The following is a 102677-nucleotide window of genomic DNA, read 5'->3' as shown; positions in this document are numbered from 1 at the left end:
TATACTTTGTAATTTACCCTGAGTATAATATGAAGTTAATGTCAAATAATGTGAACACAGTTACAGTACCTACACTTGAATACAATTTACAAAGCAAAGAGAATGTCCATGGAGACAGACGACTTTATACAAACTCTATTTGGTGAAAGTAGACTTTATCTTCACTTTACTGACCTTTGAAAATGTGTATTATATTTTAGTATAGTTTATAACCCTTTTAGGCTTTGAGGCAAAATAAAATTAAAACTTGACAACACTGTATGGTGAGTGTTTCCAACACATAAATATAAATTTGTTTATTCGTCTTTAAGCAGCTGTTATCGAATATTAATTGTTATTTATAGGATGTGATAATTAGTTATCTATGTGTGAGGTAATAACGCGTGATATACACAAAAACATTTTCTCAAATGATTCCTAAGATTAGATCAAGTAATGCTATAAAATCAGACCATTATTATTATAGTTAGACCGGAAGTTTGTTATTGAAAAGTTATTGATTATTTATTAAATTTTTCTATTTTAGAAACATTATTCTATTTTTCCTCTCAAGTTTACATACTCAGATCTTTATGGGCTGTAATTATTTCAGATTTCTGCTTTAAAACAAATAGATTATTTTAACTCCGGTGGTCCAGCGGCTTAGCACACGTCTTACTTCCGATGGTTGCGGGTTTGATTCCTCTGAAGGTACAAAAATTTGTATACATAAGTATGATTGCTTGTCTGGGTGTTTTCTATGTACAATATGTATGTATTTACAAAAAAAACAATGTATTGTTTTTTACTACCCATAACACAAGCACTGCGTACCTTAGGACTAGATGGTGCTGTGTGAATTGTAGTGAGATATTATTATAATTTTCCGTCATAGTTAAAAAATATATTTTGAAAATACCTATAAAACTCGTTCAATACTTCAACACTGTGTCGGTACCTATTTATTTTCGATATATGTATGTATATATTTTTTTCTTTAATGGTATATTTTTAGCCACTTCCGACATACATAATATAATAAGAAACCAGAAACCAAACCAACCGAGTCATTCTCGTGAATACAAATATTATTATTGTGTGGACTTCAAACCTTCAATAATCGTGATATATTACACCACTACACCTTGATGGTGTGGTGTGTATAAAAATATAAAAATACATAGCAAAATTATAATTATGACTACTTCATTCTCACTTATGACAACAAATATTTGTAATTGTGAAGCAGAAATGCCACAAATATATTTTGGTTGGTCGCCAAATGCCACACGCCAAGCCAATGACGAACATCGATCGCATAATTTGTGGAGCGAGGCCAACATACTCATAAACAAACATTGGACAGGCGGCCGCGTCTGATTGGTCGTCGAGCTCAGTAGCGCCGGTTTTTTAGCGGCGTTCACACGTAACATATGTTTTCATTTCACCAATATTGCAATTCTCAGCACAATAATGTCGTGGAGCAATGATGTTGTGTTAGAATTTTTAGATCTCTATAGAAGAGAACAACTTTTATGGGACCCCAAACATCCATTGCACAGGAATAGAAGTGAGGTGACGAATGCGTGGCTCAGAATACAGACGTCTCTCAGTATAAATTGCTCGATCGTCGACCTTAAAAAGAAAAAAGAATCTTTAATGACCTCATTCAGAATGCATTTTAATAAGAAAAAGAGATCACAGGAAGACTATAGTACGACTTGGTTTGCTTATTCTATGATGGAAAGTTTTCTTGGCGGCAAATATGAATGCGATAGCACTAATCAAATGGAACAAGAGGTAAGAATATTGCGGAATCTTATTAGATACCTATAAGAAACAATACCTAAGTACGTAATTTGTTACATATATTATATTATTTTGTAGAATATATTCAACATTCAGTTTTTAGAATAACTATTATGACAAACTTGGCTGACAATAATAGTATTTTCATTTAATTTTAGACATAGACACCTACATAATTACACAATATAAATAGATTGGCTTTTAAAAAAAAGATTTTTAGTAGTGTTTTCGCACGGTAGGGAAAATGTTCTACGTGAATTATTTTTGATTTGAACTAACATTGGTTCAAATATACTATGTTGATGGCAAATGCGTGTTCAAGTGTGTTTGTTTCTTGTATAGACATTGGACTATTGGTTGGCCTTGTGCATTATGGCGCAAACTCAGTCGACAAATATTCGATAAAGCTTACAAGGGCTATTGGTCATGATTCTTAACCGGATTCCCCATTACGTGTTATGGCGTGAGGTTCTAATAAGATTAGTCCACAGATAAGATAAATTTTATGTCTGTGCAGTTGGATTTAGTGTTATATTTATTATGTCCTAATACTTATAACCTTATTTATTATCCCTTAATTAACGTATAAATAACAGATTATGCAATTTAATGATTACATTATTATAGGTTTTGCCGGTTTTAGTCAAATGCAAAAAAAATGCACGTGAATTAAAAAGAACATTAGTAAGTCTATAACTCTGTATGTATGCATAATATCTATACGTAAATGGATACCTATATGATAATCCGGCAAATTACTTAGCGTTATATGTAATACGCACTTACTTAAATGCATTAGATATGCCTATAAATAAGTAGGTAGGTAGTTATAGTTATATGCCTTCCTATTCGTTTAATTTCGGAATACGATTAATCTAAAATATCTTTCAATTACTAGATACTTAGATACTTTCAATTAATAATTATGAGTGCGTAATATAGACTACATAGATTTATTATTAATAAATAAAAACTATTCTTTTTTGAAGTTGGTAATCAAGGCATAATCCATACCTACATATTAAGAAACTCGCTTAGAATTTTAGTTCTGATTCTTCTTCTTCTGTATGGCCACAGATAACATAATATTACATAGTATGACTTTCACCAGATGAGGTACAACGTTAGGTAGATTATTACACATATATGATATTTTACATACTTATCTACTACTTATGTTGACATTTAACAATGACATTCGTTTCTATTTCAACATAGACTAAATTATATATTAACAATTATGAAATTTATATATCACTAGCTGTACCAGCAACTTCGTCCTCGTGGAATTTAACTTTATTCTTCTAAAATAAAAGTAGCCTAAGTTACTCCTTATTATATCAGCTACCTGTCAAAAAAAGTCCCGTCAAAATCAGTCCAGCCATTTCAGAGTTTAGCTGGAACAAACAGACAGACAAAAATTGGAAAAAATGTTATTTTGGTGTATGTACCGTATTTATTCATATGCATGTAGTAAAAAACGGTTATTTCATTATTACAAACAGACACTCCAATTTTATTTTATATGTATAGATTACAATGTCCATACCGTATAAAAAGTAGCACTTATAAAATAGTTACGTTTGTAATTTAATACAATTTGTATTGGTGTTGTACCGTATTTATCTAATACTAATAAAATACTACATACTGCCAGTACTCGTTGCAATTATGTAGTATCTAATATTAATTTTAATGTATTTTTTTTATTTCAGTTTTACGGAAACGTTACATATTCACCAAATACTAACACACAGCAGCCCGTGATCGACATCTCTGGTCGAACTATACAAGTGGTCGAACGACCCACTCTCGTTACCAGGCAGAACAAAGCACAAGCGAGCACGCCAATCTCAAAAAGCACGAATCACTCCAATTTAGTATTCGCGAAGAAACAAGAAGAACCGACGGGTCATATGAGGAATTCACCAGGCGATAAGAGAGAGATGGACGAGTATGAACTTTATGGACAGCTGCTGGCAAAAAAATTAAGAAAACTAGATGAACACCAGCGAGATGTGGCCATGCATGATATTGATAATATAATGTTTCGCGCCAAAATGCAGAGCAGTTCGTCACAGTCTAGAAGTTACTCTTCTTCACCTTCCCCTGTGCAGAGGAAGGTGAAATCCCCTATATTTATAGTGGCACAGCAGTCCCACTCGCAGTATGAGGACGAAAATACTCCGTATCAGGACCATATGCAGCCTCCTTCCTAATGCCGGCTTTCTGCTTTATGGCAGTACAGGATTCTACCATAATGGTTAAGGTAGTCATGATATGGCGCCGCAAATGGTCTTTTCCAGGGTATAGATAGAAATACGCGAAGCGCGCATTTCAAATAATATAATTACTAACCCAGGACAATTCACTCAGCGCCATCTAGTCCCAAACTAAGCAGAGTTGTGTATTATCTATATATTTTTTATTTGTAATATTAATCTTTTCATTGCTTGATGTCAATTAACGAGATTTTACAAATTGCATTAAAATCCATTCAGCCATTAAGTCGTGGAAAATTAAAATACATACACACTTTAAAAAAAATACTCATTTATAGATCACAAGCTGTTACACAATGTATAATGGTATGGACGATGCACACTAAACGTTCTTCTCGTATTTGTTTTTTTTATTTATCCACGGAATATTATTGATATAAGGAGATCCGCAGAAGAACCAGAGTGACAGACATAGCCCGAAGAATTGCAAAACTGAAGTGGCAATGGGCAGAGCACATAGCTCGTAGGACAGATAGCCGTTGGGACAGTAAAGTCCTCAAGTGGCGACCGCGGACCGGAAGACGCATCGTGGGAAGGCCTCCAGCAAGGTGGACCGACGATTTGGTCAAGATCGCTGGAAGGCATTGGATGCGAGCGGCGCAGGACCTATCGTCGTGGAGATCTTTGGGGGAGGCCTTTGTTCAGCAGTGGACGTCTTCCGGGCTGAGATGATGATGATTAATATAAAATATAGCCTATTTCTGTCTTCAGTAAACAGTCGTATTCCTATCATGTGAAATTTCACTTCAGACAGATTCATTCAGCCGTTTCGGCATGAAAAGATAACAAACAGACAGATATGCCTTTTATCATTTACTAGCTAACAGCCCCGGCTGCATTATGGATATTCCATATAAACCTTCCTCTTGAATCATTCTATCTAATGCTAAAATCAATACGCAAACAGACAGCACAAGCGGTCATTTCATGCTATGTAAAGATAGTAGACACGGATGTGTAAATGTTTCTACATAAACATTACAAAATATTACGAGATATTCGACACGTAACATAACATACTAGTAAGATCGAGACAGAACGGTGATTCATAATCCTAAAAAATATTGATAAGTAGGAATGTTATCATTGTACTTTGTACTGGCCGTTTATGTCTGTCTATACAATAGAGACTATTCCCATTCCATTATTTATATCTAGTACTAGTACACTAAATAGAAATAATATTTTTTCAAATAAACCTAATATAAGTACTTTTGAATAGTCATATATAAAATCTTGATTTTACGGCTCATACTGAAAGCCTTATCCCAAGAAAAACGTACATAAAACTTGCATGTTACTTTTTAAATAAATATTGTTCAGCATTAGATTTTTAAGATTTTGTGTGAATATATACTGACAAATACCAAGATAGACAAACATAATTACGGAAAAATAATACGGATACAGCTGGGCTGGGCAGCTTTTTGAAAACTTCGTCAAGTCTGTCTTCTCGTTGTCGCTTCCATAAAGCTTTAAAACAAATGTATACTTATATATAATCGGTGCGTCCTACCCGTTATGACTTACGGTGGCGAAACGTGGACACTGGGGATACGACTGGTCCACCAACTCAAAGTCGCTCAACGAGCTATGGAATGAGCTATACTTGGAGTTTCTTTGAGGGATAAAATCCAAAACGAAGTAATCCGCCAGAGAATTAAGGTCACCGACATCTGTAAGAGAAAGGCTGAAGATCTTGCCCAGGGAGAGAACTATGTCTGAACATAGGACTGTTCACTGCTTGTGGTGAACTGCAGTGTCCTGATAATGCGGATGACAAAAATAAATAAATATAATAGACTTGAGTAACAAAATGTCATCTGTGTGTAGTGTCTGTCTGTTTGTTTTTACCAATACACAAAATTAAAAAAAGGAATATGTGCTCGGACACATAGTAGAAGGAAAAGTCAACGCGCGAGTGGAAAAACGAATGGCAACAAAAATTTTACTTGATATTTTACGGGCAGATTGTTAATGTACTTGTTCCATTTAAAAACCTATGATAATGAAATAAGTGATAGTTGTATTGACTTATTTTTGTGATCACTTCCACACCTATTTTCTGGGAATCAGCTGTTCAGTTTGACAATTTTCCTCGGTGGTGTCAGATCTCCCATTTTTATGGGAAATCTTCTGATTTTAATGCAATATTAGCCTCCTACTTTTCATAACATTTCAAGAAACTAGATTTTAAAAAATATATCAAATATATAATAATATTTGAAGATACAAAAGAAAGAGAAAACATTATTTATCAAATATGCTAGCTCTCTACTTTTCTATTCTTCATATTTTTTTCTTGTTACGTCTAGGTATTTCTTTAATTTTTGCTGGCAACACTGGTCCTCTATCAATCTATCAGTCCATAAGTCAAGTGGATTCTAATCTTTGATAAACCGTAATTCCCCAATCAAAAGTCAAAACAATAAAGTCACCATTGTTTCAAAGCTAATTTGTTTATTTATATAACAGTAAACAAAGTGTGTAGATATTTCATGTAAATAGATTCAGTTCTATGCGTAGAAAACATGGCTACGATGATTAAGGAAAAGCGTCGAGAGGTACGTATTAAATATACAGTAGATTTGTTTTGTGGCAAATGATTTGTATAACACAGTCTCCTTGTCATTGTCTTTACAGAAAAAGAAAGCAAAGGAGAAAAGTTCTATCAGCCAAGTATTAGAGATAGAAGATCCTCCTATTCCCACTCGGTCATCGTTAGAATTAAATGCAGATATTATGACTGCCGATGCTGCCAGTGAACAACAAACTATTACGACGCCTGCAGTTGAAACTTACAGCACTAAATCTAGTCATGAACATGTCAAAGATACAACTATAACATCACATTCAGTTGAAAATACAACTGAATCTAATAATCAAAAGGAAGTAGTTAAAACAGAACAATTAGAGGTTCAACATTTGAAACCATTGCGGGATGAACATGCGGGGAAAACATTTGAAGATTTGAATTTAAAATTAGAACGAATGTCTATACCAGCTCCTAGTGCTGTACAGACATTAGAAGTAGAACAAACATTAGTATTACCTAATGAATATGTATCAAATGACTCTACCATGGAAATAAAGAGTCAGATTATTGAAGATGACATCGTAGTACCTTCTGCACCTACTTTTGAAATAGAGGAAGTCCCTCAGGCCACATATACACATCCTGTATTAGTCAAGGAAGTACCAGCACCACTAATTGAATATAAAGTCCAGTGTATGCCTCTGGAGCAAGCAGTTTGGATTTATGGTGGGAAAGAGATAGCCGAAGTTAAATCTTTAAGTGAGAGGGAGGAGGCAGCAGTAGAAACTGGACCAGTCAGTGGACCTGAACATCCATTAGTAGATCTACTCTCAACTTTACGGTACATACATTTATCTTAATAATAATTTGATTCTAGCACATGTTTTTCTGTAATTCTAAAGTCAAAGATAAAGATGCCCACCTGATGATAAGTGGTAACTGTCTCTTATATACATGAAGAGCTCTAACAACATCACATTATCATGTGTGTGTTTGGAATAAGATGTCTTGCCTCTTATCCTATATATATTTAACTCCCTTCAACCAAAACACAGCTTACAAAGCAACCTACTTAGCAGCTGAAGTAAGAGAAGCAGAGGTGCCTATGCAGATGACTGCTTACCTCAATCGAAAGTTATATGTAGATGACAGCTTATGAAGTACCTCAGTAGAAAGTTAATTATAATTAGCAAAGAATTTGTGTCCTTTTAAATAGATGTTTTGCTCTTAGAGTAATGTTTGTGAAATCCACATACTTTTGTTTTCCTGTATTTCAAAAGACTGTGTCAAATTAAATAAATTTCAAGCTACATTTATGTATGTATAAACATGTTCTATATTGGCAATAGTGTAATTGTTAATAATTCATTTTTTATATCTGTTATACTTTACATAAATGTATATAAAACTAAATATAACATGTCTAATAATTGTTTTAGATTAAACTCGTAAATCTATAAATCAAATTAATATGTGGAAGATCTATAGATCAAATGAATTCAAATGTCTCAAAATAACATATTTAAAAAAAAATCTATATTGAATTAGAATGACCACTTTTTATAGATATATTTGAATAACCTTACTGACTTTACTCTTTTACACATTGTCAAGTATTTCTGTTTTATTCTATTATTTTTAAAAAAAAAATTATTTGATAATTATTGTCTATATTAAATGGACAGTCAATAATTATAAATAGTTAGTATCCCTTCATATAAATTATTATACACACCAATGCTAGAGCCTCAATAAAAATAAAAGAGCTCAGTTGCAAAACCTAAATAAAAAAGACTAGATTCCTACAAATTTATTTAGTTACTCAACAATAAAGAAAATCTCTTTAAAATCATGTTTCAGACAATCTTACACAGCTCTAGAACGTGATCGAACACAATTGTTCAATGGATTCGCTGAAGAAGAGAAATACAGATCAACACTTTGGAAGATTGAAAAGAAGACTTTACATTTGTCGGAGCAGTGCAAGTGTGGGGCCAGTGTGGACTTTTGGGGCTCATATGAAGATGCTCAGCTGTTGAAGGATAGAATACCTGCTGCTCGAATGAGACTGACAGCTCTCTTGAGAGACATCCAGGAATCATACTGCCATCATCAATATTCGGCTCTTTTAGCTTTTTGCCAGGTATGTAGTTATTCTTTTTAAATTATTTGTGAATAGAGAGACTGTAACTCACTGAGTTAATTCTCTCTCAACAGATTTCTGAAACAAGTCTGCTAAGGACTTGGTGAGCTGATCATAAGATATGGAAAACGTAAAAAAAAGTAATCATGAATAATATTTTTTTATGCAATTTGAATAGTAAACAGGCTGATGATAATAAGTAGATACCAGGGACTATATAAATAAACTGCACTATGTACATTACGATATCATGTTACGCCAGTGATACTGTTTCAGTATTGTTATTCTAAAAGACTAAAATTTTATGCGTCATGCTATAATTTCTCTGACTTATCTTACAATAACACTGAAACATGGCGTTAAGAAATTTGCCTTGTAACATTTATTTCGGACTACTCTAAAGCTGTTGGCCGCAGCTCACCTTTACGGCTTCACTGGACGATAGGGGGCGAGATAAATAGCACTCCAAACCCTCGGAAGGGCTTATGGAGCGGCTGAAGGCCAACTCCCACTTGACGGGGCACCGCTAGGGTTTCGAATAGACGGTTCAGAGGTTCAGACCATCCTAATTTCGATTACTTTGTAGCAGCTGCTTAGCAGCTGAAATAGTTTAGACTTAGGTACCCATGAAGTACGACTTATCAGATAATCTACTATAGTATAAACTGTTACAAATCCAGGCTGACATTTGAAGGCCAAAGTAGAATTAAATTAAAATTACATTCAAATGATGCAAATGACTGTGCAATATGCATTATTATGAGCATTAACTTAGTATTATTATTTTTTGTTTTAGATAGAGGAATTTTTATCTGGAATTATCAAAACAAACAAAAACGAAATACGTGAAGCTCTTACTTTAATACTGCAAGCGTTAAAGTTGAGCGACAATGCACCTCCGGCGCTAGCTAAAGTGTTGCAGCGTTGGGCGACTGCACTCTCCGTTGCACTCGTCGACGGTCGAGATTTGAGGCAGTTGTTATTTCTAATACATCATTTGTTCAGGTCAGTTCATTAACTGTTTATTAAACATGCTTATAATAATAATTAATGTGAAAGTGTCTTTCTGTCTATTTGTTACCTTTTCACAACTAAACCGCTGAATGGATCTAAATGAAATATGAAACGAAGATAAATGGTATTATGATGATGAACATAGATAGCCTATGTTCATTTTCATAATGCCATTTTACCTTTTTTCTTTTAAATTTAATGCTTTTACCCTTTATCTAAAAAAATCGGGTATTGAGTGAAATGGAGGTTAGTGTAGTCAAAGTCGCAGTCAACAGCTAGTATGTTATATAATACAAACAATTTTTAGTACTGAATAATAGTATCGGTCCCATTGTCCTTGTCCTGTTTTATTTATGGGAAGGGTTTAAATTATAAGTAGGTATTATTGTGTAATTTACGACACACCGAACAGTCAACACTTGGCTTCCAAATTTATTTAAAAATAGTCTTCATCCGCGTGGGATTTAACTTTATTTTTTTAAAATAAAAGTAGCCTAAGTTACTCCTTATTACATCAGCTACCTGCCAATAAAAGTCCCATCAAAATCGGCCCAGCCATTTCAGAGATTAGCCGGAACAAACAGACAGACAAAAATGTAAAAAATGTTATTTTGGTGTATGTACCGTATTTATATTCATATGTATGTAGTAAAAAACAGTTATTTCAATATTATAAACAGACACACCAATTTTATTTATATGTATACATTGTATTCAATGCGTCGTTTAGAGGCGAAACACGTTTCGCAATATGAGTGTAGATAGATAAAATTTTATAACTCATAGTGAAGGTCATAACGATTCAAGTACCGGTAGTCAGGCCTCCTAACTGAATACTTGTAGTCTCACACATGCTAATGATAACGGAATTAAACTAAATAATATAAATCCAATTATAATAAAATGGACTTTTGCAAAATAACACATAATTTATTAAAAAATATACAATCAATCAAGCAATGCATCAACAAGTCAATCTTTTTCTCTTGGTTTCCTTGTCTATCTGCGATCAGCCAATTGGATTTTGTCAGATTTGGTTTGCATTGCTATCATTATCTTGCACTTTGAGTTTACACACATCCAGTGAAGTAGTCCTCCTTTTAAATAAATCTGTTGTGTTAGATCAGCCAGACGTGACCTTTTCAGTCTGAATATGTGACCCCTGGAATCCATGAGTGTTGTGGCTAATGGTTTTAACAACATGGGCTGTAATAAATCAACATGATTCTAGTAATATACCATGTCAGGTTGACTTTCACATGATTCCTTTTGGAAACCATCGTGATAAGTTTTTGGTGAATTTGTCACGATGGGCTTAACTGACTATATCATCCTAGACTGGTGCCCCGCCATCGTAAACCATTACCGCAGGCGAGTCCACCATTCCATTATCTTACTAACATTAAACTTACTAATATAAACGCGAAAGTTTGTGAGTATTGATTGATGATAAATGTCAAGTAAGTATAATGCAGACAAAGTTGAGCGGATCAGATAGTCATCAATAAAAATATGAATATAATTGGTTTAATGTGCAGACAAACTCGGTCGGTGCGGTGGGCGGCGCCGGCGGTGTCGGCGGGTGCGGGCGCGGCCAGCGGGCCTGAACTGCTGGCGCTGCTCGAGCTGCTGCTGACGAGGCCGCCGGCGCTCGAACATGCCGCCGAGTGCACAGAGGGTACGTATACTATTCCAGAAATAGACACGTGGCTGACTGGCCTACCCGCTGCACGATATCAGTTACTGAAATACCCTAAAATGTATGGATAAATAGTTTAGTTTCATTGCCAAGAGACATAAAGACTATGATGAATAACTGTACGGTTTTGATGCTAAAAGACGCCTTATGGACATGTTTTAGTTGTTAAAATCATAAACTCGGAGTAATAATTTTGGAGAGAGGCAGAGTTCAGTTTGTTCGTTCAGGTTGTGTCTACTATTCTGAGCATAAATAAATAATAATAATATGTTAGGATAATTCACGCAGCGCCAGTTTGTCCCAAGTTAAGCTAGCTAGAGCTTGTGTTATAGGTACTAAATATCTAATATGGATACATATGTACTCTGTCTTTTTTTGTAAATACATACATATTATACATAGAAAACACCCAGACTGATAGAAACAATCATACCCATGAATACAAATGTTGGTGTGCTAAACCGTTAGACCACAGAGGCCGTCAAATCTACTACTGTTATAGATGGACAAAAGAATTCGCAACAGCCTTTTGTAACAATATTCTTTTACTTACACAATTGGGTCTTCAAATTCATATATTGAGATTGTACCTACTGCCACGACGTAAGTGTGAATCAAATTCACGTACTACCATTATATTTTGTATGTACCACTTGGGTCGTTATGCAGAGGGCGCGGGCGGCTCGGCGGCGGAGGCGGATGCGTGGGAGGAGGTGGGGCGCGGGGGCGCGGGGGGCGCAGTGAGCGAGGGCGCGCTGCGCGAGCGAGACCTGCTAGCGCTACTCCGCGCCGCGCCGCTACGACGTCTCGTCGGCACCATCATGCTGTTCCCAGATATCGTTTGTATCCTCATTTTTTTATATATCACAACGGCTTATATAGCACAACATATCCTTTCAACTGTTAGCTGTCAAAATGACTTTAATTTCAAAATGATTCTAATGGTTTTAACGCTTCATCTGCGAGACCAATTACAGGACTTCTAGTAGATGGGGCTATAGTATGCTCCTTCGCAGATAAGAGAATAAATGTAATGTTAATACTGATTGCCAAACCCAAAACTGTTAGTGATGTCTTGAAATGTAATTAATTGTACAAGCGAGCTTATGTATTGCGGCAGGACGTGCGCAGAATGCGGGCGGAGGACTGGCGCGCGGGGGGAAGCGGCGCGCTGCGGGCGGCACGTGGCGTGCGCGCGCTACTGGCCGCGCTGCATCGTGCTCGCGTCGCGCATCCCAACTACACCCGCCTGCACCGCGCCCTGCGCACGCTCTCCGCCCGCGCGCTGCGGGCGCTCGCCGCCCTGCACCTGCACGCCAGGTACCTCGCGCGGCCGCACTACACGCACACTACACACTACACCCGCCTGCACCGCGCCCTGCGCACGCTCTCCGCCCGCGCGCTGCGGGCGCTCGCCGCCCTGCACCTGCACGCCAGGTACCTCGCGCGGCCGCACTACACGCACACTACACACTACACCCGCCTGCACCGCGCCCTGCGCACGCTCTCCGCCCGCGCGCTGCGGGCGCTCGCCGCCCTGCACCTGCACGCCAGGTACCTCGCGCGGCCGCACTACACGCACACTACACACTACACCCGCCTGCACCGCGCCCTGCGCACGCTCGCCGCCCTGCACCTGCACGCCAGGTACCTCGCGCGGCCGCACTACACGCACACTACACACTACACACTACACCCGCCTGCACCGCGCCCTGCGCACGCTCGCCGCCCTGCACCTGCACGCCAGGTACCTCGCGCGGCCGCACTACACGCACACTACACACTACACCCGCCTGCACCGCGCCCTGCGCACGCTCGCCGCCCGCGCGCTGCGGGCGCTCGCCGCCCTGCACCTGCACGCCAGGTACCTCGCGCGGCCGCACTACACGCACACTACACACTACACCCGCCTGCACCGCGCCCTGCGCACGCTCTCCGCCCGCGCGCTGCGGGCGCTCGCCGCCCTGCACCTGCACGCCAGGTACCTCGCGCGGCCGCACTACACGCACACTACACACTACACCCGCCTGCACCGCGCCCTGCGCACGCTCTCCGCCCGCGCGCTGCGGGCGCTCGCCGCCCTGCACCTGCACGCCAGGTACCTCGCGCGGCCGCACTACACGCACACTACACACTACACCCGCCTGCACCGCGCCCTGCGCACGCTCGCCGCCCTGCACCTGCACGCCAGGTACCTCGCGCGGCCGCACTACACGCACACTACACACTCCACCCGCCTGCACCGCGCCGCGCACGGCTGCACCGCCCGCGCGCTGCGGGCGCTCGCCGCCCTGCACCTGCACGCCAGGTACCTCGCGCGGCCGCACTACACGCACACTACACACTACACCCGCCTGCACCGCGCCCTGCGCACGCTCTCCGCCCGCGCGCTGCGGGCGCTCGCCGCCCTGCACCTGCACGCCAGGTACCTCGCGCGGCCGCACTACACGCACACTACACACTACACCCGCCTGCACCGCGCCCTGCGCACGCTCTCCGCCCGCGCGCTGCGGGCGCTCGCCGCCCTGCACCTGCACGCCAGGTACCTCGCGCGGCCGCACTACACGCACACTACACACTACACACTACACCCGCCTGCACCGCGCCCTGCGCACGCTCGCCGCCCTGCACCTGCACGCCAGGTACCGCGCGGCCGCACTACACGCACACTACACACTACACCCGCCTGCACCGCGCCCTGCGCACGCTCGCCGCCCTGCACCTGCACGCCAGGTACCTCGCGCGGCCGCACTACACGCACACTACACACTACACCCGCCTGCACCGCGCCCTGCGCACGCTCTCCGCCCGCCAGCTCCGAACAGCCCACCTCGCGCCGCCGCACACACGCACACTACACACTACACCCGCCTGCACCGCGCCCTGCGCACGCTCGCCGCCCTGCACCTGCACGCCAGGTACCTCGCGCGGCCGCACTACACGCACACTACACACTACACCCGCCTGCACCGCGCCCTGCGCACGCTCGCCGCCCTGCACCTGCACGCCAGGGACCTCGCGCGGCCGCACTACACGCACACTACACACTACACCCGCCTGCACCGCGCCCTGCGCACGCTCGCCGCCCTGCACCTGCACGCCAGGTACCTCGCGCGGCCGCACTACACGCACACTACACACTACACCCGCCTGCACCGCGCCCTGCGCACGCTCGCCGCCCTGCACCTGCACGCCAGGTACCTCGCGCGGCCGCACTACACGCACACTACACACTACACACCCGCACTACGCGCGCCTGCACCGTGCCCACCAACTAATTCTAATTCTTGATGAAGATTGTGGACTACTAAACAACGAATCCTTTCAGATATCTGTATAATATGCATTGATTAAAATTGTTATTTATACAGTACGTCGTACGAGAGGGCGCTACGTGATGAGATAACGGCAGAGATGGAGGCGTGTTACATGGCGGGCGTGAAGCTGTTCGGCACCAGCCAACTGCAGCGGCTGCCCGCCACTCTGCTGGCGGACAACAGCGCCAGCGACTATTACTACACGCTCATCATCGGACTGCACGGTATATATCGAGACACAATAGATTGATGCCATTTTTACCTCTATATTATAATTAAGTTTTATTTTCTTTTTATATTTGATATACATATTAATTTATGTAATTATTCTTTCTGTGAGAGGAACAATAAAGTGTTTTTCATTCATTCATTCATTGATGGAGTAGGTGCCCATTTTTTTTATGTCTCATTGAATGTTCTCTGTATCCTTAATATTACATGAATTGCATATTTGATTGCTTAAATGGCACATTGGTTAAGATGTATGTAATAACAAAATAAACAACTTCATATTTATTTTATTCAAATATACATAATAAGAATTTAAAATGTATGTTAATAAAACTATTATTTATTAAATAAAATGTCATTGCACTTTTATCAGTGAAAAGTAATTAATTAATATTATATTGAATTTTCGTTACTGTCATCAGATAAGGACCAAAACCAGCTGGAAGTTCTGCCAATAACGGTACCGTTGTTGTCATGCAAGCAGCGCGTGGAGGTGGTGTCGCAGGCGACCATCGACCGTCGTCACGACCACCAGCTCGCCAGGGTCGTGGTCGAGTTCTTACTACAGGTTACTATTTAATATTTAGTAATGCTAATGTTTAATGCCGAAACTCCACTAAATTTTCGGTACCGTAAAACCTTGTCATCAGTATCAACTAATTCTAAATTTGATAGTTTTATTAATAAAAAATACGCTAATAATACTACTGATATACGAATCGAACCGTAATATACACGTACGTGTATGTCTGACGCAAGAAAGAAATAAAAATGGAAGAAAAGAAAAAATATGTACCATGTGCAGGCATGTGTGAAGCGTAAACCAGCGGCTTGCGGCGGCGCGGGCGGCTGCGAGCACGCGGCACGTGCGTGGTTGCCACGTGTACTGCACGCGCATCCATACCTCTACACCATCGCTCTACATCTGCTCGCCGATATCTACCAGAGTCAGTATTACCACACATTCTTGTTAATATTGTAAACGCGAAATTTTGTAAGTATACGCAAAAACTACTGACCGGGTTCTAATGAGACTTTACAGTAATATATTGATGAAAACAACGTATGCATCCTGATTAGGGCCCTCACAGAATTTACTAAGCTGAAGAGCAAACACCACACTATAGCCCAAAACCCCCAATAAAAAAATACAGTAATATAGCTTCAAAATAACACACAGACTATAATTTAAACAGGTATTATATAAATTGGGCGATTATTCATTGTACATATTTCTTATGTTATTACTGTATAAAACGAGTTAATAAATTCTATTGTATTCTATATGGTGGTAAATCACATGTGCTTGGATAGTCCGTGAATGATTGTGTCTTTTTCGGACTACCTTAATGCTGTTGGCAGCAGCTGACCTTTATTACTTCACCGGAGGATAGTCGACAAGTGTAGATGGCATTCCAAACCCGCGGAAGGACTTATGGCTTTATAAGTAGCTGAACACTAACTCCCGCTTGACGAATTTGACTTTAGTCTGACCGTTAGAGGTTACAACCTCGACTGGGCCGTCGCAATTTCGATCCCCGTTTGAATTGGACGGGGGTCGATCGGAGGAGGAACTTGTCATGTAAAGGCAGTCATTCATCATTTAAGAGCGACGCTCTCGTCGGTGGAGCGCTTGCCACTTTCCACGATCTTCCGTCATACTCTTTAAACCTTGATACGACACGACTCCAATTCTGTCTTTCATTTGCTTGATGTAGTTGTGCCTTGGTCTCCCTCTCCCCCTCTTTCCTTATATCTGCCCCTCAATAATAACTTCCATAAATTAATCGTACCGTATCAAGTGTCCTAACATAAAGGCAGCTAAATATGACGGTAGTGTCGCCGCTGGAGGCGTGTTGCGTGCAGTACCTGCGCGTGCAGGCGTGGCGGCCGACGTTCGGGGACGCGCGCGCCGTGCTCGACGACTGGGCGCGCCGCTGTCCGCCGCTGCTGGCGCCGCTGCTCCTCAACCTCGACTATACTCCGCACAGGTCAGGGGAATCCTATACTACTATACTATACTGCTATATAGATTGTACTAGAAAGGTATATATATTTTCGACTCATTTAATGTGTTCATTCTCGTGAAAAGCTGATAGAAATACGTAAATAATTTTTTTTGTAACTCTGTACATATAAATAAAATTGAAATGATTATTTGTTATTTCAATTTTTTTTTGCCTTCGTTAAATGTAGTATGAAAGTATATACGGCACTTATATATGTATAAAAATAACGGGACTTTTATTTGTAAATAGCTAATATTATAAGGAATAATTTAGCAATTTTTATTTTAGAAATTATATTTATTATAAAACGATTGACATATTTATTTTCAATATTAGTATTTAAAAATGTCGTGAAGGAATAAATACACAAAATAATAATTTTTATTTTAGAAATTTCAATATTTATTATAAAACGATTGTATATATCATTATTTTCAATATTTATCATATTTAATAAATGTCTCGACCAGCAACATCTATATATTCACCATGGTGTTGTACGAGTATAAGTATGCAGCTAGATGTCGTTGTGTATGTTTTTTTTTTATTTATTACGCACCGGACGACAGCGGTGTGTCACTGGAGGTGCAGCTGACGATCGGGTCGTGGGTGTGTGCCCGCGGGCGGTCGTGGGCGGGCGGCGGCGCGGGCGAGGCTCTGTGGCGCATACTGCGGCGGCTGCGGGTGCACCGCGCGTGCTGGGCGCTGCCGCTGCTGGCGCCCGACCCCGACCCGGAGCCCGACCCCGATGATCACTTCGCCAACGCGTACGCGCTGCTCTCCAGCTCTTGGGGGCATTGTATTCCATTGGTAAGTTTGACAGCTATCGTTTGCCGTGAGGGTATCAAAGTAGCGACTGCCTCCGAAATGTGTGTCCTCGCTGCTGCCTCAGCTCGCCCCCGAACTTGACGACCACTTCGCCAACGCTGCTCTCCAGCTCATGAGAACGTTGCATTCCGCTAGTGAGTTTGCACTATTCTCACTACTATATTTTGACGTTCTCGTAGCTACCTTATGGCTTAAGGGTATACTAATAACAAAGTAGTGGGGATGACAGAGGATTGTTGTAATGTAGACTGATTACATTGTTAGCAATGTACCATGTGAGGTCGAGCTCCACGCGGTGCCTCCTGGAAACCATAATAATAAATTCCTGGTGAATTTGTCACGCATCAGTATATACACTCAGTATCGTAATCATTCGTAAATTCTTGACGTAATTTATGGATGATCTATTAAAGATAAATGAAATTAAAGGTACGTATATGTACAGTGTAGTGCGTGCTCGTGCGCAGATATGTTCGCGAGGCGCGGAGGCTCTGGCGCGGTTGGCGGGCGCGGGCGCGGCACGCACTGCTGACGCCGTGCACTGCCTGGCCGCCGTCCTGCTCGCACTCTCGCCCTCGCCAGAGTCCGTCTCGCGCGCGCACGCGTTAGTACACCCACACGCTACCTCGCTACATTACAATTGAGACCTTACGTTATTGTTGTTAGAGATTCGATTCAATGAATATAAGTTTTGCCATGTTATGTTGACTTACGTGATGATTGGTTAACATGAACAAAATGAAAATCAAATTTAGTTTGATTAAATATCCAATAATTGCAGATTCACAGAAGTATTTAACACGTTACTAAACTCGGGCCCGAAGCTGGTGCTGCGCGCACTGGGGCTGGGCGGCGCCAGTGGCGCCCAGTTGCTGATGAAGCTGATGTTGGCACAACTTGCTGACGGACAGTAAGAATTTTTTATGTAAATTAAATAAATAAAAATATTGCAAAAGGTGGGGAAATAAAACGCAGATAAGCGCCGGTCGGCTAGTTCTATACAAAAGTGTATGTCGATGAGTGATGAGTGTCTGCACAGATGCGGCGAGTACCCGTGCGGCGCGGTGCTGGCGTGCTGGCTGCGGGCGGCGTGGCGGCCGCGGCTCGCAGCCTCCGGCGCCGCGCTCGTGGACGCCGCGCTGCTCGCCGCCAGGGACTGGCCCGCCGCAGACGCGCACGCCGCGCTGCTGCTGCAGGTCACTCCCGCACACTAGTATAGCCCCCTCCGACCGCTCGCCGCCAGGTTGATTAAATATCCCGCAACGCGCACGCCGCGCTGCTGCTGCAGGTCACACACTAGTATTCCGACCGCTCGCCGCCAGGGACTGGCCGCCGCAGACGCGCACGCCGCGCTGCTGCTGCGGTCGCACACTAGTATAGCCCCCTCCGACCGCTCGCCGCCAGGGACTGGCCCGCCGCAGACGCGCACGCCGCGCTGCTGCTGCAGGTCACTCCCGCACACTAGTATAGCCCACTCCGACCGCGCGCCGCCAGGGACTGGCCCGCCGCAGACGCGCACGCCGCGCTGCTTTTCCCGCACACTAGTATAGCCCCCTGACCGCTCGCCGCCAGGGAATTAAATAACGCGCTGCTGCTGCAGGTCAATCCCGCACACTAGTATAGCCCCCTCCGACCGCTCGCCGCCATCCCGCCGCAGACGCGCACGCCGCGCTGCTGCTGCAGGTGACTCCCGCACATATTGCATAAAGACCGCTCGCCGCCAGGAACTGGCCGCCGCAGAAACGCACGCCGCGCTGCTGCTGCGGGTCGGCTCCCGCACACTAGTATAGCAAACCGCTCGCCGCCAGGGACTGTCGCAGACGCGCACGTGCGCTGCTGCTGCAGGTCACTCCCGCACAGTATAGCCCCCTCCGACCGCTCGCCGCCAGGGCGGCGCGCAGTGCTGCACGCCGCGCTGCTGCTGCGGGTCGCACACTAGTATAGGACCGCTCGCCGCCAGGCTCGCAGCGCGCACGCCGCGCTGCTGCTGCGCTCCCGCACACTAGTATAGCCGCCTCCGCTGCTCGCCGCCAGGGACTGGCCCGCCGCAGACGCGCACGCCGCGCTGCTGCTGCAGGTCACTCCCGCACACTAGTATAGCCCCCTCCGACCGCTCGCCGCCAGGGACTGGCCCGCCGCAGACGCGCACGCCGCGCTGCTGCTGCAGGTCACTCCCGCACACTAGTATAGCCCCCTCCGACCGCTCGCCGCCAGGGACTGGCCGCCGCAGACGCGCACGCCGCGCTGCTGCTGCAGGTCACTCCCGCACACTAGTATAGCCCCCTCCGACCGCTCGCCGCCAGGGACTGGCCCGCCGCAGACGCGCACGCCGCGCTGCTGCTGCAGGTCACTCCCGCACACTAGTATAGCCCCCTCCGACCGCTCGCCGCCAGGGACTGGCCCGCCGCAGACGCGCACGCCGCGCTGCTGCTGCAGGTCACTCCCGCACACTAGTATAGCCCCCTCCGACCGCTCGCCGCCAGGGACTGGCCCGCCGCAGACGCGCACGCCGCGCTGCTGCTGCAGGTCACTCCCACACACTAGTATATACATACATCATACAACCTGGTATACTTTATCTATTATTAATGGTCCTGTTTCTATATTACGTTATGAGCTTTACGGGCGATGTAGCGACAGTTAAATAAATTTATTAATTCGTAATTTTTTTTAAGAATTAGTCTATTGTTATTAGTGAAAGCCTGTCAGTGGCTTACTGTGACATATATATTGATTTTATTTAAGATGTACTTGAATAGCCTTGGTTTTCCTTTAATAAATAAATAAAAATAAAGTAATTGACCTTTTGCAGGAGTGCAACCGCGAGCAGTTGACTGCGTGGTGCCGCGCGGTATCGTCCGCGCCGCTGGCGACCGAGTGTCTGCTGCGCGCCGCGCACGCGCACGAGCTGCGCGCGCACCTGCCGCGCCTGCTGGACGCGCTGCACCGACAGCGCGCCGCCGCACGCAGGACACACGTGGACCACGCGCTGCAGGTACCGACCACGTAGCGGGGAGCGAGTGTCTGCTGCACGCTGGACGCGCCGCAGGTACCGACCACGTAGCGGGGAGCGAGTGTCTGGACGCGCCGCAGGTACCGACCACGTAGCGGGGAGCGAGTGTCTGCTGCAGGCTCCACGCGCTGCAGGTACCGACCACGTAGCGGGGAGCGAGTGTCTGCTGCACGCTGGACGCGCCGCAGGTACCGACCACGTAGCGGGGAGCGAGTGTCTGCTGCAGGCTGGACGCGCCGCAGGTACCGACCACGTAGCGGGGAGCGAGTGTCTGCTGCACGCTGGACGCGCCGCAGGAGACCACGTAGCGGGGAGCGAGTGTCTGCTGCACGCTGGACGCGCCGCAGGTACCGACCACGTAGCGGGGAGCGAGTGTCTGCTGCAGGCTGGACGCGCCGCAGGTACCGACCACGTAGCGGGGAGCGAGTGTCTGCTGCAGGCTGGACGCGCCGCAGGTACCGACCACGTAGCGGGGAGCGAGTGTCTGCTGCAGGCTGGACGCGCCGCAGGTACCGACCACGTAGCGGGGAGCGAGTGTCTGCTGCAGGCTGGACGCGCCGCAGGTACCGACCACGTAGCGGGGAGCGAGTGTCTGCTGCAGGCTGGACGCGCCGCAGGTACCGACCACGTAGCGGGGAGCGAGTGTCTGCTGCAGGCTGGACGCGCCGCAGGTACCGACCACGTAGCGGGGAGCGAGTGTCTGCTGCAGGCTGGACGCGCCGCAGGTACCGACCACGTAGCGGGGAGCGAGTGTCTGCTGCAGGCTGGACGCGCCGCAGGTACCGACCACGTAGCGGGGAGCGAGTGTCTGCTGCAGGCTGGACGCGCCGCAGGTACCGACCACGTAGCGGGGAGCGAGTGTCTGCTGCAGGCTGGACGCGCCGCAGGTACCGACCACGTAGCGGGGAGCGAGTGTCTGCTGCAGGCTGGACGCGCCGTAAGTACCGAGTACAGGTAGCAACCTGTACCGAAAACTGCTATTCAGTCTATGCTTGAATCAATAAATCATTCCCATTCGTTCCTGTAACATTTTGTTTTAAATGTTTACCAGGAAATCAACGCAAATGTGGCCGCAGATGAGCTGGTGGTGTACCGAGCGTGCGCGGCCGCACTGTCGTCGCCGCCGCAGCACCCCGCGCACCTGATGCTGTGGCGGCTCTTCATGCACATATACCTGCAGCGCCCGTCCTGCAGCCCGTAAGTAGTCCAATTGTCAAATTCCAATTAACTAATAAAGGCTACGTAATAATAACGACCTGATTCTACCTAAATGTATCTTAATTAAAGTTAGTAACTCATTTTATGGTAATTGCATTTGTAATGACAAAAACATAATATGTACAACAGGAACGCACCTAGAACATTCCTCTATTGTAATTATGTTGTTTTTATATTTGGTATACATATTAATTTATGTCATTGTTATTTACTTTCTGTGAGAGGAACAATAAAGAGTTCTTTTTTATTTGTTTTTAGGAACGAGGCCACAGCACCAATAGGACCGTTGTTCTTCAGCGGGATTGTAAAGTCGCGAATGCTCTCAAATGTAAGAAAACGATTACAAGAAGTTATAACATACCATCAGAATGAGGCGAAGTCACTCAGCGCTACTTGCACTACTCCGAACAGTGAGGCTGAAGCCAAAACCCTCACGATTTCAAAATCGAATGAAACGAAGCGAGTTAAATCGAGTAATGCAATCGATAGTGACTTGCCGCCTGGTTTGACAGCTACCGATTTCACTGGGGAAGCGAGCGATGAAAGCGATACTGATAGTGATGAGGAGGATCTTGAAGAAGACGAGAAGACCGATACTGATGAAGTGCAGCAGGCGGTCAGTGAAACTGTAGAAGAGGATAAGACCAATCTGATTAATTACCATGTTTGTGCTGAAAAGTAAGTAACGTGTTTTTGTACTTCACTAACAATAAAACGGCGCACCCGTCTGCGCTAGCGGTATACGCTGGTGACGCACCATTGGATCATGAAGGCAGTTCAGTTGTCCAATCGTGTTGAAATAACAAGGAATTAACCATGCTGGTTACAAACTGATGCAGTACTAACCCTATCATTTAGTATTCAATCAAAAGTGTCTGTCGCGTACCAAGCAGTAACAAAACGCAATACAAAGGGAGCGTTCTGATTGGACCGCACACCCATCCAATTTTAAATACGCAAAGTAACGTACAAACTTAAAATATCAACCGACCAACCTCTCTGGACGTTTCGACTAGGTTGCACTAGCCGTGGTCACGAGCTGACTGGAGTAACAGCGATGTCAATGTAGGTAGGAGACAGCAGTTTTTCTTCATCTCGAAACGTCGAGAGAAGTAAATACCTTCATTTGCCATAAAATTATTCGTGTTACGACCCGGTTAATAATTTAAATAATGTATATTAAACACGAAAGTTTAAAAGTCAAAATTACTCTTCGACAACCACATTGATAACATTGTTACGAAAGCTACACAAGCACTCGGTTTTCTTATGCGTAACTCAAGTCTTTTTCAGCAAGCCAAAACCTTAAAAATATTATACTGCACGTTGGTTAGAAGTAAATTGGAATACGCTTCGCAGATTTGGAATCCTAGATACAAAACCTACATACTACGTCTCGAAAATATTCAAAAGAAATTTATTCGTTTTTTAGCCTACAGATTACGAGATCCGTATGATTCATCTAGGTATCTTGAGTTTTGTAAAAAACACCACCTTCTGCCTTTGAAAAATCGCGGATATAACATATCTCATGAGAATAGCCTCTGGTGCTGTCGATTGCCCGAATCTCCTGGGTAAATTATCCATTAATGTACCATAAACAAGGCACAATCCTCTTCTATCTGTTCCCCTAGTGTCATCGAACTATAAGCAGAATTCATTTCTCTGGCGAGCTAAACAATTTTAATAAACTATCTAAAACAGTTAATATAGATCTATTTTTTAATAATATTAAATCAACGAGACACCAACTAAGTGAGCCCTTCTTTAAATAACAATTAATTATTATTGAAAATCATGTATATGTATATATTTCTATAAATTTACTATTTGTTACTGTACTCTTGTTAATTAATTTCATATTCTCTGTTAACTTTATAATGCCTTTATACGTAGTGATGTAAAACTTTTTAAGAATTAGTCTATTGTTATTAGTGAAAGCCTATCAGTGGCTTACTGTGACATATATATTGACTTTATTTAAGATGTACTTGAATAGCCTTGGTTTTCCTTTAATAAATAAATAAATAAATAAATAAGTAACATATTGTCCTATTAGGACAGGGCTCTGGTGTTAGGGCTGTGTCTTTTGTTATTGTATATTTATATATAAGACCTTTAAATCCAAATTTCTTGAAAAATATGTATGGTTTCAGAGAAAGTTGCTGAATAAAAGTTGTTCGTTACCATGGATACTGTAATATCCTTGTGGCTCCCATTTATTTGGGGTCGGCGTAATATGTTTTTCTGTCCCTTCCATTCCTATACGCAGTTGTGTACTCACTTCCATACCATATCATCTTTCACATAAGTCCATCTATTTTTCGGCCTTCCCTTTTCCTCATAACTATCCACAATAATATAATTAAAAAACAAATGTATTATTATTAAAAGAATGGTGCGCGAGTACTCGCGGTGGTTGGACGAGGGTTCGCAGACGCACGCGATGCCGCACCACGCCGACCTCGCGCGGTACATGCCCGAACAGGTGAGGTGCAAACACTATCCAACACGTACAATCCTACATACACTATAAGTATCAAATCAAAATATCTTTATTCATGTAAGTCTATTACAGACTCTTATCTTATGTGAAATTTACCGACAGTTCGAAATGATTTCGAGATGAGAAGAACTGACAGGAAACTCAGCTCTCACTCTAACATTTATTTGAAAAGAATACGTTTCAAATAAATGTTGTACATGTCTACAAAAATATAAATTCATTTTTAAATTCAAATTTGGGAAAAAAGAGTGACCACCAGCATATGCTATTACAAAAGCAAATAGTCTAATCAATGTTCGTAACCCGAACCCGTTACGAGTATGACGGAATAATCATGAGTATCATTATTAGGTAATAATATTTTAAAAGATCTCAGCGAATAAACAGCAGAAGCGACTTCATTTTATACTACGTAAAGACTTCCCCAGTTAATTCGAGGTACTGTGTACAGGCACTGTCGGCGGCGTGGCAGGCTCGCCTGCGGGGGCTGCGGGCGGCGGCGGGGCCGGGGGCGGGGGCGGGGGCGGCGGGGGACGGCCAGTTCCCGCTGCCGCCGCCGCCGCGGCCGGGCGTGGCCCGACGCCCGCCCGTCTATACGCCACAGCCCACCGTCTTCGAGACAGCCGTCGCCAACTTACTCGAGATAAAGGAATACTCAGAAAAGAGGTATCTTTCTTTACGATCATCATTTATGACCTGTATCATGATTAAGCTTCAATAAGAGTCAATTTGTGATACTGATAAAAACTAGTAGTAATATAAATAAAAAACTAATAAATTTTACTGAAATGTTAAGTTTTCCACAACGTTGACCTCTTCAATTACAGACAGATTATGTAGAATTTTTAAGAAAATACGAAAATTCACAATGTAAAGTATTCCTTCCCTGTAACACCTACTACACTACACACGGTAGATTAGTACCGCGTTATAAGAAAACACATAGGAGTATTCCCATATAATGCGTTTTTGCGATAAACTAAAAATATTTTAAATAAAAAAACTTATAATCATAAATTTTACAGTACACAAATATGTGGGAAATCTCCGCGTTATATGGATGAATGCCCATGTTAACGCGTAATATGAAAATGCTTTATAAGAGTACTGTGTTATAGAGTGGATTACTGTACTTTGACAATTTGTTTAACTATAATATATACTCTGTATACAATGTTTAATATACTGTGGTCTGATCGTTACGATATAGCCGATCAAGAGGGCCGACACTGAAGTCACCAGTTGGCGACTTGACGTACACAGACGCCCGTTCACTCCTCGCATACATCGACAAGTACGTCAACGATATCGAGCAGTTTGCCCGGTGAGTGATGCCAATTTTTTTAACTACTCAAAAGCTGTTTGCCGCAGCTGGCCTTTACAACTTCACCGAACGAAAGGCGAGTGCAGATGGCAATTCAAACACGGAATACCTTCTGGAACCTAACCACTGATTGCAAACAATCTAAAGTGGCAATTCCAAAAACGAACCATCGATTAACAACACGTCTACTTGATCTAGATAGACATAACCCCAAAATAATGATAGGGACAATAACGGGCCATTGTTCCTTAAACAAACACTTATACAAAATTGATGCTACAGACAGTCCCCTTTGTCGGGGCTGCTTTGAAGCTGAAGAAACGGCGGCTCACGTAATCCTAGAGTGGCCCAACAACGAAAACAAATCCTCGGAACGGTGAGGTCGCTCCGTGAAAACAAGAAGCCTGTGAAGACACCAGGAAACTTCTGCGCTTTTGGGAGGAGCTTGGCTGGCTACCTTAGTACTCTGGCTCTACACGCATAACGGCCCGTATGAGAGGCTAATTGCGGAGACTGGAGTCCAACATACATTTACATTTACCGTACCTTCTGGAACGTCTGAAGACCGATTCCTGATGAATACGACTTTCATATGCGGATACTGCTATATGTGTTATGTGTTCGAACCTCGGGTAAGGTCGTAATTTCAATCCTCGTTTGAATGGGACAGGGGATTGATAGGAAGGGAACGATGATGATGCTAGATGTCTCTGTTACTGCTTTAATAATTATTATTGCAAAATATATATAGTTTAGCGGTTTTCTTATTATAAATTTATTGTCAGTGAGTGGTGTAGTGAAGTGGATCGCATCACGTCGCTGGACGGCCGGCTGCTGGAGCTGGTGGTCCAGCTGCGAGTGCCGCGCTCGCTGCCGCCGCAGCGGAAGGCCTGCCCGCAGAACTGCAAGCCCATCGTGCTAGTGCCCGACGTCAGTGTTCACTTGCATCTCATATAAATAATCAATATACATGTACGAAACTTCTGGATGCTATGACCAATAAATGTATTACTTTTGGAGTGAAACTTCTAGATAGATGTATTAGGTTTTTCGGTCACGAAAAAGCATAACCAGTCTAGACAGTAGAAATAACGTGTGTAGAATTGGGCATGGAAATATGAGTGGAAGGAAAAGAGACATGTGCAGGAGAGTGAGAAAGAAGTAGGTAGAAAACAAAAGGAAAGAATGTTAACTATAATTCTAATTCTTTGCTTTCACCTATTTCCACATATGTTTAAAAAACAGTGTCTTTCTAATATTTGCAGTAAAATAATTATAGACTTAATATTTTAGGTTCAAGAATGGTGTAGATCAACTGGCGCAGAAAACAGTATTCGAGAAAATAGGTAACTATTAATTATAATATTTTATTATTCTTGTAACTTTAATGCAATAAAACTGTTTGCTTAAATAAGGGAAGATTTAATGGATTTATATATTGTTAGGGAATTTACTCTCTGCTACCAAAATGTTAGGGAAAGTACTATGTATATATATAGGGAAAAATATTTGGAAGCGTCTGTCGCGTACCTGTATGGTTCTGTATGGTTCTGCGGATTTCTTGGGATTCAGGGTCTCGAAGATATCTTCGCTAGCTTTCCAGTTTCACAGTAGGTTTAACACAGTTCTAATTTATTTCAATTCACAACAAAGGAGCGCGCGCGTCAGGGCCGCTGTACTGTCAGTTCAGTACTGTAGGTAAGGGAGTGGAACAGAAACCGCGGGAACACAAACTAACGGACTCTAATATAATAATCTGTGCTTACGATGGTACAGGGTAAATTTTGAACATATATATTTTTTTAATTCTGATACCATAAATCTGAGCACCGTTACTGGAAGCGCCACAATCTTCTTTATAGATCATGATATAGATGATTCCGACCGTTATTGAGTCTACACCCATATTGAGACACGTGCTTCGCCTCTGAACGAGGCATCATTAGGCATTAAATAGAGTTCGCATGTAGCTTGGAAGCCTAATGTTGACTGTTCGGTGACTAAACTGCAACTTTTGCGAAACTTGCAATAAAATAATAATTAAGAATAAAAAATAAATAAAATAATAAATAAATAAAAATAAAATTATTTAAAAGAGCAACACGCTCTTTTAAATAATTTTATTGTTACTTTACGTTTTTAAGTTAAAGTATAATATATGAATTTAAACTACCAATTAGCACTAATTTAATTAAATACTCAAATAGAGAAAATATTAAATATATAACCCAACTGGTTGAGTAACTAAATAAGTGTAAATCAGTCGTAGTGATTAGAGTAGACTATAGGTGAATTATTGTTTGTATGATGCAGGACGAGCGCGCGCGCAGCAGTTCGTCGTTTAATGCGTCCCGCACGCGTTGCGGTGCGAGCTGCCGTCGCTCTGCTAACTCTAGCCAGGTAGTTACCGCACTTTACATATTTATTTATTACTAGCGATGCGTCAAATACCTAATGACCACCGAAGCTATACTATGTTGCGCCTGACTTCGTTGGTTGTACACGCTGTCGGGGTACTATCATCATTTCAGCCCGGAAGACGTCCACTGCTGAACAAAGGCCTCCCCAAAGATCTTGACGACGATCGATCTTTAGATGCTTCCGTCCAACGCCTGCCAGCGATCTTGACCATATCGTTGGTCCACCTTATTCGTGTGGTGTCGCCGTAAGAATAGAACCACCCTGCAACTTCCCATGGGTGTCGTAAAAGCGACTAAGGGATTCGACCGGCAGCAGCATGTTCTTCTAAATATTACCATCACACTGCGATCACCAACCCGCATGCCAAGCGTGACGTTTACGGCTATATCCCATGCTATCAGCACGGTACTAATAAATAAATAAATAAATAAATAAATAAAGGGGCTTGTACGATAACAGGGAGATCCGCAGTGCGGAGACGGCGCGGCGAGCGGCGGAGCGTGCAGCCGCCGCAGACCGCGCCACGCCCGCGCTGCACGCCTGCACGCCCGCACGGGACGCGCTCATAGCGCACGTGCAGCACCTCGCACAGGTACACTGCTTCATGATCCACGCCCGCGCTGCACGCCTGCACGCCCGCACGGGACGCGCTCATAGCGCACGTGCAGCACCTCGCACAGGTACACTGCTTCATGATCCACGCCCGCGCTGCACGCCTGCACGCCCGCACGGGACGCGCTCATAGCGCACGTGCAGCACCTCGCACAGGTACACTGCTTCATGATCCACGCCCGCGCTGCACGCCTGCACGCCCGCACGGGACGCGCTCATAGCGCACGTGCAGCACCTCGCACAGGTACACTGCTTCATGATCCACGCCCGCGCTGCACGCCTGCACGCCCGCACGGGACGCGCTCATAGCGCACGTGCAGCACCTCGCACAGGTACACTGCTTCATGATCCACGCCCGCGCTGCACGCCTGCACGCCCGCACGGGACGCGCTCATAGCGCACGTGCAGCACCTCGCACAGGTACACTGCTTCATGATCCACGCCCGCGCTGCACGCCTGCACGCCCGCACGGGACGCGCTCATAGCGCACGTGCAGCACCTCGCACAGGTACACTGCTTCATGATCCACGCCCGCGCTGCACGCCTGCACGCCCGCACGGGACGCGCTCATAGCGCACGTGCAGCACCTCGCACAGGTACACTGCTTCATGATCCACGCCCGCGCTGCACGCCTGCACGCCCGCACGGGACGCGCTCATAGCGCACGTGCAGCACCTCGCACAGGTACACTGCTTCATGATCCACGCCCGCGCTGCACGCCTGCACGCCCGCACGGGACGCGCTCATAGCGCACGTGCAGCACCTCGCACAGGTACACTGCTTCATGATCCACGCCCGCGCTGCACGCCTGCACGCCCGCACGGGACGCGCTCATAGCGCACGTGCAGCACCTCGCACAGGTACACTGCTTCATGATCCACGCCCGCGCTGCACGCCTGCACGCCCGCACGGGACGCGCTCATAGCGCACGTGCAGCACCTCGCACAGGTACACTGCTTCATGATCCACGCCCGCGCTGCACGCCTGCACGCCCAAGATAGATAATTACCTATTTCAGTTATTTCTCCTGACTTAAAGAGTGAGTTAGAATTAGGTCTACTTGAGGTAGCGAAAATGACGGCAGAATTTTTACATTTCATACTTGATTACATAAAACATAAACCTAGTTCACAATACATAGAATATTAGCCATATATATAATCTATTTTTATCTATACACGCTAATATTCATCATTATATAGGATTCATAACACAGTGGACTGCTTTATGACTTAAATACAATTTTGATACGTGGACAGAAGTGGTTGAGCGGCGACGGCGAGACGGTGGTGGCGCTGGTGTCGCGGTGGGCGGGCGGCGGAGCACTGCAGGCCGCGCTGGTGGGCGCCCTGCTGCAGCCGCGCCGCCTGCCGCCCGCCCAGCGAGCGCGCGTGTACGTGGCGCTGCTGCACGCCGCGCTGCCCGACCACGTCGCCTTCAGCCACCTCTCCAAGGTACCGCTCGCTGTACTGCCTCCCCCTGCCCAACTGACATCTTTTGTATCTTGGTCTATAATAGAACACGTGTTTGTGTGTGCGACAGTTCGAGATGTCGCAGTGGAGCAGCGAGGCGCCGGCGGAGGCCCGGCGCGGCGTGCTGGAAGCACTGCTGGCGGCCACCACCCGCTGGGGCGCCGCCGTCGACCAACAACACCACATGCTGCTCGAGGTACGTTCGACTTACAGCTTTTTGTCCGTATACTTAAAAATAACCTTATATAAGTACTAGTTTTTACTACTAAACTAAATAGCTGTACGTAACTCAATAAAATTGGACGAGAAAAAGGAATATACAAGGATGAACATAAACTATCTTTTAACAAAATAAAGTAGACAATGTCGCGCGTTACAACTAGTATGAATATAATAACGTAGTATGTACGGTGTAAGGAATAATTGTCCATTGGGTCCGTTTATCGTCAGATGGGCCATAGACTTATTTACCGCCATCGTAGATATAAGAAAGCCAATTAAACGGTCGTGTTGTGTGTTATAGTTGGTGGGCGTACACAGCAGTGCGGTGGTGACGGCGGACGAGGCGTGCTGGTACGTGGTGGCGGCGGCCAGCGAGGGCGCGCGGGGACGCCTGCCACCACCACACTACCACCACCTGCAGCGCGCGCTGGCTCGCCTCGCGCACCACCTCACCGCGGACCAGGTGCGTACACGGCGGCGGGTGGTGCGGGCGGAGGATGCGTGCTGGTATGTGGCCGGGCTGCCATTTTTTAAAGACGTCAAATTATATCGTCTATAATAAACTGATAAAATAACTTATTTTGATTTATGAATTTATTTAGAGCCGTGAATTACATAGTCATAGTCACGTGGTTATTCGTCGTAAATAATTACATAATATACAACTAGATTTCAGGTATCAACCGTGTCACATTTTCATATGAAAAAATTGTTTTTTATATGTTGCCCAAATTAGGTATGAGCTCTCTTAAATATGTTGAGACTACACTTGTGATATAATATTTCATAGCCGACACTATATACACGACTACCTACATACTATAATCTAAATCTATACATCTATACATATAAATAAAATTATACATGCATATGAATATTAATACGGTACATACTTACGCCAATATAACATTTTTTACGATTTTTGTCTGTCTGTCCGTCTGTTTGTTCCGGCTAATCTCTGAAATGGCTGGACAGATTTGAACGGGACTTCTATTGGCAGGTAGCTGGTGTAATAAGGAATAACTTAGGCTACTTTTATTTTAGAAAAATAAGTTACAGCTATAATAATAAATTAAGTAGCGGCACCTCATCACGTCATATATAACGCTATAGGTGAGGATAAGCATCGCGCTACAATGTAACTAATACGAATCATATTACGGCAGCTGGGCAACGTAGCGCGAGAACTGGGCGGCATGTGGTGGGAAGTGCGTTCCCGGGCACCGGCTGCTGCAACGTCGCAGCACACGCAGCACGCAGCACAGCAGGCGGCCGGGCTGGCTGCGCTGCTGCGAGACATCCTGCGGGCCTTCGTGGCTGCCGCGCGAACTGCCAGCTACACACCCGAGCGGGGTACGGTTTGTTGCACATACAATACCATTATATATTGTTCAAATTATGATAATAATTTATGATTGTGATATTTTTTTGTTACTATAACATTTCGGTGTCGTCTAATATCAGGAGTGATTAATTAATACTGAAAAGAACTAAACATTTTATTTACTATTAATTAAATTGTGAATTATTAAAGAGCGAATAGCAGATGGAATAGTAGACCAATGTTAAAGATAAGGAATCTTACCCTACCATTCGTATCGTCTAGTTCAGTTAGTGTATATATTGTGAACTGTACAAATAAAATTTTATTTGATAGTAATAACCATGGACAAATCACATAGCGCCATCTAGTCCCAAGGCAAACAGAGCTTGTGTTGTGGATCACATTTGATATAAATACTTAGATTTTTTTTGTAAATACGTACATAATATGCCTAGAAAACGCCCAAACCGATGCAGACAATCATACTTAATAATAAAAATCTTTGTACCGTGCGAGGAATCAAACCCGCGATCATCGAAAATAATGCGGTGTGCTTAATTATTTAATGTTATAAGTGCAATAATGGTGTATTACTATATAAGTTTGTTATGATGGTTATAACACACGAGGCGGAATTTCAACACGAGTCGAAGCCGAGGACGTAATAGAACTGTTGAATACGAGTGCGTTGTAAAATGCGTGTTGTGTCCGCAGTGGGCACGTACGCGTGGTCGGCGGCGCGGGAGGCGTGGTCGCCGTGGCTGCAGCCGGCGGCGGGCGTGGCGGCGCTGCTGCCCGCCCTCCTCCACCACGCCGACCACGACGCGGACCACACCACGGACCATTACGGAGACATGCTCACCAGCTTTGTCTCCATGCTGCGTGTCCTCTGTGATGATTTTCCCGGTCTGTAAATATTTATCATTGAACTTGTGTAGGAATTTAAGTGGATGGTTAAAGTATTTTCAATAATAATGTGTATCGCGATGGTTATCATCATCTCATCACTGTTGCGTTATATATGACGATGTTGCTACTTTGTTTATCTGTTTCCTATAGTGTCTAGGTAGTGAATACAGGTGTAATAATTGAACTACATTAGTAAATATATTTTATAGTGTGCTTTCATGTCTTATTAGTTATTCCACAGATTATATTTTCCAAGACAAGTTTAAGATATATAAATTATTAATAATATATAATTCTCTCTGCTCCATAGTCTGATGTCCGCCATTTTGCAATTATAATTAATCGATGATGATAATCAAGCGGAACGTTCCCTGAGCTTTTAAAAGCATCCATAGTAAAACCCCTGTATAAGAAAGGTAATAAAGATGATATGGCAAATTATCGTCCAATCACATTAATACCAATTTTCTCAAAGATCTTTGAAAAATGCATGTTGACGCGATTAATGGATTTCTGTAACAAATATGAAATAATTTCAAAAGACCAATATGGGTTCCAAAAAAATAAGTCGACAACACTTGCCTCATTTTCTCTCATAAAAACAATTTTGACAAATATAAACGACAAAAAATACACTACAGCTGTATTTTTCGATCTTTCAAAAGCTTTCGATTGTGTATCCCACAAAGTATTGTTGAATAAACTGGTAAACGTTAGAATAAGAGGCCTTGTCCTGGATTGGATAGCTTCTTATCTTAACAATAGAAAACAATGTGTGACAATCACAAAATTGGATAAATATAATATTGTCACACCTTATTCTTCTGGATACAGATCAAATAAATATGGAGTTCCACAAGGAAGTATATTGGGGCCCATACTATTCTTACTGTATATTAATGATTTAATTGAAATAACTACAAATAAATGCATTGTCTTTGCAGATGACATTTCTATTATAGTAACTACTGATAAAAAATATAAAAACATTGAAAGACCACGAAATTGATATAAATGAAACTATAACTCTAATAATTAAATGGCTTGACATGAATAATTTGACAATAAATGTAAATAAAACTAATTATATTAATTTTAATAAATTGAAAAATGAAATCTGTCATCTTAATGTTAACTACAGAAATATACAAATTGAATCAGTTAATGAAACAAAATTTTTGGGTATAATGATAGATCAAAAACTTAATTGGACAAAACAAATCGAAAATATTAGTAACAAAATTAATAAGTTTATATATGCAATGAAGCGTGTTAAAACATAACAAACAGAAAGACTGCACTTACTGCATATCATGCATATGTGGAATCTGTACTGCGTTATGGACTATTAATATGGGGAAATGGTACAAATATGATAGGGCATTCATTGCTCAAAAAAGTGTATTAGAGCATTGTGTGGTCTTGCACCGTACGAGTCATGTCGAACACGTTTCAGAGAACTTGGACTACTGACGCTTCCATCGCTTTATATATATGAGGTAGCTGTTTTTGTAAAACAAAATTTAAATTCATTTACGAAAGCTCAGGACATTTATCCAAGAAATACCAGAAATCCTAATAGATTGGTACTTGCTAAAACCCATACAATGACACAGTACACAAAAAACTGTGAAAATATGTGTATAAGAATTTATAATTGCATTCCTGAGACATTAAAGACGAATAAGAAAATATTATTTAAGAAGACATTACGAGAATGGTTAAAAAATAAGGAATTTTACAGTTTAAACAATTTTTTTGACAATGTATAAATACCGACTAGAGAGTTTCTTTCTGTATAGTTAATTATGTATAATTTTAAACAATACTATTTTGCATGCCACTACTATGGCAAAACACATGATACTAAGTTTTAATTACCATCTTTTATACTGTGTTTTTTAAGCAAATAAATTATTATTATAATTACTTTAAAAAAGCGCTAAATCACGCACTATTGAAGGACGCGAGAATGTGTGAGCTGAGGTCGCGGTCTTTCTCGTTCTATTTGTCGACATTTACTTGCACCTTCTTTTCTGACTATCTTGTAAAAGTCTATTTAGTAGAAGAGCGTACGTGTAAATGCAGCTATTAACCGATTGTTTAGTAAGGTTTTCTAATTAAAATTTAAAAGAGTGGCATATATTATCAGATATGGAGCGGCACCTTCTGGGGCAGGTGTGGGAGTGGAGCATACAGACGTACGTGTCGGTGCAGGGCGCGCCGGCTGCGCAGGAGTGTCGGCTGCAGATGTCAGCGTTATTGTCGGCGCTGTCCCGCCTCCCCTGGCAGAGACACCAGTGGGTCACAGGTCAACACGTGCATGCCGCGCTGCAGGTATATATGCCTCATTTAAATATATATATATATTATATCTATCTCTATCTATATATTATATCCTATATATATTGACCTAAATTGTAAGGTTTCTTGTTAAAACAAACATGTTTCTGAAACCAAGACTATTCGAAAAGAAAACCTTCATCATAACAAAATCAGCAACAACGACTCGCGGGCCTCGAGAAGCCCGTGCACTCATACAACCAAATGCAACTAACGCAAAAATAAAAATATTTTTATTCATATAGGTCTATTACAGTCTCTTATGATATGTCTAATCTGCCATCAGTTCGGAATGCTTTCGAAATGAGAATGAGAGAAGAGAAGAAACTATCTACCTTATGTATGGTCTTCCTCTACTATTTTTCATATTTTTTGTGTACCAATACGTTATAGCTTTACTCCATTGGTCTTTCCCCCTTATTGTATATCCCGCCAACTCCCATTAAGGTTCCCACCAACTTCCACATAGTTAATTTGTGTCTATTTTCTTATCGTTGTTATTTTAATTTCATCTGATAATTTTTCAATCACATTTAGTTGAAAGTACGTACTTATTGTGCACAGGTCTGCCGCAGTCCGGACAGAGAGATCACGGCTTGGTGTAGCGCGACGTTCTCTGGTATAGAGGCGGATACGTGGCTGGGTGACGTCACGGGCGGTGACGTCACGTCGCCGTCGGCGGGGGTCGACCTGGCGCGGCGGCTCGCTGCTCTGCTCTCACTCTTCACCGCCGCCCCTATGCCTTACACTGCACAGGCAAGTACATCGCATACTATATATAATGTATATATATATCACTCTCAATGTTTTAGTGATTTTATATTGTATACCTATAGGGTTACAGTGCATTCGTTATGACGTTTAAAAATACAGTAACAGTGATAATAAATAAAATTTACATTTTTAATCTGACATTTTAAATATTATTCATGTTTTAATTCTTTTTCAATTTTCTAAATCCATTAGCAATTGGAGGCTGCGTGTCGATTGCCCTGGTGGTATCTTCCTGAGACGACTCTGGATGAAGCCCTTGATAACTACTTTATTGAACACTACGACACCAATCTGCCATACCACGAGATACCGCAGTTCAGGTAATATATTATCCGTTTTTTACGTTATGCATGTAACATATGAATATAAATAACATTAAACACATATACACACAACCAAATTATTTTTATTACAATTTTTGTCTGTGTCTGTTTGTTCCAACTAATCTCTGAAATGGCTGGACCGATTTTGACGAGACTTTTTTTTGGCAGGTAGCTACTTTTACTTTAGAAAAAATCTTTTATTTTAGAAAAATAAAGTTAAATTCCACGCGGACGTAGTCGCGTATACAGCTAGTTAAAAATACTTTAGGATGTCAGAGAACACTCTCTGCCCTAAGTTTTATTTATTCAAAAGTCTGCTAGAAAGGAAGAAAATGCAGAAAAATCTCTGTCAATACGTCAACATTTATTAATATACATTTTGAAAGCTTTGATAGGTATGTATGTAGTAGTATGTAGAATGAAGCTTCTCTGAAACCATACTGTTGTCCTTGACTTAGATTCCAGGGTATCGGGTTGAATTCCCTATAGTATTGACAGTGATATGTTAATTTTACTAAACAGAACCAAGATTTAGAACTAATATTATGTGATTAATGTGTTATTAAAGATCACTTACAAAAATAAGTCAATCCTTGCACACACTCTTCTTACTATTAAGTTACAAGTGCAATAAAGAGTATTCATACCTATTAATTATCAAGAAATTATATTAATCCATGAATTTCAACGTCACAATATAGTTAGTAATAGTTGTGATACGTACATTGCAGCGTGTTGATGCACGAATATATATTTTTTCGGACTACTCTAATGGCTGCAGTTGGCCTTTATAGTTTCACTGGACGATAGGAGCCAAGTGCAGATGGCACTCTAAACCCGCAGAAGGACTTATGGAGCAGTTGAAAGCTAGCTACTGTCTGATGGATACGAGTTTAGTATGAGGCACCTAGGTGTTCGAATCTCCTCAGACTCAGACCGTCGTGATGTCGATCCCCGTTTCAATTGGTCGGGGAATCGATCGGAAAGTCACAATGGTATTTAATTAGGCTAGTCCTAGTTTAGATACTATTAGTAAATTGTGTATTTAACAAAAATGTAATAGTTTATAAGAAGAATAATTGTAACTACGTAAATCGGTGTGACTAGGCCCATTGTAGTTGGTGAAATGATACCAGCGGTGGACTAATGGTAGAAGTTATAAAAGATGTGAAAGAACTCGCGGTGCCTAATGCATGGAACGCCCGAGTGAGGCGCTGCGGGAGATCGGGTTCGATGCCGGTTCGGACGCCCCGCTGTGTCCGCAGGGCCCGCAGCCGTCCGCTGTCGTCGCTCGCGCGCCGACAGGTGTCAATAAAATATTCTGATTATATTGCAGCGTGTTGAGGAGTGCGTGCGCGCTGCGGGGCGCGGACGTGTGGGCGGCGGGCGGGCTGCGGGCGGCGGCGTGGTCGCGGCGGGCGCGCTGCGTGTCGCGGTGGCAGAGCGCGGCCTCCTCGCAACAGTTGGTGGCGCACGTGCCCGCGCATTGCGCCGCCATGCTCCAAATTCTGGATGACCTCGGTAAGCTCATACTTTTATCAGAATTCATGCAATTCTTTATACAGTATTGCATGAAAAAGAAGCATGAATTCTAATGACTAATATTTAAACATATATTTATGTTATATCATAAGTAATTATATACATATATATTCTAACGCCTTTTTTTTAAGTATGTACACAATGTCTTTAAAAATCAGTCGTCAGTAATCCCAGACAATTACTGGAGCAGTATTAACTAATAAACTCTTTTAAAGGTCTAATAACTGATGTTCTATCAAATATATGAAGAAATATATTTTAGTGGTACGAATTTACCAAGTAATGTAGTTACAATAAATGTATGTTTTGATTAATATTTAATTATAAAATATGTTGTCACTTTTTATCTAGCGCCATTTGTAGAGGAGTCGAGTGGAGAGTTGGAAGATTTGTTCAGTCGGGCGGTCGTCATCATGTGCGTGGAGTCGGCTGCTACTGTTGCACTACCTGTGAGTGTACCCACTAAATAGTTTTTAAAAGTATAATATTGATAATATAACTGATATGTTTGCTTATATAAAACTAATTATTAATCGAATCGAAATCTTATTTAACCTAAAAGCCTTACTTAACCTGAAACTAGTGAGTTTCAGGTTAAGTAAGGCTTCGAATTAACCTAAAACACTTAGTTTAGGTACACACAACAAAGTAAAATGTAGATATTGGATGAAAAATAAAATAAATTGTTTAGTAATTTGTAAAATTACTGGGCGTTATCATGTATATAGGCGCGGTTGCTACTCGCTGTCAGATGTGCCGTCAGCTCGTTTCCAGTACCAAATATATATATAAAGGCAAAATAGTTACGTCGTATGTAAGTAGTCAGTGGGTAGTGACGGGTGTTACGTGGTGTTACTTATATTGTTAACGGGGCCTCAACCCGAATAATATCCACGAATGGTACGGGAGGCGGGTTGAAATGGACCGGTGCTCGATTCGCGGGGAGTGATGTGGTGTGCGCGTGCGCAGGCGTGGGTGCGGTGGGTGCGCGAGTGCGGGCCCGGCACGCGCGCGCTGCGGGCGGCCGCGGCGGCGGTGGCCGCGCTCACGCCGCCCGCCTACTGCGCCGCGCTCGCGGACGCAACCGCGCGCACCATGCTAGCGCGACACGGTACGTTAACTAATCTTTACATATACCAAAGTTTTATAGGCCATACAAAAGTTTATATTGATCCAGAAACGATAACTTGGGCATTTTCTAACAGTGCTGACGTTGATTCTCGGTGACTATTTGAAATTATTTTAAAAATTGAAAGTTTTATGATGAATTGAAATATAAATAATTATTTACCAACATTATTGTATTTTCAGTAATTAAAAAGATTATCATAAAAAAATAGAAAATGATTAAAAATTACGGGAAATCCTTGATTTTTATATATAGTTAAGCACACTGAAGAAAATAATATTATTAAAATTGTCCTTAGAACGAATAATTTAAAATGATTTTTCTATAATATGGTATTGAAGTTGTGATGAACGTCGCCAGAATGCGGCGGGTGGGAGGAGGTGCGAGCACGCTGGCAGCGCTGCACGTGGGCGGCGGAGGCGGCGGCCGCGCACGCGCACCTGCACGCCGCCTACGGGCTCGCGCACGCACTCACGCACCGCGACCGTGCGCGCTCCTTCCTCGCGCTGCTCGCGCTCAACATTGACTTGTGAGTACACGCCGGCTGCGCTGCACGTGGGCGGCGGAGGCGACGCATAGCATACCATTATATAGTTGTATATTCTAAAAAGAAAATCAAAGGTGAACTATAAAAATACTCGCCTATTTCTGGCGCCAAGTAGCTAGTTATAACAGCTAATAAACAACTGAAACTAAGAATCGTAACGTTGTAAGGTGTATATTAAGCAGTAAAGTTCCATTATAAGAGTGATGACATATTTGTTCTCTGGAATGGCAATAATGACGATGAATCACGGGTGTCAAAGTGTATAAGTGACCATCATATGAGCCGTTAGCCTGTTTTATTTTCATATTATAAATCTGTGCAATTTTCACAGAGTATTATTGTAATACTATTACTATATTTGTAGCTTGGAAAACGAGGTGATAATAGCCTTATGGATATGCTATGCATGCCGCGCGGTGTGGCAGAGCGTGGACGAGGCCGGAGTGGAGGCGGCCGAGGGAAGCGCGGGGGGCGGCGGGGGCGGTGACGGCGGCGCGGGGGGCGACAGTGTCGCGGAGGTACGAACCCTAGTACATCATGTTGTACCTATACTGTTAGTGTGTGCTAGAGACGTCATAATGTTTCCCTTTTGTTCCCACATATACAACGTTAATCGTAAAGGATGAAAGCCGAGTAGAAAGCTTACGAAATAGAACCATATACTAATAGTAATAATAATGACACTGGACAATTTACACAATGCCATCTATCTAGTCCCGAGCTAAGTCAAACTTGCGTTATGGGTACTAGACAGCTGATATAAATAATTACATTGTGTATAATATATACGGCATGATCACGGGTAAACTGAGAAGCAACAAAAGGTTACATGGTAAATAAAATGTTTTATGTGCAGACATAGACAAGCGAAGACGCGTGAAAGTAAACCAATACTTTCACGCGTCTTCGCTTGTTGCTACTATCGATGTATTATACTGTTTTAAATTTGACGCGGTTATTATTTATAAACTGGTTTACCCGTGATCATGGCGGTTGAAACATTGCCGAAATATCGAGAACTCAGCAAATAAATATAAAACGTGGTATGATCGTGTGATTTTTACTTATTATACGTATTGATGTACATATACTGATTTTGTGATAATATGTATACGCAGGCGGAGGACTGCCGTCGGGCGGCGGGGACGCTGCTGTCGCGGTGGGCGGAGCCTCCGCGCCGCACGCTGCTGCGGCTCGTCACGCTGCAGTCCAGCACTGACTCCCCCACTGCAGAGTTAGTATACATGACTTGTTCTGATAACACCTGCGCAAGATATACATAGATACAATATCTTATAGAAAATCTCCCGCTCTCAGCATTTGGGTATTGGAGATTTAATACCCAAATTCAGAGGACCCGGCTCCGAGTATGTACAGACTCGTTAAGTGTTGATGTGATAACACACGGGCGGCATATATACGCAACTTCGGGGAATGGAGGGGATTGTTAATTATAAGAACTAGTGGCCCTATTTCTAACTACAGTCAATGTAGACTACATTAGATCTTTACACATTCCCCTGGAAACCATAGTTAAGTCTTGGCTTCTTATGGGATAATTTACCTGCTTGACTAGGTGCTAATGCTGCTATTTGTTCCATGGTGTCCCCCAGCGTATATGTACTTTTAGCGCAGACTGGAATCTCATAATCATAAATTAATTTCATATATTGAAAAACTTCACTAATGCCTATAAATTCACCATGTCTTATGTTAACATTAGTGTTTAAAATTTGAACTAAAGATATCTATAGCAATTTATCCTTATCAATTTTCGAGTGTACAAAAAATTACAATAGCATGTTTTACCTGGTCATAATCAGAATAAATATGTATCAGGCACCGTGTGCTGTGCCTGCTGGCGCTGTACATCCTGTCGCCTGGTGAGTCCACCGCGCGTAGTTACAACGCGGCCCTGTCCGCCCTGCCGGCCGGCCGGGCGGGGGGCGCGGCGGGGGCGGGGGGCGCGGGGGCGGCCCCCGATGCCCCGCGCCGCTCGCGCCTGCCTCATCTCGCCGCGCTGCTGTACCCGCGCTCCCGGACCTACTTCGATCTCGAACTACAACTGGCCGTCGACGACTGAATCCTAGTTGTAGCTCAAAACTATATCATGATACTTTTTATATTTTGATTTTATTATGTATTATTAAGTAGTATTCTAATTAAAATATGTATAATGTGAAATTTTCCACGTCGAGTAACGCACTCAACGTGGAAAATGGACTGTGTGATTGGGGTCGACGCCCTCGTCGGCGAGGACGATGTCATGTGTTTTTGTGCAGCGAGATAAGAATGGAGCGTAACAATTGAAGGGAGATTTGCTAATATTATAGCTTTTGGTATTATCGGGGTCGTCACGAACGTGACTCGAGCGGTTTATGACCATGTGTAGATACTGTAAGTCAAATTGTTCATTAAGATTATTATGTAGGACATTTTAGCCGCTTATGAACTTATTTTTTTTATAGTATAATTTTTTCCCTACCGTCCAGTTCAGTATATCGATCCAATAACAACAAACTGGCAATAAAATCAATTTAATTACTTTTTTTTAAGCCAGTTTATTTACAGTGTATATTTATATAGGCGTCTATGTCTAACATTACCTGAAAATCCCGTGCATGAACAACTATTGCCATGCACACATTTAGGAAATTGAGATTTAAAGTTTTATTAAAAAGAATTTTGCTTTAAAAAAGAAGATCGACTAGACATTAGCATTCATATGTCCAATGTGAAGAAATGAAAATTGTTGCACTACAACAAATCAGTATCAACGTAGATATATGAACTGTATGAGTGAAGAAGATATGATAGTCTGTAGAAAGGACGAAGATAATCTTTTATAAGACTTAGACGACTGAATATGTAAGTGTGACCTCACCAAATAATGTAAAGGATAATTAAAATCTTAATTACTATTAGCTTGTATATTAGTAAATAATAGGATATAGAAATGATTCCCGAATGGACTAGTCCCCAATTGTAATGTTAATTATCGCAATATACTATGTTGTAGTATTTTAGAATATGCTATTTTTTTTATATGTATTTTATCTTTTTGTTTTCCATTATCATATGATTTTGTACATTTTATTATACTACGTAATTGACAAAATCAATACTCTAAAATTGTTTGATATTAATACGTGGTGTAAAACCTTTATGGGGTATAAACGACGAACGAAAATTGCGCGGACGAGAGATTGCGAAGAGTATGATTTCACACACTTGTTAGTGCAGAATACTAATAAAATTCGGTCAAGTCAGACTAGTACCAAGTGACTGCGATTTTTATTAATATATAAAGAAATGAATCGATTTATTTATCTATGCTTTATGGCCAATGATATAAAATTGTAAACTGTAATTAAATAAGAACTATTGAATATGAATATATGGATTTTGCTAGAGCGATGTCTATTATGCGCTAGCGTATTAACGCTTTAGTTTTCCATTAAAATACCTTTTAAAATTTAATCGAATTTAAATATAATTATTATGACAATACCTTGCAATCCCTGTTGGGCATTGATCTCTTCTCAAAGTTCCTCTTACTTTTAGGAAGAAGAATTATCCTTATTTTTGTTTGATTTTTTCTCTTCACCTTTTGTCGGGGTTACGGTCAGTCAGTCAGTTGCGAATAGTCTTCTACAACCCCGACGGCGCTGGTCCGCCTATGCAGACTCCTTCTCATTTAGACGATTTAGCCGATGTTAGGTGTGACAACACTATCTTGGTGACTTGTATTTGTGTTGTGTTTCAAAATATAATTTAGTAATCCACAAAGTAAATTAATTTAAATACCCACACATAACTCACATTGATTTATTGGTACCGACTACCAATAAATCAAAGTGATCAGTTGTGTGATAATAATAATAATAATAATCATCAGGACAATTGATACAGCGCCATCTAGGTCCAAATTAAGCTAGCTAATAGCTTAATTTGGACCTAGATGGCGCTGTATCAATTGTCCTGATGCTTGTGTTGTGGGTACTAGACAACTGATATTGAATTTCGTAAATACATACATATTATACATAGCCATGCAGACCGATACAAACAATTACCATGAAACATGTACTCATGAATACAAATGTTTGTGCCATGCGAGGAATCAAACCCGCGAAATTGGAAGTAAGGCGGTGTACTAAACCGCTAGCCAACCGAGGCCGTTAGGTTTTGTTAATATATGTTTGTTATCATCTGTTTGTAAAGTTTTAAGATCATTAAATTGTTATTTTGAAATAAATAAATATTATTATTATTAAATATGGAAATATATAATTTCGTGCAACGTCTATTCTTGTTCTATGTTTAAAACATTTATAATCCTCCATTTTGGTTGTTATAATAAAAATCAAAATGGCAGAAAAATAGTTTATTTGTTTCAATAAAATATATCTTATTTTTAAGTATTAAATGTTCAAAATTGCAAGTCAAGTTGACTTCTTGAATCATAATGATTGTATGTGATCAAGTGGTGCTATAAAGCCATGTAATTTTTATATGAATAAAACTAGAAATTTAATTAAAAATTGGTTTTTATTTCATACAGTATACTTTCAGTTTGACTTATAAATATGACTAGTAGAAATAGAATGTAAATATGTAATACCATAGAATAAATATTATATCAGATGGGACAGTCAAAATCATAGTTGACAGTCGATGTCGTGCGACACTTGATATGTTCATATATCACTCGATATAGCCAGTCATTAGTATTATGGTTTGTTAACGATGTTTCTATCACCAGAGAATCGGTTAATAATAGTAATATCTTAGGATAATTCACCCAGCGCCATCTAATCCAAAGTAAGCAGAACTGTGTTATATGTACTAGACAACTGATATACATAGATTGTTTTTTTAATACATACATAATATAGTTACGTAGTAAACACCCATATCGATACAAACCATTATACTCATGAATACAAATTGTACCGTGAGAGGAATCGAACCTGTGACCATCGGTTGTAAAGCGGTTTGCTAACCACTGGACTACTGAGGCCATCAAATATTTAGTAATAATAGGTAGAAATTTTATATGTAGTAATATTTATTCTATAGTAATATAAAACATAATAAAAATATATATTACGTACAAGACACTGTTGCTTACTACTGATAGTATAAATAACAGTAAAATTATGTTTACATAGATATAGTTAGATTACGCGCTTGTGAATATAATTTTGAATAGGTTAGACACTGTAGCGTCTAATTAATGTATAATATATTAGTGCAAGTTATAGTTTGATATATGTAAATAGCTTTTGTAACATCAATGCAAACATTGAAACAGGATTACACGTACAGAGTGAAAACTTTAGCCAGTGCTCATTTTGTAAACTTGTTACCCGTTACATAAATAAACGACTGCTATAAATAATATTAGATATTATCGTTATCAGTAAATATTTAAAGTAGGGAAGAATCTAGTTCATGTTTTCCTTAAACAAATAAACATTAATCTTATAATTCTAAACTATAAACATCCTTATATCTATGAATGTTGGAAAATAAAAATGCGTTTAGAATAGTCTCTCACAAAACACTACCTTCATAGTGTCAGGAAATTCGTTCTCCACGTGCATTGCCGGGATACGCCTTCTACACAGATATCTCTACATACTCAGGAAGGGTTCTGTCATTTTCTTTCAAATGAACAAAAGAACTTGAAAGAACAAGACAAAACAAATCTACAGCTACAATATATTTATTAAGCGACCTACACACGACACTAAAGTCAAGGACAATATCGGACTAGTGGTGGCAGTTTCCTAGATCGTCTCAGCCAGTTTACACACCCTGAATGAAAACAAATATATGTAATTAGGGCTAACTCTTGCCTTAAAATTAGAAATAATGGTGTTCACATTAAAGTCAGTTTTCTAATGTATAGGAGACGAAAGATGTTCTCTTTCCTAAATCATCTATGTTAGTATTATATCAGAGTAGTAGTAGCGACCGTAGGTACTGAGGCGGTAAAATGTAAGTAAAGTAAATGTAAATGTATAATGGACCAGTGGATAAGACCCAGTTTTCACAGCCTACATGAAAAAAAAAAAAAGAAGCGCCTCCCATGCCTTAAAGTTTCTAAATTGACTTTTAACGTCTTACTATTAAAGTCTTTTTTTTCTGAATGTACAGAACAGAATACAAGAGATAGGTACTTCCATCCCTAAAAATTAATAAGTCGTCTAAGTTAGCATTAAAATTAGCAAATTAAGGTTTTCTGTCGACTGTTTATATAAGCTCCCAAGTTCTCAACAAAGTAGGTCTTAGACCTAAACCTTAAAGGGACGTGTACACACACTCCCTTAAAATGGCTTATTTGTATATCTACTCTTTTAACGTAGTGATTACTTGCTCAATAAATGATTTTGTATTTGGTGAAATTGGGGCCGATTTTACCATCATCACAACTGCTCCAATATTGCCCATGATTTTAGTGTTGTGTTTACAGCGTTTTAACCCTTTATTTTCTAAACTAATAATAAATAACAAAGAGGAAATATTTGATTTTTTATATGTAATTGTTGAAGTCAAAAATAAGGCGACTGATTTTTAAATCTATCACTTATAGAATATAATAGTTACGTTGTCGTTGATTGTCTTTGACATTAAAAAAAAACTTAGGTATTTCTATTTTAGATTTCTAGATTATTTACTACTACAAGTTTAATTATAAAAATAAATACCTAATACCTTCTAATAATTCGAAACTCTTTATATAATCTAACGCAGTTAGTTTAAGCATTAAGAATTACTGTTTTGCCATAGTTAAGCGAAGGGTGAATCGCGGAGCGATCTTACAAATCAGATTTGCACTCTTTGTAATGGTAGTCCACCGAAACGGCTTGATTGATCAAGACCAAAACTTCATCAAAGGTCGTTCTTCAGCTTCCATCGTTTACCACTTTTAAAAAATCCGAGCGGTCAAGGACGATTTTTTAAGAACAAACGCGCTCCGCTCAACATGCGACATGGTGTGTAAACAACACACCAGTAACAAACCTAGTTTTATTAGTACGATTTCTTTAAAATAAACGCCTAATCATCACCACCTTATCATCAATGATAGCTAGAAATGTTTAATGACTATCTAGCTAAGCTATCGTTACAGGCACTTCGTTATGTCTAACTAATGTACAATGTCTGCGAGGAATAATACCAAACATTATCAGACAGTATCTTATCACTATGTTACACAATCTACATTAGAAATAAATCTGTTTTATGATATATTGCTTCCTAGACTATATTCTAGATTACCTTGCTTTAACACAGTTTCTATTAGTAAGTGAAGTAGGTAGTTTTCTTACTGTGATATTTTTAAACAATTATGCATAGTGTCAACAGTTGTTGGTTAAAAAAATATTTTTTTCTTATGTAACTCGTTGAATAAACATTCTATATATAATTAAAGGTGAACACGCACATTTTTACCGCGACCTCGAATGCAGTAAACTTCAAAAACCACTCTGTTATCCGATTTCATCTACATTTGTTTATATAGAAGATAGTCTATGTCCATCTTCGAGTTACAGTTCAGGCCTTTAGTTGTGGTAAAGTAACAAATAGACAGACATATTTGCATTTATAATTTTACCACAAATACCACCTGCGTTAAAATTATGTATTAATAAAAAATAAACATTATGAGTGATGAAATTTATTTTGAAATAAACCTAAAGTACCAACTTTTAAATAAAAAAAGAATCATCGAAATCGATTCTGAGGTAACACAAAAGATGCAGTCAAATGTCAACCTCCTTATTTTTTTGTCGGTTGACAATCACATTTTTGCGACGCAAAATTTTATAAGATATTAATTAGAGAGTAAATTATTGTTTGTATTTTTTTTGTCATTATTGTAATGTCAAGACGAGTCAATAAGATTCTATTTTATTTCTAATATAACACGCAATCTCAGCACGCAAAAATAAGAGCATGTTCACCTTACTCAATAGCGCATTCTATTAATGTTTTTTTATCACGTAGATACCCTGTAATATCACTGCCATATCACAACCAGCAAGCTGACGGCAGAATTACATGCGACAGAGGTACCCACGCAGACGTGACTACGTTTCAAGTCAATCGGAATGATCGAGATGATCGAGAATGATCATTACCTTAATTTTAAGATTAACTATTTAGAAGAAGCTAGTCTCTTTCCGTTGTAATGTATAATGAGTGCTAAAACAGCCGATACAGAGGCGACAGCGCTAGCTTTCTTGGCGCTGAGGGCGCCGCCCCATAGCCAGCCCGGGGGCAGCCAGCTGACCGCGTGGATGACGTCCAATATCAGCTTGGTGGATGTCATACACGCCTGTCTGTACTGGGCTGGTGCACACTTGGTGCGTTGCGGCGATTTGAGGACCTTCGCTTTTGAGTGCAACGCGCGGATGGACCTGTCACACAAATTTATTGTTATTAAACTCAAACTGAAAATATCTTTATTCATGTAATTACATAAAAGACACTTATGACAAATCTAATTATATGAATTTTATGTTAATTTATCCCCTTAGGAGTGGAATTTATCAAAATTCTTTCTTAGGGGATGCCTACGTCATAGTAGCTTTATGCATGCAAAGTCTCAGCCCGATCGGTTTGACAAAGTTTCATACAAATTTTCATCCCCTATTTTATCCCATTGGAGGTAGAATTAACCAAAATCCTTAGCGGATGCCTACGTCATAACATCTATCTGCATGCCAAATTTTAGCCCATTGGTTTGGGCTGTGCGTTGATAGATCACTATGTCAGTCACCTTTCAGTTATATCTATTTAGATAATAATCTACAGTAATAATAATAATATTGTAGGACAATTTACACAACGCCATCTAGTCTCAATGAAAGCAAAGCTTGTGTTACCTTTAACAGATATAAATACATAAATACATTTTATTTGTAAATACACACATAATATACATAGAAAACACACAGACCTATACAAACAATCATACTCATGACTACAAATGTTTGTACTGCGCAAGGAATCGAACCCACGACCGTCGGAATTAAAGCGGTGTGCTAAACCGCTAGACCACCGAACAAAGTTTGAATGTTATATTCATTTATATTTAAGCAACAGCCTAAAAAATAAGTTACAAGCTTCTAGCTTTAAAAATGACGATACTTCCAGAAACCTTTCATCTTCTCTTGCAATTCCTTACAACCCTATTTTCGCATTAAAAAGTAGGCTATATCCTTTTTCTGTGTCTAGACTAATTGTGTACCAAATTTCATTGAAATCGGTTTAATAGTTTTGGCGTGAAAGCGCGACAGATAGAGTTAGGTACTTTTGCATTTATAAAATATTTTAACCTAAACATCTATACATATAAATAAAATTGGAGTGTCAGTTTATAATATTGAAATAACCGTTTTTTACTACATACATATTAAATACGGTACATACACCAATATATTATTTTTTACAATTTACGTCTGTCTGTCGGTCTGTTTGTTCCGGCTAATCTCTAAAATGGCTGGACCGATTTTGATGGGACTTTTTTTGGCAGGTAGCTGTAATAAGGAGCAACTTAGACTACTTTTATTTTAGAAAAATAAAGTTATATATTAACCACGCGAACGAAGTCGCGGGTACAGCTAGTACCTAATAAGGTAAGGATTTTACGTGCTCTAAAATCGGTTGAATCTGAAAATCAGTGTTACGTTCTCTAAACAATCTTCTACACTGAGCTTACAACCTATTTGTATTGATGCCGATCACACATAATGGCACAAACTTGTTAATCTTATATCGAACTATTTATTGTCTATATTTATAATAGAGTAATTGTGTGTGATTTGTAACAATAAAATAAAACAGTTATCTAATCTATCTATTGCGAGTAGTTCTTTTTAATTTTTTTTCATTTTCTTATAATAATTTTATACCCATTTTAGCCCTTAGTGAAGAAATTATTGGTTTCCCATACAAACTTGCATCCCTGTTTTCAACCACTTCCAGATTAAATTATTTAATTAATATTAACATCGTGACATAATCTTCTACGTCGTTAAATTTCATTAGGTGCAGCTGTGATACTGTAGGTATATATATTATATATATATATATATATATATAAACTCATAAAGTTATAAGCAGCGAGTCAATGCCGAGATGACTAATTACCTGATAAATCCGACGAAAGCGGAAAGCGACCAGAACAACTTATGCGCTGTCCTCACCCTGAAGTCCACATCCTTGGAGACCACAATGATGCCGACGTCAATAAGGAACATGACCTTCTCTGCTTGCAAGTATAGCAATGAGAACACGCTATTTGCTACACCAATGGGTCCCCATATCGGTCCATCCTGTAACACAATATACAAATGTAATAAAAAAAATGTACGGCATAGACATTATTGTAAGAAATCATTTGTAGTCAAAGTAAAAATGAAATTGTTGAATTTGATTAAAAAAAAAACCAATATACCTATTATAACCTAAAAATGTAATTAGTCTGTGGTCTGTATTCTGTAGTATTAGAGAGTCTGTAAAATGTCGAGTTGTTAAAATTAGTGGAAAAAAAAGTTTTGAAGGTTGTTGTAGTGAAATAATTCCTTCAAATATTGTGTAAATAATTATTGAATATTGTAAAATGAATATTGAATATAATACTCCTAGATGAGGTAGGCATTGTTTTTTTTTTTTTGGTGATAATGGAATGGTGGGCCGTCTGCGCTAACGGTTTACGCTGGCGGGGCACCAGTAGAGGATGATAAAATGAGCATGAGGTCAGGTCAGTTAGACTATCATGACATATTCATCAGGAATTTATCACGATTGTTTCCAGGGGGAACCGCGTGGACGTCAACCCAACATTACTTGCAATGTACCTTACAGTGCAGGTAATAAGGTCAACACCACATTACTAACGCCCGCATATTACTGACCATATTTGAATGAAACAGGGCTTAAATCCAGTAAGCTGTATTATAATAGACATTTCTATCATAGGAGATAGATAAATAAAAATTTACACATAAATTATAGATATAAACTAGATTGGAACCAGTATATTTTATGGTTTATAACTCGTAAATCCAAAAATGTATCCGTAAGTCGTAGTTATAATAGGCCGTTCTCGATATATTTGTGTTTTAATTTATTTAGGTCATTTTATTATTATTTGTAATTTTAGTAAAAAAGTTGTTTACTAATCAAATCAAATCAAAATATCTTTATTGATGTAGGTTTATCAGACACTTATGATAATCACTTATCATATAATCTACCGTCAGTACCATATGTAGTTTGAGTCGAGAATAATTGAAATGAAACTGCAATATTTTGTTTATTGAATTTGTATTCTTGAAGATGTTTGTACCGTGCGAAGAATCAAATCCGCGATCATCAGAAGTAAGCCTGTGTATCGATGAATCGATAGACCACCGAAGCCCTCACATGAATGTGATGACCACCAGCATACTCTACGGTTTAATTTCTTTTACTCTGTTTACTATAGGATATAGTAGGGATACCCCCCTGAATAAGTGGCGATCCACAATCCCATTTCTAGATCATTTAACAACTATAAATAATTGAAGAGTGCGGTTTCAGAGGAGCTTGCTCCCGCGTACACTTAGATTGTGGAATGAACTTCCTGCCGAGCATTTCCCACGAGACTACAGCATGGGGTTTTTCAAGAAGGGTATATTAAGGTTTTTTAAGGGTCGACAACGCGCACGTGATACTTCTGGTGTTTCAGGCGTTCATAGGCTACGGTAACCATTTACCATCAGATGGACCGTATGCTTGATTGCCACCATCGTAGTATAAAAAAAAATAAGTATGTACCACCATGTATTGTAATCACTAAATTTTTAATTGAAATGGTTGATGAAAATTGTAATTAATATCTTAAGATACGAAAAAGATCGACAGCGCTATATATAAAATTGAAATCACAGAACAAAATAATCAGCAATCATAACTTGAATGGAACAGTCCCTACAAGCAAGCTAATATGCACCTTATACATATATGCATGAAAGATCAGAATATAACTACTGAACCTGTTTCCCGAGTCCATACGCGACCCAAGTCTTCAAAGCGGTTGCATCGTCAAATAAGCGTGTTGCAGCGCGCGCCGCCGACAGCTTGGCACTTGCGGTCATCAAGTCCTTCCTCTCTGCTGATGATCCCCATAACTTCAACAAGTAGCTCGCTAGTGATACCACCTGTTATATATTTGTAATATTAAGTATATAATCCGCCTACGAAGTGCAATAAAATATATGTATATTGTACAAGATTATCTTTATATAGTAGGTATAAAACAAAAAGCCCGCCGCTGTCTGTTCGCTTATATCTTTTAAATTATCCTACGCATTTTAATGCAGTTTTCAGCAATACATAGAGTGATTCAAAAGGGAGGTTTATATGTATAATACATGCATGTTATAGTATGGAACAAGTCGAGAAATTAAAATATTTGTAATGCATCCGTGAGAAGCTGGGACGGGTCGTTAGTTATTATAAAATAGAAGTAAAGAGGAAGAAGGGAAGACCAAGGAACAGCTATATCAACTAATTAAAGACTAAATTGGAGTCGTGCCACAACAAAAATTAAAAGGCATGGTAGAAGATCGTGGAAAGTGGTTACAGCTCCACCGACAAGCGCGAGTTATAACTCACAAGGATGTAAGTTGTAAATAAAAATTATTATCATTGTTGTTGTTTTTAATTGTTCTTAATCCTGCTTGTATTATGCCTTCTTAGATGACAGTACATTTACTGGATACAAAATACCTACAATCTACCCCTAATAAAAGCAACACAGAAGAGGAGAATGGAGTCTTAGTAATAGGGGCTGGCTATATTGCTAACAAGTCATGTCAGGATGACTTCCAATGTTCCAAGCTCCACCAGGAAGCTATTGTTATGGTTAATTCATGGTAAATTCACCACGATGACCTTCCTGACTTGACTTGTAATATACATGACTATAGTCCTATTTCCACTGGTGCCTAGTCAGCGTATACCTATCGTTAGCGTAAGCGAAGACACCATTTCAAATTCACCCGTACAGAATCTAGTCAGTAATAATAAAGCCAAATCTCTAAAGATCTATTTGAGCTATCAACGTTATGCCTGTCTTTAAAGCTATTTCCTTCAAAAAATAATATTAGGCAAAATAGTTTTAGTTTTTAAATATTATGAATAACGAATTAATAGATATTATAGTGTGAATTGTAGAGGTTGTGAATTCGATTTCTACGATAAACTGTTGGGTTGACCTTGAAAATCATCAATCATGCGTGTTCAGATCGTTTATCTCTGGAACTGCACACTACACTTCTTTAAAATGTCTTACAATATATTCAGGTAATATCTACCTACATATTAGTAGACATATGTTAAATATTCAAACTAGACAGTAAAAATAACCGTTAGTAAGTAATAAACATCAACCTACCTTATCACGGTTGACGTGACTTTGTAGCAGATCACAGAATTCATTCACCACATCCATAGCTACAACACTAATGTATAACTATATAAATAATATATGTAATAATAAAAGAAACGAGTATGTGATACGAAATTCTGAACTATAGTCACGAGACCTAAACAATTTTATCGTAAGTCATATCTGTGTGATAATATAAGATATAGTATATTCGGTAGTTAAGTGTCGAACGTCCAAGTACATTAAAATTTGCACTTGTTATAAAACCTCTTATGAAATTTGTATTAAAACTTAGATTGCAGTAAACTACAATAATATTATTATATTTTACATTCTCCGGCATATCACAACATCAATAAAGATTTATACTGACAGTATTATAATGAATGACATCTTATATGACCTAGTAAATGTGTTTATGTGTGTACAATCGCGTTCTAGATTGTTTATAGCATTTATTTAATTCTCTATATTGTCCCAACATTTTACATTGAAAACGTTTAATTCCCGAACATATTGGATTTTGTTTAATTCCTTTACCATTAGCATAGGTGACTTCAAAATATTCAGTGCGGAAACCTGACCACCGCCACTGGAACTCACGACCTCATACCATTGGTGATCAAATTTCGACAGTTATTGAGTCTACGCCCAAATTCCCTACCGTCAATGAGTCTACACCCAAATTGCGACACGTGTTTCGCCTCTGTATATCATCAGGCATTGAATAGTGTTCAGATATAGCTTGGAACCCTAGTATTGACTGTTCGATGACCAAACAGCGACTAATAGTCGATACAAGACGGAAATGGACTTCCATGAAATAACACCTAATTTTATTAAATGTATATTTCCGTTCCAAAATAAAAATGAAACAATTCTAAAAAGTATAAAAACGTTTTAATACAATTATTCATATATACATATATATTAGTGTCAATTATTACATTCATATAAACCGACATTATCTTCGTATTAAATACAAAATTGTGATAAATTTTATTTATCAAAAGTACATACATATACTTCTTTGTGAACATTCACAGTTCATGAAATATTGACAAAATTAAAGTGGCCATAGTTCATTTTAACAGAAACCTTATTAAATTTATATAGGTCGGATTATTACTTTCATAATGTTTAAAATAATTAATTCAGATTAGATTTTATACAAATCACTTTTAAAATCTAAAGCATCTATTAAAGAACATCATGATTTACGTAATAAATTCATTGTTATACAATTTTTATCTATTTTTGTTACGATTATAACAATTTATTAAAGCCTTGCGTCTGTGACGAAATCTAATTGTTAATACCATTTGCGCTGTAGCATGGTGCGGGTGACAGTTTCATTAACGTTTCGTTTCACTCTTAAAAGTTGCCGCGATTTACAAATTATGACTTAGTATTTCAGCTGTACCACATTCGTAATATATTAAATAATTAATAACCGTATTAAATTAAATGTAGCAATTGTTAAATAAAAAATTAATAACTGTCACCCGCACCATGCTACAGTGCACACAGGATAGTCACATAAATTTTAATAGAACAGAGTTTGCAGGAAGTCATTGCCAATATATAAAAACTCTTATTTTATACAAGTATAATTTATATTATAACGAATAGTCTTTATACAAAATTGTATTAAAATATAAAAAATAACTCTTCAAATATTTATATTTGAAGTATGCCGACGGGGTATGAAGGTTCAATATAAAAAAAAAATATTTTTCATATACTATATATAAAATAAATACACATCTCTGTGAATATATATATTATATATAGTCAAGATAATAAGAATAATTGCTTCAAGGGAGGCTTGCTATTGCCTGGTCCGATGCTCCACCATCCCAGACTACAGCCCACCCTATTGGCACAAGGATCTAAAAAATGCGACCAAAAGTCGTCGCAACATTCTGGGAGAAATAGATTTAGTTGCCATTGAAACGAAAGAAGAAGACGAAGAATAAGAATAAAGATTGATATAGAATTTATTATAGTTCATTGATTTGGCAAAGCTTGACTATATTTTTGTTTACTGTTACACTTATGTATATTTTACTATATAATATATTTACAGATAAATACTTTATCTATGTCCATCATAAAAAAATATAAAATTGATACGTTAAATAGTACAAAACAAATTTATTATAACACAACTGTGTAACAGCACACAATAAAGGAACATTAATTAAATTTGTACTCAATGGAAGTTTTAAAAAAATGCAAAACGGAAGTCAAACTTAAACATAATCTACATCTATACGCGCATATAATCCAAATACAAAATGTTTATGAAACATTTTAAAATCACACTTTCTTGATCCGTCTAAATGTAGTCAGATACTCGGTCAGCCGAAGGGTTGCCATAAAGCGAATCCCATTAACACTGGCGTATTTCTTTAATTATAGGAGCTCACAGAATATAAACACTTCAGATTTATCTGTAGCTTTATGGTGAGTTAGTTGCGTCTTCATCTTTGCGACATAAAGCCATAATTTTTTTTATATGTCCAATTTATTTTCCATTAAGTCACGTATGCTGAGTTGGTAATTGATGAATAAAGAACTTATCTATATATCTATGTATATCTCTATCTATCTATCTATATATCATTTCCAAAACTGGCGGAGCGTTGCAACCAAATGCACCAATCGAAGGAGTCGCATACGGCAATTGTTCGACGAGCCGAATGTACGACAGTACTAAGTCCCATATCACCATCCCTAACCAGACATATAAATAGTACACCATTACATAACTATCTTAATAACCGTTTCCTCGCGAAATACATTGCTATACCAATAATTGAGGAGGTTGTCGCGATGGCCGCAACAGTGGTAGCGCCCAGCTTCTCACCCCAGAGCCAACCGGATGGCAGACAGCTGACCGCGTGAGCAATGTCCAGGCACTGTTTACCGGCAGTAACGAATTGCAAGGCTAACCGCACATCGAGTTTCCGCCGCGCGTCCGTGTCGCCGTTCTCTGATGATTTCTTAAGGCAGTCGCGACTCCAGGAGAGTTGGTGGATCGAGCGGATTGTCCTGTGAATTAAAATCTTCATTTAGTTCAATAATTATGTCTGCAATCTTCCATTTATTTCTTCGTCTCATTTGTTTTCAGTTATTTCTCTCTCTCTCTTTCTCACACATATTTATCTTTCCATTTCACGCAACGTCCCATTTCATACATCATTCTATTCTATCCTAATTACATAAATAATTAGCTTAATTAACATTTTTCAATAGTTATATGAACAATCTCTACAATTCACATCATTACATTATGTATGAATAATGGGATTGTACAATTTTGCTTTAGTATCTTGAAAAACATGTTTTTTACTCAACTTTCAATAATTTAAGTTGATTCATTATTAACATTAAATTAATCCGTGCAACAGGTTTTTAAAATTACATAGCAATATTAAAACAACAGTGAACGTTGATACAACATTTTGCTCTTTCTTGTATTATGACTAGGTTTGTTGCCGGTGTGTTCTTTGCACACCCACGTCACATGTTGTGCGGAGCGCGTTTATTGTTAAAAACTCGGCCATTAAAATTAAATTATTTTCAGTAATGTGTGAATTATTTTCAGTTTCCGCCATGCTGTCTATGGCAACCTTTATCACCGATCATTCCTCAATGACACACATGACCGATCGGAATTTTTTCAGTGGTAAACGATGGAGGAATATCTTTCGACGTTCGATGAAATTTTGGTCTCGATCGGTCAAGCCGATTCGGAGGAATATACTGACAGAGAATGCAAATTTGATCTCTAAGATCGCTTCGCGCTTCGCACTCTACTATGTAAACAAACTGGCTTAAAGAAAAAGAAATTCAGTTGAGTTTCATGGCAGTTCTTCTCGATTGAATCTGTACAAACTGTACGATAGGAAAAAATATTAATACAAAAAATTTTACGTTCATAAGCTACAATATTCTACATGAATATTTTTTTTATTTGATTTGATTTGATTTGATCTATTCACTTACTGTATTAGGGAGATGTAGAGACTGGCGGCCCATAGTCCTGTGCTGATTGTATCAAAAGTGTATGCTGTTTGGGGGCTCAGTTTTAGAACACCCACGTCATTCAGCCAACATACTTTTTCTACAGGCAGGAATGCTTGGTCCACCATGTTGGCGAGAACACCTAATATTGCTGCTACTCGTGTTGGCTCCTACAAAATATGTAATTTATTTAACTTTAATGCACACAATACAAAATATAGTACAATACATTTGACAGACACCATGCAGCATTTTCTACATGTCAACCATAAGTGGTGAAGAGAGTAATCGCTAGTGGTGCAAATATAATGAATGATAAACATCTACACTTGCCGCCTAACGTCCGGTGAAGCTGTAAAGGCACTCTGCGGCTAACAGCATTAGAACATAAAAAAAAGACAGTGTAAGATGATAGGATGTAAGTAAAGTAAGACTGTTTAGCCCGCCATGCAAATTAAACAGGAGTTAACTGCGGGAATAGACCGCGTCGAGCTCGATCTTATTTTAAAATATGAATATACAAACTTAGTAATCAAATCTAATAATCATAAATATAATCGTGAGTATATTAGTAAAATGTCAAATAACAGCATAGAAAAAGTACAATTGAAACTATATAAATCTAAAAATATCATAGAATTAGTAAAGTTGCTTTCTGAAAGCATGATATAAAAATAGTGGAATAGCAATGTTACACCTTTGATGTATAAATAAATGGCTCAACTAACCATCATATAATTTAACACACATTTATACATGAGATACGAGATATAAATACATAATTAATAACAACAAATTTCTGCCAGTAACATATATGAAGACATGGTTAAAAAATAGTTATAAAAGAAATCTTTAAAGATTTGATTGAAATAATTAATTGGTGACAAGAATACAACATGATTGACACAGTAATCGAGAGAACAACTAAAGTCCATCTCACAAATCAAATTGATCGTAACATACAGATAAAACTGGACTTTGTTATATTTACAAGATAAAATATTTAGTGTAAACAAGTTTTTTATTATAGTTTTATAATACACTTCTAATATCAATTTTATCATGTATATATCTGTACTATAGTCCAAGAGAGTATAATACAATTAAATTGGATTGAGTGGCTTACATTATAGTACATGGATACAATCAAATAGACCAAGATATTGAAGTTGATTTAGTTTTTGCTTTATTTAGCATATTTAATAAACAATTCTAGTTTGTAATGCAACTGCTTAAATATTATTGAAAAAAAATACTATTGAGATAAGTAATTTAATATGATTGTTGAAGATATTTAATGATGAGATGATTTTTAATTGGTTCAGAAGGTAAGTGAGATTTTCAATAGTTCAGTAAGGTACATGAAATGTGTATGTGTGTATGTTTTTATTTATTTATTCTTCTGCACACTAAATTGTATATACGGCGAAATTAATGCCTGATGGCATTCTCTATCAGTCAAATGTCCTGTTGGACAGTATTTAATGTCTGACAGTGAACCATAGAGTTACATTCTTATTTCAAATTAGTTTAAAAATATATATGAAAACTATTTTCTACATATTCTAAATTTAAAGACAACTGTCTTCCAAATAATATGGCTATAAAAAAATATTGTTCCTTACTCACATGCCTGCCTAGACCATAGTTGTATGTGTGTCTTATCATAGGAACATCATCAAACAGCCGCAGCATAAGTCTAGCATTGGAGAGCCTAGACCCAGCTGCCTGCCATGCCTTCTCATCTTTAATGCAGCCATATAGCTTGAATACATAGCAAGCTAATCTCACCACCTGCACACACAAAATGTATTATTCATTAATTTACATGTCATAGACAAATTAATACAATAAACATAATGCAATGTATTCATAACCAAAAATAAAAAATAAAACATAAAAGCATAAACTTGTAATGCCACATTATGGTATGTTCATTCTTATAAATGTTTCAGTAAGTTTCTTCTTTTCCCTGACACTTAAAAACATTAATTTAAGATTTCAAGACATTAGTACTAGTCATTTAAGCTGTGTTGATATATCAATAACTTATTATAAATAACTTTCATGCTTTGGATATTGCACACAATGTTCAATATTTATTTTATATTGTGCCGGTTATAGAAAAGTTGCGAGGTAAGAGATTGAGCTGATATGGGCATGTTATGCGGAGGAACGAGGATCATGTCTTATGGAAAGTGTATAATATGAATGTGGATGTAAAGGGAGGAGACGCCCTAAGAAAAGATGGGTGGATTGTGTGAAAGATGATATGAATAAAAGAAGAGTATGTTAAGATATGACGACTAATAGAGAGCAGTGTAAGAGAATGACTTACTGCGCCGACCCCAAATAATGGGATAAAGGCAAGCAATGATGGATAATGATGCATAAAATTAATTAAAAGTTTTTATAATTCCTATTTTTTCTATAGTACAATATATTACTATAGTAGATATTTACTTTATTAGATAATTATTCTATAATATAGTTGTTCATTATATATCATATTGGAAACTATTATTTTTCATTTCATATACTATTATCATTCATAATGGTGTAACAGGCGCTCTCTTAATATACTGATTATTAAATGACCAAAATTTTCCAATACGAATTTCAAGGCTGCGATATATTCACATACTTTACCTTATCTCTCCCGTTATAGCTCTCCAAGAGTTCGCAGATATCTTCCAGTGTCGAAGACATATTCGCGTAAACTTAGATCGCACTAGTAGCACACGTCGCGAATTCTTCCTACTGATAACTTATCAAGTGTAACTTCTATAACACAAAATGAGGGCCGACTATACCCAGTGTCCATTTAGATTTGTAACTACTATTACATTTTTCGAACAACTCATTTAAAAAGTTGTAGGCCTTGGTTTCGAAGGGCAAGTCAGACAGCAAATATATAAACCGACAGAGAGAACTTTGAAACGAGAAAGCAGCTGATGATTATTTATATTTTTTATTCTGGATCTGGATACAAAATTAATTAACCTGTGCTAATTGACAATATATCAATTTGACGTTGACAGTTACACTTACATATTGTTAAAAACGTTTATCTTCATCTACGGTGCGCTTACACCCGAATGTTCTTCAGTAATTTAGAATTATAAAAAAAAGCACTTATTACACAATTTTTTTCATAGGAAAATAACTTAATACATACCTAGACAGTTATAATTTTAAAATATACTTGCAAATTGTGCCAAGCCACAAAGAGAAAAAAGTCACATGATTACGCTGTCACTGTCAAGTTCGTTCGAAGCTGTTATTGTAATTTGTAATGTCATTGTCACATTGACTTATGATTTGTTTACGTTCGTTCATTTACCATTAAAATTTTTCTAATAAATAAATAAAATAATAATAATTTTTGTAATTGTATTTTAATCATTCAAGTATCAAAGTATAATATATACTTTTATGTAGTCCAGTAGAAGTATGAAGAGATTTAATATAAGAGATATACCGGAATTTTCCAAAAAAGAGCGAATTGTGGTTGTGGGTGTAATTGGAAAATCTCCATATCGGTACCCTAATAAAACGACCCCACTTTTGCCTTCAGTTAAATATGATGAGGTATATTTTTACTTTTATTAATATATTTATATATATAACCTTATCGAAATAATTTTAACATTTATGTTAAGTACATTAAAAGTTGCAAAAAAATAGCTTATTGAACTGTAGGTTCTGTTAAGGTGGGATATAATGTAAGAATGATATATACTTGAAATTGTAATTATATGGAAAGTAATAAAGCTTAAAAAATATTCTATGATAAACAACCCTTTGCTAAATAAATCTATCTTATAAAAAAGAAATTACAAGTACATAAATTATTATTTGCTGAAAAGGAGTTTTAGCACACAGTCATTAATGTATAATAAATTTAATGTATTTGTAAATTTTTTTGATCTTGTTTTTAATACATGGAGTAAAACAAAAACTAGAGTCATAAAATTAGATTGTAAGTTAAATATGAACATCATATCTATTTTAAATTGCAGAATGGTATTGAATGTCATTGGGATGAACAAAGTGGTGTGCTATATCTACATGCCATCACATATCTTGACACACAACGGCTCGCTGCCTTGACAGAAACTCTCGACGAAAACTCTAAGACCACAGAGAAAGATGCAGATGCTGCACACTGGCTGGTAGCTTCGGGGGAACTTGCTGCGGATTCCTGCAAAGATATAGCTTTGCTGTTCCATCTTTGTCACATTGTGGTGCTCTCTTCACCAACTTCAGTGTTTGATCTTGGTTACTTGCAGTTGTTTAAAGCTATTGATGCATATAGGTAAGAAGTTGAATTAATTAATTGTTTAATGTTGCTTTAATTAGTATGGGCATGTCCAATGACTATGTGAGGCAATTTTTGACAATTGTCAACACTGTCAGATATAAATGATTGAATAAATTAGTTTGCAAAAAAAGGCAAGGAGAGTGTATATTTAAAATGACTTATTTGTAAAAATTTTGGAAAAAGTAAAATTATGTAGATATGTAAAAATTTTATGCAATTTTTTTAGTTTTGTGAGAAACCTTTACCCTTTAAAATTTTATACTGTGGCCCGCCAAGGCACGCTACGCTTCTGGAGTGAGGGGTACCTCACAATCACACTCATAGGCAACTTTTAAAAATAAAAATTATGTTTGATAAACTCAATAGAACCACTTTTGAATAGTTCTATTTTTTACCACTCATTAAGGACACTAACTTTCACAGACTATACCTGATAATGATAAATAATTAATATTTGTAATTGGGCTTACTTAGTATTGCACAATCCCAAATGAACACAATTATTTGGGAAGAAACATTGACACAATATTTTAATTTAATGATTTCGGAATGTGTAATATATTATATGTAATACATAAAATAACTGGTTTTATGCATGTTGAATATGATCAGTAAATCATTATATAACTTCAACAAATCCATCACGAAAATTTGATTTGCATTAATATTCTGTTATTTTTATTTATAGAAATGAATTATCTGAACATGCAGCTACGTCTCTCGTTGACAACCACCTTGGGGGTGCTTGGGAAACCCACGGGCGCTCGTGTTGTCCGCGCTTGTTGTTTCACTTCCGGCGAGCTCCAACGCCGCTGCGAGGTGCCCCAGCAGCACTCAAGAGGTTGGAGCATGCTGTAGAGGACCAATTGTACTTTATATTGCGAAAAGCGAGGATCATTACTAATGTTTGGTAAGTTTGATTATCTCCAATATGATTATGAAACGTACTTAAACCTGTTATTTTTCATTATTGTGTTTACTATCAGTAAAAACAGTTGGGATTGTATGGAAACTACATTAATAAAGATACTGATAAATAATAATAAATATAACTATATTTTTTAATTTTAATTAAACTGCTTAATGATGAATGAGCTGAACTTTCTTGGTTACTAAATGTAAACTGATTTTGGGAAATAATAAGAGATATATGACTAGAGGAAACTTGTCTGCCTTGTATCAGCTTTTTATTGTTAACATTCGTCCCAATTTTCTTCCGGTAAAACTGTAAAATTCAACGGCCAGCATTAGAATAGTTAAATAAAGTATATAACAAGGGTTATCGGCTGATTTTGAAACGTTCTAGCGCAAAATCGCTTTTTGCAATACCTAAAAACGAAGAGTTCGTGTACATGAATGCGGATGAGAGTGCGGCCGGTGCGCGCGATGTGAGCACATTACTGCGCGGCTTGCTGCAGCGCTGCGGAGCGCACGTGGCCGCACCAGTACGAACGAACGCGCAGCGGCCAACCTTCAAGCAGTTCCTGCAGGCGCACATAGACCTCGCCTTCGCGGAGGGCTTCGACGATAACGTCGGAAAATATGCAATGAGCACATCGTTTTTTGAGGTAAATTTAAACTATGATGACAGAAACTGTGGTGAAAGTAAACATACACAGTAGGGTTGGAAGTTGTGTATTAACGTACTCAGGCATGATCTATTTTCCTACGTGCTGAATTGCAATTACTATATGACAAATAATGTGAAACATATTTTTTTTATAGGGTCGCAAGTAAAGTATTATAATTTAGTGTGTAAACAACTAATGCAGTTGATTAATACTCTATTTACTTTAACTCAAAATCTACTACCGCACTTATTAAAATGACTACGAATTCATTCTATATAGAACAACCGCCGTTCATTCGTATCTATATATATGCCCCTTGTATTATTTACTTATTGTATTTATTAAATCTTATATATAAAATTCTCGATCAAGACGTTTTGGGAGTATGGTAACTAACATTGTGAAATGTTAGTTACCATACTCCTCTCAAAAGGGCTTGATCGATTTTTATGAAATGTGCATAACTGAGAATCGGCTACTATCTAATTTTCATACCCCTAAGTGGTAAGGGATATCCACACCTAAATATATATTTTTTATTTTTTCGACATAATATTTTATTTTCATTTTATTACTATTTAGGATTGAAAAATACATACAACCATAAACCTTCTAGCATGAACCCCTTTTTAATAGCGAATTTAATTTATATGGCAAATGAACGTTTGCGGGGTCAGCTAGTAAAATATATAATATAATATGGATGTCGATGTGTACACAATTTTATTAACATAATTTACATTATACAGTATGCATATGTATGACACACATAATATTCGAGGAAACTTTATACATCTCTTATATACTGGTGGTGAAAAAATAATCTATACATAAATTAAAACAGTAACAGCACTCTGTTTCATTTCCAATATGTAACAGACATTGGAATTGAAACAGAGTGCTGTCGTATATGTACATGCTGTTGTATATTGTATATGTACATTGTATATTGGAAGAAAATTGGGCATTATTAGAGCTACTAAACCCAAATTAACACTTTTTACATTATTTTCTGTTGCATGAATGGAAAGGAAAGATGTGTACGAAAGAGAGAGAGAGAGAGCAAGTGGGGACAAACAAAATGATGTTCAGAACATAGAACAATTGAATCGAGATACATAAATACATGGAAGATTACAGAATAATCTGTAGATTCTATTCTACCACAGGAATATATCTTGTTTAAGAAACAAGGCTATGCTAAAATGTTGCAGCTCCCGAGTGCGTCATCATGGCGGAAGGCTGCACAAATACTAGCGCCGCTGTATGCAGGCGAGGCGGAGCCCGAGCGCGAGTCTTCAGGCTTCGACACGGGGCCCGGAGCGCTGTATGACGCTCTAGCCACCGACGTTAGGTTTTCTCAGGCTCGTTGTGCTAAGGTATGTAATATTATATACACATATATATGTAATGTACATACGGTCGTGCACTTTTAATTGTTCATAATATAATGGTGAATCTGTCCGCTCTAATGGTATACGTTGGTAGGGCGTAGCTACCAGTAGATTATGAGCATTAGGTCAGGTCAGTTAGCAGTATCATTTCAGCTATTAGGTAGGTATGTAGGTAGGTGACCTTTATTTACTTCAACCAACACATTAGAGTTTGTCCCTCCATGTCTGGTAGGTAGTCTTAGACTGTGTACAGGGCCATTAATGGAAATCCTTTTTATTTCTGTCTTCTTATTATATTATTAAATTAATAAACTGGCTTTAAAAAAAAAGTAATTCAATTGAGTTTCTTGCCAGTTCTTCTCAATTGGATGTATATACGTACCGAACTGGACGGTAGGGAAAAAAAATTAAATTAGAATGTAAAAATATGACGTTCATAAGCGGCTAAAATGTCCTACATGAATAAATGATTTTTGAATTTGAATTTGAATTCTTTATGTGCCGTCTCCTAGCGGAGGTTGGCGATAATCCTGGCGATCTTAATTTTGTCCGCCGCTTTTCTGAACAAGGATCTGGTGCTAACCCCAAACCACTGCCTTAGATTCTTTAGCCAAATAAACATAATGCCTGGCCTTCGGCGGCTCTGGATTTTTCCTTGGATAATTAATTGTAATTTTATATTATGTTTGTGTAGGTGCTGCCTATAGCGCAGGCGTCATATACGGAAGGACTACCTGCGCACTATTCTAGTCAACACCACGCGCACAAGGTATATATAGTTTTTTTTTCTATGTGATCAGAAGTTCTAATAGGTCGAAATAGATCGTCCTAATAACGAAACGGGGTCTGCCCTGCATCATCTATAAGGCTGGCCATCGCCGCCAGAGTCGCTGTAGAATACTAACGTGACTTTACCACTCCGGCAATGTCGCTAACTAGTTTTAGTGAGGCTTTTTAGTGTATGGAATCCCATACAAACGAAGGGTTGGTGCCCCCTGCGCCGCGCCATGCCTGTCACGTGTCGTGTTTGTTGTGAGGCGGGCGCGGCGCTGTCGGTGCTGTCGCAGACGGCGGCCCCTGCGCCGCGCCATGCCTGTCACGTGTCGTGTTTGTTGTGAGGCGGGCGCGGCGCTGTCGGTGCTGTCGCAGACGGCGGCCCCTGCGCCGCGCCATGCCTGTCACGTGTCGTGTTTGTTGTGAGGCGGGCGCGGCGCTGTCATGCTGTCGCAGACGGCGGGTCTGCGCCGCGCCATGCCTGTCACGTGTCGTGTTTGTTGTGAGGCGGGCGCGGCGCTGTCGGTGCTGTCGCAGACGGCCGCCCCTGCGCCGCGCATGCCTGTCACGTGTCGTGTTTGTTGTGAGGCGGGCGCGGCGCTGTCGGTGCTGTCGCAGACGGCGGCCCCTGCGCCGCGCCATGCCTGTCACGTGTCGTGTTTGTTGTGAGGCGGGCGCGGCGCTGTCGGTGCTGTCGCAGACGGCGGCCCCTGCGCCGCGCCATGCCTGTCACGTGTCGTGTTTGTTGTGAGGCGGGCGCGGCGCTGTCGGTGCTGTCGCAGACGGCGGCCCCTGCGCCGCGCCATGCCTGTCACGTGTCGTGTTTGTTGTGAGGCGGGCGCGGCGCTGTCGGTGCTGTCGCAGACGGCGGCCCCTGCGCCGCGCCATGCCTGTCACGTGTCGTGTTTGTTGTGAGGCGGGCGCGGCGCTGTCGGTGCTGTCGCAGACGGCGGCCCCTGCGCCGCGCCATGCCTGTCACGTGTCGTGTTTGTTGTGAGGCGGGCGCGGCGCTGTCGGTGCTGTCGCAGACGGCGGCCCCTGCGCCGCGCCATGCCTGTCACGTGTCGTGTTTGTTGTGAGGCGGGCGCGGCGCTGTCGGTGCTGTCGCAGACGGCGGCCCCTGCGCCGCGCCATGCCTGTCACGTGTCGTGTTTGTTGTGAGGCGGGCGCGGCGCTGTCGGTGCTGTCGCAGACGGCGGCCCCTGCGCCGCGCCATGCCTGTCACGTGTCGTGTTTGTTGTGAGGCGGGCGCGGCGCTGTCGGTGCTGTCGCAGACGGCGGCCCCTGCGCCGCGCCATGCCTGTCACGTGTCGTGTTTGTTGTGAGGCGGGCGCGGCGCTGTCGGTGCTGTCGCAGACGGCGGCCCCTGCGCCGCGCCATGCCTGTCACGTGTCGTGTTTGTTGTGAGGCGGGCGCGGCGCTGTCGGTGCTGTCGCAGACGGCGGCCCCTGCGCCGCGCCATGCCTGTCACGTGTCGTGTTTGTTGTGAGGCGGGCGCGGCGCTGTCGGTGCTGTCGCAGACGGCGGCCCCTGCGCCGCGCCATGCCTGTCACGTGTCGTGTTTGTTGTGAGGCGGGCGCGGCGCTGTCGGTGCTGTCGCAGACGGCGGCCCCTGCGCCGCGCCATGCCTGTCACGTGTCGTGTTTGTTGTGAGGCGGGCGCGGCGCTGTCGGTGCTGTCGCAGACGGCGGCCCCTGCGCCGCGCCATGCCTGTCACGTGTCGTGTTTGTTGTGAGGCGGGCGCGGCGCTGTCGGTGCTGTCGCAGATGGCCCGTGGTCCGCTGGCGGCGGCTGCCCGCGCTCGCCTGTCGTCGTCGTGCGCCGCCACGTGGCGCGCCCGCAGCCTGTGCGAGGCGCCGTCGCTCACCCACCACCCCTGCGTGCTGCCCGAACAGTGAGCACACCACACACACTTATTTTTTATTATCAATGAGAACTATTTAGGATAATTGACCTCAGATATTGATGTTAATATGGATATTCCATTGGATTCCAACTAACACTCCGGGATTCGATTATTATAATTATATCCATCAATAAGTATAAAAAATGGTATACGTAAGCCCATAAGCGTACGTCGCTCGTGTTTGTATTACATTTTTTATACGTACCAAGCTAAACATACCAGATTTACTCCTTCTATTTCTATACCTTCTGTATCATCTAACTATAAGCAAAACAGATATATGTGGCGAGCAAGTAATAACTTCAATAGATTAAGGGTATTAGATATTGTTTTTCGATAGAAAATCTTTAGAGAAGGCCATAATGAGCAGGCAATTCTTTGTTTTATAAGTATCGTATTTAATGTTACTTATATGCATTTCCATTATTTAAAAATGTTTTGTTTTTTAATTTAGTAGATTGTTATTTTATGATATATGATTTTATGAGTGCTTATGACACATACACGCCTCACGTGTTAGTACTGTAATTTATTTTGTATTACGTCTCTATCCGTGAAAACCTGTAAGTGGCCGTTCTGATTTAATTATGTTTATAACTGTTTGTGAGTAGCCTTGGTTTTCCGAAAATATATAAATAAATAAATAATTTGATTGGTAGTAATACTATTTGTTCTGTTATTGTTACCGTGTCTGCAGCGACGGCAGCGTGGAGCACTCGTCGGGCGTGCGGTACGTGTCTGCGTGCAACTGCGGCCGCACCAAGTGCTCCCGGGACGACCCCTACACGGTGCGCCAGGCCAACCACGGCTTCTACCGGCTGGCCGCCGAGGACTGCGTCGGCTGCGACGCGCTGCAGTCCATTGAGTTCCCGGTCTTTCAACCTTCCACGCCTACTTACAAGTAAGAACACGGTCTTTTTTTCGCAACTAACCTAAAAATGTTAGTCTATAGGGTATCTTATTATTAAACTTTCGCGTTTAGTACACTTTTTTAATATAGTAGAACGGTAGTAGCTAAAGTACTGTTACAAAAATTTTTTTTTTATAATTCACAATAGAGTGGCGTTAGTGAAGTCAAGTCCAGAAGCGACAGCTGAGGGCGGAACGACATCACCGCCGGATGCTCCGGAACCGGACGGCGGCGAGCCGGACGTCCCGGACGGCTCGGACGGCTGGTCCGAACCGGACGCGCTCTCTCCAGGCGAAGCTCGCGACGAAGACGACGACGACCGGTCCTCGGCGTCAGAGAAATACGTGGTGCCAGTACGCGGAGATATCACATGTGGTGAGTATTTTTATCTCTTTATTTAGTTTATTAAATTTATTTTTATTTAAACTCTTTATTGCACTAGACAAAGACAACACACAAAATGATAGGTTACATAAACTGATACAAAAGGCGGTATTTCGCTAAGCAATCTCAGAGAAAGTAACATTAAGATAAGAAAAGGGTAGGTGTGCAACGAACATAAATATATACATAAATATACCTATTAATATATATACATACATATATTTAATAATGCACATATAATAACAATAATAATCATTTATTCAGCATAAAAAAAGAGTACAGAGTAAAAAAGAAAACTTAAAAACTAATAATTCGCTATGCTGAAAAGGCTTCCACTCAGCTGGTGCCGCAACATATCTTCAATAAATTATTTTTTTTTATTATCTCCAAATTTGGTAGAAAAGTGTTCGGTTGAAAAGCAGTGCCACACAGGACCATCCTGTACTGAACCGGGCCCTTTTACCGCCCTTAATTAAGTATCCTTTAAATGTATTTCTTTTATGTACTTTGACTGGTAGCAATAAATTATTCTTGACCCGAATGAGTGGTAGAATATAAAAAATGTGACTAGTCAAAAGTGCTTATATTAAGTTTATTTGTATAGAGGTTATTTCTATCTATCTCTATTCTTATTGTGCACAGAAAAATATATAAAAAAAACTATGTAAATATGCTGAACAAAAGGCGGTCTTATCGTTTAAAGCAATTCAAATTCAAAATATCTTTTTTCATGTGGGTATATTACAGACTTATGATACATATGTCAAATATACCGTCAGTTCCAAACTGACGGTATATTTTTTGACGCTTTCGAGATGTGAAGAACTAACAAGAAACTCAGTTCGTATTCTTTTTAAATATATGTTGTACATGTTTACAATAATACAGATTCATTTTTAATTTCAAATTTGGAAGAATAGAGTGACCACATCTCAATCTCTTACATACATATTGTTTGCGATAGCAAATAGCCTTTTACTTTATTTAAAAATTCAAATTTCGAACGTCAGGCACAGAACATCGATGATATTTTATATACAATTTTGCAGTCCTTCTCGAACATTCCGTGGCGTCATTATTAAAATCAACGTACAATACATTCAAAATATTCTTTTTATTTCAATTTAAAACAAATCAACCACTGCAATATTCCTCCAGCAAACACATATGTTTTTATACATATGCTGTTTCAGAATATAAAAAGAACGTACTGAATTTAATATTGTACAATTTTATTAATTAAATAGATATAGTTTAAATTTATTAATAATTACGTGAATTAGATGTTATTATTATTCTTTTATAATTATACAAAAATACAATACAATTATACAATTTTATAATTATACGTAAATTTATTCGTCCCCTCTTCTCTTCCGCTTGCTGTGCCCAACAGGGTCCATAATTGATCTACTTTTATATTATAACAAGCTGTGCCCGCGACTTCGCGTGAAATTAACGTTATTTTTCTAAAATAAAACTAGCCTATGTTACTCCTTATTACATCAGCTACCTGCCAATAAAAGTCCTGTCAAAATCGGTGACAGTCAGTCGTTTCAGAGAATAGCCGGAACAAACAGACAGACAGACAAAAATTGTAAAAATGTTATTTTGGTGTATGTACCATATTTATATCCATATGCATGTAGTAAAAAACGGTTATTTCAATATTACAAATAGACACTCCAAGTTCATTTATATGTAAAATTATGGAATGCATAGCTTTAATGAATATATCAATAACCAACCTCTCTCTTATTGCTACAGAAAAGACGATAACCCGTCAACCCTCGACCACGGAGTATCTGCCGGGTATGCTGCACACCGGTAGCCCGGCGGGCCTGCTGCCCGCGTTCTCCAGCTGGAGCCTGGTGTGCCTGGGGCCGTCCTCACTATACTCGCATAGCCAGGGTCTCCCCGAACATCTGCAACCTGGATTCCTTCCGCACACTAACTATTTACTGCCCTGGGACTGCGCTGTACGGTATGTAGCTTGCAGAAATGTTATTTATTGTTGTGCATAATTTTTTATTTAATGTGACTTGTTTATAAAATTCTCGTGTCTCAATGTTAGTTACCATACTCCTCCGAAAGGCCTGGACCGATTTTTATGAAATTTTATATGCATATTCAGTATGTCTGAGAATCGGATACTATTTATTTCTCATATCTTTAAGTGAAAAGTGCTGTTTGAAAAATAAAAACAAATGTTAGGGGTTAACATTTTATTATAACTGTATTTATCATAAACATATTATACATGTTTATGATAAATACAGTTATTAAAATCCCAAATTTGAATTTTAATAACTGTATTTATCATAAACATGCTCCACTATTATTTGAAAAAAAATACGAGCTGAGTTTCTTGTCAGTTCTTCTCATCTCGATATCATTCCGAACTGACGGTAGATTTGACATATCATAAGAGTCTGTAAAAGACCTACATGAATAAAGATATTTTGAATTTTGAATTTTTTTGAATTTTTTATATTTATTTTTCGGAGAATTTTTTTATTTATAATGTTGCATTTAAATTTTGTTTTTAAATTTAAAATTTATTTTTTAAAAGCGATTATTATTACATATTAGAAAACAAAGTCGCTGTCGCCGTCTGTACGTCCCTGTGTATGCTTAAATCTTTAAAACTACGCAACGGATTTTGAAGCGGTTTATTTTTAATAGATAGAATGATTCAAGATGAAGGTTTATAAGTATGATACACGTATACCCGTACGAATCCAGGGTGGGTAGCTAGTATATTTATATGGCAAAACTCTAGTCTAGTGTGGGTGTTCTCTTTAACGCAAATAAAAGTTTAACTACCTATCTATCTGTTGAATTTAACCCTCGAAAAACCTCAGTAGGTAGTGCAGTCCATAATCTAAGTATATTAATTGAAATGGTCGACAGTATGGAGCAGGCGAGCGCGTGGCGGACGGCGGCGGCTGGAGGCGGCCGCGGGCGCGGCAAGCCGGCCGGCCCCCACCACCTCACCGTCAAGATATTCATCGGCTTCGAGTACGAGTGCCCCCGCGGACACAGGTGCCCTATACACTCTAATTTACATACCCCATTTTACATCCTTCCAAATAGTTATCTGAAGTTCAAATAAAAGATTTTATCATTTCCGTCCACGTGATATTATAGGATACTTCAGGCCAAATTTCTTTAAGATCTGTTTAGGAATTGAATCTTAATTTTAGCGATCAAACGATCCAATACAAACGGTGATCAAAATTACGACGGTCTGAGGCGAGGTTCGAACCCCTAACGGTGTCCTTACATTAAAGTCGTATCCCTTCCGCCTTCAGTCGCTCCTAAGTTCTTCTGCCGGTTTGGTTACATATACCTTCTATTGCAACCCTTATTTTTTAAAAGCAATATTAATTTGTATTTTAAAACAATATAAATATTGCAATTACTAAGGTAGACTTTGTTTAAAGTAGCCATGTTGAGTAGAGTTGATGTGGTCGAAATATAGAGCGTAGTTGTGTAGGTTCATTGTGTGGTCAGAATGTAGAACGTATATGCTGCTACACCGACCACGGCTACATTACGCTATTAGGGAGCAAACCATTGTAGATTATATACGAAACAAAAACAAGAGTAACTTAACATTGAGGGTTAGGCAGCTGGGGTCACGACGCGAGTTTCAAGGCGTCTATGGCCCGGGTCCCCACTAACGTGCTGCCCACCTTCATGAAGAACTACTGCCCGAAGGGCGTGGTGTATCGGCGCTACCGTGACAGATTGCCGTCGTCGGTGTCGTGACCGCTCAGACAATATCAATGTATTAGTTTTAAAATATCCATTCATACGCATGTTAGTCTGTAGAGTACTTATAATATGGGCCTAGTTGCCAGGAATACATAAGTGTACGGCGCGTGCAGGTTCATGATGTCGTCGCCGGAGAGCGTGGTGAGCGGCGGCGGGGGGGCGGCGGGGGCGGCGGGGGCGGCGGGGGCGCGGCTGGCGGCGGCGGACATGCCGGTGCACGGCGCGTGCGTGTGCCGCGGCGCCGCCCCGCGCCCCGCGCAGCTCGCGCGGCTGCACGTCGTCACGCCCAAGGCGCCCGTGCACGTCACGCTGCACCCCAAGGTGACACGCTCCCCACCTGAACTGGAACCGCACCCGAACACACTGCCCGGGCGAGGAGCGTATGCTCGAAGTTCATACCCAGCGATAAATAAGGGCCTACAAATGTCCAGAACTGAAGTATCGCCAGTCGCCAAACACCGTCTGTTCCCACAATAGCAGAGCCTATGTTATGGGTAATACTTACAAAAACGTTGTAATGTTTTTGTAAGCACATACATAATATACATAAAAAGACCCAGACCGATATAAACAATCATATTCAATTCAATTTATTTACTGAATACATACTCATGAATACAAATGTTTGTACCGTGCGAGAAATCGAACCCGCGACCATCAGAAAAAAGGCTGTGTAATACACCACCAGATCACCGAGGACGAAAAAATAAAAAAATAAAACGTATGTTATATTAGTTTTTGTAATTGTACCCGATAGGTGCAACCGGTGGCGGGCGGGCCGATCTTCGTGCCGCAGCCCGAGGGCTCCCCGGCCATTAAGCTGTCAGGCTCCGCATACTGGGTGCTGCGGCTGCCGTACATGTACTGCGACGAGCGGGGCTGCCTGCCGCGCCCGCGCCCCCGCCCCCCGCACCCGCACGCCGCCCCGCACCGCTCCGGCATGCTCATAGCACCAGTCTTCGGCTTACAGGACTGATGACCCACCCAATGCCCTAATGATAAAATACAATCTCGATGAACGACGTTTATCCAGAAACTTTGCCAGGCACAATCTTAAGGAATCACGTTCCAGCAATGGTATTTCCAATACGATATTGAAACCTTCGAAAAAGGAGCTTCCACCCCCCCGGTATGCTCTTAACCCCAGTCTTCGGCTTACAGGACTGATGCACTCCTACCCAATGCACGGATAATCCTCACAATGATAAAATAATAATCAACGACGACGATGACTTTCTTGATGACGCACTGTTTCGGGAAAGGTCTAGAATATTCCATGATGAATTTGAATGTCACTCATTAATAATTGTCTATCTGGACTAAAAAGGCCTCGCCTAGCCTGCAACAGAAACAAATAAATAATATTGTACCTCACTGGATATACATTTCCTAATGTCCATAACAATAGTAACAGTAGTATGTCACTAATTATAGCTGGAAGGACTGATTGCAGATAAAAATTAAGAAAAAAAACATGTTCCAACGTTATAGACTATTTAGCTAATTATACTTTTTGACGGTTCCTTACAATATTGACGAAACTTGAGTTCAACAATGTACTATGAAAATTGCTGATAAATTGAAATTTTTCACTAGAGGCAGCGTGAGTTTTTTCAAGTTCAATATTAAAGTTTCTAATACTCGTCAACGCGCAGATGTCACCGATGGTGTTTCAGACGTCTACAGTAATCGTTTACCATCAGATGGACCGTATGATTGTTTGCCACCATCTTATATATAAAATTGTCTGACACGAGAATTTTATATGTAAGATGGTGGCAAACAACAAATGTTAGTTACCATACTCTGAAATGGCTTGACTGATTTTTATTAAATTTTATATGCATATTCAGTAGGTCTGAGAATTGGCTACTATCTATTTATCATATCACTAAGTGATAAGGGTTGTCCACTCCTAACATTATTTTTTGGGCAAAATTTTTATTTATATTTTTTTAGTATGTGTCATTAAAAAATACATACAACCATACATTCACCCTTCTATCACCAGCTCCTAATTTTGTTATTAATTTATTTGGCAAAACAAGGTTTGCCGGGACTAGCTGTAGCATAAAAAAATAACATCTCAGTTCTCGGGAATGGCTTCGCATGTGTATCACTGGTGTTACATGATAACGTAAAATCCGTAGTGATACAGGTATATGGTCAACAGTACGGGTTACCATCATGTAGACAGACAGATTTTTTGTTATTACATAAAAATTGGGCTACTTTGAAGCCGAAGAAACGGCTGCTCACGTAATCCTGGAGTACGTAGCAGTGGGCACACAACGTAATATATCCTCGGAACAGTGAGGTCGCTCCGCGAAGTCTGTGTAGACACCAGGACACCTGCGCTTTTGGGAGGAGCTTGGCTGGCTACTTGAATAGTCTCGGCTCTACACGTACAACGGCCCAGATGAGAGGTCGATTGCGAAAAATGGACGCAAAATTACATACTACATAAAAATTGTCAAGTGTTGCGTTCAATGAGGTGACAGTTGCAAAGGTTATATTGTTAGTTTCTATGTGTAGAACCATTTTGTACGTCTAAATACCATTTTATACGTTACTCCATTCTATAACTGTTTAAAAACTACATTATTACAGTGATATAAGATATAAATGTTAAAATATACAAAACTCTATATACGAACCTGGGCAGGCCACTAGTGTTATGACTTGTAAGATTGTTATACCTATTGTAAAGATATTTAATAAAAAGTAAAAAATATTTGCGTTTGTTTTATTATAATATCTTAACATCATATTTATATTTCATATGCATGTTAAATTAAGCTTAATTATATTACATACGCATTTTTTTTGTGTTGTTGTTTATATTGTATCTAAAAAGCACTGAATAAACATTTCTGACTTTCTCTTTCATATGTTCTCTGTCAACAATACAATTATCAAAAATTTTAACGAGCCAGTAAAGAAAATAAAGACTGCTGTCATTTTTCTTGAATACAATAATAGATTATAGTATAAACATACTATATATATATATATATTATTAAATAAAACTGAAAAATAATATGATCCAATTAACAAGTTTCAGACTGATGCATTATCAACATCCCAGTATACACACATTGTTATGATTACAAATTCTCATTATAATACAAATCTTCATTACAATACTTAAGAAATTATATTCTATATGATTCAATGAAATAAGAAAAAGAATTTAAACGTCTAACTTAGTTTAGTACAAATAATGTTCAAATACCGGAAGTACTAAATTAGTAGTTTCGGTGTCCGAAAGTTATTTATCCTTATTATATTTCAATATTGTTAATAACTATGTAATATTTATTGGTTAATTAATTCGTTGGTATAATTAAAATGGAACAATTATATTTTTATATAATTATTCTCAATAACTTGTGTTTGAAAGCAAACAAAAAGCAAAGAGCAAACTTTGAAGTTGACTCAATATTTGAATTCACGCATGCGCATTATGTACTTCCGGTTTGTCTAATTTTGGCGCGAACATTTTGTATCGTGTGTTTGCAATATACATAGAAATAATTTATATATAATTTGTAATAATATACAAAACTATTAATACGATTGTTTTATTTGTATTTCGTAACCTGTTTTCTAGTGAAATTGAAAAAGAACGAAATAATAAAAAAAGTATAGAATTTGACAATTATGTGGAAATCTGTAGAAAAGTGGGAGTTAAGTGGGGGTGTCGTAGTGGGGTGGCCGCGGCTTCTTGCAACCAAGCGCGCTGTGCTCTCGTTAGTTGATTGTGCGCCGTCGCGCGCACTGTTGATCGCGAATTCTGCAAGTCTACTGCTGACTAGCCGAGTACATCGAGACTTAGAAAAACTTTTCAGCGGCACCCATGCCGCTTTTACACCGGGTAAAGAGTATTGAAAATATTTCTTATATATAATATATTGTAAATAAATAAGTTCTTGAAATGAATTAATATTGCACGACTTTCTTTGTAGCGGGTATCATTTTTTTCTTCTACTGACATTTTTTTAAGTTTTCATTAAAAAGTTCTTTAAATAAAGAAGTTCCTATTTTTGTGATCATGTGCTAAAACATTTTCTATATACAGGACAACAGTCGCGGAAGCGACGGCGACGGTAACAGTTCTAATGAAAACCGTCGTTCGTTGTTGGAGTTTCTTTCGCTGGACGCGCAGAACCAGCCTGGCCAGGCCGCTGCCCCATTAAATGTAAGTACTAGAATTCTTATTAGGCTATAGGTTGCCATAATTGTAATCTATTTTATAAGTTTAATAATATGGCGTCGATTTTTGTCTACCCTCGCATTTTTATACAGTACATTGCAGAATTTTCACACTTTCGTCGACCATATGTTTCTAATATTCTAATTTTTGTAGTTTCTTTCATTAGGTATGTAACTCTTGCGTTTTAGTAAAGTATATACGTTTAGTTACCCATGAATATACTATATATGCTGTATAATTTAGTTTTATGCGTCCATTACTATACTTTTTTCTTAACAAAGGAATTCTTAGTCTACCCTCGTGTCCCACGTTGGGCGCCATTTTTACAAAGGCCCACTTTTCATTACTTATGCATCTCACAATAATCATAATAGCGTCGGCAGGCTTTATTGTCCGTTCATAACGTTGCATACGACATCCGTTCGGATGGCAGTTAATGTTCGAGGGGGCTGCCAACGGCGTCCGTATTAATGGGCGGCCGGTGCCAACTGCCACGATTGTGCCTTACTAGGTTTGCATTAGCCGGCACCCACGAATTGGTTAGCTCTATGTTAATGATAGACGGCATCGGGCAGACTTTATACGTTTTTTATTAATTAGTTTAGTATTCGTATTAGAAACATCTATCGAGATCAATTTGAGCATTTTTAATGTCGTTAAAATTTACCGCGTGTAATTTAGGATTATATCCAACCATACTGTTCGACTACTATAGTCTAGACTTAAAATTGTTACAAAGCTTTAGTCTAAATGTTCCATGGCAGCAAATTTAGATTTTTTTACTAATTCGGTTTTAGAATCTACATCGATTTAAACATTTTATTGAAATTACCGCCTGTAAGTTAGTATATTTAGTCTATAAGGACTTATAAATCTTATCAGCGCTTTAGTTCTCTCGTGTATTTAGTCGGATTTTTATCACTTTGGCTACAGTTAATTCAATTTAAAGCTACGCATTTCAATTATTTAGATTTAATCTTCATATTGATTTATTGTAGAGACTAAAGACTTAGATATAAATCCCGATACCTTATTTTATTCATTACCGTAGTTTTTTTTTAAATTAGTTTTAGTCTAGTTTATTTTTTACCTACAATGCATTTTTCTTTATTCACCTACTTTTTTTTTATTTAATTTCCCACCGTTTTCACTTACCGTTTTTCGTAGTTCTGATAATCTGCCTTTCATTTATTTGTCGGTTTTAAAATACTTTTTATAACTTGAACTTATTTTCAATTTCTTTTTCTGCCGTTTCAATTTTTTTTTTTAAGATAACGTAATTACCCTCTATATATTTTTTTCTATTCGATTACTTAACTACCCTATCCTAAGTTTTCGAGAGTCTACAATATACGAATGTAATAAATAACCGTTACTTGCCAAGTTTAAAATCGTAGTCTCTACATTATAACAATGTACGGAATATAAGGTTGCAATCGCGCACTTGGCAGGCGTCTGGCCGCGTATTGCCGGCTATTGGCATGCTGTTGGCAATTTAATATTATTTGTGTAGGCTCTGCCAAGGATCAAGACTAAATCGGTCCGCGCCCGCCACCCGGAAAACCGTCTCGTGTAGATTTCACGCACATTGACTTTTGGACTACGGAGGTTATTAAATATTACGGGTAGTATCGAATGCTGCTATAAGGGACGATTTATCCGTTGGGTTTTATTTTAAACTTCAGTTTCGATGTTTTAGATTCTAGTTTTTTTATTAAATCTACTAATATAAATTTATATAGTTACGTTGTCAGGGTATTAAGTCCTTACATAATTTGTTCGCAGATATTAGATTTGATACGATCTTTTGAAAAACAATTTTTTTAGTAGCTAAGTTTGTAGTTTAAATACGGAAATACTCTTCGGCATGGATATTTCACTATATATTTGTATGTACATTTCACAGTATAGCCTCTAAATCTCTTAAGATAGTTTCTAAACTTGTGTATTTTTTTCTAATTATAGCGAGCTTTTGGGTAAGAGTTCTAAGATTGTCGTGTGTAATAATTGTCGAGATTTAAATACGAAATATATATTTACTTAGTTATATCATTCAATTTTAAATTAATGCTAATCTTTATTCCTCTCAATGAAAACATTTACGTACACAATTATCTATAACGGCCGAATTTATCGCTGAAATCTGATCTCTTCAATTTCTTCCAGTTTGCTTGTACAGATGTAATTACATTTGAATCCTTTGTATAGGATCAGAACGGTCAGAATGGGGACCATGATTGGAGATGGGAGAAACCTCGCAGCCCTGAGGTGGCTCACACGCCGCGCGCCCTCGTGCCTCCCGCCTGCTTCCCGCCAAGGCATCCCCGTGCCTTCGCTAGCTACAGGTAAGTCTTAATCTTAAGAGAACCGATGACTACAGATATCTACCCACATTTCACCCGAGCGAAGCCGGGTTTTCATCTAGTTAATATTATTGCGAAAGCTTGTAAGTATGGATGTTTGTAACTCGTTCATGTAAAAACTATGAAACTTTACAGTAATATTACTTATGCATCAGAATAACACATAGGCTGTTATATTTTTTATTGAAATTTAACGCGGATGAAGCCGCGGGCACATATAGTATAGATACTTTAATGAGTTTACTGTATTTAAAAATTTTAGAAATTAAATATTTATTTGTACCTATTATTTTTTCGTTCGCGTGGAAATGTAACTTTTATACCGTTTATAACATACCGATTGAGATCATAGAGTATTGGACAGACTAAAATTATAATTTTTAAGTGCATATTCAGTTTATTTCTTATGCATTTTTAAAATTACAAACGCACACTTGTAATACATACGTGCTTTCATGAGTACAATGTACTTTCAAATATAACTTAAAATTTTTAAGAAAAGTTTTCATTATAAATTAGAATTTATCTAATTTTTTTTTTTCACGAGTAAAGTTCGCCGGACCATTATATATATTTAATACTATACTCCTGTACTTAACTGTATTACTTTCGTATTACGAAAAGCAATACTTTTGTTCTATATACATTTTTATAGGCGAAGCATTTACTGATAATATAATACTTATCTATCGGTAATATAAAATATCTTAGGATTAGATTTTAAAGTAAGCTCTGTTATTGTCATTATAGCATCTTTCTATAAACGCGAGTTCAGTAAGTACTGATGGACAAGTTTCAGGCAGGAGTTGGCCTTCAGCCGCTCCATAAGTCCTTCCGCGGGTTTGGAGTGCCATCTGCACTGGCCCCCTAACTTCTGGTGAAGCTGTGAAGGCCAGCTGCGGACAACAGCATTATAGTCAGAGAAAAAAAAGTATTGATGTTTGTTACAGGTATAGTAGTGTGGTTTAGGTATAGTAGTAATGCAGGCATTAATGTGCTTCCACCACTCTTATCACCAACAATCCTAACTCTAAGATTCTAAGATATTTATATTGTACCTGTTAAAAGTAAATTTAGAAGTGTACTTTTATTAAATTTACCGTGCACTTACCTAAGTGACTTATTCATCTCGCTTGCATATATTACCTAATGAAGTAGCGTACGGTATTATAGCTTTACTCTAGTGCAGAGGTTCCCAAAGATGTAAATTGTCTCGTCTCGTCATGTGTGCAGTTTTATTAAAGCAGTTCTTTATCCAGAATTCTGGTATATACTTCAAAGGTTTCAATATCAATTGGTATACTCCCAGTATTATAGTGATCGAAAACTCTACTAAATAAAATATTTAATTCTCGGAAATATTCCTTGAAATTATGAAACTACGTTTTGAGCTAGCATTGGTTAGGACTTTCAGAACCTGTTTAAATTTACGGTGCGTACGGTGTACTACCTACCTCCGGGTTGATCATAAAACCTGGAACATCCAGGTTTTATGATCAACCCGGAGGTAGGTAGTACACTGGGAGTATAGATTGAAAATCACCATAAGTCAAATAAATTACATTTTACTTCCACAAAGGTTCCGTCTCTGCAATTGCGAATCTGTATTGCAATGGTGGTAATATTCTCACCAAACTATTACTTTCAAAATTAAAAATCAAAATTCATAAAACATTGGAAAAGAGATGCAACCAACTTGTGGAACTTTTAAGGATCTGAATATTTGTCCGCGACCCACAGTTTAAAATTCCAAATCCATAAACGATAGAAATGCTCTTTTTGAGGTAACAAACATTACAAAAGAGATACAACCAATTTGAGGATCTTTTAAAGACTTTCAGAACCTACATAATATTTAACCCACAGTTTGAGAAGGACTGTACTAGTACATTAAGTGCGTAGCGTTGTTTTAATGCACATACTTTCGCAGTGAGAGCGCGCGCCCCGGCGGAGGATGGACAGAGGAGCCGCCCCCCCCAGCCCAAGGACACAGCATCACCGACCTAGTCGCTTCCTTGGTAAGTTGCATCCTGTGTACAATTTCAAACGTGTATGATAATAGCAGTTCATGCACGGGATTTTCACTTAATAATTGACATACAACTGGCTTTAAAAAATTGCAGTATTTTCTTGCCACTTTCTCAATTGAAACTGTATGCTGAATTGGACGGTAGAGAAAAATATTAATACAAAAACGTAGATTCCATAAGCGGCTAAAATGTGTTAATGAATAAAAGATTTTGGATTTAATTTGGAAAAAAAATCAATATTTTTTACCCTTTAATTTTACATCGTTCCTGGAAAAAAAATCAATATTTTTTACCCATAATTTTACATCGTTCCTGGAAAAAAATTTATCATTTTTACCCATAATTTTACATTGTTCCCTTCTACTTAAACTAAGTAGAAACCTGTATTTTAGGTACCAGTTCCTTCTCTTACTCATTGCTGGCTCTTACTGGGTGCAAATTTTGTAGCCGCCAAATGTAAAAGCAATTCAAACCTATCTAATACTAGTTATGCCCGTGGCTTCACCCGCGAGTAATTTATAGCCCGTTATTCTGATGTATAAGCTTATCTTGTAAAGTTTTCTTAAATTCAGTAGTTTTTACGTGATAGAGTAACATCCATCCATCCATCCACCCACACTTTTAACTTCCGCGTTTATAATATTAAGATAATTTAAATATAGAATTAAAACTATATTAAATATACCACTAGCTTTGCACAACGACTTTGCACGTGTAAAATTGCATGTATATTATGGAGTGATTGATCCCTATAGGCAAATTAATTTAAATCCTATATAGTTTCTCTATTACCATCTTACTGATTTAGATAATTTGTCATTTTATAAATGTGCACTGTTGGATTCTCATAAGACCTAAAATGTTAGTGATCTGACTCCAGTTTAAGCAATTCATTTAAAAAAAATATACTTCGAAAATCATATTTAGAGATATATATAGTGAGTAACTTTGCTGGTATTCCTCGGAGCACATATTACTATTGTAAAAAAACTTACTAGTATATAATTCAAATTTAAAAATCATTTATTCATGTAAGACATATTAGTCGCTTATGAACGTCAAATTTTTTAAATTTCCCTATCGTCCAGTTCAGTATATGAATGCAATTGATAACGGGCAAGAAACTCAATTGAATGTCTTATTTAATTTTTTTTTAAAGTCAGGTTAATTTCAATGTATACACATATAGGTGTCTGTCTAACATTTAATTAAATTAATCCCGTTCATGAACAACTATGCCATGCACGCTCGTCATTCAAGTAATCGTTTAGTGAGTAATAGGTTTTGCTAATGATGCAAACTTAAAAGAATATTCTCTAGATTATACTAGATTATCTACCAGTTATGTTGATATTATTACCTATTGGTTAGTCTAGTCTAGCGATTTAGCACAGCACCTTATTTCAGATTGTCGCAGTTTTAATCCCTCACATGGTATAAACATTTGTATTCATGAGTATTTTTTGTATGGGTTTGGGTGTTTTCTATGTACCTACACTTACAAAATGTAGCTTCAAAGTCTATCCGTTGACTAGTATGTATACGAGTACATATACACATAATGTACTTATGACTTTGTTCATCTCACAGAAACTGCAATTATATACATAAATTATATATATTGACGACCTCGGTGGTCTAGCGGTCTACCGCTTTACGACAGATTGTCGCGGGTTAGATTCCTCGCACGGCACAAACATTTTTATTCATGAGTACGATTGTTTGTATCGGTCTGGGTGTTTTCTATGTATAATATGTATTTACAAAAATAAGATCCATGTATATGTATCAGTTATCTAGTACCCATAACACAAGCTTTAGCTAGCTTAACTTACACAATAATAAACGAGACATAGATATTATAAATATTATGTTTGGGTTACTATTTTCACTAAAATTATATCCTAACTAGGTTTCTAAAATACAGGCTTTTATATATTAGTACCAAAATAATTGTAAGAATCTTTTATATATATAATTATGCACAACGTTAATCATAAAACAAAGCATGTAAGAGGCCGTATGTTTCAGAAGGCCCTGGCAATACCGACAGCAGCGAATCCGCGCGCATTGCAAGCCTCCCTAAAGGTGCGAGTCAGCTTTGAGGGACTAGAAAAGGTTAAATTATAAGAAATGATTTGAAAACGGTTTCAGACCACATGTTACTTGTGTATGTTACATGGAAATCCATACATACATGTACATTTGTTTCGCGTAGAGTAAACGCAGACGTTATCAGAACTATAAATATATTTGAGCTAAGTTTTTAAATTTTTACATAAATATGAAAGCTAGATGCTGTTGGCCGCAGCTGGCCTTTACAGCTTCACCGAACGATAGGGGGCGAGTGAGTTCGAACCTCGGCTCAGGTCGTCGTAATTTCGATCGCAGTTTAATTGGACGGGGGATTGCTCGGAGGGGTACACGCATGTATATGTAACATCAGACTTGTATGTTATACAATAACTAGAATTTATTTTTATATTTTACTAAGTTTATTTTTGTTGAACAATACATTAAGGGGTTATATTTTAGGTTAAGGTTTATTAGTCGACAGGGTCATAAACCTCTTGACCGTTTGACAGATTCTCGTGAAATTTTGTGTATATTCAGTAGGACTGAGAATATGACTGAAACTATTTTTATACAAGTGTTAAAGGTGGTCCATCTCAAAAAAGTTATTCTAGGATTCGGCATAGAACATATTTAATCAATTTTAATTTCATTCTACCTCTATAGATACTAATTTTATTAACTACCAAAATATTTGCTAGGAACGATTTACATTAGCCATAATATACTCATCGTAAACTCGAGGTCTAAGTGGATTTGATGGTCTACCTAGTTTAACTGTTCCTTTATTAACTCTACATACATTCGAATCTAAACTACACAATCTTAGATCGGGAGTATTATAGTTACCATGCAATACTACAAAAACTACTATGCATATGTAATCCTGATTATTCTTATTATTTATATTTCGTTTAAAATTAGTCTTTAATTAATATTTTACAGATAGAGCCACAGTGGTCGCCGGAGCAAGCCAATTCTAATATGCAAAGACATGACGACAGAATGCTGGCGCGACGAGCCTCGTTTTGTGAGTAAAACTTCATTAACAAAATAATATTAATTGACTTTAGAATGGAGATGATTATAGGTATACGTTTCAATGATTATTTTCACTGCTTTAAATCAACAGTAGTGAGTTAATAGAGGTAATACAGATTATTGACAGATTAATAATACATTTTGCACACCAAATGTGCGTTGCTCCCATACAATTCAGATTTATTTGTATATTTTTTTATAGTACTTTAAAGGATTTTAAATTTAATTATAAATAGAAATAATCTTTATTCAAAATCATGTTTTTGATTCTACGCACTCATTCGGAACGCAAATTCATTATAAGAAAGAAACTTCTTGCTCTTTAGAAAAGATTGAGAGCTCACGGTTACGCAATAACCGTGAGCTACATGGAGCATGTCGTCAGGTAATTTAGCCCATTTTGGTAAATTCACCAGGGATTCACGATGATTTCCACCACGTCGGGAATGGGTCCACGTCATTTCGGGCGGTCGCATATACTAGGGAAAAGCATATATTTGGTAACATAAAAAACATGGCTGCGGCGGGGGTCCGTCGGGGTCGCATGCGGGGCCCGGCGGGCCGTGGTCCGGTGCCCCGGCGCAGGGCCCGGCGCGGGCCCCGGGCCGGGCCCCGGTGCGGGGCGCGGCGCGGGCCCCGTGGCGTGCGCGGCGCCGGGCCCGGCCGCGGCGGCGCCCGACCCGCTGGTGTGGAGCGGGGCGCTGCCCGCGCGGCGGCCGGACCCCGCCGGGGAGTTCTCTCCCAAGGTCTTCCTCGGAGGCCTCCCCTGGGACATCACAGAGCAGGCGCTGAAGCAGGCGCTCGGACAGTTCCATCCACTGCGGTATGTGGGTTTATAGTTTTGCTTTTGAATATTCATTTATTGGAATAGAATTGAAATGTTACAGCGACTCTGTCTAGTGTGACATCACTACGCAAAGCTGCTGTAAAGTTTCAATTGCGTACTTTAATTTGAATCTGATGACGTCAACAATTTTCTCGAAGCCAAATTTAACGGTAAAATGTTATCAGCGATTTTAACAGTACCAAAAGCTAGGAAACTACCCCATCAGTTGTAAAAGTACATAAATATGGGAATTCAATTCTGTACAGCGACTCTGCCTAGTGATATCATTTGACCAGAACGCAAATTCGAATCTAACGTCGCCAATAATCTCTTTCTAGTCTCTTAGATAAACAAAAGTTAAAACAAAATTCAATAGTGGAAAAGATTGACCCCATCTAGGGTCGTTTGTAAGTCTTTATAAATATGTACAGAAGTGCAATTGTTTTATTGTAATAAAATCTTTTCTTCTTAGTTTTCCTTTAAGCAGTGGACGTCTTCCGGCTGAAATGAACTTTTGTAATAAAATCTTAAAATGTACTTGTTAATATAGCATTTCCTCGTAAATGTTTCAATGACGGTGTTGTCATCAGCGTGGAGTGGCCGGGCCGCGAGTCCGGTGTAGGTAGCGGCACGCCGCGCGGGTACGCCTACGTGACGCTGGAGACGGAGCGGCACGTGCGCGAGCTGCTGGCCGCCTCGCGCTCCGACGGCTCCAACTGGTACTACAGGATCACATCGCGCAAGATGCGCGCCAAAGAGGTAACTTATTGTAGTTACTCGCCTATAGATGCTATCCCATCAAAAACATGGATGTAATCCGAATTAAAATTAAATACATAAAATAAAAACATAAATGTGAAATGATAGCAGAGTTTAATATTATGATATATGCCTTGATTGTTGACTTCTACGACAAAAGAGATCTAAATGGGTGTCAAGTTCAATGGTCTGTCCTGAAATGTATTTATAACAATATAAAATATTTCTTATAACTTAGGATAATATACTGTAACCTAAGGTCTGACTTGGCTAGTTCTCATATACCAATAATTACTTTCGATGGCTAGTTACTACTACTAATAATAAAATAGGAACCGACAAGTAACATGTTTAGAACTTGCGAAGGCTACAGTATATTTCGTATATGAAATTTGTATACCATTTGAGTCGTTAGTTTTTTTTTATTTTCAGTTTATGAAACTTATGTAAATACACTTATAAAATTTGATTTCATACTGAAATAACGTGGTTTAAAAATATCTAAACCAAATAGATCTAAATGAATATAGATATTGACCGACGATTATCATGCACGGTACAAACATTTGTATTCATAAGTATTGTCTGTATCGGTCTGGATTCCTTTATCTTTTATATATTTGTCTGCATCTTTTTAAATTATATCCTGTGTCATTCTGATGTATAATCTATATTACTGTAGTTTTATCAAAATCCGTTACATATATGTCAATAGTAATATAACATAACAATAATATCATTACTTAAATACTTGCTATAACAGGTACATATATATGTACAAAGAAATTACTGATATATATCGTATATGACAACGGAAAGCAGTTAACTCTTTTGTTGCTTCAACATATAGGTATATATAGTTTCCTTTTGAATGTTGCCTTACATTGTGATTATTATTAGATGAGATTAGATAGTATGTGGTGTGTGCAGGTGCAGGTGATCCCGTGGGCGGTGTCGGAGTCGTCGTGGGTGTCGGGAGGCTGGGCGCGGCTGGAGCCCGCACGGACCGTGTTCGTGGGCGCGCTGCACGGCGTACTCTCCGCCTCCGCACTCGCACTCATCATGGACCAGCTCTTCTCCGGAGTCGTCTATGCCGGTAACTGGCTCTTATTTATACTTTATTTACTTTAAACAATAGTCCATCGTGTCAAATTTATCATTCATCCAGTTTTTTTGTCTGTCTGCTTGTTTGTTCTTGCTAATCTCTGAAACAGCTGGACCAATTTTGATAAGACATAGCAGATAGATAATATTATAAGAAGTAACTTAGGTTAAGATCTTACTGTAAAGCTCTTTTTGGTAGTGGTCTTAAAATTGGCTCGCAATATTTACATACTTCACTATTTCGTCTTAGGATCATACTGTAAAATAACACCAAAGGCGACTAACTTTTACGTGTTGTCTAATATATTTTACAACTATTATAAAATTCCTGAAAGACAGGGACGCCCTAAGAATCTTTTCTTAGGGCAGCGAAAGGATTGTGTCAAAGATATATGAATAAATGACGGAAGAGAATGACAATAATGGGATAAAGAATAAATGATGAACGGTTGTTAATAATTACTATATTATGGTACCATTTTTTTTGCCCGAGAGTGATGTTTCTTTAAAGTTTATTAAATTAGGGATTCATAAGTGCTACTATTACTCGTGTACTAATTAGGGGCCGTTCAAGTATTACGTAAGCACTATAGGGGGGCGGGGGGTCTTTTCTTTGCTTATTTTGGATGACATGGGGGTGGGGGAGTCTGTATGATGATTACGTCATCGGTCGTAATTTAATTTTTTTACACGAATGGCAACCCTCACATTGTCTTTGCTAAAAAAACAATACATTAATTGAGAAATGTTTACGTAAGCATGGGGGGAGGGGGTAAGAGCTTTGCTTACTTTTGCTGACAAGGGGGATGGGGGGTAAATAATTGTGATAAATCTGCTTACGTAATACTTAAACAGCCCCTTACTGAGATGCTCTTTTCAGGCCTAGACACCGACAAGAACAAATATCCAATCGGTTCGGGCCGCGTGATGTTCAACAACATCCGCTCATATTTACGGGCCATTGCTGCCGGCTATGTAGAGATCCGCACTGACAAATTCACAAAGAAGGTACGTACCAAAACTAATATCTTGTCATTGGTCAGTTTGTTTGACATTTATATATAAATGTCAAACAAACTGACCAATGACGTTGTCGACAAGTAGAAAGTCTCGTATATTCATTTCATTCGTGTTACTTGGCTCGTATTATAAATCCTTCGACTGACATACACGAGATATAGTAATAATATATAAATTCAAATTGTCTCTATGATCACGGCATTGACGACCGCAATCGGCCATGGTGGCGCCGATATAACCCCCTTCTCGTGGGGTCCCGGGCCACGAACGCTTTGTATCGAAGTAGATACAAATAAAGTTCTCTATACAAATAAAATTGAAATCTGTAATTTTAAATTAATAGCTTTTCACTAAATACATAAACTATATACGGCAGCAATATGAAAACTTTAATTTAAAAAGAGATCTATATATTTTTGCTAATCTCTAAAACTGGTGGCTCAATTTCGACGGTACTTTCGCTGATAGCTAATGTTATATGGAGTAACTTCCGCTAGTTTCATTTTAAAACTAGATTCTGGTGAAGTCGCTGATTCTCCTACATACTGATATTTACATACATTCTACAACAAACTATTCACAAATGTATTGGTCTTCAAAAAGTCGAATACCACCAGTCGGTATGTAAAGACGAAATACCAAAACCATAACTGAAATCTGACTTTTTTAATTCCTTTAGATTCTATGGTGCGATTATGCAGTGAAATTAAATTACAGGATTAGGGGAAATTGTTAGTTCTTCTGAATGTATATAAATAGGTAATAGATAAATTGTAAGTTGGTATGAAAAAAGATTTTTTTAGACCAATGAAACTTTATCTAGCTTTTTTGGATTACATTATATTAGTGTCCAATTTCATTGTATACTGCTCATAACTTTAGAGTATCTGGCTATCCAATGCAAGTTAGTGGCACAGACAATATAATACTACATAGTAGTGCCAAATGCACATTCAACCATAAACTTATATTCAGCTTTTGTATTACAGGTTCAGGTAGATCCGTATTTAGAAGATTCCATGTGTTCCATATGCAATCTCCAGCAAGGACCCTACTTCTGCCGGGAGCCCATGTGCTTCAGGTATGTATCTTTTGTCTTTATCTATATGAACGTAAATTCTTAATCTTGAAAGACGGTTAATTAGATTAGACATTTTTTTTATTAATTTTTAACAAGTAGCATTATGGTACTTTTTTCTTTTTACTGTATTTGTTTGTAAAGTGTAGTTTTTCCAAACATCTACAGAATATATACTATGTTATTTATTCAAATTCAAAAATCATTTATTCATGTAAGACATTTTAACTGCTTATGAACGTAAAATTCTTAATTATATTTTTCCCTACCATTCAGTTCAGTATATAGATCCAATTGAGAAGATTAGTGTCATAATGTATGTTTATGTTGACAGATACTTCTGCCGATCGTGCTGGGTGTGGCAGCACTCCGTAGAGGATCACCACAAGCCGCTCATGCGCAACTCTAAATGCACGCACCCGACCATGACCAGCGCGGCCTCACCCCCCGCCCCCGCCCCCGCCCACGTGTACCCGCCCCCCGCGCACACATACGGCCGACACAACGAAGCTAACGCCGGTAAATAAACCCAGTTGTCTAAAGTCTCAATTTAATTATAAAGGTAATGTTAAATTTGCTTGACATAATTAGATATTTTTTTATATAAAAAATTCTATTATCTCTCAGCTCCATTCTATTATCATCCATAAAAAAATCTAGGGCAGAGCGCCAGCATACTGCTTACGGCCAGTAATGTAATTGTAATTGTCAGGCACGCCATCGCCGACGAGCGGTACGAACACGAGCGAGGTGTCGAGCGCCGCCACCAGCGACGAGCACATGGACGGCTGGCCGCCGCACTAGCGCGCCGCCCGGCCCCGCCTCTCGTCTCGAGCCGCTATTAAGTTGGGCGCGCCGCCACCTACACCTAGCTACTTCCCTTTTGATACGCTTGTGAAGATTTTGTACAAGTTTCAGGAGTTTTCGTTGATCAGTCGCATATACCAGTTATACATTTTTAATAGATCTAGTGTATAAAAGTTGAGCGATATCAACGAACACGCTCTTATTACTCTTGTTTAATATGTTGGTACTTGTGAAAGTTCCTATTTAATTTTGTATACAATCAAGCAAGTTACAGAATTTTTTTGTCGTATGTATATACTACAGATTTTTAGTGGTATAGTGTAAAACCGCATCAGTTGAGCGATATTACCGTTCGTAATTTTGCATACGTCAATTTCAAAAATTTCCGTTGATCAGTTCACGATTAAGCGATATTGTTTTTTGATGATTTGTGCCTCTGTAAGAAAGTTTTGGTTTATATACATTGTGTATTTTAATTTTTGTATAAGTTTACATTGCAAGTAATTTGCAAGTTTAATCATTATATAACTTTGTTTCTTTGTATTATAAGTTTGATTGCAACCTTAAGATTAATCTTAATGAATTATATATATATTAGTAAACAATATGCAATAAAGGATTTGATATCAATATTTCATTAGTACGCTAAACGCGTAGGGATGTTACATAGACAAATTTTACGTGCCTCTATTATATTAGGAAAATCTCCTATTTTAAATAGTTTTACCAAGGCTGTCCATTAGTGATCATTTTAAACTTTTTAATGGGCTTTTATAACCTTATAATCGTGATTTTAGCGTTTTAGGCGTACTTTATATTGAACGTTGATTTTAATCGGTGCTTGTTCGATTTTAAATTTGTTATCAGGAAATAAATGTTTATTAAAATTGAATTTACATTTTATTTCTTACCTTTATTTCAATACTTTCCCATGATAAAATGTGCATGTAGCCTGGTCAGTTAACCCATCTTGGCAAATAGCAATTTACCGCTATGGTTTCCAGAGAACGTTCTGGATATCGACCAGATAAGGTACATTGCTGCAATTGGGTTTGGCCACATTAATAACAATATTTTCCCATCCAACATTTTTGGTTTTTACAATGTTCTTTTAGTGGCGGTGGAATTAGCTGACTGTAAGTTATTCAGATCTCTAAAGTCGTCTAGATGGCGCTGTTCCTATTTATCAAGGATTTTATAAAAATAACAAACTTAAAAGTTAGACTTCGAAAGTAACGAGCACTAAAATGTCCAGACATGTGGCGACGTGATGGGCCTAGTCGATCCCTAAAATAAGGTCGGGCGCAGTGATGGCTCATCCGTCATACTCGTGAACGAGTGCTGCTTGTAGGGTCTAATCTGCTCCAATCACGATTGATTTAATCATATAGTGCATTTAATATCTGACCCAGGACCCTAATAAAGTAGTACTAGTTTGTTCCCACGTTTCGAATTGGAAATATAAAGTTGCAATGATTATTTAAAAGAGCAACACGCAAGTTTCTTGCTCCTTGTGAGAGATGGCTTTCTGAATTACGGGTGATTAAAAAATAACTAGGATTATTCAAGTGCTTAATTTAAGTTTATTGAATAAATTATTTTCTATAGATTCTATTCAGAGAAACCGTCACTCAAGACTATATCCCATGGCAACAAATTAACTAATTAAAGTTGACCTAATCTTATTACTATTGATATCAGGAGGGGCCACATTTTATCTCGGAAAGACAGAGTTGTAGGAGACAAGACAAAAAGCAGAACTGTATAAATACAATTTATTTACAAGTTTTATTTACAATAGTCTCACACTTACAATTAAGCTTATTATACTTGAAATTCATATTACATATTTTAAGAATATTATATGGCATCAAGTTACAAAACATGTGCAAATTAATGCAATTTAAAATCCTACTTTGAATACATAAAGAGAGCAATTTCATTGCAGTAAAAAACGTGTATTAATAACCCCAGCAATGCTAAGAAATGCTAAAAAAAAGCAAATGCTAGCAATGTACTGTCAGGCTGACATCCACGCGTTCCCCTGGAAACTGTTGTGATAAATACCTGGCGATTTGCTACGATGGACTAACTGACCTGACCTCATATTAACCTTATCATCCTCCACTGGGGCCCCGCCAGCTTAAACCGTTAGTGCACGTATGCAAATGCTATTATTATGTTCCCCGTTAGAATGAGACAGGAGATGACCAAAGAGTCTGATTCTTGTCTTAAAATCCATTTCTTTTTGTTTTTTTACTATAACTCCATCCAGCTGACGTCAGGAAACGTCGTCTTCTTAATGGTGGGTGCACCTGTTTAGACAAATGGTTTTTTTTTATACTACGATGTTGGCAATCAAGCATATGGCCCATCTGATGGTAAATGGTTACCGTAGCCTATGAACGCCTGAAACACCACGGGGTATCGCATGCGCGTTGCCGACCCTTAAGAAACCTTAATATACCCTTCTTGAAAAACCTCATGCTGTAGTCTGTCTGTAGTCTCGTGGGAAAACCTCGGCATGAAGTTCATTCCACAATCTAAGTGTACGCGGGTTGAAGCGCCTCTGAAACCGCACTGTTCCGGAGAACAGTATATAGGCCTTTAGCCACAGACATATTAAACTATTATATAAATGTATAAAAATATTATATATATGTATGTATCATAATAATCGATAATTTTCACCGCACTGTTCTCCCGAACAGTGCGGTTTCAGAGGCACTCCTACCCGCACATGCCTGCTTATTCTGCAATACTCAATTGCCAACATACAATTTCATCTCATTACGTTTTTTGTATCAATAAAATCAGTGTTGGAGTAGCATTCAATCAAGGCGGTTTTATTTATCAAAACCCCTCATCAATCAATCAATAGTTCAACTAATATCATTATCACGGAACTGTGGGCTTAAACCCCCATAGTGGCAATATATTCCAAACGGATGGTATGAGTTAGTGTATTTTTTATTTAAAAGCTATATTGTGTGATCGATATCAGTCTTAAGTTATCTATTATCTAGATCTATTAACAATATTAAAGCTCGGCGTTAAATTTCAATATAAAACATAGCCTATATATTATTCTGATGCATAACTGTAAAGTTTCATCAAAATTAGTTCAGTAGATTTTGCGTGAAAGAGTAACAAACATTTATACTCACAAACTTTCGCGTTAATAATAATATATTAAGAGCAGAGCAGATTTGTAGAAGAGTGTGTACACTGTACCGTGCGAGTACCGCTGGTGTTAATTCAGTCGAAGCTCATGCTCATGTCGGCCATGTTGGTGACGTCAGCTGCGCCGGTGACGTCAGCGGCGGCGGTGGGCGTGGCCGGCGTGTGTGGCGAGAAGTTCAGCTCCGGGAACGGGAACTGGGGTATCTCTTCATCTGTACCATTAAAGAATTAGAAATGTTTTACAAGATGGCGGCCTACGAACAGTGACTCAGACAAAAAGTGATATTATAACAGTAGCCTACGGAAAGAACGAGTCGTGCGCATGTTTCTAATATTTATAAGTTACTAGCTGTATCCGCGATGCTGTACGCGAGGAATTTATTATTCACAAATATAACAAAATATCTGAAAAACTTGATTAAAAATAGGTCAAGCATGTCCAGATAATTAAAATAATTAAATAGTATATACAATATATATGGTATACACATACACAATAGAAACAATCTTCATTGACATAATTTAGATTACACATTAATAAAAACAGAAATTCAGTAATAATTTACATTGTCTTAGAAATTTAAATCTTTCGACCCATTTTTGCTCGTCTTATTTTTCGCTATACCTACCGTCCTTGTGATGTGTACATATACAATATACATAGACAACATTAGGCTTTCTGTAGTGAGGTTTTAGAGTTTACCATTTCTATTGTTAGTTTATCTACCATTCTTTATCGAGGTGATGTGTATTTATACATATAAAGTTCATTCATCGTGCGAACCGTCGGCTTCTTTACCATTTCCATTACATAGAGTGTACATAGAAGATACTAAGTACTTTCCATAATGAACTTTTCGATTTACCAATTGTTGGAAACACTATATTTATTTTATTCGTAGCGACATTAAATTTATTAGCTGGCAACTCTCGTCCGTTAATCGAGGCGCACACAGCTCCATATATAAATAATATAAATTTAAACACTGTCCACTAGCAGCACAAGCGGCGATGAGTACCTTGCGAGTCCACGTCGAGGCGGTCGATGACCGCGTCGAGCAGCGCGTGCGCGACCACGTCGTCGGCGTCGAGCGCGAGCGCGTGGTGCAGCGCGCGCGCGGCCTCCCGCTCGCGGCGGAGCAGCGCCAGGCACAGGCCGCGGGCGGCGTGCGAGCGCGCGCGCGTGGGGCGCAGCGCCAGCGCCCGCTCGTGCCACTCGAGCGCCTCGCGCCGCCCGCCCAGCGCGCGCGTCGCGTGCCCCAGCGCGTCCAGCGTGGCCGCCCACCGCGCGCCCAGCTACACCTCGCACACACACGCACACGCCTCTCGTTACTACCGGCTACGTTTGGTGACGTCACAAGTTTTAGGACGGTACTGGCAAGTCGGGTATTGGAAATCACTGGGTGATAGTACGGCGTGTAACAGAACGACGCGGGGTCTTTGTAATTCGTATATATTAGGGTAACATTAAGATTGTTAAGTGATGTGTCTCTGCATGCGTTCACACTACCACAGTACTGAGAATGAAAATCAGTGTTTTGCTCGTTGAGCAAATTATTCGCTGATTAGCTCAACCCTTCCATATCCCTGTGGCACCTAATATGTACTTTAATGTTATTTTTTATGTTCTTATTTTATTTGTAAATGTATTGTTTTTTTATTATTATTATTATTCTTATGTCACTACACTACACTTCTTTATTAAATTCTTTTGTACTCTGAATATACGAATAAAGATTTAATCTGTATATCTAATTAAACTATTTTTTATTAAGTCATAAATTCATCTTCTTCAATATTCAATAGTAAATTCGAGATAGTGATTCTACCACCCTTCAGCACGCGCGCGGCCCGCAGGTCCCCGGCCTCCTCTCACCTGGTCGAGGGGCCGGTCCCCGCGCGCGGCGTCCAGCGCGCGGCCCAGCAGCACGCGCGCGGCCCGCAGGTCCCCGGCCTCCTCTCACCTGGTCGAGGGGCCGGTCCCCGCGCGCGGCGTCCAGCGCGCGGCCCAGCAGCGCGCGGCCCAGCAGCGAGGGGCGCGCGCGCGCGCGGCCCAGCAGGCGCGCGGCCCGCAGGTCCCCGGCCTCCTCTCACCTGGTCGAGGGGCCGGTCCCCGCGCGCGGCGTCCAGCGCGCGGCCCAGCAGCACGCGCGCGGCCCGCAGGTCCCCGGCCTCCTCTCACCTGGTCGAGGGGCCGGTCCCCGCGCGCGGCGTCCAGCGCGCGGCCCAGCAGCACGCGCGCGGCCCGCAGGTCCCCGGCCTCCTCTCACCTGGTCGAGGGGCCGGTCCCCGCGCGCGGCGTCCAGCGCGCGGCCCAGCAGCACGCGCGCGGCCCGCAGGTCCCCGGCCGCGAAGGCCGCCACCCCCGCCTCGTGCGCCACGTGCGGTTCCTCCACGCAGCGCACCACGCACTCCCACCGCCCCTTGTTCTCCACCTCCGCCTCCGGGTCCAGCTCGCCGCCCGACGGCTCCGATGTCTTAATGTGCAACCAGAAGCACATATTAACATTATATTTTGTAAGAGTTCCACCGGTAACTTTAACAACCACAACGACAAGAAAAGATCCATGCAGCGTCACAGTTTGATCCAATATAAACAAAATGCATATAGTTACATCGTTTCCGGTGTGGAGCGCGGCCGCCCTGGCGAGGAACTTGGCGCACATGGGCGGGTTATTGAGCAGCGAACACTCCACGCCCACGTACAGCGGCGGCAGGTGGCAACCACTCATCAACTGGCTCGCCTAAACACAATACTTAACATTAAACTACAACTGAATTGAGTAAGAACCCATCTCATACTCATCGCTATTTTTAAAAATAGAATAGAATAGAAAATAGTTTAACTTAATTCGAACACTTTTTAATAGTCATAGTTATCTGTCTTTTAATCTACCGCTCATTCGAAAAGCTTTCTCATCACAAGAAGGAGCAAAAAACTTGCGTGTTGCTCTTTTAAAGTATCATTCTAACTTAAGCAGACTAAAGTTAAGCAGAATTTGTATTATGAGTACTAGACAACTAATAGAAAAAATATTTTCTTTAGCTAACCTTAAAATAGGCCGCCATTGCCTGATCGTGTTCGTTGTCTGCTGCAAAGCTGTGCCCGTACGCGAGCCACACACATCCAGCTCCGGGTTCCAGGGTTTTCGCCTTGCTTAGGTAGCGTCTCGCGAACTCGCTCTTACCTGTCACATTTTTATGATAGTATGTATTTCCATTCACGATGCTCTGTATATAAAATGTATTTCTAAACAATTTTTGAATTGAATGTATTTCATGAGCACTTACTATAGTTTCAAGCTAAAAATACACAATGTTTTTCACTTTTTTATGTAATATGTATTTGTTATATCTCCCTCACAAATTCTTCTATCTATCGCCGAAATCTGCATTAAAATTACAGGCAGGAACTATATTTTATACTATTTCAAGATTTATTATAGATCGTAATCACCTCTGACTCCACACGAATAAACATATAGTACCTATGAGGTAGTAGTAGCACCCGACCGCGAACCAGGAGGTCCAGTCGTGCGGGTAGGCGTCGACGAGCTCGTGCGCGAACGCGAACAGCTCGGCGCTGCGGCGCAGCTCGACGAGGCAGGCCACGCGGTCGGCGGCGGCGGCCCAGGGCTCCGCCAGCGCCCCCAGCGCGGCCCGCCAGCGCCCGCCCGCCGCCAGCCGCCGCGCGCGCGCCGCCGCCGCCTCCAGCGTGCGCGCGCGCACCGCCTCCGCCGCCGCCTCCGTCTCCGCCTCCGCCTCCGCCCCCTGCCACGTTATTTGGGACTACTCTAATACCGTCGGCCGCAGCCTCCGATCGATCCCCCGTCCGATTCAAACGGGGATCGATATTACGACGGCCCGAGCCGAGATCGGGCAGGGCGGCCTCGGCTCGACCGTCGTAATATCGATCGTTGGCCTTCAGCAGCTCCATAAGTCCTTCCGCGGGTTTAGAGTGCCAGCTGCACTCGCGCCCTATCGTCCGGTGAAGCTGCGGGCGACAGCATTAGAGTAGTCCCAAAAATTTTAAGACGATAAGTCACGAGTGCAGATGGCACTCCAAACCCGTAGAAGTACTTATGTAGCAGCCGAAGGCCGACTCCCGTCTGACATATACACCTTCAGTCCGAGGGTACCGCTTGGGGTTCGAATCTCGTCTGGGGTTGTCGTAATTTAGATCCCCGTTGGACGCGGGATCAATCGAAGGGAGGACCGGGGGTACCGGTGTGGGCGCCCCATTATTGCGCGGTATGGTGTGGTGTAGGCAGTGAGGTGGCCCCGGGGCCCTCAAGTTCAGAGGGCTCTCGAAGCCTTAGCAGAAACTTTCAATCGAACTGAACTTTTGAAGAACAGGTTGCAACCCGACTTTATTCATAACAACTTAGTTGAGAGAAATTCGAAAGTTATAACTTCGGAATACCCCTAAATTCTTTCTGTGGATTGGCAGTGTTGTCAATTTGATGGATAGATATATGTTCGTTTTAATAAAACTATGATGTAAGGCCCCACTGCTGGGCCCCATTTTTTTATTTGCCCCAGGCCCTTGCTACCTAACTACGCCACTGAGTGTAGGGGACGCGGGGTTAATCTCTATGTAGTCAGAATTGCAGAATTTTCTTTTGAAATAATCGCAATGGGTTATGCGGGCGATCACTCTATTCTTCCTGATTTAAATTGAATAATAAATCTGTATTTTACAACCAAATAATAACAGATGAGTTTCTTGTCAGTTCTTTCGCCGGAAGCGCTTCGAACCGACAGTAGATTTGACATGAGCTCGTGATAGACCTGCATGAACAAAGATATTTGTATTGGTATACCGATCCGAGTGCGGGTTCGTCGGGCCCCGGAGGCCCCGGCGGTCGGGCGGCGGGCTCGGGCGTGTAGCGGAGCGCCCGCTGGCGGTAGGCGCGTCGCACCAGCGCGCCCTCCGCCGGGCCCAGCTGCGTGCTCACCGCCAGCGACGAGATCAGCTCCAATTCTGCTGACGACACTTTCATATACCCACGAACAAGTATCTAATACATTTTATGACTTTCAATATCTACATTTTATGTCTTTCAATATCTACATTTTATGATCTTCCGATATCTGCATTCTTTGAAAGATCATAAATCTTTCTGCATATATTTTGTATCCTGTCTTTTACAGTGTAGTTGGAAGGTGAGATACATTAGACAGATAAATTACATAACATTACAGTCCTCCCTAGTGGCGACGCATGTTGACGTGATTTCCATCTTCTTCCATCCATCCTCTTCTTCTATGTAGGCGACGGTTGCCACAAGGCGAGACGTCAACCATTATTTACAAGTTTGTTTTTTTTTTAATTTTAAATATGCGACGTATATATGAAACATTAGTTTCTCAAACTTATAGTCTCAATTCAAGCGGTAACAGCGCTTAATGAATACGATACAAACAAACAAACCTTGCCTGGGCGTGAGTGCGTGCTGATCCAATAACAGATCGAGCGCTTCGTAGTTAGCACAGTCGGCGCGCAACGCTGCAGCTAGCGCTTCAGCGGCTGCCTCGCGGCGCTCCAGCGATGACAGTGCTCGAGCCTGCCACACCAGCACGCCAGCGAGTGCTCGCTGTAAATGATACAAACCAAATTACTTAAGTAAACATAAGAAATCTATACTAATATACATGTCTGTTTATTACCATTTTAGGAACATTTTGACGTGTACGACGACGTATGAGGAGGTCATATTATGAGGCAGACTTAGGCTTACATTTATAGCATACACAGTCACCACTAGTCAAAAGATTAGCACAACTTTTTACTTCCGATGATCCAGGGTTTGATTTCTCTTGATTCATTGTACACTGCAAATATTTGTACTAATATCTCTAATTGTTTGTATCATCCTGTGTTTTTTATACATACTACATAGGTATTTATGCAAAAAAATGTATTTCTGTATTTTATACTCAAGAAAACTTCACAACTCAACTCTACTGTGTCTAGGGAGACACCAGACGTTCCAAAATCACTAATCTCATTTGGGCTTTGGAATTAAAAGAAGTAACTCACATTATGTGTTTGATCCGTATTCCGAGGTTCGAGTAGAGCTGGATCACACTCGTCCAGCATGTTGAGCGCCGTCGCTGGCTCTTTGGCGGCGAGGTACGCTCGCATCACCACACCAAGGCACAACAAATGTCTCCTGTACAAAGAAATGCTGTTTGTCATTTTCATTCTTTTAGCTGATAATTTTTAAACCATTTAGTGCTAAGCAATTTTTACAAAAATGTATGTGTACAATGTATATATTTTGTACAACGCCATCTGGTAAGAAGTAGTAGAAGTAGACAACATGTAAAATAAGAAGAGAGTTGTTAGTAATGTGGACTCTTGACCCCATTGCTAGCAATGTATGGTACATTGTATGGTTACCAGGTTGACCTCCATGACTTAATTTTGATCTTTAACCCATAACAGACAAGCTATATTATGTTTAAATAAATGGAAAGCCTAATAAACAATATACTGTTCAACATCATCTGATTTGGGACCCACAATAACAGGCAACAGAAGGCATTATTTTTTGGTGACAAAAACAACTGTAGTTTATTACATAATTATTTAGATTATGGGTCGTTTGGGCTATTATACACTGTAGCACTGCGAACTACATAGATCTATTTTACTTGCCCTTATTCAGAGTTTGCTCTTGGTAGCAATCTCCCATTCCCGTCAGGACCCGTCAGGGACAAGAATTGAATCATATTCTTAGGAGCGATGATTTCTATCTCCTCGGGAAAGAGTGTAAACTTTCCAAAGGAGATATTTCGTTTATGCATGAGTGGGTTACAACCGCATAGGATGTGTAGTGGCATTTCCTCTTCAGTTTGGCAGAATCTGCAGATTTTTGTCATGCATAGGCCTAGTTTTGCCATATGTTTGTTTACTTTGCAGTGTCCTGTGAGGGCCCTAGTAATCATGTATATGTTGTTTTTACTCAATAGCAGTAGTCTATTGGAGTATTTGTTCAAGTAGCCGAGAATTCGAGTATTTTTTAGATACTTTAGGAATGCTAATTGGTATGTTCGCATTTTCAAGTACATTGCACCTTATGAGGTTACAACCTTTTTTCATCTTTGTATTATTAAGACATATTTTATTTTATTCATTTATAGCCTTTGTACTGATGATAAAATTAAAGTTGGTTTTTTTATTTATTATTTCACTGCCTAGATTCAATAGGCCGATGTCTTATGATAAGAGACATCGGCCTCCGCCAAAAAACTCCATATTCCTCTGTCCAACTCATTCTAGAATAGAATAGAATAGAATAGAATAGAAAATCATTTATTCAAATAAACTTACATTGAAGCACTTTTGAATAGTCATAACATTTTTTTTTTTTTAATCTACCGCTCATTCGGAATGCTGTCTCATCACAAGAAGAACAAGCAAGAAACTTGTGTGTTGCTCTTTTAAATAATTTATTCTTACTTACAATTTAAGTTTAAGTGTGTGAATACAAACCACCGATTAGCACTAATTCAATTAAATACTCAAAAAGAAAAAAATATTGAATACATAACCAACTGGTTAAACAATTAATAAGAGGAAATCAGTCATAGTGATTAGAGCAGACCAGTCCCTACAAGCAGCACCCGTTCACGAGTATGACGGATGAGCCAGCCATCACTGCGCTCGACCATATTTTAGGGAGCCCAATGACCCGGCCCACCACGCCGCCACAAGTCTGGACATTTTAGTGAGCATGACTACTCAAAACACCAGACCATGTCATAGCTACTCACAATTGCCATCTGATGTTTATAGTATTCACATTTCACATAAGAATGCATGCGGCAATTAATACAAAACCCGCTACGCTTTCATATTTCTAAAATAATTGAATCAAGAAAGCAAAGCAATCTTCTCCATGTTGGTCCAGCTACTGCCCTTGTGTTAGCCTTACTCACTGCCATTATTAAGACATAACTTTTTTCTTCTTTTCTCTTTCTATCTGCCATCAGCTATATTCAGATACATTGATATTATTATTTTTTAGGGATATGTCAACCATTGATGTGAATCATTTCAATCAAACCAAATCAAAATTTTATTGCGTATATGTATTTATATTTTGGCCAGACGTATGTCTGGAGGGTATGTAGAGAGGGTATCCTCTTCAGACGTAATACCTCATCACTGGCATCTAGAAACTTTAAAGCTAATTTGTTCATGTCGTATTTATTAAAACATAACTGAGCACTAACCTGTGTAGAGCTCTCGATGTTACTGCATATGCTGCTCTGTGGAGTTCACCACGAGCCAGCATTGCACTGGCGAGGAGCCAGATGTCGTCTCCACTGGCCTGCCCCCCAGCACTGCTAGCAGATGCGGCCACATCAGCCCAAAATAGTGCACTTGTCCATTGTCCCTAAATAGAATTAATGATTAAAATATTGATACCATTTCCAATTGGTATAATGCTTATGATCCCTATAATTAAATAAGAAATGTCGGGCAGTCTGTAGAAGATCTGTAACTCTAATACACTAAATCCAAATACATCCTCCCTCCTCGATTCCCATCACATTCCATTAATAGATGATGCACATCTTCTACTTTTTATACACAATAAATCTAAACTCATCTTAATAAAATTTGATATGATGTAAGGTTATTTTGTTATTTTAAAACAGTCAGGCCAGATAGCTTGTTTTAACATTAAAAAGAATAACAAACAACTTACTAATTCAGAGTATTGTTTCACTAGTGATCGCATAAACTCAATGTTGAAGCATTCTGTACTAGCTGCAGACTCTGATTTGGCCATTACAGTTATTACAAATATAAGATTTGAACACGTTTACTTTTGCGCTAAATATGAGAAATATATATATAGTACATATGAGTCTTAGGTAAATAGAACTGTAAAAATAATAATTCAAATAAGATTTTTCGGGTTGGCGCCGGTAAATTTCACAGGTAAATTGTAAATTAAACAAAATGAATAAGATCTGTGTAATAAAAAGTAAATGTCAAAATGACATTGATATTTTTTAATTTGGAAGAATAGGCTCTTAAGTTCTACCGCAATTATTATCTTTATATGTAAATGATTTGTTATTTGAGTTGCACCGTGCTATACTAAGATTCGATACTGCGATAGTGTGTATTTTTGGTAGATTAATGGAAATAAGTAATTGTCATTGTTAGTTTAAGATAAATAAAACCACAGTGAAAATAGCTTATATTATCTAAAACAAAATTGTTTTTACTAATTATATATGTACATGTTAAATTAAGCTTACTTATATAATACATTTTAATGTAACTAAAAAGTACTGATAAATATGTTTTTTTCTTCTAAAACTGCAGAAAACCACTTATATTACCTATAATATATACAAATTACTACCGTCGTCGGCTGTCAATTCAAATGACTGACAGGAAAAGCGCGGGAACGCTTGAAAGGAAGCGCGCTATTTTAAAAATTTTATTATATTTTATTTGGTTTATTCAATTATATATCGTATATATTGTGGTTAAAATAAAATAAATAACCCACAACATGGGGAAGAGTAGAAGAAAGCGTAAAAAGCCTGTATCTCCAGATGATCCAGATAGTGACTGCAAATCTTCAACTTCATCCGAATCTGACGAAGTGGAATTAGATCAGAAAGAACTGTATAAAACTTATTTTGTCACGGATTATCATAGACGTTATCCAGAGGATTCCGGTGCAACTGAATTCGTTGTATTCGTTGAGTCTAGTGACCCTAAAACTATAATAGGCTCTAGAGACCTTCTATCTCTTTCATCTTGTTTAAAAAGGTTTAATAAAGGAGTCAAGTATCTCAGAAGCTTAAATAAGTATAAAATAGGAGTATATTTTGAGAAACCTGGCCTTGCAAATGCTTTCCTAAATAATTTTACCTTTCTTAAAGAATACCAATTTAAAGCGAGTATACCAGCTGGATCCACAGAAGTTACAGGAGTCATTAGGAATGTCCCATTAAACCTATCCAATAAGAAGATATATACCATGATATCAAGTTATAAAAAAATTATATGTGTTCGGCGGTTTCTACGTAAAGTTAAAAATGATACTAACTTTTTTCTACAGCCAACTCAGACCATAGCAATCAC

At 39.6% G+C, this 102677-nt stretch overlaps 7 protein-coding genes across 7 annotated transcripts; 4 read left to right on the top strand and 3 right to left on the bottom strand.

Annotated features, from left to right (window-relative positions):
* The first annotated feature begins 1396 nt into the window (after positions 1-1396).
* LOC131848707 (uncharacterized) lies at positions 1397-4180 on the top strand. Its single transcript, XM_059198644.1, has 2 exons — positions 1397-1779; positions 3504-4180. Exons 1-2 carry the CDS (start codon positions 1453-1455, stop codon positions 4005-4007), a joined length of 831 nt encoding a protein of 276 aa, XP_059054627.1. The 5' UTR covers positions 1397-1452; the 3' UTR covers positions 4008-4180.
* Positions 4181-6483: 2303 nt separating this feature from the next.
* On the top strand, positions 6484-42591 carry LOC131848628 (uncharacterized). Its single transcript, XM_059198549.1, has 44 exons — positions 6484-6634; positions 6714-7447; positions 8467-8749; positions 9546-9754; positions 11302-11441; positions 12132-12301; positions 12583-13109; positions 13210-14004; positions 14834-15003; positions 15433-15578; positions 15816-15957; positions 16848-17001; positions 17589-17829; positions 18315-18451; positions 18629-18757; positions 18887-19043; positions 19170-19294; positions 19448-19631; positions 20660-20842; positions 21912-22057; positions 22337-22756; positions 24473-24566; positions 25036-25250; positions 25795-25908; positions 26694-26838; positions 27202-27254; positions 28222-28308; positions 28789-29009; positions 29816-29889; positions 30201-30395; positions 30484-30609; positions 30937-31098; positions 31802-31988; positions 32674-32865; positions 35021-35205; positions 35776-35967; positions 36178-36305; positions 37645-37829; positions 38202-38299; positions 38820-38961; positions 39340-39508; positions 39891-40044; positions 40645-40760; positions 41366-42591. The coding sequence occupies exons 1-44, from the start codon at positions 6602-6604 to the stop codon at positions 41607-41609; spliced, it is 8703 nt and encodes a 2900-aa protein (XP_059054532.1). The 5' UTR covers positions 6484-6601; the 3' UTR covers positions 41610-42591.
* A 4988-nt stretch (positions 42592-47579) lies between these two features.
* LOC131848721 (peroxisomal membrane protein 11C-like) lies at positions 47580-53045 on the bottom strand. Its single transcript, XM_059198657.1, has 4 exons — positions 52986-53045; positions 51583-51747; positions 49694-49878; positions 47580-47958 (listed from the first exon to the last, which is right to left on the bottom strand). The coding sequence occupies exons 1-4, from the start codon at positions 53040-53042 to the stop codon at positions 47697-47699; spliced, it is 669 nt and encodes a 222-aa protein (XP_059054640.1). The 5' UTR covers positions 53043-53045; the 3' UTR covers positions 47580-47696.
* A 2356-nt stretch (positions 53046-55401) lies between these two features.
* LOC131848611 (peroxisomal membrane protein 11C-like) lies at positions 55402-59805 on the bottom strand. Its single transcript, XM_059198530.1, has 4 exons — positions 59661-59805; positions 58641-58805; positions 56994-57181; positions 55402-56036 (listed from the first exon to the last, which is right to left on the bottom strand). The coding sequence occupies exons 1-4, from the start codon at positions 59718-59720 to the stop codon at positions 55754-55756; spliced, it is 696 nt and encodes a 231-aa protein (XP_059054513.1). The 5' UTR covers positions 59721-59805; the 3' UTR covers positions 55402-55753.
* A 550-nt stretch (positions 59806-60355) lies between these two features.
* On the top strand, positions 60356-73069 carry LOC131848612 (nonsense-mediated mRNA decay factor SMG8). Its single transcript, XM_059198531.1, has 13 exons — positions 60356-60602; positions 61034-61329; positions 62024-62245; positions 62642-62903; positions 64121-64285; positions 64995-65069; positions 66811-66968; positions 67678-67881; positions 68039-68265; positions 70042-70258; positions 71188-71319; positions 72168-72375; positions 72812-73069. Exons 1-13 carry the CDS (start codon positions 60465-60467, stop codon positions 73028-73030), a joined length of 2523 nt encoding a protein of 840 aa, XP_059054514.1. The 5' UTR covers positions 60356-60464; the 3' UTR covers positions 73031-73069.
* Positions 73070-75897: 2828 nt separating this feature from the next.
* On the top strand, positions 75898-89368 carry LOC131848627 (cytoplasmic polyadenylation element-binding protein 1). Its single transcript, XM_059198548.1, has 13 exons — positions 75898-75931; positions 76136-76255; positions 78479-78615; positions 80564-80651; positions 82695-82781; positions 83682-83768; positions 84434-84600; positions 85194-85362; positions 86293-86458; positions 87347-87474; positions 88476-88567; positions 88899-89083; positions 89277-89368. Exons 1-13 carry the CDS (start codon positions 75914-75916, stop codon positions 89366-89368), a joined length of 1536 nt encoding a protein of 511 aa, XP_059054531.1. The 5' UTR covers positions 75898-75913.
* Positions 89369-91177: 1809 nt separating this feature from the next.
* LOC131848667 (cell division cycle protein 16 homolog) lies at positions 91178-101423 on the bottom strand. The gene is made up of 12 exons (XM_059198591.1): positions 101278-101423; positions 100799-100962; positions 98598-98730; positions 97989-98151; positions 97378-97538; positions 96043-96325; positions 95606-95742; positions 95170-95298; positions 94825-95031; positions 93574-93850; positions 92606-92766; positions 91178-91686 (listed from the first exon to the last, which is right to left on the bottom strand). Exons 1-11 carry the CDS (start codon positions 101359-101361, stop codon positions 92630-92632), a joined length of 1875 nt encoding a protein of 624 aa, XP_059054574.1. The 5' UTR covers positions 101362-101423; the 3' UTR covers positions 91178-91686; positions 92606-92629.
* Positions 101424-102677: the final 1254 nt, after the last annotated feature.

This window comes from Achroia grisella, unplaced genomic scaffold, assembly GCF_030625045.1.
Source record: "Achroia grisella isolate CSIRO2021 unplaced genomic scaffold, CSIRO_AGI_Agris_v1 utg567, whole genome shotgun sequence".
NCBI lineage: Eukaryota > Metazoa > Arthropoda > Insecta > Lepidoptera > Pyralidae > Achroia > Achroia grisella.
Note: the sequence above shows the minus strand (reverse complement) of the source record. Positions and strands in the feature narration are given on the sequence as shown.

Coding starts and splice junctions, on each gene's coding strand:
- LOC131848707 (XM_059198644.1), top strand. CDS start 1,453: ATGTCGTGGAGCAATGATGTTGTGTTAGAATTTTTAGATCTCTATAGA. Junction 1,780..3,503: donor CTAATCAAATGGAACAAGAG/GTAAGAATATTG, acceptor TTTTTATTTCAG/TTTTACGGAAACGTTACATA.
- LOC131848628 (XM_059198549.1), top strand. CDS start 6,602: ATGGCTACGATGATTAAGGAAAAGCGTCGAGAG. Junction 7,448..8,466: donor GATCTACTCTCAACTTTACG/GTACATACATTT, acceptor ATCATGTTTCAG/ACAATCTTACACAGCTCTAG. Junction 19,044..19,169: donor ACGCCGCGCTGCTGCTGCAG/GTCACTCCCGCA, acceptor GCTCGCCGCCAG/GGACTGGCCGCCGCAGACGC.
- LOC131848721 (XM_059198657.1), bottom strand. CDS start 53,042: ATGGATGTGGTGAATGAATTCTGTGATCTGCTACAAAGTCACGTCAAC. Junction 51,748..52,985: donor GTCACGTCAACCGTGATAAG/GTAGGTTGATGT, acceptor AATATATAACAG/GTGGTATCACTAGCGAGCTA. Junction 49,879..51,582: donor CGTATGGACTCGGGAAACAG/GTTCAGTAGTTA, acceptor ATTGTGTTACAG/GATGGACCGATATGGGGACC.
- LOC131848611 (XM_059198530.1), bottom strand. CDS start 59,720: ATGTCTTCGACACTGGAAGATATCTGCGAACTCTTGGAGAGCTATAAC. Junction 57,182..58,640: donor ACTATGGTCTAGGCAGGCAT/GTGAGTAAGGAA, acceptor CATATTTTGTAG/GAGCCAACACGAGTAGCAGC. Junction 56,037..56,993: donor CTCTACATCTCCCTAATACA/GTAAGTGAATAG, acceptor TTTAATTCACAG/GACAATCCGCTCGATCCACC.
- LOC131848612 (XM_059198531.1), top strand. CDS start 60,465: ATGAAGAGATTTAATATAAGAGATATACCGGAATTTTCCAAAAAAGAG. Junction 68,266..70,041: donor ACGCGGAGATATCACATGTG/GTGAGTATTTTT, acceptor TTATTGCTACAG/AAAAGACGATAACCCGTCAA. Junction 72,376..72,811: donor ACGTCACGCTGCACCCCAAG/GTGACACGCTCC, acceptor TGTACCCGATAG/GTGCAACCGGTGGCGGGCGG.
- LOC131848627 (XM_059198548.1), top strand. Junction 80,652..82,694: donor CCGACCTAGTCGCTTCCTTG/GTAAGTTGCATC, acceptor CGTATGTTTCAG/AAGGCCCTGGCAATACCGAC. Junction 88,568..88,898: donor CGGGAGCCCATGTGCTTCAG/GTATGTATCTTT, acceptor TTATGTTGACAG/ATACTTCTGCCGATCGTGCT.
- LOC131848667 (XM_059198591.1), bottom strand. CDS start 101,361: ATGGCCAAATCAGAGTCTGCAGCTAGTACAGAATGCTTCAACATTGAG. Junction 98,731..100,798: donor ACATCGAGAGCTCTACACAG/GTTAGTGCTCAG, acceptor TTCTTTGTACAG/GAGACATTTGTTGTGCCTTG. Junction 98,152..98,597: donor ATACGGATCAAACACATAAT/GTGAGTTACTTC, acceptor TATCATTTACAG/CGAGCACTCGCTGGCGTGCT.